Consider the following 144,179-nt stretch of genomic DNA (forward strand, 5'->3'; position numbering starts at 1 on the left):
TATAAAAAGACCCCTGTTTGATATAACATTGTATACTGTATAAATATAATTACTATGAATATAAAAGTTTGAATGTTCTTTTACTTTCATGTTGAAGAATAAAGCATGGTCAGCCATTTTTGGCATGGAGGCCTTAATTTGATTTACGACTTGGTTACCAAAGGAAGAGTTTACACAAACACAAGAACATACATGCACACACTATACATACACTATGAACTCTTAAACTAATTTTTGTCAGTAAAAAGAGAAACAAACTGATTACAGGCCCAGCTGAACAGAAATTCCAGGGTTATTGTTCGCAGGAGGAATAGTTTGTTAACAGTAACTAACAAGGTACGTACATTGTGGCTGTTCTTAATGACGTTCGAAAAGAATAATCATTTTGCATGTTGCAGCTTCAGATTATCAATCATCCATCTGTTTTTGTAGATCTCATGGTGAAGCTTTGTTTATTACTCTTTTTTCAGTAAGGATCACTCACTTTGCTGGGAGTAACGGCATCAATGAAACCTATCATTTTACTATTAAAATGATCCACAAGCTGATCGAGAGAGAGGATGGAGTGCTTGTGTATTTTCTCATATTTTTACTGTTGTGCCATTTGACAACCTTGGACTGTGCTTTGTTTGCTTTTTTTGTTGGTGACCATTTGGCAGGAATATTCAGGCTGAACAACATCATTCACCACAACTCTGGAAATACTCCGACCCGCAGAGATGACTGGATCCAGACAGTGTCCTCTGTTGTGATTTTTTTCCCCCCATTTTTTCAAGTTTTTTAAGAACAAACCATTAAACACCATTCTTTAGTTCTGAGGGTTATCAGCGTGAAAGTTAAAATTACCAGCAATAACCACACTCGCGATAACATGTCCTGTTTAATGTGTAGATTTATACTCAGGGTTTGTTGATCGAAAGATGTGAAAAGAAAAAGGGGCCATGCAGAAAAAGTTTTGGGAACCACTGTGCTCAGGAAACTCAGAGAAGACATTACACAGTAAGCATATCATAAAATTTAGTTACCCAGATAAACTAGGTGTAACAAGAGAAGCCAGAGATAGTCAGCAAATCTCTTCAAGAGTAATAGAATGTGAGTTAGACATATAACTATTCGGCCATTTAGAAAAATTGGTTGCACCCAATCTGCAGCTGTGAAATAGCACTGTCTCTTTATGCAAAGCAATGTGCACACAGCCACATAAAACACAAACTATAATAATGTCCATGATATTAAACATAACAGATACAAGCTCCAATTCTCTACAATGTCCAACAAAACAAGAGAAATGAGTGAAAGTCAGTAGTAATAGTGTGTTAGCAGATACTTGTCAAATAGTGTCAGACGGTGATGAAAGTAAAACCCAAACTACTACAGCCAAACACCAACCAAACAAAACATGGGTCCAGAAATGAAGGGGGAGGAAGGAACAGGGACAAACAGACTTCATCAACAAAACCAGACACACCCAATATGGCAGGGCCATTGACAACACCTCACATTCACAAGTGAAGAGTCTAATGTTAGAGGATGAATCAGGAAGACTGGAGAAGGTAAGTTGAGCAAATATGTACGGTGCAGTTATTTGAACATGTGATCTGTAATATGACAAACCAGGAACAGATTGAATCATTCCCCAACAGGGTCTCTGGGAGAATAACTGGAAATTAAAATGCTTGCAGAAAATCCAGAGGAAATCGTTGAAGTGAAAGTTTCTGACCAGGGTTGCAGTGCAGGGACAGAATTTTGATCAAATAGCTCCAGTTTATTCTCTTTCACTGAAGCGGACTAAGGGGATGTTTTACATTGATGTTTCACATGTCTGAGTGTGATAGTGCAAGGACAAACAAACAAACTGGTGATGAGAAGAAATCAGACTGGAGTGTCAAAGCAACCCACAGGAACCCACCCACTAGTGGAAACCATGTGGAAGCAGGATCACTGCCAGCCACCATGCCGACATAAAAACACAACCAAAAAGGAAAAGAGATGAAAAACATTAACCCTGACAAGTCCCTGTTTTTTTTTCTTCTTTTTAAAATATTGAATATTTAAACTTCTTCCTAGCAGCAGCTACAAAACATTAATAAAAAGAATGCATTCAATGCATGAAAGTTCTAGAGGACCAAGTGAAAAAAACAAACAGTACAAGGCTTGGTTTGGCTCTGCAGCTCTGTCTCCTCCCCTTCCGGTTGCACAGAGACACTGAGACTAACTGAACTTTGGTCTCCAAGCCCAGAAAAACAGAAAATAATTGCATGAACATCACATTAGTCTTTTGGAGAAATTCAATTTCATATTTCTTGAAAATGTTGTATTGTTTTTATTGGGACAGTCAGTTTCATAAGTGTATACGACTAAATGGTGATGCATAGAAATTATTTATGTATGACCCGGTGTGGTGGTAGTGGGGGGATGTTCTGTTATCTGCTATTTAAGAGACACTGACTCTGAGGGTCATTGCAGTCAGTTATGAGTCGTCCTGGGATTCAGATGGGGAAATGGACACTGTGGATCTTCTGCTGGATTTATGTGGGTCAAGTCTTGGCTCAACCGTAAGTTTTCTTGTACTTTGCAAACAAGCAAAATTGTTCACATGACTGGTTTAGATTAATTCTGCGATGAGTTTTTTCTGAGTCAGAACAAACAAGGTAACTCCTATAACCTGCCTGCATGTAGACGTTATATGGTGGCCATGCCAGCAGTTCTTGAAGCTGGAGCCGAGACCAGATTCTGTGTGAGTCTCCTGAAGCCCAGCGAGACTCTGGTCATGACTGTCAATTTGACCTCCCAAGACAAGAACCAAATTCTGCTTGAGAAGACATCCAGTGAACCATTTCACGAGTGCATTAAGTTTCAGGTCAGCTCCTTGAGCATCTTTCAGTAAAATGTTCTTTTATTTAGAAAACTAATGATGAGATTGTTTACATCAACCACTCCCAAAGTTCAAGGCTTTTCTGCAAATTTATATGTGTTTCCTCCTAAAGGTTCCTTTAGTGACAAAGGCAGAAGTGCAGAATCTTCAGGTGGAGGTACGAGGAGAAACGTTTTACTCCAAAAAAGTGAGGAAAGTTGAGATCAAAGTCTATGAAGCAGGAACATTTGTCCAAACAGATAAACCGATCTACATCCCTGGACAGACAGGTAACTATTAACTGATGATCTGCGATATTCATAGGTATTTGTCTACATGATGCACCATGTGCAGATTTCTTTTACAAACACTTGGGCCATGATTGTTCAGGTTTTAAGACTCAGGTTATGTTCTGTTTTTATGTTTTGCTTTCTGTATAAAAGTTCCCAGAGGAAGTGTTCTATGGTATTTAATTACTAAGTCACCTCCTATTCCCAGGACACCTGTATAATATATTACTCGGTTTAAGATGGGCTAAATATAAACAAACAAACAAAAAAAAAAAATTTGGTGCTGTCATTTCAGATTTAAAGTAATGAAAAGTGAAATCAATTGCGCCATTTGTATAATAAAGTTTTTAGTAGCTTATTCTCTGGCAACAGTGCTAATTTGTTTGGTACTTCCTTCTACCAGGAAACCAAAAGACATTGTTTCTGTTTACAGAATAAACTTGGATGTTAGTTCCTGTTACCTGCTAGGATCTTCAGGATTGTTGTACTTCGAATGTCAACAATAAAATACTTGATTTTTTCTCAGTACATTTCAGAGTTATCTCACTGGACAGCAAGTTCAGACTTGCAAGTCAGCTGGTGAGTAAATTAAGTAAAAAAAATGCTTTGTTTGATAACTGGACTGTTTACAGTTGCATCACACAGTTCACTTAGGAAATGTCCACAGCAGCTGATGCAATTTAACAGAAGTTACACATTAATGTGATCTTTAACTTCAATTCTACGTTCATCATATTGGGGACACAAACATTTCTCATCTTTCCCAGACCAGATGAGAAATACAGGTTCTCCAGCATGTTCTAGGTCATCCCCAGGGTCTCCTTCCAGATACAGGAGGCAGGAAGACAGGAGGACTCTAAGAGAGAGCCTGGCCACCATTGGGAGGGAACTTATTTCAGCCATTTGAATTCGTGATCTTGTTGTTTTGGTCACTACTCATACCATACGCGAGGGTAGGAACATACCCTCGTGTATGGTGGTTTCACTGGATGTCTTCTCAAGCAGAATTTGGTTCTTGTCTTGGGAGGTCAAATTGACAGTAAATCAAGAGCTTTGCCTTTTGGCTCAGCTCCATCTTCAACAAGACAGACCAGCGCAGAGTCTGCATTACTACAGTCGCGCGCCGATCCATCTGTCAATCTTACGCTCCACCCTTTCCTCTTGTAAACAAGACACTTAGGGGAGGATCCTATTCCTTACCTGGAGAGGACTCTCCACCCATTTCCAGCTGAGGACCATGGGTTCAAATTTGGAGGTGCTGATCCTCATCCCAGCCGCTTCAAACTTGGCTGCGAATTGCTCAAGTGAGAGCTGGAGGTCACCGCCAGATGAGGCCAACATAACCACATCATCTACAAAGAGTTGAGACCCAATCCTGACGTCACCAAACCAGATCCTCTCAACATCTTGGCTGTGCCTAGACATTGTGTCCATAAATGTCATGAACAGAATTGGTGATAAAAGGCAGCCTTGGTGGAGTCCAACATTCATTGGAAATTGATCTGACTTACTGTCAGGCAGGAGTACCCGGGTGACACAGTTGAATGCCTTCTTCAAGTTCAGAAAACACATGTAGACTGGTTGGGCAGTCTCTACCACATCTCCAGAGGTGGTTTCTGCTGCTAAGGGTCCCCCGGGGTCAGGGTCCCTGCCCTCAGCTGCCACCCAACTGCCAATGCCTCTGACCCCCATGGCCCCTCCTGCAGGTGGTGGGTCCAGAAGAGGGGAGGCCCTTGTTACCCATTCAGTCTGAACCCAATAAGGCCCCATGAACCATGGTCTGAACCAGGTATTCACCTCCTTGATCCACCCACAGGCCTGGCTAAGGAGGGACAGATACTCTGTTTACAAAGAAAATCCCATTAAAAACTTCTTTGTGTGTCATGTTGGGGAAAATACCATGGAAAGTTAAGTCTTTTGTGGTAAAAACCTCTGATTTTATTACATAAAAATATCTTTGAATCATGAAAGATTATGTTGAATGCAACTTATGACTTCATGTCCTAAATATGTTTCTCTTTTTTCATTTTTAGTACACCATCATTGAACTTGCGGTAAGATAATAAACCTTTGTATTTTCTTGTAGATTTAGCAGATTAATCTCTGAATCAGTTAAAGTGAAATAAAAAGAAACACTGGGTTTGTGGAGCAGCAAAAGTCTTTAATGCTAACATTAACAGTTTGTCATGGACTTTTTCGATGTACAATATTCAGGTTATCCCAATTTTAAAATTAACAGACTGAGTAAGGATATGGTTAAACATCAGGAGTCTAAATTTTAGTCAATATTGAAAGTAATACATTTGTTTTTCAGTTTAACTCAGAAATACAATTTTATTTAGATTGACAACATTAAGTTGTCAATCTAAACAAATGAGGAATCGTAATGAGGAATTTCAGTCTCTGAGACTATTCATTCATACCAAATTATGGACTTTACTTATATTAATGCATTTGTGCAACAAAAGAACCTGAATGTTAAATGTTTGTTTATTTTGATTTGAGCAAATTTCTAATCCATGGTGGAAATGTCTGTAGATCACTCTTCTGCATGTCCACAAACAAACACTGACATGTATTCGTTTTAATTCAAATATAAGACAGTATACAGTATCCAAATGACAGTGAGGAGGGCATGATTGGGAGAAAGCATTAAGGGGCATTGATTCATAGAGTACAACAACAATATACAAAAAATTAAATCCTATCAAGCCCTGCGATGGACTGGCGAGCTGTCCAGGGTGTACCCTGCCTGTCGCCCAAAGCCGGCTGGGATAGGCTCCAGCTTCCCCGCGACCCTGAATTGGAATAAGCGGTTCGGAAAATGAATGAATGAATGAATAAATCCTATCAATGTCTGGAGAGGGCTGACTGAAGGACAGCACAAAAGCACTAATCATGGCAGCACTTGAGCAGGCCCTGAGCACCAGAGCGAAAGATGCCCAGAACTACCATACCAGGCAGGATCCCAGGTGCAGACTATGCAAATGAGCCCCTGAAACAATTCAGCACCTCACAGCAGAGTGCAAGATACTGACGCCATAACCAAGTAGCTGACATAGTGTACACAAACATCTGTGCAGAATATGGACAGGAGACTCCTAAGTCTCAGTGGTAAACTCCCCCCAGGTAGTGGAGAATGAGAGGACTAAGATCCTCTGGGACTTCCTGATCCAGACAGATAAATGGTGGTGGCCAACCAACCGGACATAGTGATGATGGATAAGCAGCAGAGGAAAGCCGTAGGGATCGATGTATCCATCCCCAATGATAGAAATATCAGGAAAAATGAGCATGAGAAACTGGAGAAGTACCAAGGCCTCAAGGAAGAACTGGAGAAGGCCTGGAGGGTGAAAGCAACTGTAGTTCCCGTAGTGATCGGAGCACTGGGGGCTGTGTCCCCCACACTGGAGAAGTAGCTCCAGCAGATACCTGGTGAAACATCAGACATCTCTGTCCAGAAAAGCACAGTCCTAGGAACAGCTAAGATACTGCATATGACCCTCAAGCTTCCAGGACTCTGGTAGAGCCCGAGCTTGAGAAATGAACAGCCACCCACTCTACCCTGGGGAGATGGGAGGGATATATATATATATATATATATATATATTTGAGGCAGGCTAACATTACAGCCACAATGTAAACACAGAAGCAAGTGAACAACGTGACATGCGGCGTGACGTTGTGGGTTACAGCAAGAGTTGTGCGTCTAAACCGGTCTTAACTACATTTCTTTTGAGGCGACTTTTTAAAAAAAATTAAAATCATCAAATATTAGCTGTAATATGTGGTGAAGTTGTAGGAGGGTATACAGGTTGCTGAGGAAAGTTGGTAAAAGTCCCAGTATGCATCATACACTGTAAAATATAGCCCCGGTACGCAAAGGGATAGAATTTAAAAGTGCCGGTACTGCGTACCAGTGCATACCAGCCCACTTAAAGCACTGATTACACTACTATCGCAGTTCAACAACTCAGGCAGCACATTTATCAGCAGAGTGCGAAGATTTCTCCCTGTCTGAGTTGGGAAAGGTAGGACAATAGCTCAATAGATCATACCATCATGGTGGGTAGAGGAGGGGGGTTATAATATTACTTTTTAATGTATACTTTCTACACTTTTATAGTTTGGTTTTTTTTTTTTTATTAAAAAATAAAACAACTACACTAAAAGAAAAAAACAATTCAGATTTTGGGGACGCTTTGCTTCAGTGTAGGGGTGCTTCAGCACCCCCAAAAAAGGGCAAAAAATGCCTATATATTAGGGCGCTGTTAAAAGGGAGTTGTTGCCTTTCCACTGTTGCCTTGTGCAGCTCAGGATGGTGAACTACATTTAAATAAAGACTCAATGCAATCTGCTGTTTTTTCTTAACAGGCCTGTTTATTATGAGTTGGTAAGAATAAATCTGTTTGTAAAGTGACCTGAAATAAGTTTGTTGTGAAAAAGGCACTAAACAGGTTAAGCTGAATTGAATTAATACATTTAATGGGTTCTGAGGCAAATTTCAAAATATTCTGCAGAAAAAAAAAAAATGCAGATTTAAATACAGCTTGGCATAAAAGTGCTCCTATGATTTTTGTCACCAGATGTACTGGGATATACTTACTGTTTACGCAAAGTGCATGTTACTATTCTGCACTGTTATCTATATATATTTGCTGCAGCATATTGCAGCCAAACTGCTTGATACTGGACGTCACTTTCCAGGGCAGTACACAGCAACTGGACTCTGAAATAGGGACAAAGTGAGTCTGCTGGTCACATTGTATTTAGTGGGCATTTCCGGAAATGCCCACTAAATACAGTTTATCAATCTGTTGCCAACTGTTAAGGCACGACTGTTTGTCACTGTTCAACAGGGAGGAAAAGTCAACAAGACACAGATAGTTGCAGACAAAGTTAAAGAGGTCCTCTTCAAAACTATTTGCCACTGGTTCACCAATGACATTGTAATTGTGCTCTTTGTTGCACAAGTGCCTCAATCTTCAATACTGCAACTTGCACAAGCAACATGTTACCTCTCATCAGTGTGAGTGGCTTAAATGCCAAATGAAAGCTAGGAATGCATGGCAAATATGACCTGTTAATGTAACTCAGACGTGTTTCCCTCCGATTTGTCATTGGACAGGATCCTCAATATAACAGGATTGGACAGTGGCTGAACAAAACATCCAACAGTAAAATTTTACAGCTTTCTTATCCCTTGAACTCAGAGGCCCGTGAGGGATCCTACCAAATCATTGTAAAAACTGGTAAAGGTAACTTATACCACTACTTTAAAGTGGAGAAATACGGTAAGTTAGTTTTTGTTAGCTTGTTCTTGGACAGTTTAATCTACTTATTTAGGTGTAAATGTTAAATGGATTTTTTCTTTTTTCCCTTTTTTTTTGTAGTTTTGCCCAAATTTGATGTAGAAATAAAACTAAATGAAGAAGTGAGTATTGGCCAAGAACAATTTCAAACTGAAGTATGTGCGAAGTAAGTAAAAATGTCTTTTTGGATAAATATGATGGCTGTGAACTAATTCGTCACTATATAATTCAGTCTATAAACTGCCTCACATGCTACATATCAAACATAACCATGCAGGCCGGATGGTCAGTTTAAGCTGCACGTTTCTTTCCTTCCTTTCTGCTTCATGCTTGCTGTCACTATCTCTGCATCTGCTACTTACTGAAATATTTACACCAACAAACAGGCTGGCTTTTGTTTTAAGCCCCTCCACCACCCCTAAATCCACATGGCTCCTGTTAAAAGAAAAACATGAATCACTCAAATACTTGATTAAAAAAAAGTGCAAGGAATGATGGAATTGGACCCTAAACAACTAATTAAAATGCTTGTTAAAGTTTTTATCAACAGTTGTCTAACTGATATTGTAAAAAAAAATCTCTATTCAGGAAATGAAAGTTTTTCTTTGTTGTCAGGTACACAAATGGACAGCCTGTCCCAGGAACTGTTACAGCAGAGGTTTGCCGACCCTTTAAAAGCTCATCCTGTAGATATTATGCCAACATGGAAGATTCCTGCAAAACTGGCCTATGTGACACAAAGATAGTACAGGTGTAGTGACTATAATTACAGCCTCAAATCTCTTCTGACATGTAAGTAGATACAGACTATACATATACATGTTTTGCATGAGCACTTCAGCATGAGATTTCCTCAGTGTGGGACTGGAATATACCGTATTTTCACGACCATAAGACGCACTGTACGAAAAGGCGCAGTCTCAGTTATGTGCACTCTTTCTGTATTTAACACATACATAAGGCGCACCTGATCATAGGGTTTTATATACCGGTACAATCCACGCCCACACTTCCCCCTTTAACATTCTCAATGCACACAAGCATACAAGTATGCCTTTTTAAAAATAGAGCGGGAGCAAAACTGAGTTTGGTTGTGCTTTATTTAAGTATTGATTACAAAGTACTAACATTTTTTAATCATCAATCAATCATCAATAGTCGCGGGCATGGTAAAACACACGGATAAAACAAGCACACAAGTGTGCGTATTTAAAAATAGACCGGGACCAAAACTGAGTTTGGTACTCACATTTTTTTACCGGTAATCGTCATCAGTCAAACCCATCAAAGTCCTCATCCTCTGTTTCTGAATTGAACAGCTGTCAGAGGCACTTTCTGTGCCGTGCAGCTCCTCCGAAATGATGCCGGCTTTTGTGAAAACGCGGACAACAGTGCCAGCAGACACGTTAGCCCAAGCCTCTACAATCCATTCGCAAATTGTGGCGTAACTCGCCCGGCGCTGCCTTCCACTCTTAGTGAAACTGTGGTCTCCATCGGTCATCCATCGCTCCCACGCCGCTCGCAGCCTTACTTTGAACGGCCGGTTCACACTGATGTCCAGCGGTTGGAGTTCCTTCGTCAGGCCTCCCGGAATGACAGCAAGCTCGGAGTTGATTTGTTTCACTTGTTTTTTCACATCGGCTGTGAGATGGGCACGCATGGAGTCACAGATCAACAGCGATGGTGATGCGTGAAAAAAACCACCTGGTCTCTTTACATACACCTCCCTCAGCCATTCTTTCATCATTTCCTCATCCATCCAGCCCTTTACATTTGCCTTAATGATGACTCCTGCTGGAAACTTCTCTTTAGGCAAAGTCTTTCTCTTGAAAATCACCATTGGCGGCAGTTTCTGTCCATTAGCATGGCAGCCAAGCACAACAGTAAAAGAAGACTTTTCGTGCCCCGTTGTGCGTATCGCTACTGTGCTGGTCCCCTTCTGGTCCCCACAGTGTGACCAACCTGAATGTCGAAGGTGAGCGGCACCTCGTCCATGTTAGTGATGTGGTTGGGCTGGATGTGTTTGTCGGCGATGTGTTTGTTGCAATAAGAGCGGAAAATGTCCAGCTTTTCATTATAATCCGCTGGAAGTTGCTGCGCTACTGTAGTCCTTGTCCGGATGGAAAAATGGCACTGTTTCATGAAACGAAAGGACCAAGACGGACCTCCTTGGAAATGTTAAATTTTCATTTCCTCTGCCAGCGTTACTGCTTTTAGTCGAATAGTTACCGTCAAAACGCTTCTCCCACTTGTTCTTTGCTCGATTATCCACTGCTCCAATCTTTCCTCCAACTCGGGCCACCTTGCCTTATGTCCATGGAAACTCAGCTGTGTCTTTTTAGCTTTCCATCTTCCTCCACTTGCGAACCATCGATTCATTAATCTTAAATTCTCTCTCGGCTGCTTGATTTCCATGTTGCTTGGCGTAGTTGATGGCCTTCAGTTTAAACTGTGCTTCATAAGCGTGTCTATTTGCCATTTTCAGGGTTGTTAAAACAAAGATATTCTGCATAACGCACATACCTGTTCTTTTATATACGATCAACGCCCACACTTCACCCTTTAACGTTTTCATGGTGTTCTCTACTACGTCCGATTATAACAACAACAACAACACGCACACAAAGGGCGCACTGCACTATAGGGCGCGCTGCACATTTTGAAGAAAATCAAAGACTTTTATGTGCGCCTTATGGTCGTGAAAATACGGTATTCTAAAACCAGTTTTACCAGTGTGCCAGGAGCTCCTTACCCATCTTGGCAATCTTAGCTCCAAAGATGAGAGATCCCAACTTGGAGTTTTCAAACTCATTGACCAACCCGGATACCATAAACACCTCGGCAATCATGGATGACCCCACAACAGACATAAACCCCCGACAACATGGCTGCTATGATCACTGGGACACACACACCTCCCCACCACAATAAGGTCTTGGCCCAGAGGTGGGTTATTATATGTGTCCAAATAAATCTATAACCTTCTCTTAGCATTAAGCACTTCTGTTCTTTCACATTTATGTATTTGGGTTGGGTCAACAAAGTCATGTAATTCACCCACATTACTGACATGTTCAGTTGCCATTCATGACAACAGATGTGTCCAAAGAGCCAAAGGTACACCAACAGTCTCCAAAATTGATGCAGTTTATTTTGACATTTTTTAATATGTCTTTGTTTTCAGTTTATTCATTTTATTGAGTTTTTAGGCAGACAGGAATGGCTGTGGCAGTTTTTCTTTTAAAATGTCGATCTTCACCAGCTCTGATCAAGAACAAGTGACTAATGTACTTGATGTCAGAGCCACAGTGGAAGAGGAGGGAACAAGTAAGCTTATTTTGTTTCATCTGCTTTAGCTTTTGTCTGCACTTTAAATGGAGATTTAGTGAGTTGAAAAGATGCAGAGGGAATAAATAAAGCATGGCAGACACAACTGCTGTAACCTTTAGGATTTTTATATTCAGGTGTTTCCCGTCCACAAGGCAAAAGAATTGGTATTTCACATGTTATTGGGAAGTTTTCCTTTATTGAAACGCCAAATACTTATAACAGAAGATCACATGTGGAGGGAAAAGTAAGTCCAACTTTTTCTCTTTTAATTTATCTAGCAAGTTACAGCAAACTAGAAAATGTGTCTCATCCTCAGTTTTTGTTACTTTGCTTTCTCCAGATCAAAGCTGTTTATTACAATAATACACCCATTCCTGACATGCAGCTGTACCTGTTTGTGAATTATGAGTTGACATATCGCAGGCTTCTGCAGAATCTTACAACAGACAGTGATGGTGTGGCAGCTTTCACATTAAACACAACTTCATTAAGAGGAGACATCCTCCTTTATGTAAGTAGAATGTAGCGGTACAAGATTGGCAGTATATGAAACTGATAAAAGATACCAATATGTAAACCTTTTCGTTTTGTGCTGCTACCCAAAGTTCAACCAAACTGTAATAAAAGCTGAGCTTATTTTGCAACATTTTCTCACATATATACCACCATTTATGTGTTTTTGCTTTAAACCAGATAAGCGACAGACCCAGACAAGAGAACTATGGCTCTGGAATGGGTTTCTATGACTCTGGACATCATACACTATCTGAGCTGCTGCCTCCTTCTCCAAACACTAAAACATTCAGCTCTGTGGAGGTACAGAAAAAGAAAGAACCACTTCTCTGTGACACAGAGGAGAACATCTCCATCAAGTATACTTTGATTAAAGAGGCTCGGGGCACAGTGGACATGATGTATCTGGTAAGTGTTTTCTAAATACACAGTATGAGGACACTAAATACATAGACCTATTCTGCCTATTCAGCTAGCATGCTGAATATGCATGCAAATGAGCAGTGGGACTCACAGAGGCAGCTTCAGCTTCACACACACGTAAATATTTTAACACAATTGTTGGTGCAAAAACTTGGCTTGGAGAACTTGGCAACAAATCTAGAAACTTCCTGGCTAATCAACTAGAAACAAACAAGGTAGGGAATATCAGCCATGACCCTGACAAGATGAGTAATACTTTCAAAGAACTTGATAAAACATAAAAAAAAAAAAAATCACAACTAAACACAATAGATGAGAAGATCAAACAATTTCTTAGTAGCATCAGTTCGAAAATTAACACGTTAAAACAAAATTGTTTTGGATAGTGAGCTCTATGAAGCTCTCCAGCATATGCCCAATAATAAACCTTCAATCCCCAAATGGTGACCCAGCTGAATTCTACTAAGAATTCTGGACAACGTTGGCACCCACTTTTTACACTAGGATCTTAAAAATTAAGGAAAAACAAAAAAAACCTCAAAAATTAAATGACCTAACATTACACTACTATTAAAACCAGGAAACGATCTCACACGCTCATCTAGTTACCGTCCAATTTCATTAATAAATGTAAATCTAAAAATAATCAGACCAAACCAAACAGGTTTTATCTAAGGTTGATATTCTTATACTAACATGCACAGACTAATTAAAATAATAAATTATTTTACCCTACATAATCTGCAGTCCACAATAATTTCTTAAGATACAGAAAAAACATTTGACCGGGTAAATTGAGAATTTTTTTAAACGTTAAACAAATTGGCTGTGATGGACTGGCGCAATGTCCAGGATGTACCTTGCCTCATGATTGCTGGGACAGCTTTCTGAGACCTTTAATTGGCCTAAACAAATTTGGGTTAGGGTAATTTTTTATAGACTTTATAAAATATATTATAAAATCAATACATTCTGCATAAAGCTCATTATACAAGACAAAAGGAAGTTCAGAATATTGGTTCACATTGCACTGAGAACACAATTGACAGCTACTACCACACCTTGTGGCCTTGCCCACCTGTTGAGAAATTCTAATAACCCTGCAAACCACATGCAGTACCTACAGGGTGACTTGGGTGACAGCGACACAAGGTTTAGTTCAGCAAACTTAATCCTTTCTATCCTGTGTATTGCAAAGAAAACTCTGTTTGTGAATTAGTAAACTAAACAAAATCAGTGCATTTAGCAGTTTGGAAAACTTTTACTAGATCATATCAGTATTGACCCGATGTCTGCCTCCTCAAAATATCAGTTAGCATAATTTCACTCCCTCTAGCTGCTGTGATCATCTCCATAACCTAGCGTGGGGGGAGGAGTGTGACTGCGTTGCTCTGGGTTTGGGGATTTGCTGGGGATCTCCGGTGACTGTGGTGTTCTCCTGGGTGGGGATCTCGGGTGCTTTGCTGGTGGGGTGGCTTGGTCTCTGGTCCTGGGGGGGCTGTGGGTGGGATGGTGGTTGGGGTTGCCTGGTTTGATGGGTGTTTGCTCTGTAGCGGCTGCTACTCTATTCAGAGTGTAATCTTTATTTTCACTGCTGTTAAATAGTAAAGTATTCACTAAGCATCCTTGTGTCGACACCTCATATTTTATGTTTTGTTAGCCGAAGTAACAGACATTACATGGTGTCAGAAGTGACCTACGAACTACAGAGACACCACTGGGATGGCAAAGTTTAATCTCCTGAGTGAGTTTAAGTTTGGTCGGCCCACTGAGTGGGAAACAGACTTTCCTGCTATGAGCTCGCATCAAAACTGAGCAAAGATGGTGGCGACGTCCACGTGAATTTGCTCATCTATTCAAAGGGGAGAAAGGCAGAAAAGATCTATAGCTCTTTCACATTTGTGAGAGAAGATGACAAGAAAAACTACAATATGGAACTTCAGAAGTTTGACGAGTACTTTATTCCCAACGTCATGGGCATGTTTCTATCTGTGCGGGCAGCAGCCCAGGGAAACTGCGAAGCAGTACATCCACATGTAGTTTGATAGCAAGCGGGACAAGCACATCATGCATTGCCTAGTTGTGGGCATTCTGGATAAAGAGCTGTCCCGTAAGTTCCAACTTAAGGCAGATTTGTCACTCCAGGAAGTGATGGAGCAAGTTCGCCAGGTGGAGGAGGTCAAGAAGCATATCAATCTCCAGTCCAATGTATCGGAGGTCATGGCGGTGAACATGGCACAGCAGCAGAGTGGTCCTCGAGTAGACAGACCGGGTTGTCAGAGAGGGCGCCAGGACACAAATGGCAGGATACACAAGATGGAGGACTGCTGGAGATGCGTTAAGCCCAAGCATCAGGACATAAAGAAATGCCCCGCACTGAAGAACAAATGTAAGAAGTGTTACAAACAAGGCCACAGGAAGAAAATGTGCCACTCCAAGGCAATGAGAGAAATCACAGAGGAAGAGGAGCAGACATCTTTTCTTAGGGAAATTGATAATAAGACTGAAAGAAAAAGACAAATGGACAGTGGACTTGGAAATAAATAACGTGTCAACAATATTTAAAATAGACGAGTGCCCCTAGAGATTTTTTAGAGGAAAATGGCAGACTCTTGCAGTTCTTGAGGGTACTGAAGTGGACATGGATGACATCCTCATTCATGGTGAAAACAAGGGGATCCGCGACCAGCCCTTTGCAAAAGCAATTGTGCACAAGTGCTAATTCCGACAAGACAAGATTCGCTTCCTCGGACACATCATCAACAAGGACAACGTCTGTCCCGACCCAGAGAAAGTTACAGGAATAGAGAACTGCCCTCAGCCATGCAACGTCACCGAGCCCAAAAAATTCCTCGGGACGGTAAATTATCTGGCAAAATATGAAATATGTTCCCAACCTGTCTACTGTGGGCCATCTTCTCTACCCTCTCCTAAAGAAAGATGTAGAGTGGTTTTGGGAGTCGGCCTAGCACACAGCTTTTAAGAAATTCAATGCCTTTTGGCCACAGTTCCTGTTCTTGCTTTTATGATGCTAACAGACCTACTGTAGTTTCAGCAGAAGCAAGCAGTTATGGAGTTGTACTTCTCCAGCTGCATGGGATTAGCCAGGTAGGACTCTAGCTGTTCCAGGCGACTCAGATACCAGGTAGGCTCAAATCGAAAAGAAGTGCCTGGCCAGTGTCTGTTCATGCAAAAGGTTTGAAAATTACTAATTTGTACTTGGCAAATTCAGACTGGTAACTGACCCCAAGCCTGTTGAACTTCTACGGCAAGGACCTGTATAATGTTCCCATTAGGTTCCAGACTGTTAATGAAGCTCATGCTCTTTAGCGGCATTGCAGAGTATGCACCAGGTAGGACTCTAGCTGTAGCCGACGCTTTGTCTAATGGCCCAAAACAGCAGGACAAGACCTCTCATACAGATGCAGCAGCACACATAAATGCAGTCATAAGTCAGGTACGAGCCACACCTTAGAGACTTAAAGAGATCAGAGAAAGCACAACTAATGATACATAGCTGCAATCTGTTCACAGTTTCATCTGTTCAGGGTGGCCAGAATACATATGTGACGTTCCAGAGTCAGCCCAAAAGTTCTATGATATGAGGGGAGAATTGTCCATACTAGATGGTCTAATTGTGAGAGGGAGTCATTTTGTGATCCCTGTAAATATCGGAGAATTGGTCCTAGACAGAATCCATGATGGGTACCAAGGCCTGAAGTGTGGAGAAAGGCTTTACTTTTTGTATAGTGGTCCAAAATGAGACAAGGCATTTCAGTGAAAGTAAAACAATGCCAATACTGAAAAGACCCTTTATTTCCAAGTGTTCTCCCTTCCAGACAATGGCAGAAAGTACCAATAAACCTGTTCAAGTTCAAAAACCAGAACGTATTATCTGACAACTTTTCTACATTTTTCAAAATACTGCACTTGCCTAAAACTACAAGCAGCCAGGTCATATTTAGACTTAAAGCGACTTTTACACATTACAGTATCTCAGAGGTCTTGATTAGTGACAACAGATCGCAATTAGCCTCTGCTGAGATGAAAGACTTTTGCAGGTAACTCTGAGTTGTCAGAGTTGTTACAAGAGCATGCTCCAGCAAGGACTCTGAGGTCCTCTTCACAGCTCTTACTCGAGGTCCCATTTGCCAGACTTAAATCCAGGGGTGACAGAGCTTTTTCTGTTGCTGCTCCTAAGATGTGGAATAGCCTTCCCCGTCACATCAGAGCTGTCCAATATAGCTCTGATTTTAAGTCTGTACTTAAAACCTACTTCTTTGCACTGGTATTTGATCAAACCTGAGCTTGTCCTTTGTGTATTTTAATTTTACTTTTATTCAAGTTTTTCTTTGTTTTAATTGTAGATGTTTTATTTTTACTGATGAGTGTTTTTGTTTGTTGCTTTATTGTTCAGCACTTTGTGGACAGCCGCTGCTGTAAAAATGTACTATATAAATAAATTTGAACTTTAACTTAAACTCTGCCCATGTCACGTCATCTCCACTCTTCCCTCAGAGCAATGGACATGATGTCCAGATTGCAAAGACTATCATAAGACAGTATGTCACCCCCAACTCTTCCACTGGAGCCAGTCCTGCTGAACTGTTGATGGGCAGGAAACTCAGAACCTCCTTGCCTGTTTTACAGGGCAATCTGAAACCAAGCTGCTATAAAGAAATAAAGAGCAGGCATGTGAGAAACAGTCAAACTGTGCCTGCTTTTTTATTTGCAGGTTTATTGTTTACTTTAGAGCAGTTTTAAAAAGGATTTTAAGTAGGCCTACACCAACTATGACCCAATCCTCATGTAAACCACGAAACAAACATTCCGCTCTGAACTCTGCTGGCAAGTTGGGTGTCAGGTGGAAAGCTTTGCACACCCGTTCCACAGCACTTCCACAACACTTCCGTTCAGTGGATCCCTGTACTGTAATATTCACATCCACACAGATTTTTGCATGTTACATTGTCTACTCTGGCAGGTTTTGTCACGTGTTGTTCTTCTTCACAGTTATAGAAAAGGGGTGGCATTTTTTCCATTTGGGGGGGATAAGAGATTGGTAAAACAATGGAATACAAAAATTTATTGTTGCCAATTCAGTAATGATACCTTAGGTCAGGGGTGTCTAACTCCAGTCCTGGAGGGCCGCTATCCTGCAAGTTTTGCTTGTCTCCATGCTCTAACCCACCTGACTGAAACTCAAAATTGGTTGACAAGAAGCTGCTGGATCAATTTGATTTGAATCAGCTATGTTGGTAGAGGGAAACAACAAAAACATGCTGGATACCAGCCCTCCAGGGCCACAGTGTGACACCCCTGCCTTAGGTAATCGAAATTGAATGTTTTGTCTGCTACCCTGAAGTTTAAGTTTGGAGGTAATAACATAAATTTAAATTGTGGTAATAATATGGAATTTATCTTTAAGGTAGGGAGTGGTTGCCGGCGCTGGTATGCAGTCTATGGTAGATTCTCCCGAGTCAATTCAGGGTGGGTGGGTTTGTTTGGGATCCGGCTCCGAGGCCCCATTGTACACATGTATTCCTCAGCCGGGTGCCTCCATGGCCCGGGCTGAGGTGGATCTTGGCGAATGGCACCACTCTGAGACCATGACACATCTCCACCATGCCTGAAACAGTATAACCGCTTTGCAGCTTTGTCTGCCGATGCTGCTACACAACTCTTACATCTAACTCTACTGATGAACTTCACAACCCGGATTTGTCCGCCAAGTCCTCTCAGTCTACAACTACGAGGCCTGCTGAGACTGGTCAGTCTAACACCAAGACTGAGGGATTATGCCTCCAGCAGGGTTTGCTGTTTTCTACGGGGTGCCGGGTCTGCGGGATCAGGGTGGGTGTGGCAGTGTGGGACCAACTAGGAGTCTTCTTGTCTCCTTGCCTGCTAGTATCGTCTCCCATGTTGGGATCGAGTGATGTATGTGTGTGAGTCTTTCAGGCACTGGGCCTGCACCAATGCTCGGTAGGGTCAAACTTAAAGATTAGAATAACTTATTAGAAATGAATACATTCTTTGTTGTGCAACATTGTTGGATATAAACTGTTGCTATAATTAGGAAACATAAAGCTGTAATTACATAGATCTCTACTAACATATGAGGAAAATACTGTATATAATAAAGTGCCATATGCTCAATACTGAGCTATTATGTAATTTAACCTGGTTATCCTAATTAACCTAGTTAAAACTGTGTGATGAATCACATGGCAACAGCACTAGTGGTACTGAAAGAAGACTTATGTGTGTAGAGTGTGCAACATTGAACTTTACAAAAAATAACACCCGTGTCACTTCATTTACATGCAGTAACAAAGAAGGGAGGAGTGGGATGACAAATTCATATAATTTAGACTGCGGTCAGTAATAGTCACGCAAGTGAAATTACTGTCCTATCATTCCATGACAGGCGTCACCGTAGCAACACATTAATCAACTGGTTCAGATCAGCTGGCATTTGATAGGTGAATGAGGGAAACACGCTATAGTTTGACAACGGTTTAGCGTAAAAACTACATCGAGGCAACATGACATAATGTATTGAATGATCACTGAACATAGATTCCCTAAAAAATTACATAAAACACATAAAGCTCTAAATATCTTAATGTAGGAAATGCATATATTTTCAAAATAAACATTTCCCTATATACTTATGTTTGAATGTTTTTATTAACTTTTCATCCATTAAAAATTTTTTTTTAAGGTCATAGCCTATATGTTATTTATATTTGCTAATTCAGCATGTAAATAAATGATCATGCTCTCCTGATGCATGCTGTTAGATATCAGACAGTCCACCATGCCAAACTGAATAGTTGCAGAAACATTTTACAATTTGCCTTGTAAACATCTTCACTGCCACTGTCCATTAGCCAAGGATGTGCCTCTTCCCACTCATGTCTGTTTAGCTGCAATTTTGATTTTGAGGATGCAGAGTACCAGGTACAATAGACATTTTAAAAGTACGGGTCTTCAGAGGAGCACAGATGGGTAATGTTGGTCTCTAGGCAACCGCGACTGTCCACCACACAGGCACAGATGGAAGTGGGTTAGGATCTGTGCAGAATCCGCCCGGAAAGACATATTTGCTGGCTGTTGCATTTTCTTTGTTTTATTTTGTCAATTATTATTTGATTTAGGTGTTATGCGTATGACTAACGTGTGTAGGCGATTGAAAAGTTATGAAAATACGAAAAATGTCTTTTAAGGTTATTCAGGTCCGCTGAACAAAACGGACGAGCTCGTGATCCTAACAAGGTCTCAGAAAGAATACAGAGAGTGCAGTATTATGTGCTTCACCCGAAACATGGCTGCATGAACACATCCCCAACTGCAATGTATCTGTAACGGGCTTTAAAACGGCTGAAGCTGAAGATGCTCTTAGAGGAGGCTTTGAGGCTACAGACTGGAACGTCCTCTGTGAACCTCATTGAGACGACATCAACCCCATGACTGAGTGTGTGACAGATTACATAAACTTCAGTGTGGATAGCATCGTCCCAACAAGAGCAGTGAGGGGCTTCCCCAATAACAAACCTTGGATCACCAGTGACCTGAAAAAGCAACTTGAGAAACTGAACCAGAACAAGGCTGCAGGTCCAGATGGTGTCAGTCCCAGAGTTCTCGAGACCTGCTCAAAACAACTATGTCCGATTCTCCAGCACCTTTTCAACACCAGTCTGAGACAAAATAGAGTCCCAGTGCCGTGGAAAACCTCCTGCCTTGTTCCAGTGCCTAAAAAAACACAACCAGCTGAACCAAGTGACTACAGACCAGTTGCCCTGACATCTCACATCATGAAAGTCCTGGAGAGACTCTTACTGGCTCACCTCAACAAGCAAGTAAACACCTTTCAGGACCCATTCCAGTTTGCATATCGTAATGGACTTGGGGTTGAAGATGCCATCATATACCTGCTCCAGAGAGCACACGCTCATCTGGACCATTCAGGCAGCACTCTGAGGGTCATGTTCTTTCATTTCTCAAGTGCTTTTAATACCATTCAGCCTGCTTTGTTATGTGAGAAGCTCCATAAATTCCAGGTGGATACCTCCACAACCACCTGGATCTATGACTACCTCACAAACAGACCCCAGTTTGTGAGACTGAAAGGTTGTGTGTCTGAGATGGAGGTCAGCAGCACTGGTGCACCACAAGGAACTGTACTCTGGCCATTCCTCTTCACTCTGTACACCTCAGACTTCCAGTACAACTGTGACTGGACGAAACAGAATTCAGCTCAGCGACTGGTTCATTTTGTGCATCGGGACATAGGTACACATACAAGGCACTGGTTCAAATGCAGCATTTAACATATAGCTCCATTGTTGTTTGTCGGCTGTTGCTTGTGTGACGGCATGCAGCTCTGCAGGCTGCTCAACGTGAACTGTTGGTCTCAGCTGCGCACTTTCAGGAGCAAAGGAATTTATTTGCAAATGTCACAGTTAAATATGAAAGATTTGTTCCAACAATGCTCCCTGCAACTTTTCAACACTTTGATGAATCTTAAACAACTTTTTAAAAAAATAAAAAAGTTTTTCACATTGATCAATAAAGTCTTTACTGGACTTTAGTTCAACCACGCACATATTTTTGCAATCCTACTAATTGCGCCCTGCTGGACGTGGAAACAAAAGCAACTGACAAAAATTTGAATGCTTTATTTTTTTCAGAGCTGGTAGCGTAGTGAGTGTTGTCAATGTGCTTCATTGCAGGATTTCATGGGTTCAATCCTGATGCAGGGCAATTAGAAAAAATGTCACTTGAGCTTCTTTTTTTTTTTTTTTCCAATTTCTAATACTTATGCAATTTCATTTCAATCATCTAGCATAGTTCAATAAATGGGCATTCACATTTGCTATTATTTCAATAATACCTGGTTCTAGTTATGCATTAATTTTCTGTTTCAAGGTTCCACATATATAATGACATATGGCATAGAAGCTAAAATTGACTGTAAAATAAAATAGATTTTTTTCCTCAGTCAGTTGGTTTGATTAAATCTGAATGTAACAGTTAGTAACCAGATTTGTAGATTGAGTACAACATATAAAATACTTTCAAATGGCAGAAACATGTTAAGTGTACTGAACCTCATCTCTATAGAATTCTTAAAAGCATTGATAACCATTTGTAGAAAAAATATTAGAATCACTCCTCAAAAATAGGTTGCATTCCACTTTCTTTAAACCATTTTTTTCTTCACCTTCCCAGATTTTATCCAGAGGAGCCATCATCATGCAAGGCTTAAAACAAATTAAAGTTCAACACCAAACAGGTGTGTGGATGATCATCAGTTTGGAGACACTTTATAATTTTACCCTTTAAACAGCTTTTGCACACAATTAGTTTGTTTTTAGTAATTTGGGGAAACGTGATAACTGGTCTGTGGTTATAATACCTGGTTTTGTCTTCCAGTAAATGAGGGTGAGGTGTCATTCAAGCTGAAAGTGTCTCCAGGTGTTGCACCAGCTGTTCAGATTGTGGCTTATGCTGTCCTTCCTAGTGAGCTGGTGATTGCACACAGTGCCTACTTCTCCACTGAGAAATGTTTCAACAAGGTCAGTAAAAGGAAAGGACAGGGGGAACTAAATTTGCTGATTAAATCTCAGGGTAAATATTACACAGTAAATGTTAGAGGAAAAAAACTCCCCTCACTCAAACTCCCATCTCCTCTGGGTAGGGAGGGTGGTTGATTTTCTCAAGCTCAGGTCTTCTACCAGAGTCCTTGGAGCTTGAGAGTCATATTGAATTAACTTAGTTGTTCCTAGTATTGTGGAAAAAAAGTCTGTCAATGACGAGGAGTCTGGTTCTGAAGTGAAAAAGATTACAAAGTTTATTGAACAGAAAATATGAACAGAACAGAAGAATACAAACTGTAATTTGGAGAGACAGTCCAGAGGTCCGACGGGGCGGAAGTCTGGAATGCTCTGAAGAGTCCTGGATTAAACTGCCTTTTAAGCCCTCACCTACAGCACGTCAATTCCATGTTACAATCTATACTATTCTAAACAAAGGATGATCTGTTATCCTACAGATGAGGTCAAACTGCCCACTAACTTATAATCTCCCTAATGGCTCCCTGGTATCTGACCTCCTAGCTGTAAAATACTTCAAAGGAAGAAAGTGTCCTAGCTAATCAGATCCCAGATGTCTGAATACAGACATCTCGGAGTCTCTTCACATTATCTATGCCTGTAAGGAGGATAAGCAGATTAAGCTTGAGTTCATCGTGACAAAACCCACATATGAAATACATGAAAATCTAAGTCAAAACAGAAAATTTTCACAACACTAGGACTGCGCTTTTCTGGATGGAGATGTCTGATGTTTCTTGAGGTATTTTTTGGAACCACTTTTCCAGCTTGGGGGACAACGGAAAATCAAATGGAGTGAAAATGATAACTGTTATTAATGAATGTGAAGTACTGTAATGTGATTGCCTCCTGTAAGGTTTGTCATACTAACTTACTGGGAAAGTGTCAGGATGTCCTGTTAGTCAGGGACTGTACTAGAAATTAGATTGTTAGTTTCTTTTATTGCAGATGACGTGGTCCTGTTGGCTTCATCTGGTCGTGACCTCCAACTCTCACTTGAGCGATTCACGGCCGAGTGTGAAGCGGCTGGGATGAGAATCAGCACCTCCAAATCTGAGACCATGGTCCTCAGCCGGAATAGGGTGGATTGTCCTCTCCGGGTCGGGAGTCAGGTCCTGCCTCAAGTGGAGGAGTTTAAATATCTCGGGGTCTTGTTCACGAGTGAGGGAAGGATGGAGCGCGAGATCGACAGACGGATCGGTGCTGCGTCTGCAGTAATGCGGACTCTGCGCCGGTCTGTCGTGGTGAAGAAGGAGCTGAGCCAGAAGGCGAAGCTCTCGATTTACCAGTCCATCTACTTTCCTACCCTCACCTATGGTCATGAGCTGTGGGTCGTGACCGAAAGAAGGAGATCTCGTATACAGGCGGCTGAAATGAGTTTCCTCCGCAGGGTGCCGGGCTCTCCCTTAGAGATAGGGTGAGGAGCTTGGTCATCCGGGAGGAGATCAGAGTAGAGCCGCTGCTCCTCCGCATCGAGAGGAACCAGTTGAGGTGGCTCGGGCATCTGGTCAGGATGCCTCCTGGTTGCTCCCTAAGGAGGTATTTCGGGCACGACCCTCTGGGAGGAGACCCCGGGGAAGACCCAGGACACGCTGGAGGGATTATATCCCACAAATGGCCTGGGAACGCCTCGGGATCCCCCCCGCAGAGTTGGCAAATGTGGCTGGGGAGAGGGAAGGCTGGGCTTCCCTGCTTAGGCTGCTGCCCCCACAACCCGACCCCGGATAAGCAGCAGAAGAGGGATGGATAGTTTCTTTTATTTTGTTCTGTTGGTTGTTCCTTTGGTCGTATATAATACTAAAGTCTTGACAGTGTGATGATGATTCCTGTCTGTGTATCAGGTATCGCTGGAGTTTTCACCGTCCTCAGCTGTTCCTGGAGAGGAAACCAACCTTCGGCTGACGGCCCAGCCAGACTCTCTGTGTGCAGTCAGCGTTATCGATCAGAGCGTCCTCATCAAGGAACCAGGAAAGACTCTGAATGCAGACGAAGTAATAATACAGGAAACTAAAACATACATGTGCAAATTCTTTTCTTTTGCTTTAATCTCCACATCTTTGTGAATTCAACTTTGTAATTTGTATGGATACCATTTTTAAACAAACTACAAAAGATTAAATCCAATTCAGCTTATGAGTGTTTTAGATTTGCTATTTATAATAGTTCTACACCACCAGCCAGAAGTTTGGACACATTTTGCCATCAGATTGAACTGGAAAGTGTGTCCAAAATTTTGACTTGTGCTCTACATTTACTTCCACTTCTTCTCTGAATAAAACTCATCTTTTACTTTGAAGTTCTGCACCTTTTTTTTCTTTTCAGATATTTACCTTGCTACCTGTGAGGACAGCATCCTATGTGCCATATAACCTTGAAGATCCTGAAGAATGTTTGGATGTGAGACCGAAGAGACATGTTTGGCCATATCCACATCCTCATGCAGAGAAAACATATGCCAATGATGTTTTTAAGGTACTTATCAAACTACTACTGATATCACACGTAAAAAGTGCAGGATATTGTATTTCATTATAAATGTTGATTGTTTGTTGCTGAATTATTGCAGACTGTTGGACTGAAAATGGCAACAAACTTAGTGATTAAATTTCCAATGTGTCTGAAATTCAGAGATGAGATCTACAAATATGGTGAACTTTTTTTATACAGATATTTGCTACTTTTTTATTTATAAAATGTACAATCACCACTGTTTGATTCTTTTTTGTCAGTACCTCAGTCTTCGTCCTTAGTAACACTCAATGGTGTAAAAGGTATGGCAGGGAATGCACTTCCTGCTCCACCAATACAAACAGCTCGCAGCTTCTTCCCTGAGACGTGGATATGGGACCTGGTGGAAGTTGGGTGAGATTTTGCCGCAAAAGGGGTCAGTGGTCTTGCAACAGGGTAATTAATTGAAATAATCTGCAGTCTTTGCTTAGAGACAAACAACATCTTGACCAGAGTGAGCCAGATCTCCCCAGGTTGTTGTGTTGTGAGTGGATAGCAACATAAAACAGGATAAGACACAAACAATAACATACCTACTGAAATAGAGACACAAAGTTGATGATACTGACATTAGGACAGATAAACAAATTTAGAACTCTATGGGAGTGACGCCAAAGCAAACTATGTATAAAGCAGGAGAACTGATGATGGTTCAGTATCACCTGAGCTAGCTTTAAGATTCATCTAAAGTTTCTGGATTAGTTGCAGAAATCTCTAAATTCTGCATTCTATAGTTGCATCTATATTTGTTAAGCTTGTCTGAGGTGAACAGGTTGTAAGTTAACAAGATTTTACAAAAAACAACTAGAGATAAATAATCTCTCAGGATGTTAAAGACATGTTTCAAATAAATGTTTTGCAAAAACAGATACTTTCAACATATACCAAAATCTGGTTCTTGAAGTTTTGTTTTACCATCTGACAGAATGTCTTTCTCCTGATCCAGAGAGTCTGGTAGAAAGGACGTGTCCGTCACTGTCCCAGACACCATCACCACATGGGAGACGGAGACTTTCTGCCTGTCCTCTGAAGGTTTTGGTCTGGCTCCTCGTGTGAAACTTACCGTCTTCCAGCCCTTCTTCCTGGAGCTCACACTGCCCTACTCCATCGTCCGGGGGGAGAACTTTGAACTGAAGGCGACTGTCTTCAACTACCTGACCAGCTGCATCATGGTAACGATGAGACGCCTGTCAATCCAAGCATGATGCGATCACAGAGATTCTGTCAACATCATGACGTTAACCAGGAGTTCATTTAGCTTTTCTACTATTCAGTTTAATTTCATTCCAGCTTCACAACACATAATATTCATTCATTCATTTCCCTAACCACTTTCTTCAATTAAGGGTCACTGGAAAGCTGGAGTCTATCCCAGCAATCACTGGGCGAGAGGCAGGTACACCTGGACAGATGGACACTGTATTGGTGGGCAAAAGCCAGGAAGATTCCAAGGGCCCACAAGTTGATAGGGGCCCAAAAAGACATGGAAAATATGAGAACATTATGCAACTTTCATTAAAATAATGTATTTTTAAATGATTACAAGAAAATATAGGATTAAAATAAATGACCAATGTTTTCACTTGTTTTTCAGCAGTAAACTGATAAACAAAAAAATGAATATTTATGTTAACCAAACACTCCCATGAAAGTGCATGAAATGGTTTGGTTCTGTCCAGTCGGGACGCGTCGGCTCCATCAACAGCAGTTTTCAATCGCCGTTCATTTACCTATAATGCAACATGGCAAGAAAGGATGAGACAAAAATATGGGTTCCAAGATGTGACCCAGTATTTCAACCAGAAAGGTTTCTTACGTCTTTAAATAGTGGTCAGTTGAAATGAACGCGTTGCACAGTGAAATGAGCTAGCTATCTACAAGCTCCTGCTAACTTCACTTTCCCCTCTTCATTATCAGAGCTCACAAGCATCACATCATTGATGGTGTCAGCTAGTGGAGCGCAGGCCGGCCCATGACCCTCAATTTCCACAAGTTTCTTTCAGATTAGTCGGGCCGGGTCAAGAAATGTTCACTGTAATTGCGGGCGGCTCATTAAATGTGGGTGCAGTGCATGTAAAATGTGACCATGGTTTGTTGTTCCCACATTCAGTCTGTTCTCAAGCACATTATCAGGCCAGATGAAATCAGCCTTCACGTGCAGATTTAGCGTACATAGTGACGTGTTTGGACAAGAAAGATCAGAGAATTAACCAACATTTAATCAGGGCTAATCAGTGTTTAAGGCCGCACGGTGGCGTAGTGGTTAGTACTGTGGCCTCACAGCAAGAAGGTCACTGGTTCATTCCGTGTGGTTCTCTCCGGGTACTCCGGCTTCCTCCCACCGTCCAAAGACGTGCATGTTAGCTTACTCTAAATTGCCCATTGGAGTGAGTGTGAGCCTGTGTGGTTGTTTGTCTCTGTGTGGCTCTGTCATGGACTGGCAAACTGTCCATGGTGTACCAGGGCCTAAGCTTCAGGTCGGATCTGTGAATCTGTCATAAATGTTAGATGTCTGTATGTCAAACTTGGGACGAGCTGGCTTGAACTTTGAACTTCCCCTCGGGGATGAATAAAGTATCCTTGATATGATTTGATCATTGTGCTCAGGGACATGCCAGTTAGCATCATCACCGAGGGTCTGTGGGACTATCTTTCTTTTTATCATTCAAAAATATAATATTAAACATATTTAATTAAACTGAAACATGTTATTTTTAGGGGCTGCACGGTGGCGCAGTGGTTAGCACTGTGGCCTCACAGCAAGAAGGTCACTGGTTCAATCCTTGGCTGGTTTGGTCAGTGGCCTTTCTGTGTGGAGTTTGCATGTTCTCCCCATGTATGCGTGGGTTCTCTCCAGGTACTCCGGCTTCCTCCCACCATCCAAAGACATGTATGTTAGGTTTGCCCCTGGGAGTGAGTGTGAGCGTGGGTGTGGTTGTTCGTCTCTCTGTGTGTGGCCCTGCGATGGACTGGCAAGCTGTCCAGGGTGTACCCTGCCTGTCGCCCAAAGCCAGCTGGGATAGGCTCCAGCTTTCCTGCGACCCTGAATTGGAATAAGCAGTTTGGAAAATGAATGTATGAATGAATGTTATTTTTATTACATAATAATCGGTATATAAAAAAACAAAGCAATATCTTGTCATTATTTTACTGGATACTGGTCATTTGATTGGAAACACTGATAATCGTACAGACGCCTGTATTAAGGTGACTGTCAATATTAAAATAGCCTCGCTAGATATGTATATGGTGATTTAAATACAGCCGTGAAATGCAGTCACAGATCTTTATTATTCCTATGAAAAGCAATTTATTTGATCAACATGAAGCAGTTGTAGCAAAAACAAATAAGTGGTGTAATCAAGTGCTGGGGTCTATGTCACTGTCTTTCATAGGACCCAAAATTCCTGGCGACACCCCTGCCTGGACAGGTCCATTCCAGGGCTAACACGGAGAGACAACCATTCATGCTCCACTCACTCCCAGGGACAATTTAAAGTAACCTATTAACCTTATTATTCATCTCTTTAACAGTGGGAGGAGGTGTGGGAGTACCCAGAGAGAATCCATGCATACATGGGGAGAACATGCAAACTCCAAATAGAAAGGCCACAGAAATTCCCCCCAGTTGAGACTCAAACCAGCAACCTTCTTGTTATGAGGCCCCAACACAAACCACTATGCCACCGTGTAGCACACAATGATATTCTCTATCTTTATAACAGATCAAAGTGATTCCAGCCCCCTCCTCAGATTACACCCTCACCCCCCTCTCTGGGGACCAGTACACATCTTGTCTGTGTGGCAGTGAGCGTAAGACTCTCAGCTGGACCATGATCCCTACAACCTTAGGTAAGGCTCAGATTTCCATCCAGCCTGATGTAAAAGTTAAAGAATGGCAGGATGAAGGAACTGCTGTCCCTTCACCCTCTGTACATCACTTTCCATCTCTACAAACTTAGTGAGATCCACCTCAGTGGTTAAATGGTTTGATAATGAAGATCTGGAGCTGAAAAGCTGCTCTTTACTGATCTTTTTAGGGGTTGTGAATGTGACTGTGAGTGCTGAGGCTGAACCGTCCCACACTTCTTGTAACAATGAGATTGTCAGCGTTCCAGAAAGAGGACGCATCGACGTGGTCACACGGCCTCTCAGAGTAAAGGTTGGTGACACAAAACAAGACAAGACAAAAAACAAGACACATCTTTTGTATTTCAAAGAACTTTAAAGTCTTTCAGATGAAATTTACCCTGTTTCCCATTGTAAACATCTCACATCTCTTCTTCAGGCTGAAGGAACTGAGATCACTAAGACACACAACTGGCTGCTCTGTCCTAAAGGTCAGTCTGGGTTTAGCCCTTTACCAGAGCCTAAACTCTACAATTTCCTCACTGATTTCCTGTTTGGATTTAATGATAAATGTCCATGTCTGTACACAGGAAACACTTTGTCAGAGGAGACAAACATTGAAATCCCAAAAAACGTGATTGATGGATCTGCCCGAGCTACAGTATCAGTGCTGGGTAAACTGATAAATACATTTCCACTCAGAGTTCATTTTTCAGGTTAAAGTAGCTCCTTGTAGATGTGGTGTAGACGTGTTTTCATCAGGCTTTGTCATAGTTTTCAATATTTTATATATTGAATACTGCACCAGCTTGCAATTTTATGCCCGTTAAATGCCAAGACTGTCGATATTGCATATCGATATCTGATCATGGGACTGTGCATTAAAAAACTGTCCAGACCCAGGCTAGCCATCAACAAGTATGGAGCTGAGCTAGCAAAAGCCTCTAAACAGATGGACAATATGCGTTAGTTTGCCTCCTTCACACAATTGAGGCACATTTGTTCAATTTACAGAGTGAGTACAGCCAAACCAAGCTATGCTAAGATCAGTGTTTCATAACCCTGGTCCCACTGCCCTGCATGTTTTAGTTCCAACCAACTCCTGATGCAAATTAACTTAACTGCTTGCCAAGTTCTATGGAAGCCTGATAATGAGCCTTGATTTGAGTCAATTGTGTTAAAGTAGGGTTACCTATAGTAACCCCATAAGGCCTAGTGGGCCCCGAGGACCAAGATTAAGAAACACTGATTTAGATGACATGGATGATGCGCTCACTGAGGCAGGCATCTGCATCACTGCTCTGTTGTTCCATATTTTTCCTGTCTTTTTTTCTTCTTCTTCTACCTCATTGTTTGTGCCACAGCCCTTTATGGGCTTGTTGTTGTGTTTTTCTGGTATGAATGCAAATTGATTCACTTAGATTGGGTTTTAGTGATCTCACATTGACATCATGGAACTGTAGAGCTCTTGGGAAGGCTATTAAAAGAGACAATGTCTTCATTCATTCATTCATTCATTATCCCAACTGCTAAGTCCAATAAAGGGTTGAAGCTGGAGCCTATCCCAGTATTCTTTGGGCGAAAGGCAGGGTACATCCTGGACAGCTCACCAGTCCATCGCAGGGTGAGACAATGTCTTGTCACACTTAAACACACTAGCTTCCAATGTAATTTTCCTACCGGAAACTCATATTCACTCCACAGAACAGAGGCCACTAAGGGGTTCATGGATATATCGGTTTATCAATCAGTGTTTTGCTTGCAGGTGAGAGGTGGTGCCATCCTAATCCACAGAATCACACCCACACCCATGTGGGACAATTGTACTCATGGCAGGAATTGTAAATTCAGTACCATTGGCCCTTTTAAACATACATGCCCCAAATGTTGATACTCTGTTTTATTTACAAAGGTTTTTCATTTCTTGTTGTTGACCAAATGAATCACAATATTGTCATTGGGGGAGATTTTAATTCCTCTACAAGTACCCTTATATTAAAATCTGTGCCAGCTTTAAACAATCTTATAAAATCCCTAAATTTAGTAAATATCAAGAAACCATCACCATCCATCTGATAAAAAATGGTAATTCCCAAGTACATGGGAGTATTGCAAGAATTGATTATTTTTTTGGTATGATTTCAAAAGTTGTTAGCTCTAAATACAAAGCTATTTTATTTTCTAATCATTCTCCTATTTGTATTAACATAGATTTTAATATGTGTGCATTTGTACAATTAGAGGTATAATCCGGCATTAAGATCTGATTAACATTTTTGTCAGTACATCTCAATCAAGAAATCAGATTTTCAGGCTTCTAATGGCAATGGCACTGTAGCCACAGTGGGAGGTAACAAAAGCTTTAATTAAAGGTAATGTAATCTCATATTAGTCTTTAATTAAAAAGACTAGGCAAAGACGTTTGTCTAACATTGAGACTAAATTACCCACGATGGAAGAAGTATACCTTGCATCTAAATCTGACCACACCATAAAAATGATCCTAGGTTTGTGTAATTCCATATACTAGGTTAGCAGGTTTGCAGTTAAATCTGTAAACTTAAACAGAAGCTATTTAAGTTTGGAGACCATTTTAACCAATAAGAGCCCAGTGTGACATGAATGATACATACTGTTTCTGAGATATTTGGCAACACTTTATGGTAAAAACTGTAGCGGAATAGCCTCTACAAATTATGAATTTATTAATTACCTCGGAGCACCACTCATCACCTTTAATTAACTTAAAATTCAGGCGGATGAGACACCTGAAATAAACTCAATTCAATAAACAGTCTCACTTCCAAGGAGTAAATCCTAAGAACGAATGAACCAGAAATCGTGCATTCAGAAATTATGACAATAACGGATGAATTGATTATACATATTTATTTACAATGATGGTAAACATACAGCAGTGAAAATGAGCAATGATGGAGAGATGTTATTGGTGAGATGGTATGATGAATTTGTCAACATGGAATTTCATTTATAACATTAATAAAGAACGCTGAGATTAATTAAATGAGATGGAGCAGGAAGAAACTGGTTGGAATTAAGCAAATAAATCGGGATGATTATCTTACTTAAATCTTTGACAAGAACGTGTTCAATAATTCTAAATTTGGATAAGAATTCGAATTTAATTATTTAATTAGAATTTGATGTACTGGTTTGGGACATCACAAATGTCAGAGCGCTATCAGATCCTACTTTGAACGCTGAATCCGGAGTGTGGGTCGAAGCGGGTGGTTGGTCCCCTATTCGGCGCGTTTCCGGGGGAATTGGATCCCTGGAGCGTCAGAAGATGTAGGTCTACGCAGCTACTCTGGCCTTCTGGATCCGTTCAGCGGAGTTCCAGAGCGGTGTGATGATGATCCAGATTGTCCCAAAAATAGATAGTTCCAGATTTTACGTGTAAAGACGTAATGGAAAAAGTTGGAGCTACGGTTCTAGTTAATTACTGATCTCGGGAAAAATACTGGTTACAAATAAACACTTGTTGTACTTTCTCCCGTTCGGAAGAACGGAGAGGTGAAAACTTATAATGAAATAACAAAAAGAAAAAAAAGGACGAAAGGCTAAAGAACTAAACAGAGGACAAAAGAAAAGCAGAAACTTTAAGAGGAGACGAAAAAGTAAAGAAAAACTCAGGAGGAGAAAAAGCTCAGGAAGTTGGTCTGCCAGTCTAATTTAAACAGACCCGCCTTTCGAACTTCCAGCCAATCATGAGTTGCTTCTGTCAGAGGCTGACCAACCTTATCCAATCAGGTCAGCTCTAGTTCCTTCCCTCTGCATCTCATTAATGTGAACAGGATACTTTCAACTCCTTGATTTGTCTGCCGCAATACACATCAAATCACATTCTTTCAGAGTTATGCAGATTCCTCGTTTGCTGGCGAAGGAAAGCATTTTATAGTATTACTTTCACACATGAAAAGATTGGCTACGTGTACTTTTTATTAAAGGTGGATTAATTAATTGTCGTGACTCGTCCTCATTGGGTGATCCTAAAAAAAAAAAAACCTCACATTTTATTCATTCATATTAGTAGCTTAAGAGAAGTCTGAAGCTTGGAAAACGTAATCAACAATTATTTACTGCAGTGTTCATGATTAATGTGTGTGTGTGATCAGTTCAAAGAATTAAATTACATATCAAGATAAAATAATGGAAAAGAAGAAATTCAACCAAACAATTAACCACAGTCTTTTAGACTAAGTTAGATCAGTTCCTTCAATTGGGGAAAGAAGTTTGGATTCCTTCTGTCTCCTTCTCCGTCAGGGGAGGGGTTGTTCTGGTGCCCTGGAGTCTCGTCTTTTTGGCTTAGAAGTGTCATTTCTGACAAGAACCAGGGTTTGGTCAGATGCGACTCTCGGCATTTCCCCGACCTGCGACCATAAATTGTTAGATGTGCTTTAATCCTTCGTGTTGACACAGCTGCATTCTGTAGGGAGTAAAGGTGTAAATCTCGGGGTGTCACCCCTCCTCTTGGGTCAAATGGTCACTCTCTACTCGTCCTGTGTGGATCAGTCTTACTGCAGAGAAAGAAATAACAACTATTGTTTAATCCAGTTGAATGTTTTTAATCCTGGGAGGCCAAGATCGCTACATATCCCCCCTTTGCGGACGAATTTCTTTTAGACCAAGAAGAATTTCGGCTGCAGAAGAAAAAAAAACTTCCAGGAGTCATCCATCTCGGGGTAGATGGCAGGATCTGATTTCAGACCATTCAGATGTCTTCCAGTACATCAAAGTTTTAATGTTTAACAACTAACTTTACTCTGGTTATATGGATAAAGCTTCATTACTTTCTAAATCATGCATCACTAAATGTTCATTATTAGAGTATTCACTTTATTCACTAAGAATACTAAGGATATGGGAAAGAACATGCAATAAGGAAACAATTAAAATTGTATCACTATAGGATTTTCATGTGTGATACATAGGGAAGTCTAACTGATTACACCTCTTCTAGGTTCCAACCATTCTGTGGGGTTCACCATCAGTTGGAAAACGCACAAACAAAAAAAAAAAAAAAAAAAAAAATTTAAATTTAAAAATTCCGACATGAAAGTACGCTCTGCATTTCACGTTTACGGTTTGCTGTTATGGGTTAGTTATAGAAACGAGGTTTCCCCCCCATGCGAAGTTACGGTGATGTAATATTCATAAGAGGATCTCTCGTAGGGAATTCAACACACAATCACTTCCAGCGAACGTTGGTTAGGGAACATTTTAGTAGGAGACAGACAAGGGTGTTAGTGTTTTATGACTGGTCAGTGGACCCTGTGTGCCTTCACAGAGATTACAATAACATAACCCCCCTCCTCTTGTATCCTAAACAAACACAAAATTTCCAAAGCAGAGGAGAATTCTTCCACTAGTTCAACACACTTCCAAGACCAATTTCCACAATTTAGCCGTATCTCAGTCTCCACGAGTTCTGGAGAGCTGATTTAATCTCTCCTTCTTCTATCTTCCTGATTAAAATTTTTCAGAGATCTGATTGGCTCCGACTAGTCCCATGGAGAAAGTTTTATGTGATTTATTCTGGTTTCTGTGAAACCACTTAGTTGTAGATTGCGTCTGGCTTTGGTTCGGTTTGCTCTGACAGGTCACAGATGACTGCTTGTCTGCATGTGATCCGGTCCAGTGTTTCTGAGTCTGCTTGACTGATCTGTGATCAGTAGTGAATGGCCGTGAGGATCGGTCAGACACCAAGTTCAGTTCGTCACCACCACGTGGGGAGTCACTGAGCTCAAGTTTTCCAAACCTTTCTGGAGAATGCTCAGCTGGGATCTGTGGCTTCTGCTCAGCCAGCTGACCGGTATCTGGTGATGTCATGCCCTGCTGGGTTGTCATGGTGACAGCAAAACAACTGAACTCTTTTAGATGAGGGTCCAAGAAGGGCAGAGGTTGTGTGACCTGAGCAAATAAGTTCATGCCTTTAAGGTCAATCAATGGTTCAAACCTCTTCAACAGGTCATTACCAATCAACAATGGAAATGTATTCACGGCGGATACATACACAGGATGGGTTACAGTCATGGGCCCAATTGTCATTTGGATTAGCACTCGTGAGGACAGAGTGGTTGTTCCTTTAGCATATGGTCTGATTTCCAACTCGCAGGGTTGAAGTTTTAGCCGTCTGCTGGTTTGCTTGGCTGCTAACTTCAGTTCCTTGAAAAGTGAGCTTGACATGAGGCTAACATCAGCCGCTGTGTCCATCAAAGCATCGCTTTCCAAAACGGACTCCAGTATTACTGGGAGATATGGTTTCTTACTCAGTCCCCTTTCAGTAAGACTACAGAGAAACTGTGGACCTGGCCCCTTTGCAGCTTCATTCTGCATCTGGTCACTCTGCATTACCATGACATCTGTGGGGGAATCATCGACCCCCCCCTTTGCAGCATTCACACCTGGAGCTTGGACAGAAACTGTGTGACTGTCATTTCCAGGGTTTACTCTGTTGTGGGTTATTTTCACTTTTGGCTTTTCAGGAGAAAGAATCAACTCAGGTGGATTCTTGATCTCATTTTTCACACCGCCGACTGCAGACACATTTTGAACTTTTTCCTCAGATGTCATTGTAAGTTTTCGTATAAGTGTCTTTAAGTTCTCAATGTCTTCTGCATTAACTACTTGCTTCCTTTTAGAGACTCTGTGTGCAGGTCTCTGGAAATCCTGACCATATTTCTTCTGGTCTTTACCTGGGAAGTCATCTGGAAGTGGTGGAAAGCTGTCTGAGTTAAGAAATCCTTGCATGCGTGGGTTTCTGTGGCCACCTCTGTGACTTCTGGATCGATTCTGCCCAGATTGCTGTGGGAAGAATTTATTCCTGCCTGAGGGTTTCTGAGCTTCCCTTTGGGGTGGATTTCGGTTAGTGCATCTAGGCTGAGACCCTGTTTGTCTCTGACTGTACCGAGGAGATCTCTTCCCTTTTCCTCTTCTCCTGTTATCATGCCAAGGAGTGTAGCTCTGTGTTCCCTCAAGTTCACGTGTGGTGTGTCGAGTGTCTAGGCTGAGTACTGCTGTTTGTTCAGGTCCTCTCATTTGACTCTGCTTCTGGAAGGCCATGGCCGCCCATTCCCGTAATTGACGGGTTGTGGACGTGGCTGGATTTCCCAGTACACCTAGGTGTCTACTGGTTCCTGGGTGTAGGTTCTGTACAAAGATTGTACGGAAAGACAAATCAGATTCCATATCTGGGTAATTTTGACACCCAAAATACGCTTTTCTTAGCCGGTGGTAATACTCCTGCGGAGCTTCTGTCCTACCCTGCTTTATTAACATGGCTGCAGCAAGTCCAGCTATTGGCAAATCACTAGAGTACTCCTGTTCCATGGCTTTACACAGCATCTCATAATTAGTCATAACAGAATCTGGCTGCCTGTCCAGGAACTGACTGACTTCTCTGTTGGCTGACAGTCTGATCAGATATATTCTGTCATTAATGGAAGCATGAGGAAATTTTCTCAGATGGAATTCAATTTCTCGTAAGAAGGAGTGTGTCTCATTAGCAGTTTGAGGATTTGGATCAAACTTATTAATGTTTTTGGCTATCTTAGCTAGTTCAGCGTCTGAGGGACCCAAAGGATCATCCATGGGTAAATGTCTTGGTAAGGCATTTCCTCTGATTGCACCAGAGATTCTGCCTTCACTTCTGAGTGGATTACTTGGGCTTAATCTGTCAGGGCCTGGACCAGAGGGTTGGTCTTTCCACCCTTCAAACTCCTCCAGTCTCGCTATTCGTTGGGAGTCTATTTCTGCTTTGACGCGGTTTAGTTCGCGGTTTAGCGCCTGGGATTGATTCTGAGCACTTCTGCACATCACCCTGGCTTCACTTAGCTGTTCTTCAAGAACACGAATCCTAGTTTCTTTTGACCCTAGATGTTCTTCATAAGCAGTTAAGTCTGCACTTAGCTCTTTAATTTTCTGGGTGGACTCCAGAATGGTGTATTTTCCTTCCTCATGAGCTCTGAGTTGGGTTTCTAAGTCCTGGTTGTCACCTTCCAAAGTAGCAAGTTCAGTAGTTATCTGCTGGATCTGGACTTTGTTCTGCTGTCCTGACATATCAGTAAAGTCTAGCTTCTGCTGAAGAGTGGATTTTTCCTCCTTCAATTGTGAAATTTCTTGCTTCTGAGCAGTGAGTTTCACTGAAGCCTGATTGATCAGGTTTTGAGCATGTTTTAATTGGCTGAAGAGCACAACTGAAAAATTTGCAAGAGTTTCAGTAAGTGCCTTGCCATTAGGTACTTTTCCCTCCACCTTACCAATTAATCCATTCAGGATTGTTTGGAGGTTGGTGGGTTCTGTGTCCAGGATTGTTGTCATGTATCCTGGCACAACTTCCTCGGTTAGCATCAACAAGGCCCTTTTCTCTACCTCTAGAGATTCGCTTTGACCTGCTAAGCTACCTGTCAAACTCATGTTGGTAGATCTACTGATATCTAAGTTTAACCTATTAGCGTTACAATCTTCGCAGTGGTTTACCAACTGAGAGGTATGCCACAGTAATAAGGTACAACTATGCTGATCTCAGTTATCTAAGCAAAGGAAATAAAATCACAAAATTTAGTTGATACACAAGCCACAAGGTTAAATAGTTATCACACAAACTTATTGCTGCAATTATTTGAGAAGCAAATTTACATATTCTTAATGTGGGCTTACTAATAGTAAACAACTAATAATAAACTTCCAACAAGGGGTTAAATGCACTTGTGTTTTCTTAAACACTATGTATGATTGAAAATTCAATAACAAAATTAAGCTAGAAAAATGCAAAACAGTTTGAAAAAGGCAATTCCTCTTTTTACTTTTGACTCCACTCAATTCCACTTATGACTATTTTACCACCCATGTGATAAGAAAACATAAGCAAAGCACATGAGTTAAATGGATTAATCTGTTTAAATGCTTATCTGTACAATCATTCAACCTTTGCTATTATAGTTGAGGATAAACATTGAACACAGAGCTTAGCAGCTCTTGCTAGAAACGCAAGCTACAGCAGCGTAGCCGCTATTGCTAAAACACAAGTTACAACAGCTTAGCAGCTATTGCTAAAAACACAAGCTACAGCAGCGTAGCCGCTATTGCTAAAAACACAAGTTACAACAGCTTAGCAGCTATTGCTAAAAACACAAGCCACAACAGCTTTCCCACGGTACATACAATTCACTTCCGGGTTCACGGTATTTACAAGGTTCCCACGGCGGGGTTCAGTCAAGTTTTAAGTCTCACTGCCAACAGGTCGCCAGTCGCGTCACTGTTTCTCCAGATTGACCACAAGTTGCAACACACAAGCACACCACGCGATGGCGCGGTCTTTACGCAATGTACGAAGGGTTCGGCAGTTACCACGAGTCGCCACACTATGGCGGCAATGTACCACGAAACCAATTGGGGTTTTCCCAAAAGAAGAGGTGACGGTGCGTCACCGATGACACGCTTAGGACCGCCCCACAGGTGTCCTCAAGCTACAGAAGTCGTCAGTCTGTCACTGGCAGCCGAAGTAGCTTCACTTCGCTCCCACAAACAACAGATTTCACGGACTTCTTGTCCCACAATTCACAAACCAACAGCACAGCTCAAATGGCGTTTCAACTCGGCTCGGACCGTACGGTCTGCCGCTTTTCACAGATATCTCCCGCTATACGGGACAACACAGTGCGCCTGCGGGTTTTACCGGCAGGTAACAGGAATTTCCTGTCCTGTTTGCGCTTTAATCAAACAGCGAAATAAACTCCGTCTGGAGTTTTCTCCCCCCCTTCTGTGGGGAAATATCAGCACTTTATGCTACAATCACATCCGTTTGCAGGATTACGCTGCAACGGGAATTAACAAATCTCCTACCGGCTCCTTGCTTACGGAGACCGGTTCTATCGCAGTGGGGATTAGCTACTTCCCCCGATAGGATAGGAGTGGAGTTACAGAAAGCAACCGCCTGGAACACGCAGGACAGCCGGTTCTGAACCCAGCAGAATGACCCTGGATGGATTCCGCACCCAATTCACTCTGCTCAGGCCTGGATACGCGTCTTGGCGCGTTTGCATGCAAATGTCTGCAGTTTGGCAGACTAACAGTTACAAATCACATCCGGTGCTTATTCGTAAAGACACCAGTTCACCAACAATTAAGCACAACATTTACCAAGTGTATAAAAATTCCCAGAGAGAGATCATTCACAGAACACGCGTTCTCCGTTTCCCCAGCGGCTTACACGGCAGATGGAACAGTATCATGCAGTTAAGCACAGCGCGCTTCACAAAGAAGAATAATAAAATAAAATTCCGTAATTTTTGAATGCACTTTCTGATCATTAACGAATTCTTGCCTCACACGGGGCACCATTATATGTAGCGGAATAGCCTCTACAAATTATGAATTTATTAATTACCTCGGAGCACCACTCATCACCTTTAATTAACTTAAAATTCAGGCGGATGAGACACCTGAAATAAACTCAATTCAATAAACAGTCTCACTTCCAAGGAGTAAATCCTAAGAACGAATGAACCAGAAATCGTGCATTCAGAAATTATGACAATAACGGATGAATTGATTATACATATTTATTTACAATGATGGTAAACATACAGCAGTGAAAATGAGCAATGATGGAGAGATGTTATTGGTGAGATGGTATGATGAATTTGTCAACATGGAATTTCATTTATAACATTAATAAAGAACGCTGAGATTAATTAAATGAGATGGAGCAGGAAGAAACTGGTTGGAATTAAGCAAATAAATCGGGATGATTATCTTACTTAAATCTTTGACAAGAACGTGTTCAATAATTCTAAATTTGGATAAGAATTCAAATTCTAATTAAATAATTAAATTCGAATTCTTATCCAAATTTAGAATTATTGAACACGTTCTTGTCAAAGATTTAAGTAAGATAATCATCCCGATTTATTTGCTTAATTCCAACCAGTTTCTTCCTGCTCCATCTCATTTAATTAATCTCAGCGTTCTTTATTAATGTTATAAATGAAATTCCATGTTGACAAATTCATCATACCATCTCACCAATAACATCTCTCCATCATTGCTCATTTTCACTGCTGTATGTTTACCATCATTGTAAATAAATATGTATAATCAATTCATCCGTTATTGTCATAATTTCTGAATGCACGATTTCTGGTTCATTCGTTCTTAGGATTTACTCCTTGGAAGTGAGACTGTTTATTGAATTGAGTTTATTTCAGGTGTCTCATCCGCCTGAATTTTAAGTTAATTAAAGGTGATGAGTGGTGCTCCGAGGTAATTAATAAATTCATAATTTGTAGAGGCTATTCCGCTACAAAACTGTGTTCAAACTCCCGTTGAACACAATCTGAGTTTTATCTTCTGACCCCTAATGGACACCAGAATGTAGTAGTCAAAAAAAGGTTGTCATATCACATTGTAATAAATGATCAATTTCCTTGATACCACCTAGTGGTATAAAACGGTATAACGTGTTTATACCACTAGGTAAACGTTTACATAACATCTCCTTCCCGCTAAGATATGTTGTCCTTACTACACATTTTCTTTAGCATAACTGAAAATTACTATTATGTTTATATACTTTTTTTAACAGAACATAAGAGATAATTTTTTTTTCGTTTTCTTTTTTTTACATATTCTCTTTTTAACTTTAGAACTGTCTTTTGGTATTTTACTCATCACGGTAACGTACTGGTGGCTTTGTAATCCTAACAAGATCACGTCTAACAGTCTCTGCTACTTCTGTGGGTTCTTTGCGTGGTATATCCGAAGGTGGTGCTTTTGGTTGAGCGGAGGTCTCGGGAACTTGATTAGTGTCCTCTTTGTTATGAGATGTATTAGTTGTAACAGATGTGGAACTATCACTCTGAGGAAACCCTGAGGGGTTCACAGGGATGTTCACAACAGTCTATTGGGGCACTGACTCGGGGCAGGTCAGCATCTGGTCCACATGGTGTTTCCACAGTCCTTGAGTTCCAACAATCGCTTTGTATGACACTGGTCCAGTCTTCTCCATCACAACACCTTGTGTCCACTTATCCTCCCCCTTCCTATAATCACACACAAGGACTGGTCCACATATATCCTTTGCCACAGACTGGATGGCCACATCCACGGGTGTAATGGTGCTACAGCAGGGTCTTTTTGTACACGCTGACATGAGTGGCAGGATTTTGCTTTGAGTTCAACTTGAGAGTCTATGCCGGGCCACCAAACATAACTGCGAGCTAAGCTCTTCATCCTCACTACACCTGGATGTGCAGAGTGTAGCTTTTCCAGAACATGGGGGCGCAGCTTGAGTGGCACAATAATTCTCACACCCCACATGACGCATCCTTGTCGAACTGTGAGCTCATGGCGACGCAGAATATAGGGTGACAACTCTTCATCTGTGTCCTTAGCAGCTGGAAAATAACCAGTAGTGACCCTTTCCATGACACGTGACAAAGTGGGGTCAGACATGGTGTCACGTCTAATCTTGGTGTGGCTGAATGGCAAAGTGTCCAACTGTGATGTGTAGAATACCTCTACTGCTCCTGGTTTCTCAACAGAAGCATGCGGGAGCGGTAACCTCAAAAGTCCATCAGCATTGGCATGTAATGCACCCTTCCTGTATTGAATGGTGTAGTTGTGTGCTGACAGGAGGAATGTCCAACGCTGCGTTTGAGCTGCAGCCATGGATGGGGTGCCTTTCAATGGACTCAGAATGGTGGTTAGCAGGCGATGGTCAGCGAGTAGAGTGAAGTCATTTCCACAAAGGTACTGATGAAACTTGCGAACTCCAAATACTATCGCTAATGCCTCCCTCTCAATCTGAGCGTAGTTTCTTTCTGCCTTACTGAGAGTTCGGGATGCATAGGCAATCGGCTTTTCTTCACCATCAGGCATCACATGGGAGAGCACAGCGCCTACCCCATATGGTGAAGCGTCACAAGCCAGGCAAAGAGGCAGGTCAGGATTGTAGTGGGTGAGTACCTCCTGAGAGTGCTTTAGTCTTCTGGAACGCTGACTCACAGGCTGATGTCCACTGCCATTTCTTCTCTTTATTAAGCAGTTCATTCAGTGATTTTAAGACAGTGGCTAGATCCGGCATGAAGTGTCTATAATAGTTCAGCATCCCTAGGAAGGAACGTAGTTGACTGGCATCACCTGGCTCTGGTGCTTCCACAATAGCATGCATCTTCTCCGGTGACTTGTGGAGCCCAGCTGCGTCAACAATATGGCCCAAGCATTCCACAGACTCCTGGAAAAATAACCATTTCTCCTTCTTGAGGTGCAGGCCATATTCCTCTAGCCTGCCTAGGACAGCATCCAGAGTTTTGAGGGGCGCCTGCATGTCAGGACCGCTGACTAGGATGTCGTCCAGAGCAATGAGTTTGTGGCAGTCCGACAAGCACTTGGTCCATAGCCTTTTAGAATAAAGCAGGATATGACACTATGCCGAAAGGTAAGCGGTTGAACTGGAATAGTCCTTTTTTTGTAGATATTGTTAGCAGCTTTTTAGAACTCTCTTCAACTTCTATTTGTAGATAAGTATTTGATAAATCTAGGTTGCTAAAGTGTTGCCCTCCTGCGAGAGAAGCAAATAAATCTTCATTGCGTGGGATTGGGTACTTATCCACGCATAGTGCAGGGCTGAGGGTGACTTTGAAATCACAGCAAAGTCTCACTGTGTCATCCTTTTTGCTGACAGGCACCACAGGTGTAGCCCATTCACTATGCGCCACAGGTGAGATTACCCCAAGCTCTGTCAGGCGTTTCAGCTCAGCCTCCACTCGTAGTTGAAGAGCATTGGGCACGTTACGCGGTGGGCAAAACTTGGCTACACTGTAAGGTTTTAGGGTCAATCTGGCTTTAACACCTTTCATGGTGCCTAACTTTTTGGAGAAAACAGCTGAGTGTCGCTTTAACACAGTCTCTAGATTGTCAGCTTATCCTTGCTCAATGCCATATACAGTCTTTAAATCGCTCCAGTTCAGTTTAATAACTCTCAGCCACTCCCTACCAAACAGTGGGGAGCATCAACTTTCACCACGTACAAGGGCAAAACAGCACACTGCTTATTTAAATCTACTTGTACTTTAATGACTCCTTCTGGTGCCAGTGGCTCACCAGTGTATGTCTTTAACATGCTATCAGTGGGTTGCAAAGGAATCTGGCTCCAGTCTCTTTTATACTGTTCATAAGGAACCAAAGACACAGCAGCACCTGTGTCTAATTCCATTTCTGTTTTCTTTCCATTGACTACAGGCATTACAGATATACGTGACTTTTTTCTCTTTTTGAGACAATATATACAGTCCCAAATCACTATCTGTGTCTGATTTAGTCTCTTCACTTTCACTTTCATTTGCCTCAACTTGATGAATCTTTTTCATTTTGTCTTTGACATTGCGATTTGTTTTGACATTACCTCTCAGTTCAGTTTTTCTATCTTTTAGGTTTATGATTTCTGTCTTGGCTGCTCTTGCCTTTATTTCTGCACATTTGTTTTGTGTGGCCTTTCCTCCCACACTGGTAAAAATCTCAGTCTTTGTACCAGCAATTATCATCAGTATGATTAGTTTTACAACAACGGCGGCATCTCTCTCCTCTTTCCAGCAGCACCGTGTTTACTTGACTGCTGTACATTGCTTGCTGCCGTCTCAGCCGATACAGTAATATCAGTTGCTTAAAGATAAGGTCTTTCTCTGTCAAAAGGCGCTTCTGCACAGTTTTGCATTTTAATCCACACACAAAACGGTCTCGTAGTGCGTCTTCCAAGTAAGCACCAAAGTCACAATGTTCAGAAAGTCTTTTATGCACCGCAACCGTTTCTCCCTCTCCTTGAAACCAGAATCTTTTAGCTATAACAAGCGGCTTCAGAGTGAAATGGGCTTGCAGCGCAGCAACAATAGCATCATAGTTCATCGTACCAGGCTTGGTGGAAGCTACCAAACTGCGGAGTAGCCCGTATGTTTTAGGCCCCATAACACTGAACAGCACGGGCACCTTCTTAGGGTCCTGTATGTCATTAACGGACACGTAGTGCTCAAAACGTTCAATATACAGTGCCCACTGTTCACCGGCCTCTTCAAATGGATCCATATGACCGATCACTCCAGCCATAATGTGTCTGCCTTCGTTTAGATTCACAGAAGCGTCAGCGTTATCAGCGGCAGGGCTGCTCATTGTTGTTAGCTCATTAGCTTAGCTGTCCTCTGTGTTCGTCTTCATCCAAACGTGACTCATACCGGCATTTCTTGCACAACCGATGACTTTGGACGACACACCTCGTCGCCAATTTATATTATGTAGGCACCTAATAGTGCCAATATGTATTCAATATTACATTGCACATAGAGCAACACATACACCACTTTGGCTGTTGCACACTTCTTCTGTCCTGTCTTTTATTTTTATATGACAGAACTCTCCACTGATACCACCTAGTGGTATAAAACGGTATAACATGTTTACGGAAATGCATAACAAGCTCCATTAGTAAGTATTTTTGTAAAAGAAGCACCTCTTTTTGGAGGTTTCAACTCCAAAAGGAGGGATCAGCTAATGTAAGTCTTAACAGTTTGAAGTAACTGGCTGAGTGTAGGAAATGCAGCAGAAGAACAACTCTGTTTTATACTTTTATTTTATTTTAATTTGCTTTCAGGTGAAAGGCAGAATAAGTTCTAGACCAGGGGTATTCAGCTCGGTCCTACGAGGTCTGCAATACAACTGGTTTTCTATGTATCCCTGCTCTAACACAGCTGAGTCAAATTAATAGTGTTTGTGCAGTACCTGATAGGCATGGATCATCAGGCCTTCACCCTGATGATCCATGCCTTCATCAGGGTGAAGGCATGGATCAATTTAATTTAATTTAGGTGTGTTGAAGCAGGACTAGATGGGAAATCTGCTGGAATTGCGGATATTTTTAAGAACCAAGTTGAACACACACATCAGCAGTCTATCACAGAAATACAAACAACCACTCAAACATTCTTCAAGGGGAATTTAGACACAAGTTAACTTAACATGCAAGTTTTTGGACTACAGGAGTAATGTAATACCAGAGAGAACCCACTCATGCACAGGAAAAACATGAACCTCTTTTCTGTGAGGTGGTGGTACTAACCACCACACCACCCTGCAGACCCTTATTACGTTTTATCTGAAATAGAAAGTCTTGTAAATTACTTGTCCAGTTTTGTTAAGTCTGTGTTTTTGTCCAGGCGACATCCTCGGTCGGGCCCTGAAGAACCTGGATGCACTGCTGAGTATGCCGCATGGTTGTGGAGAGCAGAATGTGGCTCTTCTGGCCACCAACATCTACATCCTCCATTACCTAAAGAACACAAAGCAGCTGACCGTAGCCATCAGGGTGAAGGCATCTGACTTCCTGACAGGTTAAGTCTCTTTCATCTTCTTAGAAGGAATTCTGACTATAAGGGATGATAGAACTCATGGCATAAACATTTGTTTTAGCTGTAAATACATTATAATAAATATATTCCACTCCATTCCATTTTTATTCATTTTCAACACATAAGTTTGCTCGTTTGCCACCATTGTTGCAAACACTGAGTACATTCTGAGTAACGATGTATAACAGTTGGTGTGATTTCGGCACTATATCGCAATTTATTGGGTCAATGTCTTCAATGTGAATCAAAACAAACTGATCGAGAAAATAAAATAAAAATGACTGAATATATAGTTAGTATTTATAAAATAATGTCATATATATATATATATATATATATATATATATATATATATATATATATATATATATATATTTATATATATATATATATATATATATATATATATATATATATAATAATCCATAAAATTTACTACTATAATTTTTTATTATTTGTTCATCACTGAGGTAAAATTGGTCATTATATGTAGGTGTACATATTAAATTTCATACTATACTAGTTTATTCTTCAGTGTGTGGCAGTGTGTTGGGTGACTCTCCTTATGTCTACTGAAGTGATAAATACTATCCTCGTTTATAAATATACTAGAAAACAGCCTTTCAATAGGTTCTACTGTAATGGACACGATGCATCAAAGGGTTAAAGCCAACGAGTGCTGTCGATGTGGTACTGATTCTGTTTTGTTGTCTAGGTTACCAAAGACAGCTGAACTACAAGGATAAAGAAGGGGCATACAGCACGTTTGGATCAGGACCGGGGAACACCTGGTGAAAATATTTATATTCATTACACAACAAATCCTTTTCATGACATACCTGACATACTAGTTAAACTAGCTGTGCTACAGCTGCTTCCAGCATGACATTAGTAAAGAGATTTAAATAGATTTACAGACAAAGTGATTCTATGACTACTATAAAACATGACTATTATGTAGAGAAACTACACTCTGAAGTCTCAGAAAAAACATGAAAAAGTAGAAGAAAAATTAAAAACTTAATATTTATGCTGATTAATATAGATTTTTTGTTTTGGCTTTTTCTTGTTTTCTCCAGCATGACATTTACAATTATGTAGTTTGGCAGAACATCTGGTTTGTATCCAACGTGTAGAAATCACGAAAGTCACCATTTTTCCTGGAAAAGGATATCCTAAGGTTAAACTGGTGTGAAGAAGTGCCTTCCTGATTTCTTATTTTGACGTGTTTATCACACTTAAATGCTCCATATCATAAAACAAACTTACTGGACATAGATAGCACAAAATGCAGTTTTTAAATCAAGGCTTTAGTTATCAATATCCGAGCCAAGAGACAATAGACTCATCAACCCTTCTGAGCAGTTAAAGCAAAGCCTATGTGGAAGTGCCAAAAACTGCAGTTCCCATTTCATCCACTAGGGGCTCCAAAACAGAGCAAATCCCCATAGACTCCCATGTTAAAAAGACCAACTTCACAGCAGAAATAAACATGTTTACAGCCTGGTACAAATAACATTTAATATGTCAGGTTTACCTTCATGACAATTGTGGAGGGGAGTGAATTTTTTTCTAACTCCTCCGTTTAGAAGTAATTTTATCTCAAAATTTAGCATAATTTTTTTCATTCTGCATAATTAAGGGTGTATCCTGTTGATTGACAGGTACTCAATATCTTGCTGCAAGAAGGCAGAATATAGCACAACCATAGTTTTTAGCGGGTTAACTGCATGCTTTAGCTTGAACCCGCAAACCTCCATTAGCTGGTTAGCTCCTGTTAGCTCCAGGTTAGCTCAGATAGCTCTTATCTACAGGCAGGTCGAAGTTTGATAGATGTCAATCATCCATCCCAACGTTCACAACCCCCCTTACTGCTCTACCTCTTTGCCTGATTTTCGGGAGAGATGACATGTGTGATGCTGCCAAGATGGTGATGATGGGAACTGCTCATCAAGCTTCAGTTCAGCTCTTCAGAAATCTACGGGCTCTGTAAAAAAGTTATAAAAAAGTTATAAGCTATTGCCCCCTAAACTTAATAAGTGGTTGGCCCACCTTCAACAGCAGCAAGTGCAATCAAGTGTTGGCGCTAATTGGCTGGACAGAGTCCATTACAGCATTGTGGAGGAATTTTAGCCTGTTTTCTTTGCAGAATTGTTGTAATTCAAATACATTCATCCATGAACCACGTTATCTCAGTCAGATTCAGGTCAGCACTTTGACTAGATCACAACAAAATCTTAATTTTGTTTTTCTTAAGCTTCAGTGGTGAACGTGCTGGTGTGTTTTGGTTCAATGTCATGCAGAAACGTACTTCAGCTTATGGTCATGAACAGATGACTGGCCATTCACCGTGTGGAATTCATAGTTCTATTTACCACAACAAGTGTGTTTGCCCTGTGATGGACTGGCAACCTGGCAACCTGTCCAGGGTGTGCCCTGCCTCTCGCCTCATGATTGCTGAGATATGCTCCAGTTTTACTACAAACCAGAAATGAACTAAGCAGTTTTGAAAATAAATAAATTAATGTTGTTTCTTCTCCGAAATGCTGTCTTACTTTTATGCCAGATGTACTGGGACACATACCTTCTAAAAGTCCAGCTGTTTTGTCATCGGTCCACAGTATTTACACAAAAGTCAAGATGTTTTCTGGCTCAGAAAGAGCTTGTATGATGTAGTTTATATGTTATATGTGCTCGTTCCAGGGACGCTCTTATTCAGCTGGACTTAAATACTTAAATAGGCAATGACAGTGAGATCTGAAGGGGTGTGACTTGGAGAAATCTGAGTGATGTATCATTATTGGACTTCTATGCTCACTTTAAATTGTTTATAATGAACACAATATTAAATAAACTATAAAGGCCCATTTTCACTGAGTTCGTGTGCAGCATGATGGACTACTAGGCCCCTTTTTTTTTCCATATACTGTCTATTTAACTGTTTTTATTCAAGCTTTTATTGTTAATTTATTTTATTAACCTGTACATTACTTTTGTATGGTCTATGAAAGTGTTCTATAAATAAAGTTTTGATTGATTGATTGATTGTTGTGCTTCGGCAAGATGGAAGTATTGAATGATGGATTGATTGATTGATTCTTGTGTTTGGGCAAGATGGAAGGATGAATGGGAGACTGACAGGCAGATCAGTGTGGCATCTGCAGCAATGTCGTCTCTGTTTTGGTTTGTTGTGGTGAAAAAGAAGATGAATCAAAAGGTGAAGCTCTTGTTTTACTGGTCAGTCAATGCTCCAACCCTCACATATGGTCACGAGCTGTGGGTGGATCATGAATAGAAGAGCTGAAAGGAGTTTCCACGGAGTGTGATCGGGCTGTCCCTTAGAGACAGTATGAGAAGCTTGGTCATCTGGGAAGGACTCAGAGTAGAGCTGCTGTTCCTGAGCATCCAGTAGAGCTAGATATGGTAACATGGGCGTCTGGTTTGGATGCCCCCTGGATGGATTGCAGATGAGGTATTCCAGATACATTCCACTGTTAGGAGACCCTCTGGAGAGACCTTAGGGAAGTCCCAGGACATGCTGGAGGAACTACATCTACAGATCCGGGGAGCCTTAAAAAAGAAAGAAAATTAGTCTTTTCCAACATCATAGCAAGCATGATGGTCTGACTGATGTTATGTGCAGAAAAAAAGCGTTGAGAGAGGATAAAATACTACAGATGAAAAGCAGAAGTTCAATCGAGTCAGACACACAACAGAGAACATCCAGTGGCTTTACCAGTAAAATGAAGCTTGCAATAATTAGGAGCACCTGTAATAGACAAACAAGTAAATAAAAAAATCATGAATTAAAGCAAAAACCCAAGTTCCCCTGCTCCCCCCTCCTTCCCATCCAATGCTTAACTCAAGCAAATGCATCCACTTGCTTAACTCACATTAATTATCAATCATGTTTTGTTCTTTGGTTTGTTGCTTGACAGCATAACTCAGTAAAGGTAAACTTTTCTTGGTTTTTCACAGGCTCACTGCTTTTGTACTGAAGACTTTTTTCCTAGCTCAGTCGTTCATTTATATTGACCCCACAACAATTAATCAATCCAGAACGTGGCTGCAACTTCAACAACAACGAAATGGCTGTTTCAGAAAATCAGGAAAACTCTTCAACAATAAAATGAAGGTGAAGTGACAGATCTTCTTATCCTGTGATTTTGTTTGCTTGTGTGTTTTATTGTCCTTTTGCTTACTTTTCTTTTTTACATTGATAAACTTGCTGTGGCACTTAAATCATCATCTTTTTAAAGAATGGTTGAGAAGATGATTTATAGGGCCTGAGACTGTCATTCATAGATCAGCTGTAAATGATAGCGGCATTGTTCACAATTTGCATTATGATGATTCCTCTCAAAATTATTGTAACAGATTAGCACCATTATTGGGACTCCTGGTTGAGCCGTTACCAGTCAAACCTATCTGCCATTTGCAGATCACACTTACCTATCAAGAAACTCAACCATTAGTGATTTTTGTGTGTAAAGTGATCATACATTGGAGAGATGTGTTACATTTTGTCTCTCCAGGGTGGTGTGTCTGATGAAGTAACACTCAGTGCTTACATCACTGCCGCCTTCCTGGAAATGAACATGTCCACAGATGTAAGTAAAACCTTTTCTTACCTTGTGTAAACTTTTTTATGTTTTACAAAATTGAATGTTTTTCCAAAATAATTCATTCAGCAACTTTGAAAAATATGTAAATTTATTGGAACAAAAAGCAAACTATGTTGTAATGTAAAACTAAATAAAAAATAACGTACTTTATTTATCCCAGGCTAAAATTCAATGTTCAATTTTTCTACAAAAAGAAAAGGTGATAATTAATAAAGAAAGAAGAAGATAGAAGACATCGTTTTGACCTGCAGAGAACAAGCTTTTTTTTTTTTTTTTTTTATCATTCTCTCTTAGTCTTTGTTTCTGATGCTTCTGCCACAGCAGATACTGCAAAGCTGATTGCACTTTCCAAAACAGACTTACAGAAGATATACAACATGGTGCTGACACTGAAAGATCTTAACTAACTTAAATAGCAGTATCTGCTCTGTCCTTGATTGTAAATGCCTCCATGTTGCATTTCCGGACCAGTATGTTGTCGAGCTGAACTCTGAAGTACTTCCTCCACCGCCTCCACCTGTTCTCCCTTGATACGAACTGTCAGGTTGGGCGGTGGGGAAGTGGATCCAAATGCAGAGACAAGGGAACTGGGACACAAACACTGTTTTGTTTACTCTTGTTCCTCCAGATGTTAAAGATCAAGATGAAGTGTGTGTTTCTGTACCATCTCACATATTGTTGTATTGTTTGTGCTTTTTGTCAATAGCTCTCTCTGTCTCCATCCCTGTAGATTTCTTTCTTGATGTTTGTAGCTTTTCAGGTCATTGGTGGTCAGAGGTTTGTAACTGAAAAAAGCTCACTGTTATTGTTGGCACGATGCTGTCCACACACAAGTTGGTATAAACTCTCATGGCACCAATGTCCACTCCATGCGGTTCATGTGGTCCTTCATATCTTGTGCCATGGTCTTCATCTCCTGAGCTTTGGCTTTTATCTCTTACACCATTCTTACACCATGCCTATTAACCCACTCATGCATATAAGCCACAAACGTATTCAGTCCATGATGCAGCTTCTTAGCCTTCAACACTCTCATTGCTTCATAAACCTCAGCCTACAACAATGCCCTGACTTCAAGTGCTTCAACTCCACACACTACCTCCCAGGTTCATGCCTTCATGCAAGATCCCAAATTGACATTGTTGTGGTGTGCAAGCAACACTTGTTTCTGTTCTTGGATGGGAATACCTTGCAGAGTCTCTTAGGGAGTCCAAGAAAACAGCCTAACCTCCAAATTTTTGTGCAGCCCAGATGGTTTTGCCTTGCTTCGACAGGTACAAGGCTGCTGTTCTTCTTGTATCTCCTTGATCTGTTCCTACTTCTGTGTTCAAAAGGCCCTTTTTGGCTTTTCCACTTTGATTTCAGCTAGTCTGACATCTGGCCACCTCTGTGAAAAATCCTTCTCCCTCCATCACTGGACCTCTGGTTGCTTAGCTGTCAGAGCCCAGACTGGACTTTGTAAAGGATTCCTGCTTTGTCAACCCTGCTAGCTGTGGATACGTAGAATAAGGAACCCTTGTCTAACGTGACTCCTCAGTCCTTCATCAGCTCTTCCGAGCATCCACTCTTATGGAGTAGTCTACCCTTTTGACCAGTCTCCCTTGTGCCTCTGGCCTGGTCACTTCTGCCAACTGAGCCTCAGTTGATAACCTATTAAATATTCAATCTTTTCTGTTATTCTTTTAACATGTTAAAGGATTCTGTGGTGAAGAAGAGCCTCTCATGCCTCAGAGAGTCCATGAATGATCTTAGTAACACCTACACTACCGCTCTGCTAGCATACGTCTTCACGCTGGGAAGGGACATGCAGACTCGTTCTTATCTTCTGCAACACCTCGATACAGTGGCAATAAGAGAGGGTGAGTGATCATTGTGATGTAAATCATAACAAATTGTGATTTCTGAATCTAACTAATTGCATGGTTGTTTTCAGGGGGTCTCATCCACTGGTCCCAGACAGCAGCAGAAACATCAGACTCCCTGGCAGTGGAAATCACCTCCTATGTGCTGATTGCCAAACTCAGTGCTCCCTTCTCTGCTGAGGACCTGGGCTACTCCTCAAGCATTGTTAGGTGGCTGACTGGGCAGCAGAATCGATATGGAAGCTTCTCCTCCCTCCAGGTACTACAACAAACTTTTATTCTATGATTTCTTGGTGCTCTGGTGCCCCTTGATTGTATTGCTGAATTATTTTTCAGCAGCCTTACTGATACAAAACTGTCCAGTTGACGATGGGTAATATGAATTACCATTAATGATATGTAATGCCTGAGAAGGGCTTAGTGTATATTTATACTCTCTTTATGTGTGCAAATAGTACACCCATTTTCAAACATGAAGCATTACTGCCCACATACTCCCTACACATTGGCATTAGCATGGTTGCACTAGAGGGCAGTTCAGAGTTTACTTCTAAGTCTGTTTTTGACAATAAACAACATAGCGATGGCAAGTGAAAAGGAAATTCTCATAAAGAAACATAGACTTTATTACCCAGTAGAGGCTATACTACCCTTCAAGGATCTGTATAGCCAATAACACCTAAACCACAATGGCTGACTTCCAGTAGTGCCATGCTGTAGCTGTAGACAGAATGTGTGGCTTCTGCAAAAACCAATAAAAACTAGTTTTTAACTAAGGTTAAACAAAAAAAAAAAAAAGAGTACATTTTAAAAATAAGGAGACAACTGGAGATTTTGGATTAAAAAATGATGAAGCTACAGATGTTTGATGGAAAGTGCAAAAGACAAATGCATTAAAGCAACAAAGGCAAGAAGCCTGCAGACTGAGTGCCCACGGTCGGCTAGCAGTGAAATCAAATCGGTTAAACTAGGGGTAAATTAACAAAAGCCCTTTTGATTAGAATCCTAGACAACCTGCTCGGAGAGTCCCTTTTGTTTTGGGTATCATGAATGTGCAAACTAAGTCTGATACAGATCAAAGAAGCAAAGCTTAGACCTTGGTCAAAATGGAAAAAAGAGCTTCCTTGAAGATGTCCTTACAATCACTGCCCTTTACAACAAAAGCAGAACAAAGAGATCTCAAGACCAAGAATTATTCGATAAAGGAAACAATGAAAATATGGTCAACCACAGAAAAGAAATTTAATCTATTGAGCTCAGTGAGTAAAATCACTGAAATTGCAAAAAAAAAAATTTTTTTTTTTTTACCATGTAGTATGGACAAAAGTTTGAGGAAATGGACAATGAAATAATATTTATTGCCCCTTGGAATCCTGTCACTCAAACATTTTCCTCCAAACCAAGACCAAGATGGTGGTATGTAGAGGTGAAAAAAACCTCTTCCCAGATAAATAAACATGTAAATTATCTAACAAGTTTCGTCACTGGCTCTTTTAAGAGTGTTGTATTAATTATTTTAAACCATTTGTATAATCTACAGACACAAGACTGCATGATGTCGCTTGCCTTTTTATGCCATTTGTATAGAGCAGTTAGCTGCAATGATCAGATCTTGTGACAGTATTGAAAGTATTAAGATTGAGAAAGAGGAATATCTTGTATCATTCTGTGCTGATGATATGTTGTTATCCATTTATGATCCCTCATATCAGTGGTTCCCAAACTTTTTGTACAGGGCCGTCTTCTCATCGACGACCATAATGCCAAGCATGTGTCTTCTTCTTCTTCTTCATTTCTTTTGTCACCTGCATGTTAGCTGTGCTGCTCAACACTGGCAATTTATCTGCAAGCTGTCTGAAAACACAATAAACATAGAAAACTCTGTCCACATTCATCTTTAATGTTGAGTATACATATTTTAACACACTTACTAAAATTTACATTAAAATCTTTATTAAAATGTCAGTCAATGTGTTCTTCTACAACTCATCATGGCATCCTCATATTTTCCTAGTCTGTGTGCTTGTGATTATTTTTGAAGATAATTTCACAACTGATGAATTTTTTATCCTCAAAAATGTGCGTTTTGGTTAAATTAGATTTTAAGAATCCCTTTTTAGCTTCACTTTCCTGTGCCATTAGGATACGTTGTGCCTATAAAAAGAAGATAATTCAGTTCACAAACCAATCACATATATACATTTATCCATTTATCCTCACAGTGATGCATTATGTCCTGATAGACTTTTGTAGTAGTTACGTGTCTGATGTAAATAGTACTCGGAAGTTAAAGTTTTAGGCTTTAAAACAGCAGGTTTTCTACTTAGAACTTTGTAGCTTATTTATTTATCCTCTTACAGAATTGTGTTTATTTCCGTTTTTGTGTTTGTGATGTAGGACACGGTGGTGGCTCTTCAGGCTCTGGCTCTTTACTCCACCCTGGTGTTCAGTCCTGAGGGTTCGAGCACAGTGACGGTGCGGTCTCCCAGTGGCCAGATGATGTTTGATGTTACTCCGCTCAACAAACTGCTCTACCAGGAGAAGACGCTGCACTATCTGAAGGGAAAGATTGTCCTGGAAGTAAAAGGAACTGCATGTGCCACAGCGCAGGTCAGTGACTGTCCAGGTCCTGTTTCAGATGAAGACTGACATCTATTTCTGTTATTTAAAAAAGGAGAAAACATTTTCCGATAACTTAAACTATTATTTTATTGCAGTAGTGCAGCCATTTAAATACCTGTTCTTTTACATTTGAAATGATGGAAGATATTTGGGAATTAAATTTTTTTTTTTTAAATTAGGCTTTAATAGATAAATAATCAAGAAACCACTTTCCTGCCAGCATAAACTGGAATCCTCGGTTACCTGTTTTGCAGGTTTCTCTTCGCTACAACATCCCGACGCCCTCCGATGTCACCAGTCTGAGGCTGGAGGTCAGACCAGAGGTTGTCTCTACCAGCAAGGGACTCAAAGTCCTTCTGCAGATCACATCACTGTAAGTAATCATCTCTGTGGTAACACACGTGACGGAGGAAGGTTTCTCAGCATATTATTACCTAACAGTGGATGAATGTGAGACATGCAGGAGTTGCTTCTCATCCAATCCACATTTAACTTTATGGTGATCTTTTAAAGTAAATTTGATCAGTAGTTCAAAGTTTTTCTTTGGCTATTTCTATCTGCATCCTATAGATGTCTATGAATAGACGAAACAAAGAAAGTTTGACTTAGAGAAAATGTAAAATGTAAGAAACTGGACATATTGGGAGAAAATAAGAAGATCTAGGCCTTAGTAGCTGTGTTTCCATTCCATTTTTTTTCACAAAATAAAAGCGATATTTATAAGTTTTGACTAATTACTAAGAATAATTTATTTATTATAACAATTGCAATTTGCAGGTGTTTCCATTGACCAGTGTTGAGTGCATAAGCCTCAGTTCTCATAAAATCTGTGAGACCGATGAGATTTTACAAGAATTTTGGCTAATGCAAAGTAGCCATGCAGCGTTGTTTTGAGGTTTTTGTAGTTGATGCAGAATGCAGAATTTGCAACGGCTTTTCGAAGCTTCTCTCCCTCATATTATTTTCTACAACTCTGAAATTTGCTGATGTTTGTTTCACACTGCAGTATCTTTACTGGAAATGAACTGGTCATGCCAACCCAAGTCAAATTTGGAGACACATAAATGTTTCCATTACATTTTGTGATATATTCCTCTTATCAAAGCATCTGATAGCATAAATTTTTTTTTGCAATATTTGAGACTTATTTCGATATGCAGGTGTTTCCATTAGCATTTTTTTATTGCACTATTTAGTTTTTGCACAATTCCAGGTGTAATGGAAATGCTCATTGAAAGTGATATTCTGAAGAGATAGGAACAAATCCAGCAAAGATCCGAACCGGGAGAGATGCATCAAGACCTTTAGTTGATTGATCTTCTCTTGTCCGAAGCCTCATCAGAAATGGTTTCCATGGCAACTTGGCTGTCAAGAAGCCATTGCTACAGAAGGAAAACTAAAATAAAAGGTTTAATTCAAGAGCTTAACTGAAAATCAGCAGCAGAAGGTTGGATGGAGGGATGGATCCTTTCCAGGATGTGGACCTTGACATTATAATGAAACAAAAGGCAGCCAACATCACAGTTTGTCATTTTCCTGATGGATCAACTCATTTTTAATGTTCCATTACAGATACAGCGGAGAAGAGAAAAATACAAACATGATGATCCTAAAACTCGACCTGCTGTCTGGATTTAAGGCAGACCCAAAGTCTTTGGTAAAAGTAAGTGAACAGAGGTGTTCTAGGAAAGAGTCTCCGTTGTCATAGCGACAATGGTAATAAGGCAGCTGGATGTTGTCCTCTCACAGCTCAAGGAAGCTCCGCTGGTGAACTATGTCGAAGACAAGAAGGATTACATCTTGGTGTACTTCGATGAGGTGAGAGGAGTTTAGAGCACTGAATCATGCATGATGCTTGAATGAATTGCCAGCGATGTGATCTGAGTTCCTGTTTGTTCAGTTTTTTAAGGGTGTAACCATCAATCACAGCTTGGTGCTCGTACAGCACAACTCAGTGCAGAACCTCAAACCAGCAACTGCGATACTCTACGACTCCTACCAGCCAAGTAAATCCCTAAATCTGCTGAAGTTTTAATTTTACAAGCTGAATTTCACATTGTTTCAACTAGTTGTTTCTTCACTCAGGTAACCAAGCTCAGACAGAATACACGGTGCTGACTACAGGTAACAAACTATAATCACACAGAAACCCAAAATACTCCCTGCAAAATGTGATATATTACCTAAAAATGCTCCTTCTAACCTCCTTCTCTCAGTATTGCTTTTTTTTTTTTTTTTTTGTTATTAAACACCATCCAACATTTTTTTTTTTCAAAATGTCTCTCATGCATGACCTGTGCATGAAAATAATCTTCCTATTAACATGGATGTAATATGAGTGTCATTTGCTTTAAATTGTTTTTGTTTTTATTAAAATTCCAGTTTATAACTTTTGATAAAAGTAAAACGGTTTTTATTTTGTAGATCTGATGGTGAGAATCAACATATTTTATACTTTATAAAATACATGTGTAAAACAAAAAAGGGTTTGATTATTTCTCCCCCTGCTATTGGCACAATTTTGGGCGCTACCAACATGTGTAGCTGTGTTTTGTACTACCTCCATGTGACGGATGTCTAATCAGGCTTTTCAGCCATAATGAATGCAACATGTGATGTTATTAAAGGAGAGAAATCATTGACCAAACACACATTTTTGTGCCAGTTTATATCAGCCAAGACGGTTGAATTTAGTTTTTTTTTTTTTTTTAATAAGTCTGAGGAGCTGATGCAGATCTTAAATCACAAGAAGTGATTTGTCCTATTAGTTCAACATATATGTTCTGACTAAATTTTTCTTTTGCAGTTTGAAGAGTGAGCAGTGATCAGCCCCCAAGTAGAAACTGCTGATTTCTTCCAATTAACTTTACATACATTGGATAAATTTATCTGTCTTTATGTCATCTTACACATATTTGCTTCTTAGTGATGCAATACGACTCCTTTGCAGCCGTGTAAGTTTTGCATTTGTCTATAAGAAACTTATATATGATGAACAACAAAATACATAAACTGACCTGAAGTGTTTGCTTGTTTGTACCGGGATTTTCTCAAATTGGTTTTGCAATTGTGTTGTGATTTTAATTATATATAACTACTAGTCAAATGTTTGCAGACACGTTCCCATTGGATTTAATGGGAATGTGTATCCAAAGTTTATATTATATATAATATATATTTCAGTTCAGATGATGAAGAATGCTTACAAATGGTGAAAAGGAGACTTAAGAAAGTTCCCTGTTTAAGTCTTTTCCTTGCATTAAAGTTAAAACAAAACTCTTTCACTAATAAAATGCCAGCCTCATTTCATAGTTTTTTTTATTTTTTTATTGCAGTTTCTCTTTTTCTTTTTTTTTTATCATTGATGCAATCAGTTGGTTTCTATTAAAGGATATGTATAAATTGGCTCGAAATGATGTGTATGTTGATTCGTGTATGTAAAGTGTCCTGTGACAACATTGTTGCGCTATACAAATAAAGTTGAATTGAATTGAATTTTTAATTTTTAACCAGAAACCAGATATGTAAGGATTAAACGAGGATCCGTGCATTACATGGTTTTCATACATGACGTGGCGTAGAGTTCCTCTAGGAAGTGCATTAAAAACGGGTCTCAATTTATACCATAGTCCCACACAGTAAACGTTTTACAGCAAATGTTCATTTCTGTTTTACAAAACTAGTTAAATATGCCAAAGTATAGGAACTATTTTATGTTGCTTCAATGCACTTTTTATGCTAAATCATTGTTGTCAAGCTACGGCACATTTCTCACCTGTCAAAAGCCAGCTGATCTGAATCAGGTGATTAATGTGCTGCCATGGTGAAGCTGGTAACAGAGTGATATTACAGAGATTTAACTTGCTGACCTACGTGTGAGTATATACAAAAATAATCCAGCGAGTTGGCTTTAAAAATTGACTGACCATGTTATAAAGTATTAATAAAATTAAATGTTTTAAGTCCCATCTAAACATAAGGTGACAATAAAAGATGAGAACTGAGAGTAAACTTTAGAAAATACAATTAATTTGGGGTTCAGTCCATATCAATAAATTATATGTTCTTCGATAAATAAAATGTTTTTCAAACTTGCATGTAATCCCCATAAACATGCCCATAAAAGGTCAAGATTTCAGGCGTATGTGCAGACAGAGACATACAGATGAGAAATTTTCTAAAAAAATTACAAAATTATGAATGAAAACAAAAATGTAATTGTAAAAATGATTTTTGAAGTGTTTACATGATTATAAATGATTACATGATGCTTTAAATTATATAAAAGTACCAACAGGTCATTGTCACGTCGACTTGAACAGCAGCCTGCAGTCTGGTCGCATGAGCACGTCAAGACGCTCGTCTTTCTATTGCCGTGGCTAAAGGGGAAAGTGTAATACAAGTTTGCAATACGTGGATCATTTGAAGATGCGATTCGCCTATGGAGGGAGGGGTGCATATGATGACTACTCCAGGTGAGTGTGATTGGTCTTTTTAAACAGGTGACTGTCAGGTTTTCAAGGTACTGTATGTTCTAACCATCTTAAGTTCCTGTTTCCTGTTTTAATTTGTAGTTTTGCATTATAATGTGTTGGTTTGGCTTCGTATTTCCTGCTCATTAGTTCACCTGGTTTCATTAAACTCATCATGAAATAATACTTGCTAATACCTGCTAATTGTACGGTATCGTTAGACCCTTCAGTTTACTGACCAATCCAAACATTCGGACCCAAAAGGAATTGTTCATGTCTTATATTTTGTAACCTTCTTCTCCCAGCTCCCCTCCTCCCCCTCCAGCAGTGCATATAGCTACATCCTGCATATAAACAGCGTGTTAGGATGAAAATACAAAGTAGTGCAGAAGAAACTCTGAAGGCAAACATGGCTGAGAAAATGCAGGAAGGATTTCCCGACCCAGCTCGGTTTATTTGCCTCCTCCTGCTAAACAGCAGAGAAAGAGAAAATCGTTGGTGGAAAAAGCTGCGAATCAAAAAGATCTCCATCAGTTGTTTCCATTCTCCATAGCTGGATGATCCCTCTCTTCTGCTCTTGGAGGGGGAATTCCAGGAAGGCACGGCGTCCGGACGCCTGTAAGTTGGGAGGGTTTTGGCTGCCTCCCAACGAAGAAACTCAAAGAGGATTATCAACTCGTCTACTGGGTCCATGTCTGGCTGGTTCATTCTGTTATAATTCATGGAGATGCAGACTCAAGTGCAGCATGGAGAGGCAGGGGCAGGGAAAATACTTGCTCATATTTTAGTAACTGAAGCAACAGGAAGAACTACAAGATGCCAAATAGTAAGCAGCAATGAAAACTAAAAACCAGGCAGTGTATATACACAGTAAACATAACTAGACACAGGTGGATTAAATGGACTGAACTAAATGAACCCAGGTGAACTAATGAACGGGAAACAAAGCTTGACAGAAAACACAACTACAAAATACAACAGGAAAGAAGAACTAAAGACTACACACAAAACCTGCATCATGACACTGGTTTTCATCCAAGTTCCTTTGACATGTGGTCATGTCCCTGATAAGTCCAGTAGACCCCCACTTTGGTGAGTAATTATAACCCATCTTTTCATCATTGCTCTCGTCACAGACAAAGTTTGGATTCACTCCTTTTAAATTCTATTCTATTCTATTCTATTACACAAGATCTTCTTTGTCAAGGACTTCCTCACCAGTTTCCACTTAATTTTTGAATAGCTGTAAAATAAGTTAATTTCAGCTGTATGCAATCAAAATCTATTGTAAAATTTTTTTTTGTAATGATACATATCATCCCAGTACAAACGAGAAAGGTCACTGACTTTTTTCTTTTTAAAAGTTAAAGAGCAGACATTATGGGGATGCAGGAGTATGTTTTTGGCAACTATAGGAATAAGGACATGGTCTGCTCAAAACTGCAAGACATGGACTCAACAGAGAGGAACAGATCAACACAGCGAGGCATATAAGTTCATTAAGAGTTTTCTAAAGGATCTCCATAAGGAACCATCCCAAGTCATAAACATTAGAACAGTATCTGGAGCCTGTCTTTCAATCCACGGCTGACCTGCTTAAGTAGCATAACCTGGGTCTTTACCATCCAAAAAAGGACCAGTGTGACACCTGCTGTTCCTTCAAGGCTGGCAATTTGGTAGAGGCCCAAAATCAAGGTTGATTGATTGGGTCTGCAAGCTCTCTATGGGCTCAATTTACGGCCATAAAGATTTTGCAAATGAAAATGAATGTTTGCATTTAATCTCGAAGTTTGCATTTGCAAATCAAGTTTTGCCATCCCAAAAAAAGAACTATCTGCCTAAAAATATATAAGTTTGCAAATGTGCGAGGAGGGATTTGCATGACTGTAAGAAGAATTCGCAATAGGGGAAAGAAATGACTGTTCTCATGAAGTTTAGGGATGCAAAACACAAAGCTGTGGGCAAGACTCTGAGGTTGTGGTTGCGAATTTTGTCCTCGCCTTTACAACTATATCTGATTGGCTGCTGACAAATACAACTGTCCAATCAGAGAGCAGACGACTTCCTATCCTCTGGCACAGCTACAGACTCTTAAAGGGGAGTAAACTTTCAACATGGACGAAGGTGCGAGCACGTCTGTGACTCCAGTAAGTTTTATCATTATTACTTTGGTGGTACCAAGCGTTCACTTGTTTTACGTTAACTTCAACAAAAGTTGTCACTTTTTTATATGTAAGATGGGTTAAGAATTGCGGGCTAAATCCGCTTATAGATAGGGCCCAGTCACCCTTTCACCCAGTCAATTTTTGCCGATTTAATCACAGCAGGTTTTCTTGCCGGTGAGAAGAGGGTTGCTAAAGCACAATTCCCTTGGATTTTCAGCTTTGTGATACTCATGTTTTCTTTTTGGTTTTCTTTAGTTTACCTGAGGTTGCTCTGTGCATGGCTGCCATGAAAACAGCTAATTAGGCTACTTCCTGCACAAGATCATTCTTAAAACTGCTCAAACAACCCAAAATCATTGAAAGACGTAACAAGCGCCCATTTACCGTGTCAGTGCTTGCTAGTTGATAGGAGTATTATGTGCCGATGTGAATAAAGCAGTGTTATGATATAACTGTCTAGATCTTATATTTGTTCAGATGCTAAATAGCATGAGATTAGTGGAAAAATTGAACTAACATGGCGATCCCCATTTTGTTTTTATCCTACCATTTTGGGGAGTGATGTAGGTTTGCGCCCGCTCTCTTTAATGTCCATACAGTGGTAGCAGCGATTACCAACCAGCGATCTTTTACCATGGTAACTGACCTGCGACGTGAACCCTGTCACTGGCAGGTTACTAGGCTAACCTACTAAAATAAATATCAAGTTTCTCCTTCCAGTGTCCACCTGAAGGATTCGTAATAGCTACGTGATTCCAAAGATTTAGGAGTTGCATTAACACACATGTATTTAATGGGAGATGTTACAGAAGTCTAACGAATCAGTTCAAACTTAAGTATTTCAGATTTTTAGTGTTACACAGCCGTACACGTTCAGAATGACAAATCACGAACAATGTTGGGGCAAAATTTATACGTTGTGCTACAGTATTAGAAAAAGATTTTTTTAAGGGCCCTTCTCCTTAGGCAACACAACATTTTAAAAGAACACGGTTTGTTTGATTTGAATAATTTCATAAATGTGGGTTGGAGAGATCTACTATAGCCATTTCTGGATGTGACTTGCATTAACATTTACTTATTTTGTTTAGTTACTCAAGACAGTTGGTCTTATTCATGTTACATAGAGAAGCATAACACATACAGGATACATGGTACCGGACAGATGTACACATGTTAACATGTTTTTTTATTTCTTTATTTTTGGGCAAACCCAGAGCAACCCGTTTTGGGGTTTTTTTCCCCCAACACAGGTGCAACCTCTAACTTCTTGGTTAGTCTTTTATATATATATATATATATATATATATATATATAATATATATATATATATATATATATATATATATATATATATATATATATATATATATATAATGTATAAAAATAGAAAATTGGTCTAGGTTAATTATTTAATTATTGTGTAAACAGTAATGTGGCAAATGTAATATAAAAAAATCTGTATCATATTCTTGTACTTGATGTACATTGGCAGAGTTGTTGCAGGTTTTATATTTCCATTATTTTAGTAGTTTAATAAACCTATTTTCTCTTTAACAGTTGGATTTAGGAAGCCAGGTCCTACAACAATTACAAAACAGGCTTGAACAGGCCTGCCAGCAGCAGCCCTTGGACCTTGACTATGTGGAATTTGTTACGACAAGCACAATGACTCTGATGCTGTCTCTTTCAGCACATGTAGACGTTCCACTATCAGTAGGTTAATTTGACTTGATTCTGCTAAAACTTGAACATTGCAATACCTATCTCACATATTTTACATATCTTAAGTAACATCTTGTGTATAAACATAATATAAACTTCAATTTCAAAATATCAGTTATGTAAAAAAGATGTTATTGTTAAAGAATGTTTTACATTATCTTTTGTAAACAAATGCTTTTTTAGGTACTTGAAGGTCTGCAAGAGCTGATTGCCCTCATCCCATCTGAAATTGACAGGAGAAGGCCAGCCATCATAGTGGACAGGATCGCTGGTGCTCGGGGGCGTCCCAGACTGATGATTTCTCAAAACCATCTTCAGGACCTTATTGAGATGGACCTTTCTGTCCCCTGCACCTCCAAGATTCTTGGTGTATCAGGAAAAACAATCAACCGTAGAATGAGAGAATGGGGCCATTCAAGAAGAGATACCTACAGCTTGTTGTCAGACAATGAGCTGGACTGCTTGATGTCAACAATTAAGCAACAGTCAAGGAATTTGGGTCAGTTTAACCAATTGAGAACATTTTTTGTAGCCTTTTCTGTTTTGTTTTTTTATTTTTTAATTTATTTATTTTTTTATTATTGGTTTGCTGCGATGGACTGGCGAGCTGTCCAGTGTGTACCCTGCCTGTCGCCCAAAGCCAGCTGGGATAGGCTCCAGTTTCCCCGCGACCCTGAATTGGATTAAGCTTAAGCTGTTCAGAAAATGGATGGATTATTGGTTTGAGATCCCCCCCTTTGTGCTTCATATAGAGTAAATTGTAACTTGAATTTAGCTATTAATGAACATGACCAAATATAAATATATTATTATAAATTTACTTTTAGGTGGTCGTTAGCTTAAGTATGGATGCAGTATCAGTGTGTCAGAAAAATCAATTTATTTAGAAAACTGCCTGGGTAATCATTATGAAACTGTAGTTTGCGTTAAAGAACCTGAACTAGAAAGTTGTTATGATTACTGTAAAGTAGATTGTTCAGAGGCCTATCATAGATTATCAGGCAAAGGTATAGTTAGAGATGCTTTACCCGAAAAGCATCTCTTTTATTAAATTTTTATTAAATTTACCCACTTCCAAAAAGAAAGTAGAGCGCAACAGAAGTTTGTATATGTCTAAATATAAGAAAGTTATGAGAAGAACTCAAATTAGTGATATAAATAAAATGAAATATTCACTTGATGCGCGTCACCGACAAAACGTGATAAACCAAAGCAAACTGAAATATGCAAAGGGTGCGCGTTACTGACAAAACGTCAAGGACCAAAGCAAAATAAAGTATGCAAAGGATGCGCGTCACCAACAAAACGTCAAGGACCAAAGCAAAATAAAATACGCAAAAAATGTGCATCACAGAGAAATGGTTAAAAGAGTGGTAAAATTAAAGAGGCAAGAAATAAGAAATGAAGATAAAACACAAAATATTGAGTTCTTCACAGACAGGTTTTTAAACAAAGTTGAAGATGGTCCTGAGTATGTCTGTTGTTTCTGTTTTAGGCTATTGTTTCCTCATCAGGTGTTAAGTTGTAGGAAGGCTGCTTATAACAAGACTGAGATCATAGCTTCTTTAGCAGATAGGTGTATTAGAACAGACTATGTACATGAATGTAGTGAGGATTGTGTTCAACCCTGTCAGATAATGAGTTCTAGTAGAGGGCATCTTTGGATTTTTTACACTTGTCATCACAAAATTTCACATGGCAAAATGCCTGCTGAAAGTGTAACAAATAAATTGGCAGTAGATCCAGTTCCCCCAGAATTAGCTTGTTTGAATAGGTTAGAACAACATTTGATTGCTTTAAATATTCCGTTCATGAAAATGCTTGCGTTGCCCAAAGGTGGCCAAAATGGAGTTCATGGACCAGTAACCTGCGTTCCATCGAATGTAGTTCAAACATCTAACATGTTGCCCCACTCAAATATGGAGGGCTCTTTATTGGCAGTAAAATTAAAATGTAAGTTAACTTATAAAGGCCATTATGAATATGAATTTGTAAATACGATGCATATCAGACAAGCTTTACGGATTTTAAAGCAATCAAATAAGTTTTATAAAGACAGATTTTAATGAGGAATGGGTTAATGAACTGTGTAGCTTAGACCATCTTGAGGAGGAAGAGAAAGAAACTTCAGAAGTAGTTGAAACTACTGCAGATGGTGTTGAAGATGAAGAGTTGCTGCATGATCGGCAGCAACATTGCATGTATTCAGACACATGTCTGATGCCTGTAGATATTGGTCAGGAAGTTATAGATCAGTATTTTGACAGTATAGTTAATGTTGCACCAGCTGAGGGTAATAATCCAGTTAAGTTGTTGACGGATAACGAAAATGAAGCAAAGTGTTTCCCAGTGTTGTTTCCGACAGGTCGTAACATGTATTATGAAAGCCATGCGTATGATTTAACATTGTGTCGTTACTTCAACAACAGAATTTTACATGCGGATAGAAGGTTTGCGCAGAACATAGAGTATATTTTCTTTGCTCAGTACATGTCTGAGGTAGAGCAGGTTGTTTCTAAGGTTAGCATAGCATTAAGAAAAGGAAAAAGAGGTGAATTAAATTTTGAAAATGAGGAGTCCTTGAAGCAGTTGTTAGAGGTAGATGATGGTTTCCGGTTTCTTAAGCCTATTAGAGGAACTCCAGCCTTTTGGCAGGGAGTACAGAAAGACCTGATGGCTTGTGTTTGACAACTTGGGATTCCCACGTGGTTTTGTTCATTCTCTTCCGCGGATCTGAGATGGAAAAATCTTCTTAAAACTATTTTAAAACAGAAAGGTCGGACACAAACATTAGAAGACTTAGAATGGACTGATAGATGCGATCTATTGCGTCGTAATCCTGTCACTGCCGCCAGAATGTTTGATTTCCACTGGCATTGCTTTCTGGAGGAGGTCCTTACGTCTCCTTCAAATCCAATAGGAAAAATTATTGATTACTTTTACCGGGTAGAGTTTCAATGCCGCGGGAGTCCTCATGTGTACCGTCTTTTCTGGATTGAAAATGCGCCTAAAATTGATACAAATACAGATGAAGAAGTGGTAGCTTGTATTGATAAGTATGTGACATGCGAGCTACCAGCACAGGATCAGACATTATTGGAGAAGGTCACATCTGTGCAGCAACATTCAAAGAGACACTCTAAAAGCTGTAAGAAAGCTGGCACTGAATGTTGCTTTAATTTCCCCAGACCAGTGTCAGGTAGGACATTTGTTGTTAATGTTAATTTGAATCCAAATGCATGTGATGAATGTAAGAAACGGCTTGATTAGGACTCCGATTCTGATTCCGATTCCGATAAAAAACATGAAGTAAAACAGTGCACATGTGGAAATGAGTACTACTATAACCTGCTGAAGGTTGACAAGGATTTGGCTGTGAAAACTCTGGAGGCAGTGAAAAATGCCGTAAAAGAGGAGATGTTTGATTGTTTAGATGATTTGTTCCGGCATCTAAATATTAATCAACAAATATTTGAAATTTGTTACAGGCAGCTAAATATGTGTAAAACCAAAATTGTATATAAACAAGACATTAAAGAGGCATGGATTAATCCATGGGCATGAATGTTCCCTTGCCCGGACGCGGGTTACCGGGACCCCCCTCTGGAGCCAGGCCTGGAGGCGGGGTACGAGAGCGAGCGTCTGGTGGCCGGGCCTTTGCCCATGGGGCCCGGTCGGGCTCAGCCCGAAAGGGTTACATGGGCCCCGCCTCCCGTGGGCTCACCATCTGCGGGAGGAGCCGTAGGGGTCGGGTGCAATGTGAGCTGGGCGGCAGCAAGGGGCGGGGACCCTGGCGGTCCGATCCCCGGCTGCAGAAGCTGGCTCTAGGGACGTGGAACGTCACCTCTCTGGTGGGGAAGGAGCCTGAGCTTGTGCGCGAGGTTGAGCGGTTCCGACTAGATATAGTTGGACTCACCTCGACGCATAGCTTGGGCTCTGGAACCAGTACCCTCGGGAGGGGCTGGACCTTCTTCCACTCTGGAGTTGCTCATGGTGAGAGGCGCCGAGCAGGTGTGGGCATTCTCATCAGCCCCCAGCTTGGTGCCTGTACATTGGGGTTTACCCCGGTGGATGAAAGGGTAATTTCCCTCCGCCTCCGGGTGGGGGGACGGGTCCTGACTGTTGTCTGTGCTTATGCACCGAACAGCAGTTCAGAGTACCCACCCTTTCTGGGGTCCTTGGAGGGAGTGCTGGAGGGTGCTCCTTCTGGGGACTCCATTGTTCTGCTGGGGGACTTCAATGCTCACGTGGGCAATGACAGTGAGACCTGGAGGGGAGTGATTGGGAGGCATGGTCCCCCTCCTCTGAACCCAAATGGTGTTTTGTTATTGGACTTCTGTGCTCGTCATGGATTGTCTATAACAAACACCATGTTCCAGCATAAGAGTGTCCATATGTACACCTGGCATCAGGATTCCCTGGGCCGCAGTTCAATGCACTTTGTAGTCGTATCATCGGACCTGCTGTTCTGATCAGTGACGGATCAGAACACATGCCTTGGACACTCAGGTGAAGAGGGGGGCGGAGCTGTCAACTGATCACCACCTGGTGGTGAGTTGGCTCAGATGGTGGGGGAGGAAGCCGGTCAGAGCTGGCAGGCCCAAACGTGTTGTGAGGGTCTGCTGGGAACGTCTGGCTGAGTCCCCTGTCAGAGCGAGCTTCAACTCCCACCTTCAGCAGAGCTTCGAACATGTCCCGGGTGAGGCGGGGGACATTGAGTCCGAATGGGCTGTGTTCCGTGCCTCTATTGCTGAGGCGGCCAGCCGGAGCTGTGGCTGCAAGGTCGTTGGTGCCTGTCGTGGCGGTAATCCCAGGACTCGTTGGTGGACACCAGCAGTGAGGGATGCCGTCAAGCTGAAGAAGGAGTCCTATCGGGCCTTCTTGGCCTGTGGGACTCTGGAGGCAGCTGATGGGTACCGGCGGGCTAAGCGGCATGCGGCTTCGGCCGTTGCCGAGGCAAAAACTCGGGCATGGGAGGAGTTCGGCGAGGCCATGGAGAAAGACTTCCGGACGGCTTCGAGGAGATTCTGGTCCACCATCCGGCGGCTCAGGGGGGGGAAGCAGTGCTCCATCAATACTGTGTACAGTGGAGATGGGGTGCTGCTGACCTCAACTCGGGACGTTGTGGGTCGGTGAAGGGAATACTTCGAAGACCTCCTCAATCCTACCAACACGTCTTCCCATGAGGGAGCAGAGCTGGTGGACTCAGGGGTGGACTCTCCTATCTCTGGGGCTGAAGTCGCTGAGGTGGTCAAAAAGCTCCTTGGCGGCAAGGCCCCGGGGGTGGATGAGATCCGCCCGGAGTTCCTTAAGGCTCTGGATGCTATGGGGCTGTCCTGGCTGACACGCCTCTGCAGCATCGCGTGGAGATCGGGGGCAGTACCGCTGGATTGGCAGACTGGGGTGGTGGTCCCCCTTTTTAAGAAGGGGGACCGGAGGGTGTGTTCCAATTACAGGGGAATCACACTCCTCAGCCTCCCTGGTAAGGTCTATTCAGGGGTCCTGGAGAGGAGGGTCCGCCGGATAGTCGAATCCCGGATTGAGGAGGAGCAGTGTGGTTTTCGTCCTGGACGCGGAACAGTGAACCAGCTCTATACCCTCTCTGGGGTCCTGGGGGGGGCATGGGAGTTTGCCCAACCAGTCTACATGTGCTTTGTGGACCTGGAGAAGGCATTCGACCGTGTCCCCGGGGGCTCCTGTGGGGGGTACTCCGGGAGTATGGGGTACCGGACCCCCTTGTACGAGCTGTCCGGTCCCTGTACGACAGGTGTCAGAGCTTGGTCCGTATTGCGGGTAGTAAGTCGGATTCGTTTCCGGTGAGGGTTGGACTCCGCCAAGGCTGCCCTTTATCACCGATTCTGTTCATAACTTATATGGACAGAATTTCTAGGCGCAGCCGAGGGGTTGAGGGGATCCGACTTGGTGGCCTCAGGATTGGGTCCCTGCTTTTTGCGGATGACGTGGTCCTGTTGGCTTCATCTGGTCGTGATCTCCAGCTCTCGCTTGAGCGATTCGCGGCCGAGTGTGAAGCGGCTGGGATGAGAATCAGCACCTCAAAATCTGAGACCATGGTCCTCAGCCGGAATAGGGTGGATTGCCCTCTCCGGGTCGGGAGTCAGGTCCTGCCTCAAGTGGAGGAGTTTAAATATCTCGGGGTCTTGTTCACGAGTGAGGGAAGGATGGAGCGTGAGATCGACAGACGGATCGGTGCGGCGTCTGCAGTAATGCGGGCTCTGCGCCGGTCTGTCGTGGTGAAGAAGGAGCTGAGCCAGAAGGCGAAGCTCTCGATTTATCAGTCGATCTACGTTCCTACCCTCACCTATGGTCATGAGCTGTGGGTCGTGACCGAAAGAAGGAGATCTCGTATACAGGCGGCTGAAATGAGTTTCCTCCGCAGGGTGGCTGGGCTCTCCCTTAGAGATAGGGTGAGGAGCTCAGTCATCCGGGAGGGGCTCAGAGTAGAGCCGCTGCTCCTTCGCATCGAGAGGAACCAGTTGAGGTGGCTCGGCCATCTGGTCAGGATGCCTCCTGGACGCCTCCCTGGTGAGGTGTTCCAGGCACGTCCCTCGGGGAGGAGACCCCGGGGAAGACCCAGGACACGCTGGAGGGATTACATCTCTCGGCTGGCCTGGGAACGCCTCGGGATCCCCCCCGCAGAGTTGGCAAATGTGGCTGGGGAGAGGGAAGTCTGGGCTTCCCTGCTTAGGCTGCTGCCCCCGCGACCCGACCCCGGATAAGCGGCAGAAGATGGATGGATGGATGGATGGATGGATGGATTAATCCATATAACAAGTCTCTTTTAAAATGCTGGGATGCAAATTTAGATATTCGATATGTAACCGATGCCTACGCGGTTATAGTCTATATTATTTCTTACATTAGTAAGTCAGAAAAAGAAGTAGGACTTTTGCTTAGTAAAGCTGATAAAGAAGCAACGAAAGATGGAAATGTGAGTGCTCAAGATGCACTGAAAACAATTGGCAGCGTCTATCTAAACAGTCATGACGCATCTGCTCAGGAGGCAGTTTATAGATTAACGGGAATGCATTTAAAGGAGAATTCGCATAAAAGTAGTTTATACCAACAGGGGAGAAAATAGTGAAAATGAGTAAACCGATTAGCTTAATCCAAGAAAGTGGACTGACGGGAGACGACGTGTGGATGGTTAGTGTCATAGATCGCTATAAAAGTAGGCCTAATAATGGCACTTTTAATGATATGTGCATTATGACGTTCATGTCTGAATATCGTGTTTTAAGAGGAAATGAAAAGTTAAAGGATGCGATACAGTTGCAAAGGGGGTTAGGGTTTATTCTTAAAAGAACACGAACAAAACCCGCTGTAGTTCATTATGCGCGCTTTTCAAAAACAAAAACACCTGAATTATATTACAAAAGTCAGTTACAGTTGTTTCTTCCATACCGCGTGGAAGATGATCTAAAAACTGCAGACTGTGCGATGTTTGAACAGTTTTATGAAAATGGTTCCGTGATCTTCAGTGACGGATCAGAACACACAGTTAAATCTGTCATCGATGAGAATAGGAACAAATTCGAGGTTGGAGATTCAGACGAATTAGAAGAGTTACAGAATAAACTTGAAAATGAGGAAAGCCCGGTAGATGCTTGGGCAAATCTCTGCCCTGAACAGGAATTAGAACGTTTAGAATGTAAAGAAGAAATTAGAGAAAAAGAACAGGCACCAGAGGAAGATGTAGAGGAAGTAGGTCAGGAACCCGTCGACAACATTCCAGATTTAACTCTTAGGAACGATCCGGCGTGTCAGTTAGAAAAGAATAATAATGTAATGAGTCGGAGTGAGGGCCTAGAATTAATTAGATCTTTGAATGAGAAGCAGCTCTCGGTCTTATATAAAATCCGCAACTGGCGTTTAGAAGCGCGAGTGGTGCCTACATATTTTAGTGATCATGAGGGCATTATATGTTCCTTTAAGTAAGACAGCCTGAATGCTAATAACTTAAGTGTTTTTTTCAATGGTAGATATAGTCAACATGTAGTAGCTGTTCTGCTCTTCACCTGAGTTCCCTGTTTTAAGTAATTTGCATGTAGTAACTTAAGTTTTGTCCCCTCTTGGTATCCTTTACATTGTGTAAGACCGTTAGTCCATGTTAAGTTATTCTGTGCTTTCTGTCTAGAAGAAGTAGCAAAAATGTTAAAATAGTGAGTAGATTTCTTGGTGGTTGTTATAAGGAAAATAGTTAAAGTTGGTAATTGTAGTGGCCCAAATGCCAAGGTCAGAGTGGTTAAGTAGTTGGATGTTGTCAGGATTGTGCCTCTTTTTCTTTATGTTGCATTAAATCAGATAATTGTAGTTATAACAGGTGTGTTTAAGTTAGAAGTAGTTGATTACAGGTATAATCAAGTGAGCAGGTAAACTCAGGCAAGGTAGGTAGAGAAGTAAATGTAAGTATTCATTATCCTACAGTTATTTTTTTCACGCAATTATACTTGTGACACACTTAGGTTAAAATAAATTCTTAGGTGTTTCTATATGTGGTTTATGTTTATCATAGTCTGTTTTTTTTCTTCTTTTTTAAATTATCTGGCTTATTAGCAGTTTATCTTTAGTTAACAGAAGCCAATGATGAACAGTTACACTGAGCTCTGTTGGACTAAAGTCCTGATTGTGATGGGGCCAATGAAGAGCATAAAAAAGCTGTAACCTGAGGCTTCATAAATTAATATTCAATAGCTGGAGTGTGTAGTTATTGTTGTTGAAGAAGCACAGTAGCTGTGTCCTTTTTAGGCTTTACCAGTCTGCAGCATTAGAATTGCTTGTGTTATAATTATCCAAGACTGTATTTTATAAAGTATTAATATATTTAGCAGTGAAGTGGTGTCTAGAATTAAACATTGTCTGATTTTACTCAGTATCTTTTTATGTAATTGATGCTTGTAAAATGCATGTGTGCATGTGTGTAGGGCATATATCTACATAAGCACACACTCATACCTTTTTTGTCATTTCCCTAGGAGACGGACTTTGGCTAGTAGATGGATGTAGCAGTTGGGAACAAGGTGTTCATCAAAACAAATTGGGAGGCAGTCTTTGTATTTTCCCTCTTTTTTCCTTTTTTTTTGTCCAAATATATATTCTGTACATAGTGATTTAAAAAAAAAAAAACTATATAATTGTAGCAACAGGAGGAGCACCTAAGAGTTTAGATAATAGTCTATAGGTTATATAGCATTATTAGTGGCAACTTGAGTTCTAATTTGTTGCAATATAAATAAATTCATTTGAAGTTATACAGCATGTCTTTGTAGTGTTTGTGTGTCATGTTACAAAAGAAATTATGCAATGGAGAAAAAAAGAAATGTACCGACATGATTTATCTTTTCTGCCGGTCCACCACAGAGTCCACCACTCTTAGCACATGAATGTTATGGTGAAAATGGATTTTAATAAACCAATTTTTTGCAATGTGCTTTTTAACAAAAGTTTGAAGCAAATACTTAGTGTTGTACTTGGAAAATATTTATAATTGGATGGGGCACACATTATTTGCGAGCTGTTGCACTCAACTGTAAAAATTTTGAAAACACTGCATTCTCTGTATGAGACTCATAGTGAGTGTGAAGTGTGCAGGAATAAAGGTAGGTGCAAGTGCTGTGAATCACAAGAAAGACTGGACAGCTGACAAAGAAGATCATAATATGTATTGCTGCAATGCATTTTCCATGGATTTATGTAAAATGATTTTGTACTTAGAAAATGCATGTTTTATGCTGAGTGACCTCCTCAAACAAAATAGTAAAAATTCAAAGCAATGAATGCCACCAATTTTTGTACAGATCGAATGTATTTCTGTGCAGATGTGAGAAAACCGTTTCACGTTGAGAGGACTTTTTTTGTGAATTTGCCAAGGTTTCTGCTTTCAAAAAGATTTCAACATCTTTTTTCCCCAACTCCTCACAAAGCTTGCCAGAATTGGACTCAAATGCATGTATCCCCTCAGACTAGTTTAACGTGGAACTATTATGTGCATTTCAGGCTAATTTATTTTTATTTCTGAGACCAGAAGGGCTGGGATTGATCGAGTTATTGTCACAAATGGCTCTATTTACTTCAGACTGACCCTCTCCGTAGGCTGTCAGATCAGCCTGTGGGCAAAACGAGTGGATTGAGACTCTTCCGCATTAAGCCCCGCCTCCCACCACTGCACTACATCAGGAGCGCGCACCGCAACTGCTTTCGCCGTCATTGTAACATCTCATAAACAGAAGGATTAGGCTCATATGAACTCAATAAAAAAACAAAATACAATGTCAACACATAGCATACAGCCCTACATGTTGGAACCTGAATCAGACCCTGAAAACGAAGTGGAAAACAGCAACCCACAGCAACGAATGCAGCAGAATGTCTCTCTTTGGTAAACTCACCAGCCATCGTTGGAAATAACTTTATCTGACGTTTTCCACCCACCTGATGTATTTGTACATGCCCTTGTTAACCAGTAGAAGGTAACCAATCACCGAACCTTATCCCCCGGGACATCACAAGGATTTCCAAGTAGAAAAGCTCTCTAAAATGACGCGTTTTTGTCGCCATGGAAACCGAACGGAGAGCGTGCTGGAACTCAAACTCAAACATGCGTTTAGGTGATAAAAAAAACAGTGCCGTTCGCATGTCTGATGAGGATTCAACACTGTAACACTGTAGAAAGCTCAGAAAACTTGAAATACCATCATAGGACCCCTTTAAGTACAATGCACATTAAAGTTTGGGGAGGTAATCTTCCTGAGAGACATTTTCTTTCTTTTACTCTTGGTGAAGTGGTTCCTTTTTGTGATGGTAGTCTATGCGTTTTGTAATCATGAACAATAAGAAAGATGGTTAGAACCCTCGGTTTACTGTAAATCTGTAAAACCTAAACAGTGTAACGTTCGGACCGAAATGGAGCAACAATAGGGGAGGAGGAGCCAAGACTACTGCCACTTTCAATTCTTTTCATCTCCCCAATATTACCTACGTCAGCTTTAAGTGGGCATAAACGCCCAAATGGCGGACACCCCGTTTTTTGCTTGTCTTTGGATGCTACATGAGTGCCAAATTTCATTGTCCAAGGTCAAAGTAAACATTTAGGAACATTTTTGGCGTTTCTAGGGGGCGCCGTCAAGGCATTTTCGCATTGGCGTGCGTGCAGACCCAAGAATATTGCTATTTTTGCCGGGCGTGAGGTGTGTGCCCAGTTTCACAACTTTTCATGGGGGCTAAGGGGGTCAAAATTGAGCGAGTTGTGCTTATAAGAATAATAATAAACATTTCAATAACAATAGGGCCCTGCCATACTTCGTATGGCTCGGACCCCAATAATTAAAGCCGCAAGCGGCATCCATCGGGTCCTCGCCTCATGCCGACATGTACCCAAACTTGTCACAAAGCTTCTGGATGGATGTGAAGTCAATGGTATGAATCCCACACTCGTTAGTTGAAAAACAATGCACATACAGTGCTAAATGGGCATAAACGCCAAAATGGCGGACACCCCGTTGCCATGGTAACAAGGTGCTTAATTGAGTTTTTTGCTCGTCTTGGGTTGATATACATGTGTGCCGCATTTCGTAGTCATATGTCAAAGTAGACAATCGGGCCCCTAGGGGCCCCCCCAATACAGTTACCCTCCCACAATACATATTACAATGCGCTAAGGACCTACCAAATATTAATGATTTTAATTTTGGTGCAGATCGCATGAATTTCTGCGAAGATATGAGTGAACCGTGTTTCATGGCAAGACGGCTTTTTTCCATCGGTCTCCACGGGAACATGTTTTATCCTATTGGAAAGATTTTTCCTTTTGGTCCCCATCTTGTAACGAAGCTTCTTGCTGAGTATGGAGTCAATAGCATGAAAACCCTCGGACTAGTTCGTTCAAATACAATGCGCCTTGTACACCACTATACACTATACACTTGTGTGGTGGTGCACCGGATGAAGCAGTCTGCAGCTCATTATGCACAAAATGGATCAAATGCTGAGTTGGATTTATGTTTTCTCCATTCACAAGACAAATTTCAAAAGTTGACAAAAACCTGAATAACTGAAAAAGTTTAAACGTGCAAAAGCCACACATATGTCCTGAATGAGGTTAATAATTTAATATTTGAATGGATAAAGTGGCAAAATGACAAAATAGAAGTACTGAACTGACTTGATGTTACAAGGTTATGCCCCCTTTTTTTTTAAAAAAAAACAAAAAACAAAAAACATTGCAGAAACTTTGAACCTAGACTAACTATGCTAATTTATATAGTAAGAAACAGACACTGCTGGTTGAAGAACACAGCTGGGAGCAATAATCTAACTTGACACATTGTGAATGAAAGCAGGCTAAATAAAAGTTAAGTTCAGCCATGTGTTTTTGTAAAACTTATTAGTTTTTAAATAGTACAGGGCAGATTTACATTGAGAAACATCTCTATGTGTACATGACTGTTGTGAAACTCTGCCAAATCATGAATAAAATGGAAGTTGTCAGTATTCATATGGCTGCCATGTACCGGCCACTGGAAGCTGGTGCAGAGCTCTAAACCCTATTAAAGCAATTTCCAGCTCATTTTGCAAAAATTGACCAATAGCTGAGCTGAATTTTGTCCAATGTCCAATTCACGTTTGGTTTGAAAGGCCTTTAGTCAATCACAAGCCTGAATTCATTTTTACAAAAAAAAAATAAAAAAATCTCAAAATCTACAAAAGTTTGCCATGACATGGAGGCTGCTTTGGCATGTTTGCCGTGCCCTATTAGCCCATAATGAACAGAGGCTAAAAGAAAATGCTGAAAAGGAGAAAAACAGTATAAATTTTGGATCTCTTCATGCATCGTGTGCAGTAAGAATGTCTGCTGGATATGACTCCCTTTAGTACCAGCTTATATTATATCTGGGTGATGCCTGTCAATTTCAGTTTGGTTAGCCCTGTGAATGTGCCACAGAAAAATATGCTGGGGGGTAATTTATTCATTATACGTGGTCCCTTTGTAAAACTAATCCCATCAGAATAGGGCTAAAGAGATCAAACTCTGTGTGTTAAAGATCTAAAGGGCTAAGAGGGGGGCTGTGAGCATCATGGTAGATGATTAACATGGAGTGAACACCGAGCTTTCTGTAGCTAAGAGCTAACCGAGCTAACCCGGAGCTAACCAGCTAACGGAAGTAAGCGAGCTAAAGCTAAGTCACGTTGTTAGTGGAACCGCGGTTGTTCTACGTTCTTCTGAATTGAAGCTCGAGATCGGGTACCTGTCATTCAAAAGGACACACCACTAAATATGCCAAACTTTGAGATTGAATTACTTTTAAACGGACGAGTTAGAAAAAAATTCACTCCCACAGTTGTGAAGGGAAACCTGACCTATTAACCTAAAATGGATTTTTGAACCAGGCTGTAAACATGTTTATTTCTGCTGTGAAGTTGGTCTTTTTAACATGGGAGTCTATGGGGATTTGCTCTGTTTTGCAGCCAGCCTTTAGCGGATGAAGGGGGAACTGCAGTTTTTTGCACTTCATAAATTATATGATGAATATTGTACATACTTTATACTTTTTTTTTTTTTTTAAATTGTGCCATTTTTTTGACCTGTCTAGCAGAAACTTTGTCCTGGAGGCCCATTTTATCCAGGATGGTTCTGATTAACAACAGGGAACAGTAATGACTCATCCATATCAGGTCATATTGAATTAACAGGAGTAAAAACTCAAAGGAAAGTGTGAGGTACTGCAAAATTAACTGCTCAGGTTGTTATTGGGGGCTAATGTAATAAAAAAAATAAAAAAAGACGTGACTTTCTTGAGTGTTTTCTTTAACAGACCTCCAACCAACACTAGCCGAATATTTAGCTCCAGTAAAGAGCTCTTCATTTTCTGCCCTCAGCCTAATGAAGGTTGCAGTTTGGTCTTTTGTCCCTGTAAAAATTAATGAATTCATGATATAGCCAGTGCATTTTATGACTATTTAAAATGTATTTCATTGACTAATTTAATAGACACTGACATATTATACACCATAAATATGTAATACCATTATTGGTGCATAGTAGACATACATACATACATACATTTTCCTAACCACTTAATCCAATTCAGGGTTGCGGGGAAGCTGGAGCCTATCCCAGTTATCTTAGGGCGAAGGCAGGGTACACCCTGGACAGCTCGCCAGTCCATTGCAGGACCAGCACAGTAGACATGTCATTATATTAATTTATAATGATTATTATTTTTGTAATTGTATGATGGCACCATGGTCTTCTGTTAATTTAGTCCTAGACTGAACTTGTGAAATACATTAACATAATTACTACTTGCTAATGACCTTGTGAATGAGAAACCTATGAAATTGGATTTATCTTAATTTTTTCAATGAAAAAAGCCGAACACTTTAAGCTGCTGAATGTCTCATATTGATCTTGACTCTAAACACTTTTTATGTCAATGAGGGCTTTCAAACTTGGTAGCTGCCAGTTTTGGGTGGAGACTTCTAACCACAAACCATGCAACACTTCTGATTCCATTGATATTCCACAATTTGTTTTATTCAACATAATAATTTTGGTTGCTGTCACATTTACAGAGACAAAGGAAATACTTACATTTGAAAATGTACTTTTTGGATCTCCCGCATGGCTGTTCACTATCTGTCATCTTTTGAGCAATGAATTCTGGGATAGGAGAGGGCGCTTAGGATACATCTCTTGTACCCTTCGTTTTGAGCTAATCTCGAGCCAGTGCTGATTTGAGGGGTGGACTCGAAAGGGCCTTTGAATTGGGACAGCACACCACTATGACGCATGCAGCCAACGAATCTGCATTTGGAATAGTGCAGACCCTGAATTGAGAAACAGCCTGTGGAACAAACTGAAGAGGCAGGATTCAGGGAGGCATCCAGGCTGCTGTTCTCATATTGGACCACTAGAGGGTACTCTACTCACTTCCTTAGAAACTACCTTCATTCATTCTGCAGATCCAATCCAGTTCAGGGTCCTGTTCAGAGTTGTGGGGATTGGAATCTATACCAGCTGCTGTCAGGATCCACACTGGATGCGTCTCCACTCCCACTCAGTCCAAGGGTCAATTTAAAATCACTTAGCGTCCTGTAGAATGACACTGAAGAACCTGGAGAGAACATGCAAATTCCACGAATAAATGCCCCTTTCCGGATTCAAACTAGCAACCCTCAAGCTATAAAGTGATGTGGTAGCTGCCACACCACTGCGGTCAGAGGGAGTATAAAAATCATTTTGATACATTTACTGGAACTCGGGTTGTTCTTGCTGCGACAAGAAATTAAAAGCACTTCTCATTGCAAAGAATATTTTTAATATATGAAAGGTGAGAAAATATTTTTTTTAACAATTTAAATTGTATTCTGACTTAATGTACGACTTTCCCACTGAGAAAGAAAGGTCTTGAGGCTTCGTTTAGTATATTTTAACAACTATATGTGGACATCTCTCACTACTGTTGCATGTTTAATTCAGTCGAGTCTTGGGGTTAACGATTGCTGGCACAAATGTCCTCCTGTCTTTTCTTGTTCTTACACTGTACATGAAGAAGCCTCTGACTGAACTCGGCTGTTTCCTCGTTGAGTTGTGTAGAGGATGTAAAAAATTGTTCGTTAAGTCCAGCAGCTCGTGCAGCATCTGGACTTGGCTTCAGATCAGTCCTCAGAACAGAACCAGAACTTTTGCATCATAAGTCTCCGGTTCTGATGCACCTTTCCCAGCAGACGCTGCAAAGCTGACTGAACTTTCCACAGCAGATTTATCAAATATATTCAACATTTTGGTACGAACATTAAAGAATTTCAGCTTCCTCATGATGTAGAGTCTGCTCTGTTCTCTCTTATAGATGGTTCTGTGTTGCGGTCCAGTCTGTTGTCCAGCTGAACTTTAAGGTACTTGTATTCCTCCACCACCTCCACCTTCTCCCAGGATATATACTCTGTTTACTCTCCTTTCGCCTGAAGTCAACAATCATCACTCTTGTTTGTGTTCCAGATGCGGTGAGCTCTTTCTAGTGTTTCCAGTTCTTTGTACTCAGCTGCTCGTCAATCACTGATACTCCATACAGCTGCAGAGTAATCAGAGTATTTCTACCGATGACAGGACTGAGAGTTGTATTGGACGTCTGAGGTGTACATTGTGAAAAAAAAATGGTGATAGCACAGATTCTTGTGGTGCTCTGACCTCCATCTCAGAGGTCAGGCCTCCATCTCGTCCACACACATTGAGTCTCAAACTGTGGTCTATTTGTTAGGTTATCATGAATCCAGGCGGTTGTGGAGGTATCCTCTTTAAATTCATGGAGCTTCTCATTTGAAAAATTAAAGAACGTCTCCCTTAAAGTGCTGCTTAAGTAGTCGAGATGACAGTGTGCTCTCTGAAGCAGGAAGTTAATGACATTTTCCACCCTAAAGCCTTTAATTCATGAGTCCTGAAAACCAATAACAGACTGTGTAGTAGGGTTTTCATGATGTGGCATGTTAGACAAAAAAAACAGGAAGTCTTCCACAACACAGGAAATTTTCTTAAATAAAAATAAAAGACTAGGTAAATGTATAATAAAATGAATTTATTGAAAGATCTGTGTCTTTGTTCTCAAAGCAAAACTAGAACACTTTTTATTGCTCAGATGATTTTTCATGATCTAATTTAATTCATATGTTGAACAATCTACAAATATTTTTTTTTTAATTATTTTTGCACTGCCAATAATTAACCAGTTTATGTGGTGTTTAGGAAAAGAAAACTATACAGATATAACTATAGAATAGACATATGTAAATTTGATTGTTTTTATATGTTGTTTTGTAAAATATATAGAAGGACAAATAAAATAAAAAAAAGAAAGAAAGCATTTGTAAAAACATATTCAGAAATATGCGTCAGAGGGGTAATATGGATATCGTCCGATTTTATGTAGACAGTATTAAAAAAAATACCTTTACTACTATTATAAAAGCTACATTTCAATTATTTTTTGCACAATTTGAAGCTTTGTTTGCGCACCCCCACCAACACTTTGTTCGCTTGTCTTTAATTTTGAAATCCGCCACAGGAAGTGCGGCATGTCGTCACGTGACCTGACGTCGCGGCCAGTCACCGGAGAACCGGAGCGCTGGGTTTAACTGGGAATTCCTGCTGTCTGTGGGTCAGAGTCCGGTTCCTGCAGGTAGGAAACACAAAGCAGACATCGATCGGGGAGGATGATGGATGTTTGTTTTGTTTTGTCTCCGTTTTGTTTGTTTGATCCGTGAAGTCTCTGATGGGACATTTTCATTCTCCGCGTGCAGAACAAAGCTACGTGTCTGTGCGGTAACTCGTCTCAGCTGCTTATGCAAGCAACAAGTAGGGAGACACTACATGTGCTAAAGTCTCAACATCACGATGAAAACACTGCTGCTGGTCATCAGGGTGCAGTTATTCTTCACACACGCTAGCTAACTAGTTAACTAGCAGCCTGTGGCGGATGAAACGATGTCAGGACATCATCATCATCATCATCATCATCACAGCTCAGTCCAGACGAATTGTTCTTGTAGGAATGATTTGCGTGTTTCTGCCACTCCATTCTCCATGGAGGCTAACTGGGGGGTGGAAATGATGCCAACCAGCCAAGCATGTCTTTCAATTCAGTTCAACTTTATTTATATAGCATCAAATCATGGCAATGCCATCTCAAGACGCTTTACAGACTGAGAAGAAAACATAATGAAAGCCAATTCATAATAACCTGTATAAGGAAACCAACAGATTGAGTTGGAGGGTCCAACTCAATCTCCCATCCTGAGCAAGCACACTGGCGACAGTGGGAAGGAAAAAACTCCCTTTTAACAGGAAGGAAACCTCCGGCAGAACCCGGCTCAGGACAGGCAGCCATCTGCCTCTGCTGTGTGGGGGGAAGAGGACAGAAAGACAACAGACAACAGGAACTGCTACTCCCGGCCAGGGAGACCTGCTGAGACAGGAGACATACATGTTAATGATGCAACATTATTGTTATTGGGGGGGAAATAAGAGAGAGAGAAAGAAGCTCCGTGTATCAGGAAATGTCCCTCAGCAGTCTAAACCTATAGCAGCATAACTAAGGGATGCTAACCATCCCTAGCTATAGGACTTATCAAAAAGATAAGTCTTCAGCCTAGTCTTAAAGGTGGGGAGGGTGTCTGCTTCCCTAACACTAACTGGGAGCTTATTCCATAAGAGAGGGGCCTGATAACCAAAGGCTCTGCCTCCTGCTCGGCTCTTTGAGACTCTAGGAACCACAAGTAAGCCTGCAGTCTGCGAACGAAGTACTCTGCTTGGTATATAAGGAACTATGAGGTCTTTGATATATAGTGGTGCCTGGTTGTGGAGGGCTTTATATGTAAGGAGAAGGATTTTAAATTCTATTCTAGATTCAACAGGCAGCCAATGAAGAGAGGCTAAAACTGGAGAAATATGATCTCTCCTGCTGGTTCTGGTCGTCTGTCCTCATAACCAGTAATTAAACATGTTTAGTTGACCAAACGAGGCTTTTAAACTTGGTTTTATTCACCTCGCCATGAAACGTTTGACTGGAGTTTGGTGACATATGAGGCGATTATTTCCAGTTAAAAAGTCCCAGGAAGCGCGAACATTTCCACGTATGCAGAGTTTTCCTCCTCCAGTGCTGGCTGGACATAATTTTAGACCAGCTAATGGTAGGTTTAACTGGGAGGGCTGCATTTACTCCCAGCTTCATGGTTTTCTGAACCCCCCCCCCCCCCCCCCCCCACACGCACACACACACTCACACACACATGCACACACACGCACACACAGACATCTGAACAGGTTTAGTGATGTCATAGGTTAGATTTTCAATCCAGTTTTATTCCAAATAGAAATTAACTCACTTTTAAATCTCTGAAACTCCTTAAAAACATGAAGAAATGAGGCTTCTCAATTTTTATGAAATTATTTTTAATTGTGTCGATCCCTCCTCTTCATAACTTCTAATTTATATTTTATTGTCGCATAAAATTGTATCCTCTCATGTTTTTGTTTTTACTTCAAGCTGAATTCTAATTAATTTTGTTTGTTGCATTGATATCTGCATTGACTTATTGTACCTATTTTGCTCAATATTGCATTAATAATTTGTTTGTTTTTTTTTGTCATTTCAATTAAGTTTTGTTTAAAAAAAAAAAAAGTGCTTAAAAAAACCTGTTTTCTACTGGTCATGTGATCCACCTGCTTCAGGTGAGACAGACATGTATAAGAGTCAATACACTAATGGTTATAATCATTTTAATAATGAAAACATTCAACTTTAATCTGTTTTTCTTTGTAAGATTAATGTTTAAGGAAAAAAATCTTTGACGCTTTTCTTTATATTTACATGTTTCTTTAATAGTAGAACTGCAGGCGAAAACAAAACGCGTTTACTTTGGAGAAACTGAACAAAAAGTTCCCAGAGGAACAAAATGAATACACAGACATGAAAAGTAGACTAGAATCGGTAATTGTCTTTATTTTGGTCTCATTATTCAGCAAGTTTGCAGCGTTTATTTCATTTCGCATGTAAAAGAAGTTTCTAACAGGAGACGAGTTGATCGGTCTGCAGGTTAAAAACTACCAAAAAAAAAAACAGATTGTCAACAACAAAAATGCAACCAGTATGATCACTGGTTCCAGGGCTGTACCACCAGTACCCGCCTCAGCCCGACTTGCTCCGGCCGGGTTTTAGTGTTTCCCATTAGGTAGTAGCTACTTTAACTACTACTACTTTAGCTACTTTGATTATTATCAGAAAAATAATTAAGACATTGTAATAATCACAGTTATTATTCCTTAATTCATTTCACAAAACCAAAAGTCTTAAATCTCATTAAAAGGCCTTGGTAGCTTTTTAGGTTAAATTTACTTCAGTCTCATGATGCCAACATAACAAAATAACGTAACAACGATGTAAAAAGTGACCACCGCTGCAGAATAAATCCAACATGCCAGGAAACGGCTGGAAAGGCGACAGGACCTCCACCTGGACTTGAACGCTTGTCTTGAAACTAAATCATAAAACCTTTTTAACCTGCAGAGAAGTTAGAAACACAGGAACAATGTGTAGCTAGCTTTGACCTCCAGATGTTTGGGACATAATACTGGAACAGTGATAATAAAGGAAGAAGGCAACATATACGCACTTTTTCTCCTGACGCTTCCATTAGTTTTTTTTTTTTTTACAAAATAAAAGCCAACAATTTAAGCAAACCACAAACATGATTGCAAGTGTTTCCACTGAACGTTGTTTAGCGTCTACGCTGTGATTAAAATCTCGTCCTGCGGAGAGAAACAGATAAGTTAGTCCAGGTCATATGTCGTCGATGCAGGTTGATAAGTGATACAAGCAGCTGGAGTTTCATCCACGTGGAGGATCACCGCTGATCACAGTGGTGCTCCTGGGTTGTGTCCCATCGTTCATATTTATCCTCACAAATAGGAAGTATAAACCCAGACAGCAGAATTTCAGAATAAAAGTACTTAATATAAAAGTGAAACCAGCTGCACATACCTGGTAGCATTTCTATTGGTCGAGATCTGGGCTGCTCTGTAGCGGGCTTCATCGTTTTATTCCCATGGACTTAAAAACCTTTTCCTGTTCGCAGGTCGCCAGAATGGGCCTCCACCTCCATGGATGATGGACGCGGCGCCGTCACAAGATGCTGGCTCGTAACCGCTTCATCCTTCTGGTGGTGGTGGGCGGGGCCGTGCTGGCCATCGTCAGTCTCAGTCTCCAGTTCTGTAAGTTTAACTACTGGACATGTCCACACTGTCTGCAAGCCATAACATCAGGCCTGTTTACACTCCATGCAGAAGACGGACACACAGACGGAGAGTTTTATCATTTATTATTTGGTCTGTCACTTAACGCAGAAAACAGGAATACCTCTGGAGTTGTAAAGCTGACATACAACCAGCAAACGGAACAAACCAGAGAAGTAGAAGGCAAAAAAAACACCAGAAGAAGAGAAGAGAGGAGCTAAACACTCCGGCTGTGTCTGAATGTCCACCCTGTTCCCGACATAGTGATCTATATGGTGCTCACACCATTTCCTAGGTGTCAGAATGTCCAGAAAGAAAAAAGTAGTGCACTCAAAATTACCCACAATGCATCTTAAAGTAGTGAGCATCGATGGCCATTAGATGGGTCAATATAGACCACAATGCATTGCAGGCAGGAGCTCAAAGTGACACAAACATCAAAGCAGGTTAAAAAACAACTATAGATCATTTTATATCCTTATTTGTTGAATAAATGTGCAACAAAGAATAAAATACATTATTAGAAAATAAAATATTTTCACACCAGTTTGGGTTAGATTTTGAACAAGGCGTCAAGGTTGCCGTGGTGACAGTTGGTAGTCACGTGATCTGTGACGAAGAGAGAAAATAGCCAGCTTGGTGCTTGAATCAACAGCAGAATGGCTGCAGTGCGTCGTGTTGCCATATAGTGCAGGCCTGTGTGGTAAATGCAGAGTTAGGTAAGAGTGTGGACATTCAGGTTTTATTCTTCTTTTGTTGTGTTTAAGATGGTTGTAAAGACTTTATAGCGGCGCTAACCGGTGTCAGACCTCTGACCTCAGCACTGCCCACTGGTGGATGATCTGACTAAACAGCTGTGGCAACGTAAAGGATGCATGGAGGTATGCAACGTGTGACACTCTTTGTAATGGACACCAACACATACGTAAGGGAACAGAAATGGGCCTTTAGAATAAAAGTTTTGGGGAAAATCTTTTTCTTTCATTCCTTCATCACGTCATAAGTCAGCGTTCAGTCCGAGTATTCCTGCCAGGAGCTGTGGATCCAGGGAAAACCAAGGAAAAGGCCCGGAGCTGCAGTGGGTGGGATTTACAAGCTTTGTGAAGGGGATTGAAGACAAAAGGTGGAATCTGTAAAATAAATCACCTGTAATTTAAAAGTAAAATAATGAAAAAATAAAACATGAGTGTCAGGATTAGACTGGGATCGATCCGGCCTGCATGCGGGAATATAACGCTGGTATGTCGTGCTGTTAGGTTATCTGATCTGTTGCTCATCGACTGAGTGAAGAAACATCCAGGAGATGAAAGCAAAATTTCTCTTCTTAAATATTGAACTCCTCTTTCTGGTTTCTCAGACTTTTCATCTTTTAGAGGTGTTTCAGTGTGAATCTGCAGATATGTAGAGTAGGAATGGATTTACTTTGGTTTCAGGCAAGAGACGCTGTTCTCATTTCTCTTGTTCAAAAACACCCTTCTTTTATTATTATTTCTTTTCTGATCACTACTAGAGGAGAAAAGCTGCCGTCAATATTTTTTCATCGTACTCTGAGACGGAATCGAGCCGTTATCCAGGAAAAGCTCCTCATGTTTAATGGATGGTCCGTTCTGTTTCTCTTCCATTTGGCTTCTGATGCTAATCTGCTTCAGCATGAAATCTCCTTTTACTCCCAATCTGTTTCCAAGAAAACACAAATCCACTTTTTAGTTTTGCTCTTTGCTATCATAGAAAGCAAAGTGTAAGTTCAGTTAAAGTCTCAATGCAACCAGAGCGGCTTCCTGTTCAGCTGACAGAGGTCGCCATCATCCAGAGGAAGGTGGGAGGACTGGGGACTTCAGGGAGGACCAGTCCAGGTCCAGGTTGGTTAAAAACATCCGGTTGGGCTGCAGGTCTGGTGATTAAAAGCATCTAAGCAGGCTTCAGGTCAGAGAGGGCCAAAAACACACAAGAAGGCTATCGGGTCTGAAAACCTACAGGTGGGCCATCGATCGACGAAGTGACCGGTGGGAAAGAGAAGCAGGAGCTGAGATTACCATGGTAACTGAGCTGTTACCACATGCTTTTGTCCCGATTTGATTAGGATTTTTTTTTTGAGTCCGATTCAATTTAATTTGCAGTTCTCACGACTCTTCGATATTGCTCAAGAAGTTCTGCTCAAAACGTAACCCTTTCCAGGAACCCTAAGCAGGGTCCATACCAGCGACCCGGAGCGGTTGACGGTACCGTTCATTTCCTCGTAGACATCGCGGTCATGGTTGCGGTGGAATTTATTCGTCTTCACAACTAAAAGTAACTTAAATCTCTGATCAGAAACATCTTTCGTCTGCAACTCTAGTTAGAATAAACTCCATTTCTTCTTCTCCTGCTTTCCAAGCAGGATCGCCATAATCGCGTCAAACCTGCTGAATCGCCTCTGCTCTTGAATCTTCTGCCCATCTCAGGTCCATTATCATCACACGAAGCTACTCTTGACCGGATTGAATCAAACCATAGAAAGAAGCTTAATAAGTTTATCGTTTCACACACACACACACACACACACACACACACACACGGTTCTTGTTTCCACCATATTTTAGCTGTTAAGTCCAAACATTTAATCCTTTCTTTTTTATTAAAACAAGGATTAAAGTTGTGAAAAGGATTATCTGTTGTCCATTCCAACCTTTCATCTGAACCATCCCACATTGTCCTTTGTGGACAGACAGCTTCTGGACATTGGATCTGCACATTTCTATTGTTTTTATCTGTTTTATGCTTTTACAAGATGCACAGCAGCCGTGATAAACATGTGTATATTTATTATAAGTAAGCATTTTACGTCCTTCCTGAGAGGAGCTCATTCTTTTGATATTTCTACTGCTTTTAATACACAAAGTCTGAAAATATATCAGTCAGTCATTATTTATAAAGCATTTTTATGTACAATAAAAATCTAGCACAAAATGTTTTACATTAAAAGCAGGAAAAGAAGAGAAAGGAAATAATATCACTCATCAAATCCCCTAAAATAAAGGATCTATGAAACCCATGTTTACACAACACACCAAACACAGAAGAGGAAGAGGAGCCGTCCCGTTAACCGCGTCGGGAAACTCAAATCCTGGAAACGTTTAAGAGAATAAGAACATCAAACATTTCCTGCTATGATCTGAAAATAATCCTAAAGCCCATCTCTTCTGTTGTCGCCATGTTTTCATGGTTTTTACATCCTATAATTTCAGCAGCTCCTTCCAGTCTAACGCTGCAGTAATGCGCCCCCTGGTGGAAACCTCCGGTAACAGCCACAGTGCAGAAGGATAAACAATCAGTCGGACGACAGTGCTGGCTGAATATGCAAACGAAGGGTTAAAAAACAAGCATTTCCCAGCCTACAGGGTGTGTGTGTGTGATTATTTTGGTGTGTGTGTGGGTGAATGTGGCTTGTAGTGTAGAAGTGCATTACCAGTCATGTCCAGCATGTGGGTTGTGCAGCGTGGAGCCACAAAGGCCTGATTGTGCAGACTGATGGGTGGATGAGGAGCTGGAGAGGCGGCACAGAAAGAGAGGGGGGGGCAGGTTACGGTGATGAATGAGCTCCAGTGTTCCCAGTCAGACCTCCAGCAGCACTTAAAATGCTCTCCGCTGTTGCTGTGCAGCTTTTCTTCTTCATCTTTGGTGAGTCTGTGTGATCGGGTTTTCTGTTCTTTTGTCATTTGTTTCTTTTATTGGAGACACTGCCATGTGGTTCTTTTTATTAAACATTGATACCGTCTGGTTTACGTGGAGTTCAGAGTCCTGACTGGGAAACAAATCCGTCTGCTTTGGGTTTGTTGGGTTTTTTCTCATCACCAAACTTTCTTCATGCCACTCGTTGAGGTGGAAAATGTGTTTCCCATTCCTATATGGTTACTAGTGTCTCATCCGACAGGTTGTTGGACCACACAGAGCAAATTATGCCCCAGTAATGGCAGAAATGAGATTTTCTGTGTTTTGTACAGGTCAGTGAACAGACAGCTGATAGCAGATGTGTTGTTTTCTACGTCTGATTGATTATGAGAACATGAGCGGTCTGTACACGCGGAACTGCTCCTGTTTCTCTTTATGTTGGTGTTTTTATAACAAACTTTCCCTCCTTTATCTAATTTAAGGCTGCATCCATAGAAAGCTCTGAGCATCGTGTGTGAACATACTGGGATGTCCTGCAGCCCCACTCCTCTGCCGCTCCACCAGTCGTCCTTTTCCTGCAGTAAATCTGCTGTAACGTCTCTGCTGGATGGATTTTCTTCTGTTTTTATATCTTCTCTGCATTTTCATTTCTCCTTACAGTGAACCTGATTCCCACCACTCCCATGGCGGAGGAGCAGTCGTTCCAGGTTGTTGAGGACAAAGCCGACGTGGTTGTGGGAAAGGGTAGGAAAAGGGTGTTCCCAGTGCCCCCCACCCAAGAGCCCGACCCCATATTGGAATCTTACGGCTACTGCAACATGCCGAACCGAACCGAACAGGCCTGGGAAGGTGAGACCTTCATGAAACATTAAAACTCGAACACTTCACCTTCTTTTTTTATATCTGATGATCCATTCTTCTACTGTCAGAATCAGAACTAGTTTTTCTGGACGGAGTCTGAATAACAGACGCTTTTTGTAATTTATGCGTACATCACTTGAACATGCTCACAACTCGAAAAGCAAGTGGGACACCTCGGACTTCCATGTGGATCTCCAGACAGTTGTCTTCCAAAAGAAAATGAGAACAAAGCCAGAGTTGGTGTTTGTTTGACTGTTCCAGTCGAAGAAGAGAGAAGTCACATAAACGCAGTTTAGAAATGAAGCAGGTGGTCCGGTGTTATGATCTGCTGTATTTTATGAACCAATAAGGCTCATAAATACACAGTCGGCCTCAGAAACGCATGGAGCCACCAGGAAAAATGGCCGCCATGAGAGATGTCCTGTCTGTCCCTGTTACGGGGTTAAACTGGACGGTTTTCTTCCTGTCCATCTTCGGCCGTTTCATACCTGTTCTTTCCTCATGAACATTTCTGTGGTTACAAAGCTCCTGATGATTCACTTTGTTTTATCATCAGGTTGAAGAAATCTGTTACCATGACAACATCAAGGTTTTCTTGTCACCTGAACCCAGCTCTTGAGTTCTCATTGGCTGACCCACAACTCCTGCCAGGCCGAACTGAATGCCAGGCAGTTTGATATTTCAGATTAAATCAAATCAAACTTTATTCATGCAGCACTTCTCATACAAAGGTAGCTTAAAGTGCTTTACATGATAAACACAAGGGCCGTGACGATATGCTTTTGTCCCGATTTGATCCCAATTTTTTGGGTTCTGACTTGATTTAAATTGTGATTCTCACAATTCTTTGATATTGCTGATTTTTGTAGATAAAAAAAAACACAAAAAAATTAAAACTTTTTTCTTTTTTGCTCGTCATTTTTCTTGATTTCAATGAGAATAAAATACAGAAGCCAGACCATCATTCTGCTGCTATAACGCCCAAGAAGACAAGTTAAAAGATCAATAAAAATGACAACAAAAATTTTATCATGGATTATTTTATTTTTCATATATTTTTTTTATTTTTATAACAAAAATATTGATTTTAAAATTGTGAAGCCAAACATACCTAATTTTGAGTTTTTTCGTTTTGATTCCCCACCCCTACTAGATTTGTCCCTTTTGTTGAAAAGATGGAGTTGCTAAAGAGGTCTTCACTCTTGCTAGGTTTACCGCCAGTCGCTACGTTAGCAACACGGCGTTAGCTGAGCTCTGCCATGTGCATCAGGGTAATCTGTCCCAGCTGCAATGAAATGTGTTCAATGTTTTTGTAGTTATTCATCATAATTACTACATTAAAGTCCCATCCCTAATATAAGACAGACAAATATCACTTCTTTTGATTGCTGGGTTAGACTCCGGCGCCCCCGCAACCCTGAACTGGATTAAGCGGTATAGAAAATGAAAGGAGGACTCCTTTCAGCCACTTTGTTTTTGCTGATGAGACTTTTTCTGACAGGTCACAGTCCTGCAGACTACCGGCTTCTGTCTGTCCAGGTGATGATTCGCCACGGTGATCGATATCCACTATACTCCATCCCTAAGACCAGGAGACCGACCATCGACTGCAGCCTGTCCACCAGCAGGTAAACATGATAATAAATAGATTCATTAACATGATTAACTTCGTTCTTATGTTATCAGAAACACGTTAGGGAGACTTTCATTAATCAATGATGAAGTATTTCCAGAGACATAACGGTTCATCTGTACAGAAGTATTACAGTTATGATGATGTGTCGTCATATTATTTGATCTGTTCTGTCAGAACTGCAGGTGAAAGGTGACAGTGAGTCACGTCCAGAATTAAATCTGCAACAGTCGGACAGAAACGGTCCAAAGTGCAGAAGTTACCCCTGCAGATCCGATCGCACTGCGGGGGTCAGCTGCATCACACAGGCTGTAGTTCAAACTGCCATGCTAACATGCTAGCATCAGAGAACCAGAACGCCAGAACACGTTCACCTGGCGTCCAGTTTGGCCTCAGAGACTTGGTTCTGCTTCATCCCCTGTGATACCAACTGGTACTGCAGGGGCAGTGTTGAGTTGTATAGCTGACACGCAAAAGGAACAAACCAGAGAAGAAGAACAGGAAGAAAACAACACGGAAAACGCAGAATAGTGAAGAAATAGTTTTTATTCTTCTTATTTTGGTGTTTTGAGCTCTGAACTCAGCACTTCTCACTAGTGGATGAGCTGACTGAACAACCATGGCAACGAAAAAGACAGATGTAAGTATTAGAGCAGCGAGTGTGATTTATGTACACGAGGGAGCAGACGGGGGCCTTGAGTCGGGACATGTGAGGAGAAAAGACTTAAACACAACACTCTGTCTTTGCTCCGCCTCCGGCTGCACTTTTCAGCAGCACTGATCTGCTGCATCTGTTTGCTTTGTGCAGATGGATGCACACACGCTCTCTTATCCGTTGAAGCCGTTTTATCTTGCTTGATGTGAGCAGATCTGTGGAGCAGCCGCTGCAGAGGATGCTGGTGGATAAAACAAGCACGCTGCAATGAAATACTCTCATCTGCTTTCATTTCTTATGTTCTGAGAGTTTCAGTTCACTTCGCTCTGCTTGTGAATACACTCTTCAAAAGAAAAGGGATTAAATCCTGAAGATGAAAAGTCCATATGGTCATCAAATTCCCAGGGATGAATCCCTTTTAGAGGCCACACACACACACACACACACACACACACACACACACACACACACACACACACACACACACACACACACACACACACACACACACACACACACACGAGTTCAGGTCTAACCGGTGAGTTTAATTCTCTTCAAAGCTTTCACTGCAGCCACGCCAGCTTTGCACATCTGGACAGAACACACTGTTATCTTCACAGCTGGAACAGTGTGGACACAGCACCGATCTGTGTGTCATATCTGCTACTTATTTTACTGTCCTTGATCTGTTCGCTGAATGGAGGTCAGACACGGTGGAGGCTGGATGTTTGCATCGCTCCGTTTCCACATGTAAAACTTAAATAACGTGGTTCTGCTCCTGTTTGTTACTTTTACTTCTACCGTTCTTCTTCTACCCCTGCTACTCCTGCATGTTTCTTCCACTTCTGCTGTGTCTTCTTCCTCTTTGCTTCTTTCTGCTTTTACTGTCATTCTGTTTTGTTAAACTTCATGGTCATTTCTCAGCTCAGAGAGCCTGAAAGCCACACTATGTTTTTAATCCCTTCATAAGGTCTGAATGTACAGAAACATGAATATTAACGAAGCTGCGGGTCTTCAGCTGGGAACGAAGTCACATTCCCAGTCTGTGTCGTAATCGGAGCTTTTCTCTGCTGTATCGTGCCGTCCAGCTAAAAAAGACTGAGAAATCCTTCGCCGTTAATCCGTAATTCATAATCCTGTCGTTTTTTCATCTCTCCATCCCCTCCTTCCACACTGACCTCTCTCTGTCCCGTCTCCTGTGAATAATCCCCCCTTAATGTAATTGGGATGTAAGCTTTGCTTGGCAACAAGGAACCTAATGAGGGCTTTTTGTTCACACCACTGTCTCCATCCAACCGTCCATCCATCCATCCGTCCGTCCGTCCGTCCATCCATCCAACCATCCATCCATCCATCCACCCATCCAACCATCCGTCCGTCCATCCAACCATCCATCCGTCTGTCCATCCAACCATCCATCCAACCATCCACCCATCCAACCATCCATCCATCCATCCATCCATCCAACCATCCGTCCATCCAACCATCCATCCGTCCGTCCGTCCGTCCATCCAACCATCCACCCATCCAACCATCCATCCATCCATCCATCCATCCATCCATCCATCCAACCATCCGTCCATCCAACCATCCATCCGTCCGTCCGTCCGTCCATCCAACCATCCATCCATCCACCCATCCAACCATCCGTCCGTCCATCCAACCATCCATCTGTCCGTCCATCCAACCATCCATCCAACCATCCATCCGTCCGTCCATCCATCCATCCATCCACCCATCCAACCATCCGTCCGTCCATCCAACCATCCATCCATCCGTCCGTCCATCCAACCATCCATCCGTCCGTCCGTCCATCCAACCATCCATCCGTCCGTCCATCCATCCAACCATCCGTCCATCCATTCATCCATCCATCCGTCCGTCCAACCATCCATCCATCTGTCCGTCTGTCCGTCCGTCCAACCATCCATCCATCCACCCATCCATCCATCCATCCATCCATCCATACATCCATCACACCCTTCTAATCCAGTCTTGGTCGTTGAGGCCAGGACATCTAGCTGCTATGAGGCAGGTTACACCTGGGCAGGTGTCGCTGAGGGTCATGTTTGTTCCTGGAACACTCACTGATCACTATTGAAACTGTGTTTGTGTGTCTGCATTTCTCCTATTCTGCCCCCCTACACACACACACCCACACACACACACATTTTCCATTCTGAGTTTTAATCTTCAGACATCTGTAATCTATCGGATCATCGACTCTTGCATTCCTCCTTCAGTCTGCTGTTGTTCCTCCATCCCCACCTTTCCCTCCACACATACTGAGCAGGTAGAGACACCTCATGGTGAAGGTTGGCATGACAACCACGTGTAATCACAGTACAATCTCCGGTCCAGCAGATCTTGATTCTCCAACAACTTCTTGGTTTTTCCTGAAAGCTGTACATTTAGAGGTTTTTGCCATGAATAAACCTCTCGTGGTTTTAATGTTTCATCAGCGGTTGTTATTTCTGGACCAGTTAAAATGGTTTTTGTCTCTAAGTACTGCTCAGTGTTATAAATAACAGCTTTTTTCAAGTACCAACTGCTGTTTTGCAGAAAAATCATAAATGTTTGGAGAGTTGTTCAAAGCAGTCATGGTTTTGTTTATCAGGACTTTGTGTCATGTCTGATTCCCCCTCCCCTCAGGGAGCCGTCCCACCCACTGCTGAAGTCCTTCATTGGTCACATGGGCCGGGCGAGTCGTGGTCACTGGGAGTCCCCGCTGGGTTCTGTCCCCCGTCTGCCCAACCACAGCTCCTGTGAGATGGGAGAGCTTACACAGACAGGTACTGAGCCACACCGGCTGGAGAGCTCAGCTGACACCAAAGGTTTTAAAACGTTTTGTACAGTTAGAAGTAAACCTGCTGTTTTCCTCCTGCAGGTGTGGTGCAGCACCTCCGTAACGGGCAGACCCTCCATCATGCTTACAAACAGCACCGTCTTCTCCCCTCTGATTGGTCCCCTCGTCAGGTTTGGGTGGAGACGACGAGTAAGAGTCGAACCCTCCAGAGCGGGCTAGCGTTCCTGTACGGCTTCCTCCCGGACTTCGATTGGACCAAGCTGACGGTGCGTCATCAGTGGAGCACGCTGTTCTGCGGCTCGGCGTGCGACTGCCCGGCCAGGAACAGATACTTAGAGGAGGAGCAGAAGAGGCAGTATCAGCTCAGAGTGGCCGACACCAACCTGGACCGGACCTACGCCGACATGGCGCGCACTTTGGGCCTTCTGACCCGCCAGCTCCGAGCTGCCAACCCTGTAGACTCGCTGTTGTGCCACCTGTGCCACGGCCTTCCTTTCCCCTGTGCTCCCACTGGAGATGGTGGAGCTGGTGGGTGTCTGACGGTGGCGCAGCTGCGTGTTATTCGCCAGCAGCAGCTGGATGACGAGGCGGATCGAAGGAGAGTGGGGCTGTACCGTAAATACGCCGTCCTGGCCATGTATCCCTACTTGAATCGAACTGCTGCCAAGATGGAGCGCGTCGCCATGAGCAGCGAGGCCGGGCGTCAGCCTCGCGCAGGTGGCGAGGAGACCTTCACCCTGTCTTCAGCCCATGACGTCACGATGGCCCCGCTACTCAGCGCCCTCGGACTGGAGGACGCCAGGTTTCCACGTTTCGCGGCGAGACTGGTCTTTGAGCTGTGGAAGAGTCCTCCTGCGATGGAGGCGAAGAAGAGGGCTGGAAAAGGCCAGAAGTCCAAGCTGAAAGATGGAGAAGTCTTCATCAGGGTGCTGTACAACGGTGAAGATGTGACGTTTCACACCTCCTTCTGCCGCTCCTACAACCGGCTCGTCGGCCGGCCGCTCTGCCCTCTGAGAAACTTCCTGAGCTTCGTCAGGAGAGACATGTTCAGCGTTGCCGATGCCACTTCCTACAAGGAGGCCTGTTACAGGCGTCCTGCTTGAACTCAGCCGTCGGGTGATTGGACTTTATTTTCCTCTGAAAGAGCTCCTCATCGTGTCCCATGTTGTAAAAAATCCTCAACATTCCTAAAAACCAAGCAGAAGGACAGGGACCGCGTCCAGTCTGATATAAACTGTCTTAAAGTGTGCATTCAGTGCATCTCTGATCAATGATTATTCCAGAGAAGCTCTTCAGCACTTTGTCACTTTATTCCTACATTTCATTGCACCGTGGAACTTTAAGATGGCAGCCTTCCCAAGTCCCTGCAGGAAAGAGGGAACGCTATGTGGAAATCCAGCGTTGGATGATTCATTCCTCTGAAACATTCTGTGTATGAAAAGTCGTGTTAGTTTGGGCCACGCTCCTCCGTCTGGCTCATCGTTGCAACGTTTGGGTGGTCAGTCTTTTTATCGGAGGGTTTGGTGCTACGGTTGATGAATTCTACTTTTGTATTTATCAATCGATCTAAAAACGGTTCATAAAAACGTCTTTATACTGTACATCACATGCGCAGTGAAATAAATGCTGTTTGTTTTAAATCCCGACTGGTTTTCTGAGACTCTGCAGCCGAAACACCTTGAATGATTTACAGCGGCTCTGTGATGCCATTTCTAGTTTTCTGAGTGTTCTACAGTGTTATAGAGTTTAAGACTCATCAGACATGTGAGCAACGCCATTTTATATCACCTAAATGCATTTTTGAGTTTTCCAGCACACTCTACATTTGGTTTCCATGGCGACAGAAACAATTGGTTTTAGAGTTTTTTCTACTTTGAAATTTTAGTGATGTCCCGGGGGAGGGACTCAGTGATTGGTCATCTTCTCCAGGTTGTGTACGTTGATGAGAAGAAAGCCACGCCCACCTTTACTGCTCAGTGTAACTACTCCTGGCAGTTGACCAATCAGACGCAGCCTGCAGGACATGGGGCGGAGCTTTCTCTGTTGGCTTGTTTCTGACACAGGCTGATCGGAGAGGATCAATTCAAGATAAAATGAAGGGGTTTGTGGAGAAATGCTTGATTATTTCTTGCCCTTCTAAACTTAGATATTAAATTAAATTAGACTGAAATGTGCATCATAGAGACACTTTAAATTTTAAATTACCATTAAAAAGTACTTTTGTCAGTAAGATGTGCTTATCACTTTAATATCTGGGCCTGTTTTTAGGCCTCTGTGTGGAAAGCGCTTTCCAGAGTTTATCTCTGCAAACACGGGTCTTTGTGTGAGGAGTTTGCAAGCCAGGCCCTCTGGTTTTCTCCCACCATCCAAAGACATGCATGTTAGGTTAATTGGTTACTCTAGGAGTGATCGTGAATGGTTGTTTGTCTCTGTGTGGCCCTGTGATGGACTGGCAAGCTGTTGTAATCTGGTTCAGTCAAATCCATTATAATCTGCATCAATCCATCATATGTAGAATAAGCATGAAAACTCAGTGGCTGCTTCGTTTGCCATGTTAGGAGACCAACATATTACCGTTTCCATTGACACTTTAGGGTTTCTCATTTGTTAAATGTGTTAAAATACATCTAAAACACACTTAAAAGAAACATCAATAAGTTTCTATAGTACTTATAACTTATATAAAAGTTTCCATATAACTATATATATATCTATCTTTCTATGTAACTTCTTTCTATAAAATCTATAAGTCTCCATGTAACTCGGGGCCATAAGTTCCTGAGAGAAGTGTTGTTATGATGCAAAAACACAAATTTTTAGGTAATAAATTAACTTGTTACAATCAGCTGAATAACAAGTGAAGTTCAGGTTTAGATGCTTTCCAGTGTTTGATGGAAGCTCCTTTACTGGTCATTAAATCCTCATGCAGCCATTTTATCAACAACTAAAACCTGCAAACTGTCGACTGCGGCTATGCCTGCATACTGATCACTTATACATTATTTAAAGATTTATTGTGCTGATATTTTCTAAAATCAAATGATGCGTTCATATGTAATGATTTTTTTTTAACAAAGGATTTTATACTTTATAGAAGATAAAGTCCGATGTCTACATATACAGGATAAAGTCATTTAATACATGTTTTTTTTTTTTTTTTTAAGAAAAGAAGCAGTAATAATTATATAAAGTAGTCAAAAATATAAGGAAGTATATTCATTTATTACAAGAACAATAAAATATAATAAAAGCTTAACTGGATCTGATGGCAGTTCCATTCTGAATGGAGTGCACAGAACAACGCAGGGATTCATAATCAGAAAACATGTGAATATTCCAGTGAAGGAAGTGATGTGCTCATCTACATAAGGGAGATTCATTCAGATCTATTGCATTTAAAATCCCCAGAAACACTTTGTAGATGAATTCCCAGGTGTACCACCTCACCTGTTCTCCCATCATCCCATCTGTTTGTAAAAGCAGCCATCTTTACTTCTGATCTGCTGCTGCTGAGTAGCAACATCAGCATGTATTCTCCATGATCAGATCATTCAGAAATATTTTCCTTTCTAACAAAACCAGAAGATATAATCGTCTACTTACAGCTGCACGAAGTGACACTGGAGAGGAAACACTTCCTTTAACAGGAAGGAAAACCTCCATCAGGAACAGAACCAGGAAGGACACCCTTCTGCCTTGACCAGTTGAGGTGGAAATGACATAAAAGAGGATCAAATAGAGTATAACTGTAACCCAGGGATACTACTGAGAGTAAAGAGAGAAGAAAGGAGCCCAGTGCATCATGGGAGATCCCTTGGTAGGCTTGGCCTGTAGCAGCAGGACTAAAGGGATGGATCATGGTCACCAAGCCAGGCCTGACTAGGTTTATCTTCACGCATGTTCCAACGGGTGATTGTGGTTCAGAACCACTAGATGGCGCATTAACCCCACAAACCTCACCCCATCTGCATTGTCCTATTTGTCAGTGTTGCTGCATGAAAACTCATCTAATAAATGCATTTACATGTTAAAACCTTGAGTGCTTATTCACCTCCATGAGATAAACCATGCACCATCATCATCAGAAACATAATCCCAGTCCCAGCAGATGTATTATTCAGCTTGTTTTCAGAAGTACTTCTCCTCCTTCCCTCTGAATCCTCAGCATCAGCAGGGTAACTACAGAAAGCAGTGAGTTATATTTACAGTGTTTGGATGTTAGGTTTGACCCATCCATACAAAGGTATTTACTAATCAAAAGGAAGAGCACAACTGAATCATCATCTGCTGAGCCGAGGTTTCTCATGTGATGCTGCCACACAGTCTTGTGTTTAAAAGCTGTTTCTTGATGCTTTCTTGATTTAAAAAGAAAAAAAAATCACTTTCCCTGCAGCTGCTGCATCATAACCAAAGACTTCCGTTCACATCCCAAACTAAAGGTATGTCACATCAATCTATTCAGATTTCTCCTCACAGGCTGTTTCCCATCCTGTGATGCAACCCTCTGGTCAACATGGCTCCGCCCCTTTTGTCCTGAGCACCAGCGCCTTGTCCTCCAGGTCCGATACCTCTATGTGACCCATACAATAGGGTGGTGGAGCAGCTACTTCCACCTGATACAACTGGCCTTAAGATTTGGCTAATCACAGGTGTGTGTGTGGATGTAAGAAGCATAAGGACAGGTCATGGGGAAAGCTTCAAGCTTGTGTTTCTGCTTTTTGTCTGGTTTTGTATGTGATGTCCACTCCAATGGAATGAAACGTTTTCCAATCACAGCCAGGATGCCAGCATCAGTCTTTGTCCTGTTTGAGTAGATATCAGCACAACAGATGACTGGCAGCTCGGACAGAAGCGAGGAAGTCAACCCCTAGATGGCAGGACATTGGAGACGACAGGTTCTTCTTATGGCTACACATCACCCTGACAGAGTCAACACTAAAAAGAGATTATATATCATGTTGTGATGAGGTTTCTTTGGGTGGAACTGCAGTTAAGGCATATTACTACACGATACAATAGACGGATATGCAGACGAACAGACAGTTTCATCTGTCTCCAATGTCTGCTCTGTAAATTGGTGAGTTTTTAAGTTAGTTATCCATCATTTGACGCAGAAAACAGAGCAATACTATCAGAAATTGCAGCAGCAGTGCTGAGTTGCGTAGCTGACAGACGATCAGGGAAAACAACAAACCAGAAGAGGAACGGAAAGAAGATGACACAGAAACTTGCCAAGTAAAAAGCAGCCGGAGAAGTTGAAGAGAACAGCAAAGAAACTTTGTCGATTTTTTGCCTAGACTGTACACAAAAGATGGGCAGAGCCTCCAAGACGTCAGCTGTAGGTTTCTGTAGAGTTAAATTGAAGCTGATTGGGCGCTTGCAACATTTTGGTAGTGTCATGTGTACTGTCTCTCCCGGAAAATAGAAAAATAAGCATAGAGGTAGATCTGAAACTCAACCTCCTGACCTTCCTGTAGCTAGGAGCTAACTAATCTAACCAAGAGCTAACAGGAGCTAACCAGTTAACGGAGGTAGGTAGGTTAAAGCTAAATCACGCTCTTAGCTAGCTAAAATCTCTGCCTTCTTGCAGCAGGATACGATTGACGGGATCCAGACCGGTGAAGGAGACGAATCGGAAAAGGATGAGAAACAATTTTGTTTGAAGAACCAGATAAGAAGAAAAGGATTAGAGTTCCTCAAAGAAGGCTGAATAGAAATTAGCATAGTCCTGCTGGAATGGGTCATTGTGAATAGTGGTGCTGAAGGACCACAGTGAATAGACCTTGATAAACCGAAAGACAGGAGTCTCTTGGAAGTGTGTGCGCATGTGTGAATGGATTGTAGGTGAAAGTTTTTTTTTCCAATTCCACCCAAAACCTACCGGTGCAAAAATACAGAGGAAGGGGAGGGAATTTCACTGGCACATCATTAAGGACACTTTATGTTTTAGGAAGAAACTAAAACATCTGGCATTCTCCCAGGATAGAACCCCCAGTGAGAAACCAGAGAAACCCTGCCAGCTGCAGCACCTGGACGAGAGAGCCAGGGATCCGCTGCCGGCATCCAGGAGCCAATGGGCTGGGTCAGTAGAGTGACTTTATCTGTGGTTGCTTAGCGCAACGGCATAGGATAAACCAATCACAGCGAAAATGGAATATTAGCTTGTTAACTAGTTGCTAATGACTGCCACCACCTTGCCCTTACGTACTGGATGTACTTACGTGGTAAAACCAACGAGAGCAGAGCAAGAGGGATTTATGAGAAACGTCACTATGGCAGACTGTGGGGAACAAAAGAAAAACAGTCCCATGCACAAGGTGTAATGGGTGACTGTGAGGACCCGGAAATTCAACCACACACAGGAATGTTAGTAGGAAAGAAAACAGCTTTATTAAAGTGAGGGGATGTGTCTGATAAGACTGGGCTGGTCCTGTGGATCCGAGGGAAGCTGAAAAATCCCCAAGGTCAGGGATCAGGCAATGGTCAGTATCCGGAAGCAAATGATACTTATCAAGGCGACAGGGATGGTTTGAGGTCCAGAGGTAAGGCATAGGTTGGCAACCAGAAGTTCAGAACAGGCAGGAAGGATCCGGTAAGGGCAAGGCAAGATGGGAGATCGGAGCATCAAAACTGGTTGGGACTCTAGAAGGCAGTCAGAGAATGCAGGATTTTAACTGGGCAGGAAGCTGTGCTGATAATCTGGTGGATAGGGAGAGAATGAAGTGGGGTTATTTAGTTGAAGACCAGGTGGAATGAGTTGTACTGATTGTCAGAGTGGAAACCATAGTAGAGTGGCAATCAGATGAGGTGAACTGAACAGGGTGTTCCACGGGACAGCTTGGCAGTGACTCCCTGTAGCAGAGGGGCCCTTGGTTCCTGACCACGTCAGTAAAGGAGTGGCCCATGAAATCTGCTGCAGAGGTGGCTTCGAGTACCAGGGAGGCTGTAAGTAAACTCAAGATCTTCCAAGCAGAAGACAGATCCCGAGGTCATGGTGTTTCAGAAGTTTCATATTTCTGACCTGCATCCACCAATCAGATCAATGTAGGAAAAAACTGAAGTGTCCAACATTTATTTCAGACCTGGAAAGAAGAAGCTGATCTACCATCTTCCAGGAGGAAACGTTGAAATCTGATTAAAAGATCCACCAGGACTCAGAACAATGTTTACAGTTTTCTTTAATTGAAAAATCCAAGTTAATGATCAATATGAAGATTTGTGACGTTAAAAAGGTTGATGTACAGTAAGTATTTTAATTTGCATAATTTGTTTCAACGTATTGACATAAATACAGATAAAACGGACACAAACTGAACCATATGAAAGAAAATGTTTGGATAATTCAAATATACATATAGACTGATTATGGTTTGATCCTCATGCCTTCATTATTCAAGATTAATTTTATCGTGAAACACAACACAGTAATGCAATACTTAATAGGAGAAAACATTTTTTACTTATAAAATAAAATGCAATGTATCAGAACTCAGAACAGATGAGTTTTCATAAAAGGAGAGCTCCATGTAATCTAAAAATATTCAATCTTACAGAATTCAATTAATCTTTTCTCAGGAAAACATTCAAATGTTACATAATGATAAAATAAATGGCTGATTAAACATAGTTGGAGTTTTTAGACTCATCACGAGAGAAACTAATCATTCAGGATAATCAATAAAGACAAAAAGAAAAACTTCAGTTTACAGGAAGCTGAAAGATCAAAGGTCATGTGGTCTGGTGAGTCCAGACTGATTCTGTTCCACAGAGACTCGCTGGGAAATCTTCTTCCTGCTATAAAATCCTTAGACGGCAGCTTGTTGATCCCAAGTTGCTTCATCATTTCCGATTCAGCCTCATGTTCTAAGATCAAAAGATGACAACAAAGATGCTGCCATGTTCCAAGAAGACAGGGTCCAGACTCAGAGCGACAGAACGGTTCAGGCTTCATCCTTACACATGGATCTATACCTGGATCCCTTTAAAACTCTGTGAGATGTTCTGGAGAAGACTTCCACCATCAGTGCATGATGTTGGGGAAAACAGACGCAGCTCTGGATGAAATTTTTTTATAAGCTTGTCCAAGAATGTCATGGAAATATTTACCAAAATAAAAGCCAAAATGATCCAACATGCGGTCTAATGAGTGATGGAGCATCAAGAGAGGAAGATTAATGAAAGAAAAGCTGCTGCTTTATCCAGTTCAGCGTGAGTTTTTCCAGCTGAACAGTTCTGAAGTTGTCTTCAAGGAGTTTAAATTTGACCAGATAGATTATTAACATATTTTAAAGTTGATATTGTAGCCAGATATAAAAGGATAGCAGTGAAGAAAAGACTTTGTGTAAGACTGAATGTGTAAGCAACAGGATGATGTCTTCAGGAAAAATTGATCAGAAACATTTTGATATTGTCGCTTCCAGTTTTCTGTTCAGAACAATAAGCCAAGAAGAGAGAGGAGAACTCAGCCTTTTCTTTCTTAGAGATGAGTTGAAACATCTGATCCCATGTTTGTGTTTACGGAATTAAAAAATTCACCCTGCAAATAAAAATTTGATCTCAACATTCCTGTTTTAGCTTTTGTATTGTGAAGTGGTCTTTAAGTAAGGATTAAACAAGGAGGAGCCGTGCCCACTGAAAACATTGTATAACTAATTAGTATTTCTATTTTGAACCACTTGCTAAATGTACTAAAGTATAGACACTATTTTACGTTGGCCTCGATGTACTTTTGATGCTGAACAACCGCTGTCAGGCTTCTCATTCACCTGTTAAAAGACAGCTGATCTGAACCAGCTGATTAACACGTTGCTACGGTGACACCCCCTAACGGAGGGTTGCTCACCCCTACTCCTCTTCCCATTCATCAAATGTTTTATTTCAGCCAAAGATAATGAAATTCACCTAAAAATCCATGCCACAGTGTGTTTCTCTTGATTCTGTTAAAAATCAGGTGATCTGAATCAGCTGATTAACACGTTGCTATGGTGACGCACCGTAACAGAGGGATATTACAGTGATTTAACTTGCTGAACTGTGCGTTTATGCAAAAATAATGCAGCCAGTGGTCTTTAGAATTCTCACTGACTATGGTATAAATTACTATAATAGATTAAAAAAAAAAAAAAAAACCCAGGATGTTTTAATTGTAATTTTATTTTTCAATCCCACCCGATGATTTTAGCACTCCAGCCATAAAATTCATCCCTGCTCTGGTTCCTTCATCCTCCCTCTCCTTCATCTCCTCCAGTTTCCTGACCTTCTCTGTGTCTCCTTCCTCCTTCATCTTCTCCATCAGGAAGTCCAGGTGGACATAAGTGGAGACGGAATCAACATTGAGGGCGATCTCCTCCAGTCTGACAACATGTTTATAAGCTTCATCCAGCAGCTGAGACTTCTCTGCTTTCAGCTTCTTCATTTCTTCTTCAAGATTCTCCAAGAGAGTCGACTGGTTCTGACTTTCTGTTTCACTCTTTTCATACTTCTCTTTCATTTCTTTTACTGTCTTCTGAACTCTCCTGGTCTTGTTCATATATCTCCACTTTTCTTTGACATGATCTGATGCAGGACACTTGTTGGTACAAACAGTGCAGCGGCCATGTTTCATGACCTCACAGTGTCCTGGATACCAGGCCATCGTACATCCAGGATAGTGACACGTCTCCTCACAGACTTTACAGCAGACTGCTCCCTGATAAAACTTGCAACACCCACTCCCATCATCAATATCTTCTTTGTAGACCTCATCAACATCTACAGTGAAATTCTGGTTCTTCTTCATCTCTTCTTCATGCATCTTCAGAGTCTCTCGAATCTGTCTAACTTCAGTCTGTTTCAGTTCAGTCAGTTGGATTCTGTCCTGCAGGTTCTGGATGCAGGCTGTCAGTCTGATACGTTCATTCAGAACTTGCACAGTTTGTTCCAGTTTCTGACATTCAGATGTTGCTAGAAAGGATGTGAATTCTTCTATTCCTCTGAGTGATAGCTGATTTGCACCTTCCAGGAATTTTCCATCATTTGTTCGGTCTTCATGCTGACAGTTGTTAAACAGGAAGTAAACAGGCTGATTCTTCTGGTCTCTGGAACATTTAACGTTTGCGGCTTCAAGAGCTTGAAGAGCATTTTCAGGTTTCCTTCCATCAGAGTGTGTGATGAGAGCTACGATGTTTTTCTCCAGGTTTTTTCCAAACAGAGATGTCACTGAATTAAAGACGCACATCAGTCGATCACACAGTCTGTTATCAGTGGACTTCATCACCAGACCTGCAGCATTGATCTCATGAACTCCATCCTCTGATCTAAACAAGTCTAATAATCTCTGAATGATGATGTCATCATGTTCGATTCCTCTGGTGTCTCCAAATCCAGGAGTATCGATGATGGTCAGAGAGTAGGGCAGAGTTTTACCTTCAAACCCAAAGATCTGGTACACCATCACATCTGATGTCTGACTTCTCTTCTTCTCCTCTATGATCTGAAAACAGACTTCATCCTCCCACTCCCATACTGTAGTTGACCAGAATGTTGACCAGAACAGATTTTTCTGTTCCTGTTTCTCCAACTAGTAAGATGGTTTTATTGGTTTTCTTTTCAGCTTTTTCACCAACAGTTATTCTGTTTCAGAGATCCAAACTTGTCTTTTTTTTTAGTTTCAGCTGGTAGACAGCAGGAGGTCCTGATTGGATCAGAACACTGTTGGAGATGAATTCCTTATATTTGGACGAACATTTTGTTATCCTAAAGTAAAAATAGAGAATATTTTTTTGTTACAGATACATTTTTCATACGTGCGACATTAAATCAAGTTTTCATTTACATTTAATCTAATTTTACATAAGATGTCTTTTGTTCTTTTTAAACAACATTTAAACATAGTATGTATGTGTCAAAGAGTACTGTTGCCCAACTTAGAAAATCAGTTTTATCATTTTCTACACTTCTGTGTGTCAACGTGCAGACACAATTTGATCATCCTGTTAGCAGAAAGATTATTTTGAATTAATCTTATTTAACATTGGTATTGTAACAGTTGCCTATGCAAGTGTACATTTGACAGTGAACAATGTGAGTCTGATCAATAAAAAATATGCTGACTCAAATCCAGCATTCCATACCTTCCTTTAAGTTGAAATGTGAAAGAGTGGGCATGCTTGACCATGGTCTGGGTGAATATTTGATTTTGAGTGGTCACAGGGTGTCCATTAAAAAGTGTTGTAGGACACCTATAAAAAAGTTCCGGTCAAATAGACCGACTGTTCTAAATTACTGCACTGGTTCAAATGCTTGTTGGTAACCATGGCAACAGAAACTCAGAACATACGTGTAGCTGTGGGTCAACTGTCAGACACTAGATCATGTTTGCGAAGGGGATCACTGTGAAAACAGCTGGCATGCCCTTTGGGCTCCGTCACTCCAGAAGAGATGAGAATGGAGCAACATTTTCTCATTCTACTATATCCCAACCAATAGTGGTCAGGGTCCACAAATGTTAAATCTCCATCCTTCAAACACCACTATGATGGACATGTTGGTATATCTATCAAATTTCATGATCAACAGCAATGTTGTACAAGGCCAGCTCTTGGAATGCATACATGGGGGTGGAGACAAATATGTGAACGGGACATCTGACTGTACATCATGCTTCAGTTCTTTTTGTTGTCATTGTTGTCGCGGGTGTGGTGGAGGTTTGGAGCCAGAATGTGGAGATGGGAGTCAGAAATGCAGAAACTATTTGTTTTACTTAAAGATCACAGCACTGAAGGCAAGCAGACATAGGAAGCTAACAGAACTAATGAACCAGCCGACAGAAACACAAACAGAACAAGACATAGGTGTTATCTGTCAACTAACTGAGCCCAGGTGAAAATTAACAAAAGGAAACGCAAAACAGGAAACAAGACACAACACTGCAAAATAAAACAGAAACTAGACCACAAGATGAAACATACCATTACATTACCCCTCCTCAAGGGACGACCACTGGACCCCCCCCAAGAAAAGAGCCCAGAGACTGCCCGGTGGAGCGGGCCTGGAAGAGGGACCAGGGAGATTGAGCCCAGGAGAAAGTCCAGAGGGCCCAGCTGAGGAGGACGGAGGCCAGGAGGCCAGGACAACAGGGCTAGAATCAGAATTTCATCAGCCCTGGAACACTTCCAGAAACTTATATCCCACATCTTGGAGGGCCTGGAGGGTGTCTTATGTCAGATGGACAATGTGCTCATCTGGGGTGCAGCACAGTCAGAACACAACGAAAGGCTAAGGAGGGCCCTGTCACGGCTGCAGGACGCTGGAGTTATACTCAACTACAAGTATAAGTTCCCAAAGAGCAAGATAAAGTTATTAGGGCAAGTGATTGATGCATTTCGGGTCAACGCACACCCAGAAAATGTGAGGGCTGTAAAAGCCATGGCTAAGCCCAGGAATGTCAATGAAGTGAGATGCTTCCTGTGAATGACCAATCACTTCGGAAAAGTCTATCCCCAACCTTATACCTCTGCATTTTGAATAAGAAAAAACAAACAAGCAAAAGGAGGATGCAAATATGTTATTTGAAAACCTTACGGCTCTAGTTTGATAGAGTCAAATTTTTAGAAATTATGTTCATGACTTCTACCTTTATAAATATCTAAAGCTACTGCTTATATTGTTTAAATTCCGTTTCTAGGCAATTGGAGGTGTCATACAGGAATGGAATGGTATTTCCTTAAGTTTGTAGGTTAGGTTCATTTCCTTTATAGGTGAAATCCTACTCAGAAAGAGGGATATAATGTTAGAAGAAATACAGGAGTAGGAACCTTGGGTGATGACGAATGTTGCTAAGGGGAAATAATAAAGCTGAGAGCACCAAGTTGACTACATGGGCGTCTTGTCGTCTTATATAAGCAGATCAGTTTAAGTCATCAATATGCCATATCGGCTACTGAACAATTTAGGCCAATCACAAACAACAAAAACAAGATAGAACATCAAACTCCAGACCACAACAAGGTGGCCATTCTGTTGGGCTCCAAGCAGACGCGCACATCTGTGCTTGTGTGTGACTGAGCAATGCTTTCACTGATGTGTTCACACACTTAAAAAAGCAACAATCCCCTGTCGACTTAACATATTGATTTTATATACTACTTTATAAATCCAAGAGAAGAGTGGAGCAGCAGCTGCAGGAGCAGAACATATAGGAGGTGTGGAGAAGCCAAGACCATCTCAGGCTTCAAAGCTCCTCCTGCACAGATGCAGGGAGACATACAGTGGATAAATGACCTCAACTCTCATTTCCTGAGATTTGATCATTCACGCACCCCTTTCCTGCCTAGCTGCCTGCTCTCCCCTCCTCAGCTGGACAATGGCTTACTCTTGCACCTATTCACACCACTGCCTCTGCTCATAAGCCCATCATTGCACATAGGGTGCTTCTCAATTCAGGGTCTGCACACTTCCAAGTGTGGATTCGTCGGCTGCATGCGTCATCGTGACGCGTCGTGCTGTCCCAATTCAAAGGGTCCTTCGAGTCCACCCTTCAAATGTGCACTTCGTTTGGCTCCAGATAAGCTACAAATGAAGGATACAAGAGATGTATCCTTTGCACCCTCTCCTATCCCAGAATTCATTGCGTTACTGATAGAAAAGAATAAGCAGCAGAGTGCTGGTGTAGGTACCACACCAACCAGACCATTTATTTATTTATTTTTATGTATATACACATACATATTTGTGTCTAATAACCACAAATTAATTTTATTACAGTGGTCCTCAGATGTCTTCGCCCCCTTTCATTAAAGAAAAGGTTGAATTTATTACAGTCACTCAGATGAAGGAGACAGAAATAAGGAACAATAATTAAAAATGTGCTAAATCATAATTCAGTAATATAAGACACTGTTTTGCCATTTAACTGACTAAAAGAAAAACACACAAATGAGTCCTGGACAAATTAGAGCATTTTTCTGTTGAACAGTGGGACAAAATACCTGTCAACAGGTGCAGAAGTCTGACTGAGAGGAACAGAAAACACCTGACTGGAGTGAAAACAAAGGATTAAAAAAATAAATAAATAAAAAAAATATATATACATATACATATTAGTTTGAGTGATGTAACATTTGATATTTTATCATATTGGTTTGCTTTTTAAAAAATATTTCTATAATATTCATCATATAAATATTTCTATGATGAAGATGATGGAGGATTCTTCACACCCTCTCCACAACACAGTGAAGAGACAACAAAGTGTGTTCAGTGAGAGGCTTCTTCAGGTCCGATGCAAGACTGAAAGATACAGAAGATCATTCCTGCCAGCAGCATTCAGCCTCTGGAACAAGACCTCCTCAAATGAATTATTATATACTACAATATTGAATTTCCCTTTGGGGATTAATAAAGCATTTATCATTTCATTTCAGTATCAAACACAACACTGAGATCCAGCAAAAACAGAACTGATACTTGACCACATCCAGAGCTGACTTTAGACTTCAGAAGGCCCCAAGCAGATTAAGCTATGGGGCTCTGTCATATATCGTGTCTTAAATTAGTAAAAACACTCTAACATAGTAAGTAAAAATATGGCTACACTTATCAGACTGAAATAAACTAAATTTGTGCAATTTATTTTGTTTGTTCCACTGTGACATTTCATATTAAAATAACTGAGGCAAAGTCCAGCCTTATGGACAGAAAAAACTAAGGCTGAAGAAGCAACTGCCCAAAGACAAGGCAGTTTCTTTAGCAAAAATGACAAAACTAGCTCTGCCAGATTCAGTATTCAACCTAATGTTATTTAAGACTTTGACCAGATTTGTTTCAGTGTTGTGATGAGATTGAAAGCATGACTGATATTTATCAAGATTTCTACTTTCATTTAAAAAGTCATGAGGCTGGTTGGGCAAAACTTTCTCAATTATCTTAGATATAGAAGAGGTTTGAGGCAGGTATGTGATTTGTTAGAGACAGGTCTATAGTTGGTTAAAGACAGGTTTAAAAGTCTGTTAGACCGAACTGGTTAGAGATTCTGTTAGATAGACCCACCCATCCCCGTCCGATTTGGGTACAGACCAAGACATGTGTCCCACAGACAACGCAATCCTCACAACCTCTCACAACCAATGTCTCGTACCCTATCCGCATGCTCTGTCACCTTTGGTCTTTGGAACTGTCAGTCCGCAGTTAACAAAACAGAATTCATCAGTTCACTGATGTCAGTCTCAGACGTTCAGGTCCTAGCCCTGACTGAGACCTGGATCCGTCCAGAAAACACAGCTATTCCAGCTTCCCTCTCCCTTAACGCAGATTTCACTCATTCACCTCGCTCTACCAGACGAGGAGATGGAACGGGCATCCTACTTCCTAAAAAATAGAACTTTACCTCTCTCTGTCCCATGGCTTCCTACTCGGCACTTGAATATCTTGCAATAAAGGCTTCAGCAGCTACCAATACATACATTATGGTCACATATCGCCCTTCAGGAGGCAATATGAATGACTTTCTCTCTGAGATGGACTTGTTACTCTCTGACATACCTGATGATGGCACACAGCTAATTGTCATGGGAGACTTAAATATTCACACTGGCAAAACTCAGGCCCATGACTTTATGAACCTCGTCAACTCATTCAATCTCAGGCCAGTCCAGACTCCTCCAACACACAAGGCTGGCAATGCTCTTGACTTGGTACTGACCAGAAACTGCTCTGGAGTTGATCTGTCTGTCACTCCGCTGCACCTTTCAGACCACTTCCTGGTCAAATTGTCAGCCCTTCTCTCTCATGGTGCTCAAGAGGCTCCGAGGACGGTTTCCTACCGCAGAAACCTGAGATCTCGAGATCTGATGAGGTTATCTCTACCCTCCCCTCTGAGTCAGACTTCTCTTTACTGTCTGTTAATGAAGCTACAGAAACACTCAGCTCCGTTCTTGCCTCCTCTCTGGACAAACTCTGTCCTCTGCTGTCTAAACCAGCCAGAAAGAATCCACCCAGTCCATGGCTCACTGAGGTTCTAAGACGTCACAGAAAGTGGCGCGAATCTAATGAACTCGCTGACTTGTCAGAGTATCAACTTCAGCTCTCACTCCTCACATCCAGCCTAAAGGCTGCCAAGATAGACTTCTATCAGAACAAGATCCGCAATGCTCCTAAAGCACGACAGCTATTCATGGCATTTAACTCTCTCCTCTCCCCACCTCCTGCTCAGCCACCAGCCATGCTGACCACAGAGATGTTTGCATCCTTTCTTTTACCAAAAAGGTTGCTACCATCAGTAATCAGTTCTCTGAGCCTGACCAGCTCAATCCACCACATCCAGCTAGTGGTGCTTCCTTTTGCTCCTTCCGAACTTTGAATGAGAATGAAGTTCTAAAACTTCTACAAAACTCTAAACCCACTACCTGTGCACTTGATCCAGTCCCTACAGATATCCTGCAGAGCATTTCGCCGACAATCAAAGCTGCAGTGACCCATTTTATCAACTCCTCCCTTGAATCTGGTGTCTTCCCTTCTGTCTTCAAGCAAGCTCGGGTCACCCCGCTGCTGAAGAAACCCACACTCGACCCAGCCCGGGTTGAAAACTACCAGCCGGTCTCACTGGTGCCGTTCTTATCTAAATTACTCGAGCGTTCAGTCTTCAGCCAAGTCTTGCAGTTCCTCCATGATGAAAACCTTTTTGATCCATATCAGTCTGGCTTTAGTCAAGGCCATTCCGCTGAAACTGCTCTCCTGTCTGTTACTGAATCCCTCCGGCTTGCCAGATCCACTGGTCAGTCCTCAGTCCTGGTCCTGCTGGACCTGTCTGCTGCTTTTGACACAGTGAACCATCAGATTCTCCTCTCCACACTCTCTGAGCTCGGCATCTTTGGATCTGTCCTCTCCTGGTTTGCATCCTACCTCTCAGGAAGACCCTTCAGGGTATCCTGGCGAGGAGAAGTGTCCAGCTCACATGAGTTGAAAACAGGGGTGCCTCAAGGGTCGGTGCTCGGCCCTCTTCTCTTCTCAATATACACCTCTTCACTTGGTGCAGTCATAAACTCCCACAGCTTCTCCTATCACTGTTATGCTGATGACACTCCCTTTCCTCCGGATGACACAACCGTCTCAATGAGAATATCAACTTGCCTTGCTGATATCTCAGCATGGATGAAGGCTCGCTGCCTTCAGCTCAATCTGTACAAGACAGAGCTCATTGTCTGCCCAGCCAATCCTTCCTCACATCCGCAATTAAGTGTGAAGCTTGACTCTGTCACACTTGTTCCTATGCCTGCTGCCCAGAATCTTGGGGTCATGGTGGATGACCAGCTGACCTTTAAGGTCCATGTTGCCTCGGTTGCCCGTACCTGCCGATATGCAACATCAAGAGAATCAGACCGTACCTGATGGAACACACGACTCAGCTGTTGGTTCAGGCTCTGGTCATCTCACGCGTCGATTAGTGCAATTCCCTACTGGCAGGTCTGCCTGCATGCTCTGTTAAACCTCTGCAGATGATCCGGAACGCCGCAGCACGTCTTGTTTTCAACCAATCCAAACAAGCTCATGTCACTCCGCTGCTAATCGCTCTTCACTGGCTTCCGGTTGCAGAACGCATCAAATTTAAAGCTTTGCTTCTGGATTGCAAAAGAATAACTGAAACGGCTCCCGTCTCCCTTCACTCCCTAATTCAGGCCTACACTCCCTCTCGACAGCTACGTTCCACCAGTGAAAGACGCCTCGTGTTACCACCACTTCGTGGGACTAAATCACCAGCCAGACTCTTTTCCTCTGTTGTGCCACGATGGTGGAATGATCTCCCAAACTCTGTCCACTCTGCAGAGTCCCTGTCTACTTTTAAGAGCAAGCTGAAGACTCAGCTCTTCAAGGAGAACTTCAACACTTAGTATGGCTGTATTTATTGGAAAGTTGGAGAACTTACCCCAGTTCGTTCCAAAAAACCTTATGGCATTAACTCTTGGTATTATAACATAAATGGTATTTTGGGGTGGGTGGGGAGTACACAAAAAAAAAAAAAAGAAAAAGCCTGTAGCACTTCATGGAAGGACCTGCGTCCAACTGGACAGTCCACTAGCATCTTCCTACGATGTCCTCTACTGTTTGATTTCATGCTTGTGTTGTTCTCACTCATATGTAAGTCGCTTTGGATAAAAGCGTCTGCTAAATGACTGTAGAATAGAATAGATAGGTCTATAACTGGTCAGACAGGTCTATCGTTAGTATATTGTGAAAATAAAGACACTAAAAGACCAACTTTCTGTTCATGCACCAGATTACAAAACATCGACTATCCATGCTTTCACACCTCCTTTTTTTTTTTTTTTAAGTACTTGCAGCAGGTGTAAAAGCTCAAACAAGCAGAGTGAGACTGGTATTACTCACATCCCAAGACAGCAGAATAAAGACAAAAATTTATCCATAAATAGAAGGAACTCATAAAAACCACTTCTTCTTTCATGACCACTTCCTTCTGCTGTCTTCTTCCATGTGCACATCCTGTTTCATCAGATATTTGTTGTTAAATTTTTCATACCTTTGCTAGTTTTTCTTTGTCTGAGTATATTTTAGAGTTGACCCACTGAAATGTTTTTCACCAAGTACAGAAACGTAAGGAATATATGTATTCAGTGTCACACATATATGCTATAGTGAGACTATTTCAGCTCTTTAATCTCAAATAAATCTTGTAGATGCTTCTGGATAAACTAAACATCGCAGAAGTCAGTGACGGCACTGAGTGTAATGAGACCAGTCAGGTTAGCTTGTCTTGGAAAACACCTCAACATTGATTTATATACAACAACAGTTGTTTAGTTATCAGTCAAAATAAATGTGATTTATTGATGTTATTCTCCATTTTATCTTTTAAATAAACAAATTTTTTCTTTAAGAGTTCACAAAAGCTGTTTTATTTCCAGTATTGATTAGTTTTGGTTAGTTTAAAGACACCTGGTCTTAGTAATTATCCACTCTGCAGGTAATTTAAACTGACTGGATGCATTACTCCTAGAACATATCTAGTTATTTATAATATTTTCTTGTTTCATAATTGGATTATTTATTACCGCACGTTTGAACAAAACAGGAAGCCTCAGTTTGGAGATGCAAAAACTTCTGTTATTTTACCATCAGAACAAAAACTTAAACAAGCAAACTGTCAGAAATCACTTCTCCAAAATCCATCATAACCTCAATCCCTCTGCTTCTTTGTTATAATTCATTGTCTGACATTTAAGGAGTATTGTGGTCTTCATACACACATCAACTTGTGCATTTTGCTGTTTGAGCAGATGTAATATGAATTTTGGACTGATGCTGCAACAAGACGGTACAAATCACACATTGTTGTGGCAGGGAGAAAAAGAAACAGTTCCTACCTAGCTTGAAAATTCAGTTATATGATTGTAACGGGGCAAAATGCTGGCCCCAAATAAACACATTTAACATAAACACATTTAACATACACACATGCCCGGTGTCAGATTCACAGATTCACATATATATATATATATATATATATATATACATATATATATATACATATACATATACATATACATATATATATATATATATATATATATATATATACATATATATATACATATACATATATATATATATATATATATATATATATATATATATATATATATATATATATGTATATATATATATATATATATGTATATATATATATATATATATATATATATATATATATATATATATATATATATACATACATATATATATATATACATATATATATACATATATATATATATATATACATATATATATATATATATATATATATATATATATATATATATATATATATATATATATATACATATATGTATATATATACATATATAAATATATATACATATACATATATATATATATATATATATATATATATATATATATATATATATATATATATATATATATATATATATATATATATATATATATATATATGGATGGCACTGAACTTTCTTCATCTAAATTACTCCAAAACCGAGCTGGTGGCGTACCCAAATAGATCTGGATCATTTTAATTTATTTTACAATAAATTGTTAAATAAATTGTTAACTTGGGTTTTAAAATTGATTCGGAATCAAAGCCAGATTTGGTCAGTGGTTAAATCAAGTTTCTTCTGTCTGCTGCAGCGGCTGGTCAAAAGAAGTACTTTTCTAGCATGACAGCACTTTGATACAGTAATCCATTCCTTTGTAACCACCTGACTGGATTACTGCAATGCATTTTACTTTGGAGCGAGTCCGTTGTCTATCTCAGCTGCAGCTGATACAAAGTGCGGCTGCACGTCTTTTAACTGGCACATGTAAATACGAGCACATCACCCCAGTTTTATCTCTTCACAGGCTGCCTGTTCAATATGGGATCTGTTTTAAGTTGCTTGTCTTTGCTTTTAAATGTTTAAATGATGCTTTTCTTCACACAAAGCCTTGTGTGATGTTCATGTAATGTCAGTGTTTCTCCGTGAAAATGACTAAATGTGATTGGAACTGAGAAGATAGCCATCCCAGGGTGCAGGATAGGCAGCCCCGAAGTCTAAGGCCCCTCCGTGACATCCCGATGTGCACACCCCTAAAGCCCAATGTTAAAATCTGACTCAAACATTTAAAGTGCTGTTTAGTTTTTTGCACAGATACACTAATGTAAACAAAGGCCAGAATTTTACATGAATGCAACATGATGCTGAGGTGAATCTGAACCGGACAACAGGGTGTTAAAGTTCTGACAGTTGCACCAGTTCCACTGCAAGCACAGACAAAATGTCGGGTTTTTCCATGTCTCACAGGATCAAACTGAAATCAGGATTGTGTTTTGCTAGCCCTCCCCTCTCTGGTCCACAGACTTGCCAGCATGAATCATCTGCAAGTTTGTTTTCTGTTTGTTTAACAAGCAAGAGACAAGAGACTATAAAAGTTCAGATCTCTACACTCAGAACATTCACTCGTACCGGTCTGTCTACACGGTATCTCACCAGAATACAACACTAAGAACAATTCAAGAGTAAAATTGAAGTAAAAGAATATTAAGTGCAGGTTATAATATTTATACTATGATTTAGAATCTGATTTGCTGAGTTATACAAGAAAAGAAACAATCGTATGTGTTATTCAACCTTTGCTGTAGAAAGTAATGAAAAAGTCTCATTTTAAAGAAAAATAGAAACTAAAATGTCAGAAGTGGTTTTCTACAAAAACTTATTTTAAACATAAAACATAACAGTAATGTCTTAAATAAATACGGAAATTTAAATCTAGACTCATCTATAGTTAAGAATAAAAAGGAAAATAGTTACTAATCTTTTCATCCTCGTAAAACATAATACAAACGCTTTTCGTGAATATTTTAGAGGCCATGTATTCTGTCTCTGTCTGTCTGCATCATAACTCTAAAAGTTATTGGCAGAGTATGACATTTACAGGAAATGGAATAAGGAACAAGTGATCAGATATTGGGCGTGATTCTGACCACCGCCTGGATCCAGGAACATTCTTCACTTTGGCAAGTTGAAGATATTTTGCCATTAGAGCTTATACCTTAAAAATGATACCTACAAACACTGGCATGAATAAATAAATAAACAAAAAATAAATGAATAAATAAAAGAACATGTCTTGGTGGAGGACTGTGCTCTCTGAGCATTTATAGTTCTTGATCTTTTTTATTTCTAAATTGTCTCAAAATTGTATTTGTTTTGGTTTTGATTTCTTTAAAAAGAAATATTGAAAATGCGATTTTTCATGAGACTCGTGTCATTTGTGTATAAACAATGTAAAATCATTTAAACAAGATATTTAATGCATGTGTCACACACACATACACACTTCTCGTGACCATCTTTTCTGTGATCTACAGATGAAATAATTTTTGTATTTAATCTTTTCTTTTTAAAGTATTTGTACGAGACGGTGTTAAACATATTTATGTATTCGTCTGTTTATCTTCTGCAGAATCACTTCCTGTTGAAGACGTTCCACATCACAGCTCATCATGGCCGCGTGAGTAAAACTACAGCTTTTCAACGTTTAGATGAAACTAGAAACATACTAAACATCTCACATCTGTGTGTTGTGACGAAGCCTGGAGGAGGTTTTTCTTTTACGTAAACCAAAATTATTATTTAAACTTTATGGCAGAAATTAGAAGCTGATCTGAAGTTTACCTGTTGATTAAATAAATGGACAATAGTTTATCTGGTTATGTCCATGTAGGCACATGATGGACAAAATTTATTGAAATTTCACCTGTGAGGATGTTTCTTGGTCTTCCTCATCCTCTTCCTCCTGCACCTTTCTTAAGAACTCTTCCGTGTCCGTCTTTGTCAACGTTTCTGTCCATTGAGACGACAAAGTTGTTGCACCAGGTCAAACTGACGTCACATCATCAGAAATGTTGGTGTGTGTAGAAGATGGCCTCTGTGTTGCAGTTGTTCCTCATTTTGCTGCCAGTTTTACAACACAAGTGTTTCACGGAGAAACGTGTTTAATGACTGAGAACGTGTTGAAGTTTCTGTACAAAGAGCCGATGAGTTTTGCAAAGTGTGTGTGAATACATGAATACAGGCTAAAGTCAGAGAGACAAATCATTTTATCCTGAGAGGTAAATCAGCTGCATCTCTTTTCATCAGCTTCCGAAAGAAAAGAGCATTTTATGCAGACAGGACGGTGAAAAGATGTTACACACCTTTATCATTCATCATTATTGTGACTCGCTGTAATTAAAGGTCAGATAAGCTTCCATATCTCACCCTCAGCTTGTCCACAATGCGTCTGCTGGGCTCTTTACCCAGTCAGACAGGTGAGGACATATCACACCTGTTCTGGCTGCCTGCTGCAGAACTGATTTTAAAATTCTTTTTATTTATTTTTACACACTAAACAGCCTTGCCCCACCCTGCTTCTCAGACTCGCTTCATCCGTACTCTTCCTCATGATCTCTGAGGTCAGCTGATCGGCTGCTTTTGGTTGTTCCAGGATGAGATTGAAGCTCAGAGGAGATCTCATTTTTTCAGTATTAGTTTTTACCACTAGATGTTAGGAAGGGTCCTGTGATGGACTGGTGACTGGTGACCTTTCATAAAGAATATTTTTATTGTTCCAGATGTGGAGGTTAGTGCATGACAGGCTGCTAATAAATCAGCTTCCAGCCAAGTAAAGCTTGTTTGGCAAAATTTGACAATTTCACTGGTACTTTTTCTGCTTTTTATTTTTCATTTAAATTCAAAATGGATTCCAGTGACAGCATTAAATAAAAAAAAAAACAAAAAAACAAAACATTTCAGATTTTGTCTCTACTTGCTGACTACTGCAGTTTGAAAGTATTGTTCTGCATTTAAAAGCTGAACCCCTCCATGTCTTCTTTACTTTAAGGTAGAGGTGTCAAACTCCAGTCCTGGAGGGCCGTATCCTGCAGGGTTTTGTTGTTTCCCTGCACCAACACAGCTGATTCAAATCAAATGGATCCGGCAGCTTCTTGTCAACCTGTTTACAAATTTCAGTCAGGTGTGTTGGAGCATGGAGACAACAAAAACCTGCAGGATACCGGCCCTGGAGGACTGGAGTTTGACACGTGTGCTTAAGGGTTACGTAAGATTTCTTTCTTTATATAGTGGCATCTCTTCCTCCAGATAAAGTTTAATTTAGTTTTTTTGCAGATTGCTGCAGGCATTTCAATGACAGTGACAGGTATACAGATACCTGTATACATTTACCTCCAGTTTTTTAAAGAAGACCTCTACCTCTTAGGTCTCTCATCACTTGCTTTTTTGTTGTTTTACTTGGTTAAAATTGTAATTGCAACTATCTTTTTGATTTTTATTATATTTTGATAGTTATTTACTGGCAGCCGTGCCGAAATCCGCACTTTATTCAGAATCTGGAGGTTGACCACACGCTAGTTTCACTGAGCTGTTACATCTTTTATATAAAGTTTTTACCACTTTCTTTCAAAAAAGCTCAATAGTTTTCATCATAACTCGTAACTGATCATATAAAATGCTTTATAGAAATGAACAGAATTTAGCTTTCATTGGGAATATAGTTATTATGATCAATCATTTCCAATACTAACCTTATGTCAAGGTGACAGAACTATGGTGATCAGTTGGCCTTGCCCTCTGGTTTTGGTTTTATAGTTTTTTTTGTATTTTTGTGCATGATGGTTTTGTTTGCTGTAAGTTTTGTGTTTTGTGTCCTCAGCCTCCCTGGTAAGGTCTATTCAGGGGTCCTGGAGAGGAGGGTCCGCCGGATAGTCGAATCCCGGATTGAGGAGGAGCAGTGTGGTTTTCGTCCTGGTCGCGGAACAGTGGACCAGCTCTATACCCTCTCTGGGGTCCTGGAGGGGGCATGGGAGTTTGCCCAACCAGTCTACATGTGCTTTGTGGACCTGGAGAAGGCATTCGACTGTGTCCCCCGAGGGCTCCTGTGGGGGGTACTCCGGGAGTATGGGGTACCGGACCCCCTTGTACGAGCTGTCCGGTCCCTGTACGACAGGTGTCAGAGCTTGGTTCGCATTGCCGGTAGTAGGATTCGTTTCCGGTGAGGGTTGGACTCCGCCAAGGCTGCCCTTTATCACCGATTCTGTTCATAACTTATATGGACAGAATTTCTAGGCGCAGCCGAGGTGTTGAGGGGATCCGACTTGGTGGCCTCAGGATTGGGTCCCTGCTTTTTGCGGATGACGTGGTCCTGTTGGCTTCATCTGGTCGTGATCTCCAGCTCTCGCTTGAGCGATTCGCGGCCGAGTGTGAAGCGGCTGGGATGAGAATCAGCACCTCAAAATCTGAGACCATGGTCCTCAGCCGGAATAGGGTGGATTGCCCTCTCCGGGTCGGGAGTCAGGTCCTGCCTCAAGTGGAGGAGTTTAAATATCTCGGGGTCTTGTTCACGAGTGAGGGAAGGATGGAGCGCGAGATCGACAGACGGATCGGTGCGGCGTCTGCAGTAATGCGGACTCTGCGCCGGTCTGTCGTGGTGAAGAAGGAGCTGAGCCAGAAGGTGAAGCTCTCGATTGACCAGTCGATCTACGTTCCTACCCTCACCTATGGTTGGGAGCTGTGGGTCGTGACCGAAAGAAGGAGATCTCGTATACAGGCGGCTGAAATGAGTTTCCTCCGCAGGGTGGCCGGGCTCTCCCTTAGAGATAGGGTGAGGAGCTCAGTCATCCGGGAGGGGCTCAGAGTAGAGCCGCTGCTCCTTCGCTTTGAGAGGAACCAGTTGAGGTGGCTCGGGCATCTGGTCAGGATGCCTCCTGGACCTCCCTGGTGAGGTGTTCCAGGCACGTCCCTCTGGGAGGAGACCCCGGGGAAGACCCAGGACACGCTGGAGGGATTATATCTCTAGGCTGGCCTGGGAATGCCTCGGGATCCCCCCTCAGAGTTGGCAAATGTGGCTGGGGAGAGGGAAGTCTGGGCTTCCCTGCTTAGGCTGCTGCCCCCGCGACCCGACCCCGGAAAAGCGGCAGAAGATGGATGGATGGATGGAGGTTTTGTGTTGTGGGCGAGGTCACTGATTGCCAACTAGCCACAGCTGGCATTCCTCCTCCTTGCTACTAAGTTGGCAGGGAGTTAATTGGCCAGTGGGGAACAGGTGTGAAGGAGGTTTTTAAAGCACAAGTGGAAGAAGGCAAAGAAGGCGGAAGGAGAATGTGACCAAGAGGGAAGGCAAGCAGCTTGGGCTGCGCTGTCTTGATGGGCCTCATAAGGACAGGCGCCAGCAGCAGGAAGGAAGGACAATGCCAGCGGGGACCTGAGGAAGATGGTGGCTCGTGATGTGGAGCGCGTGTGACAGATCTGGAGATGCTGCGGACGCGTGAGGACGGGACGAGGATCCCGTGGTGGAGCTGGAGGCGACAAAGAAGGAGCCAGTGACAAGACGTGTTGTTGGATCAGCGGAGGGGGAGCATTCGGCAATCCCCCTCCTCTCAGCTAAGTTCTCCCTCTTTTCCTGCGGGTGGTGATTAATGTCCCACCCCTTCAGGCACACTAGCAGGCCCATTCAGTTGCTGATCACCTGTCCCTCACACAGATCCCTCCCTAGAACGGAATCGGAGACACATCGAGAGACTGGGGAGAAAAAGGAGCGACATCGCAAAGTGACTCCATTGAAGGGCCGTGGCTTTTTAGCTCACCTTGGGGACGTTCTTACTCTTTTTTTTCTTTTATACAAAGTTTAATAAATACTTGTGGACAAACTAACTTAAATCTCTTTTTGCATGTTTATTCATATAAAGTCCCCCCCCTTAGAAACCAAAGTTGGAGGTTATTACCTTCGTGACACTTATGTTATTAACAATGTTTTTCCAGGCATCAATCTTGATTGCTCCTCGTCAATGATGTCACTTAACACTAAAAGGCCCAAAGCTGCGAGAATTTTCGTCAGCCTGCAGTCCCCCCCCACTAATCATTAATCTCCTTTTTCATGTAAATGCACCATCTAGCGTTTACATGAGGAACCATTCCACCCCCTCCAGTGCAAAGTTTTAGCTCATGCCTCTGTCTTGAGAGTTTTACCTGAGCACTGAAAAAAAAACTCATGTTTATAATGAAACATGATGAATGAAACATTTCTAATGAAACATTTGTGTCGACAGATCTGCGGGATCGGAGTGATTTCACATGGCAGCTGAGTCGTCGGCACATCAGCTGATATAACGGACAGTTCTTGATCTGTACAAAAAAAAAAAATCTATTTATACAGGCTATGTATAAATATATAAGCAGCCCGATTGCGGAGGATAAAACTATTTAGAAGCGCAGTGCAGTTTCTGCTCCACGCAGAGCCAGCTGCACGGCTTTGATAGTAAAAATAAAAAAGTGGGGAAAAAATCTACAGAAGCGTGAAACATTTCTGGAGAATATATATAGATATATATATATAAATGTAATGCAAAAGACGAAAAACGTGCTGCAAATAAAGAAAGGAACTGTGAATACGAAAAGCCCTGCATTAAGAAAAACAGCTACCAAAAGAAAACGCTGCATATTCAGTCTCACAACAGAAGTGCTCCGGCGAGTTTCTACCCAAGAGACAAACAAAAGGGACACAAATGGCAATTCTGTTGGAAGTTTGTGCGCAGGAGGAAACTACTTCAAGTAGCGTTGCCACCATATAGTTTATGTTTGCCACCCATTCTGTAAAATATGGAACCGTCCTTTAATTGACAGACAAATGTTGCGTCCTGGATTGGACGCACTTTGTTCCATATTTTCAGAACTTTCCACCAGCCTACACATCTGTCATGCACATCAACACTCAATTTAAAAATAATTTACTGAATGAAACACAGAAAATACGACAGCCAGTAAAAACGTCTTTTCAGGCAGAATCCGCGCAGGTCCCAGCCTCCTCCCCTCTGCGCGCGTGTGCTGTGCAGTCAATTATTTTATTAATGTGGTGTTAAACTGTTGTGATAACATGACTTCTCTTCAAGTTATGAGACAGGCAGCAAACAAATACAGTCCAAAATGTAAGGACTAAACAGCGAGGAGCCGGAATCCGTAGCGCACCACCATGGTCCCACACAGTAAACATTTTATAACAAATGTTTTTTTTTTGTTTTGTTTTTTTTAATAAAATATACTTAAGTATAGAAACTATTGTATCTTGGCCTCGATAGTTGGCCTCAAGCTACTGCGAGTTTCTCTCATCCACCTGTCAAAAGACAGTTGATTGATGGTAACACCCGTAACGGTTTGACAGGACGGTAATTTAACTTGACCAACCATTAGTGAGTCTCCCCCTCCTCCCCTCTTATCGTGTGCAGGTGAAGTGACACCTGCGCACAAACCTCCAACAGAATCGCCATTTGTGTCCCATCTGTTTGTCTCTCAGGTAGAAACTTGCCGGAGCACTTCTGTTGTGAGACTGAATATGCAGCGTTTTCTTTTTGTAGCTGTTTTCGTATATGCAGCGCTTTTCTGTATTCGCAGTATGTTTCTTAATTTGCAGTGCATTTTTTTTCTTTTGCATGACGTTTTTGGATTTGCAGCGCTCTTCTATACATGCAGTGTTTACCACTTGCATTTCTATTTCTAAATGCATCTGTTTTTCCAATATGAAGTGCGTTTGCACCTATATGCATCTGTTTTTCTTCATGAAGCGTGTTTGCACCCGTCGGCCACCGTAGGTTTGTAATATTGAGTTTGTTTTATTAATTTCACTAGCTGCAAAGGGTTTATTTGTTTAATTCAGCGCGTCATGTTGGTCCTGTCAAGTCTTGCTGAGTCTCGCGTTACAGCATTCCACCGCTCTACCACGTACTGCTGTACCGCCCGCCCAGATTTTAAACTAAGTAACATTTTCTATATTTTCTCTGTACTTAGAGTAGTTAGGGTTTGTTAGGGATTAACACAGTAGTTGTTTTTTCTACATTTAGATTTAGACATGATTTATTGAGCCATTCAACAACTTTCTCAGTAGTTTGGCAGCTTTTCTATTTGCATCCATTCGTAAACACAGTTGTATCATCGGCGTACATCTTCATTTTTCACAGACCAAAGGAACATTGTTTAACATCATTGTCTGACAGCAAGAAGATTCCTGGTTTGAACCTCAGCTGGAACCTTTTTGTGTGGAGGTTTCATGTTCTTCCTTTGCATGTGAGGGTTCTCTACTGGTCTTCCCACAGTCCCAAAGATTCACTGGTGTCTGTAAAGTCCCTCTAGGAGAGAATGTGACTGGTTATTCATCTCTTTGATGTGGCCCTTGTGTTGGACTGTTACCATGTCTAAATGTTTTTGGGCAAAACATCAAACCCTGAGTTGCTCCCCCATGTGCCTACTGATGGTATGTGTGTGTGTGTGTGTGAATGGCTTAATGAGTCATGTAGTGTAAAGTGGTTTAAGTGGTTGATATAACTAGTAATGCGCTATATAATCATAAGTTCCTTTACCATTCATTTACCATTTTTTGAGCTAAACTTACACTGTTGGGCCTGTTTGGTGGACAGTAATTGCATTTAAAGAATATAAATAATTATATAAAAATTTCTGTATCATTTAAAACTATTTAATATGTTATAAATGGGCCCTGCAATGCACTGCCGAGCTGTCCAGGGTGTACCCTGCTTATCGCCCAAAGGCTGCTGGGATAGGTTCTAACTTCCCCGCAACCATCAATCGGATGAAGCGGTTTCAGAGAATGAATGAATGAATGTTTTAAATGAAAACATATATACATATACAACACACCTATAACACCAATAACGTAGTGCACTCCTGTTCTAAAACTTTTAGTCATCTTTCTTGTCTTTTAAAAAAAAAAAATCCTGTACAGCTTGCTTACAATATGAAGGGTCTTCCGGCTAGACATTAGAGAACTGTAGTTAGACGTTTGTAAAACCAAATATTTCCTTACAGAATGATGTACCTTTTTCATCCCCACATGTACATTCACTTGTCCAACAGCTCACATTGAGGCAAACAACAATAGTTACAATGATATTTTAATGTAAAATAAGAACTTAATACATACAATACAATCAGAATAATGAAAATATGTCTTGACCTATTTGATGAATATGATTAATATCTGACCATGAATGGGGTGTTTGCAGTGGGCTTTTACTTTTATTCATTTGGAAAGAAAAATAATTGCAAAAAATAGTTTTGGTGCTTAAATTAACAGAAGTTGTGATTTGTAAAATAAGAGATCCTGGATATAAAATATAAATACAGTCTTGTACATTTTATGTTTTTATTTTATTTTTTGTAGGACTGACGCTGCCACCAAATACCAGGACTGCATGTCCACAGGCAAGCTGACCCAAAAAGGACCTCCTGCTGACTACCAGCTGAAAACACAGAAAGAGAAGTTTGGATCCGTGACCAGAATAACTGTTGGTGAAAAAAATGTGAACAAAATCAATAAAACCATCTTACTAGTTGGAGAAACAGGAACAGGAAAATCTGTTCTGGTCAACATTCTGGTCAACTACAGTATGGGAGTGGGAGGATGAAGTCTGGTTTCAGATCATAGAGGAGAAGAAGAGAAGTCAGACATCAGATGTGATGGTGTACCAGATCTTTGGGTTTGAAGGTAAAACTCTGCCCTACTCTCTGACCATCATCGATACTCCTGGATTTGGAGACACCAGAGGAATCGAACATGATGACATCATCATTCAGAGATTATTAGACTTGTTTAGATCAGAGGATGGAGTTCATGAGATCAATGCTGCAGGTCTGGCGATGAAGTCCACTGATAACAGACTGTGTGATCGACTGATGTGCGTCTTTAATTCAGTGACATCTCTGTTTGGAAAAAACCTGGAGAAAAACATCGTAGCTCTCATCACACACTCTGATGGAAGGAAACCTGAAAATGCTCTTCAAGCTCTTGAAGCCGCAAACGTTAAATGTTGCAGAGACCAGAAGAATCAACCTGTTTACTTCCTGTTTAACAACTGTCAGCATGAAGACCGAACAGAGGAGGAAGAGAATTGTCTCAAAGGCCATTATAAAATATCAAAGGAAGGAATGAAGTAATTTATATCCTTTCTGAGAGAAACTGGACCTCAAAAAGTGGTGAAATCCTCAGAAGTTCTGAATGAACGTATCAGACTGACAGCCTGCATCCAGAACCTGCAGGACAGAAACCAACTGACTGAACTGAAACAGACAGAAATTAGACACAAGGAAGAAGCTCTGAAGATGCATGAAAAGAGATGAACTTCACTGCAGAGGTTGAAGAAGGTCTACAAAGGGAAAGAACCTGTTGATGGTGGGATGTGGGGGTTGGTGTTTTATCAGGGAGCAGTCTGCTGTAAAGTCTGTGAGGAGACGTGTCACTATCCTGGATGTACGATGGCCTGGTATCCAGGACACTGTGAGGTCATGAAACATGGCCGCTGCACTGTTTGTACCAACAAGTGTCCTGCATCAGATCATGTCAAAGAAAAGTGGAGATATATGAACAAGACCAGGAGAGTTCAGAAGACAGTAAAAGAAATGAAAGAGAAGTATGAAAAGAGTGAAACAGAAAGTCAGAACCAGTCGACTCTCTTGGAGAATCTTGAAGAAGAAATGAAGAAGCTGAAAGCAGAGAAGTCTCAGCTGCTGGATGAAGCTTATAAACATGTTGTCAGACTGGAGGAGATCGCCCTCAATGTTGATTCCGTCTCCACTTATGTCCACCTGGACTTCCTGATGGAGAAGATGAAGAAGGAAGGAGACAGAGAAGGTCAGGAAACTGGAGGAGATGAAGAGGAGAATGGATGAAGCTACCAGAGCAGCTCTGAAGTACAAACAGAATCAGTGAAGATGGAGAACATCTGTCTAACCTGTCAGCTGTCCTTGCTAATAGGGGTGGGAAAATCGAATAAAAAAATAAATCGGATATCTGGATTTTTTTCCCCCCACAATTTTAAAATGGATTTTTTTGTTTAAAAAAATCTTTTTTTTTTTTTTTTTAAATTAATCAATAAAATTAATCCACTATAAAATTTAGTCATTTTCATTGGTTTTATTGATTTTTTTACTTGTCTTCTTGGGCATTGTCAGGGACCAAACGGTAAAGCCATGAGGACGCAGATGTATTTAAAAAAAAACCTGTACTTTTATTGTTACAAAACAAATGCAAAAGTCCAAAGAAATGAATAAACTAACCAATCTTTAAAAAGGGGTTAACTAAACATAACGGCAGTCAGTGTCATTTAAACAGTTCAACTCAACTAAAGAAAACCAATAAGCATTATAGCAAGATGCAGGGAGTATTAAAAACCAACTTTAAAAATAAATTTTAAAAAAGTCATTAAATAATAGGTCCAATGTAGGGTTCATCTTTTTTTTCTTCTTTTTTTTTAATCTTCTGCTTTCTGTCCTGTTCACTGCATTGTAAATACTACTGAAGGCTGATGTTCTGCAGGTTTCCATGTATTCCTGCTCCAACCAATAAATGGATCCAATAGCCAACGAGGTTTTGCACCATTTCTGATTAATTTGAGTCATTGTAACCTGAGAATCAGAACTGTGTCTGGGTGACTGTTTACATGTATGTTACAGTCTCATGTACTAATATGACATAAAACTGCTGAGAAAGTTGTCGCTGTAAACAGTTTGTACAGAGGATCCTCAACTCTGAGACATGAAATGTTTCCTGTTTCATGTAATTTTCTGTCAATCCTTAATAAAGTTTCTGCTTCATGAGATCAGTTTTCTGTCTTATCTGGATCATCAGATGCTTTCAGTCTGTTCTGCTGAAACTTTTTGAGTAGTCTTAAACACTAACTAATTATGGATTAGATCTCTGTTGGGCTTTTTTACTGATGTCAATGAAAGCCCTTACATTTGATCAGTTATTCATCTACTCCTCATTCATTCTTGGTGATGGTAAGCTTCATTACCACTGCTCTGGGCAGACTGATGGAGACATAGCAGCCAATGAGAGCCTGTCCAACCATCACCGGAACATTCATACACCAGCAATGGCAAAAACAAGGGTAAAGTGTCAGACAGAAACAGGTCTACTAAACTCTTATATGTGCTTATTTTTGAATAATTGCATGAAAATCTGTTTGTATTCTTTGAAAGAGAATAAAAAATACTTTCAAATCACAGGATAAAAGTTTTATTTGAAGTGTGGTGGTGTTAATAAACACTGCGGTGTGCTGTTGTCTGTACTGCACAACTAAAATATCTGCTGTGATCAGCAGTGATCTGCAGATTCTCCTTTCAGATGCATTGTAGGGAGTGGCTGAAAAAAACTCATCAGATGTCCCAGATATCCAATTTGCCCCTAAAGATCTAGTCTCTTTATCTCAAACAATCCTTGTAAACTGGGTAAACATCCGTTAGTCTTTTATTTCCAGAAAATCCCATAACTGAAACAGTCAGAGGACAAGGAGGATCCATCACCTTCAGAGGGCAAAGTTGAAAATCAAGCCCACGTGTCCACCATAAAGTCCATATCCACACTGTTCACAAACAACCAGCAGGGCTCTGCCAGACCCTCTGGTTCTGGGATCCCCAGGCCCCATCAGTAGTGGCCGGGTCCCTGCAGTCACATTTGCATATCAGGTGCTGCTCCAGGACAGGAGAGAGGTGGAGTGTTGCAGCATGTTGTCAGAACCGTTTCTGCTCCAGTGTCCTGACTGACAGCATGTGTGACACACAGAAATCTGCAATGGCCCAGACCAAGAACTCCCTCTTCCCCAGTCCTCCCCCTGAATCCCCGTCTGGCAAGATAGACATTTTGGGGTCCCTGTGGAGACCATGGTGCATGCAGACATTAGGCCTTATTCAACAATGCTTCTCAACAGATTTTTACAAACACTGTGGCATTCACCAAAATCTTCATGTCTTGGATTTGTTCTTACACAAGAACACAACACTCAGGAGGAGTCAGACACGTGAACAAAATCAAATCAATGTTCTGTTCAAGTCATTAAAATTCAATGATAAAGTTTCTCTGTTTCTGTCTGATTTTAAAATAATTTTTGATAAATTATATTTTGTTATTTTAAGATAAATAAGATTATGAAGATCGCATCCTAAAGTTCAGGGTAAAACTGAGCTTATTTTCCCCCCATTTCATTCATACAAGAACAACATACAAGGCTTTGACATTGGCTTCTCTGTGTGGAGTTTGCACGTTCTTCCCGTGTATGCATGGGTTGTCTCCGGGTACTCCGACTTCCTCCCACCGTCCAAACATGTGCATGTTAGGTTTATTGGTTGCTCTAAATTGCCCCTAGGAGTGAGTGTGAGTGGTTGTTTCTGTGTGGCCCTGCGATTGACTGGCGAGCTGTCCAGGGTGTACCCTGCCTTTCACCCGAAGGCTGCTGGGATAGGCTCCAGCTTCCCCGCGACCGTTCATCGGACTAAGTGGTTAGGACAATAAAGTAATGCAAGAACAACATGCAGTGGAGACAGATCGCACTGCGATCCAACCTTGCTTATGTCTGCCGTATCTTTCTGATGAAGGAAGGCCAGGAGCCTCTCCACCGTGTCATGTCATCCAGCTGCAAAGTGCACTGACCAGCTTGTTTAGTTTGTTTACCACTTGTCCAGTAAGTTACCTGACATGTTGATCCGACAGGACACAGTTGTTCGACAGGAACTTTGTTAGCGTGTCGGCTGCTTTCTTTTCTATGTTCACACTCACTGCTGGGAGAATGAGCTCTTCAACAATCAAGTGAAGCTTTTATCATTTATCCACAAGCAGAGTACGGCATATCATGCCTCCAGGGCTTTGTTTGGTACAGACGTAGCTTTCAACATTACGGTCTTACCTGACCAAATTTCCAACCATTCATTTGTAAAAAGTCTCTGTTATACACTAAAACACTTCCTGAGTGTTTAGTGTTCTGGTCTCACTGTTAGTGTGCTGGCTAACAGTGTGTGCCCACAAAACAGCCCAGAGGCTGATGATGCCTCCCCTGAATCCTCAGCAACTGGACATTTCATCCATGTGGCTGTTTCAGTGTGTTCTTGCCTTGTGACTGTTGTCTGTGCCGTTGTCTGCTTTCTTCTGCCCTCTGTTGGCAGAGGAGCACTATGCAGGTGCTCAGTCTTTCACATGTTCTTGTTGTTTATGGCTTGTTTTGCTCTTTTGATTGATAAAAGCTGGGTTCATTGTTTGGGTATTTATTAAGGATAACACATCTTAGCTCTATTCTGCTTTACCAGGACAAAGCAAATGCTGTGGACATTATTTACTCAAAATCTGGGAAATAAAATTTAAATGTTTCCATGAATCCCCTGCAACATGCAAACATACCTCTATGGGGATGAGTAAACACTCAAAAACACTTGTGTACACAGTTTTTTTTTATTCGTTTATTTATCGTCTGCATGTTCATAAGTTTTGATAGTTTTACACTTGCATTCAGTTTAGAGACAGTAACGAGGGAGGGTGTTAATGTTTGTACAGAATGGGGTAAAGATAGGTGGAGGAAATTAACATGCGTTTGTGTGTGAAAGAAACTTTAATGAGTTGTGTGTGTTATATTGCTCTTATATACTTTTTGAAGACTTGTAAAATTTTCTGTATAATATGTATAAATTGTTTTTATAATATAAAGCATGCTGTGGTGGTTTGTGCATGAAAAGTGCTGGTTTCTGTGTCTGAAAAACTAGCAATAAATTATGTTATTGTAGCACCCGTTCAGTGTCTCTTGCATATGTGAGTAGTGGGTGCTTGGGTTCGTTTTAACTAAAAGTGGATACCTGATGGTGGATTATTCCAAACTTAAGAGTAAACTCAGGTTATACAAAAGTGTGTCTCACACAGATATGAGCCGGAGGTGATTTAAAGTTTCACAAACTGCCTAGTAGGGGTGGGAAAATCGAATCGAAAATCTGGATTTGTTTGTTTCACAATTTTAAAATAGATTTTTTTGTTAAAAAAAAATCAATTTATGTTTTTCAATTAAATAAAATTAATCCACTATAAAATTAGTCATTTTTTATAGATTTTATTGAACTCTTTACTTGTCTTCTAGGGTATTATAGCAGCAGAATGTTTGTCTGGCTACTGTGTTGTTTTTTTCTAAATGAAATCAAGAAAAATTACAAGCAAAAATAAAAAAAAGGTTTTTTTTTTTGTTTTTTTTTTTGTTTGTTTTGCTTTTAATCTACAAAAATACAGCATATCGTCACAGGCCTACAGTCTAGCCTTTATTTAACAACCACCCAATTTTGTTGACAGGAACAGTATGCCAAGCTAGTTAACATAACACTTTTAACCAGAAAATAAAACAAATAAACCAAAGATTTCAGATGGTTCAAAACCTCTAATCTGCATAATAAAGTGTCTTTGACTCACTGGTTTCTTATTTCTGTGTACCCATATCAATACCATCAGTATTCACAGTCTTACACATGCAAATGTAAACTAAAGTTAAACCACATCAAAGCAATTTAACCGTCTCTTATTTAACGGTCGTGTGCCCGCCCACACACACACACACACACACACACACACACACACACACACAAACACACACACACACACACACACACACGGATCCGAGGAATCGGGAAAAACACGTTGCAGGCCTTGCATAACATTGAGAGCGTTGAAACGTCCAACCACGGAATGGAGAATCCGAGCGACGTCAGGCGGGATGCGTTGTCCGCCATTAACTGCCTTGCCGCGGACGTTTTACATCCTTGAGACTCCTTTCCCGAATGTCCTCGCGCTGCTTCGAGTCTGAATCCACGTCTTCCCACTCGTAAAACGTACGAGCCTTCAGTCCTCTTTTCTCCCTCTCGCACACGTTAAGCGAGAACTCTCTTTGTACTCGGTAAAATCCACACGGTAACTTTTCGCTTCCCTCGTGTCTCTTTTCACCTGTCCGGTTTTTCCTCCACCCTCACAGTTCGCTCTCCTTGTTAGTCCCGCCCCTTCACTTTGTTCACCAATCAAAAGGCACTAAGGTGAGTGACTACACCTCAAAACCAATAGAATTACGGATGAGGGATACAACCCGGAAGTGACACCAGACTAAATACAAATTAAAAACTATTATTTTAACAAAATAAAATTTTTAACTCTTTATATTTACACTCTTCGTGTCTGAATAAAACAACAGTGAAACACATTTATAACAAACACATTTGTATCTTTTTTACAAATAAAGCAGTACAAAGTAAATTAACGTTTACTTTATGGTGCTTTCGTGACAAAATAAACTCAGAGGTTTTACTTTAGCCCCTAATTACTACAGGGCTACATTATTGAAAAATGTTGTATTTATTTAATTATTAATAAAATGTCTCCATAATTTTACAACTCCTGTCTTCAATAAATTAAGTTTTGTTGTTTGGTTGGATGTTATGATTTTATATCTATAGATATAATATTTTTCCATCATTTTAAATCATTTTACATAATTTTAGGTTCATAATCACACAACTGATGTTCAGAAAAAAAAAAAAAAAATTGTCTGAGATTAAAAGGTTTGAGCCTCTACATACATTTTTACATGAAAAACAAACAAACAAAACCAAAAACTGTCTTGGACTTTAAGAGAATCAAATCTGCATTTTTTTCACAAAGTAAAACTGAAACAGAAATTCAGCAGAATCAGATCTCCATGTGGAGGAGCAAGGCTCTTTTTTAGGAGACAAAACTGGGTTTTTTATTGTGTCTTATGCAAGTATCCTGCAGAAATACGCTGCAACAATGGACACAGCATGAATACCAGACGAGGTGGAGGACCCTTAACGCCATCGCTATGTGTTTACCCACAATGCAATCCTGCGTCAAATGCAGGAAGTGGCTTTTCTGCGCCCCTTCCTGTATTTGGTCTGCTTGAAACGGGCCAAGACCTGTGTTTTTTGGCAGAATTCGTTTGGTGCGTTCACATTTCCCCACACAAAGTGAACTTTCCGAGCAAACAGATTAGGATTCGGATCAGAAAGGCTGATATTCCTGAAGCTTTTGATGGAAACCAAATCAGGACTCGCAGAGATCAAGTACACATCAGGCCGCGAGGCTTTAAGGAGACGAGGAGGGTGGGACTCCACACAGAGCTACAAGTACAGGAGCTGCGTGTGTGTGTGTGTGTGTGTGTGTTTTTGTCAGACGTGAGGCTCCTGTATGTCCATTAAGTCAGCTGAATAAGTGTGTGTTTGCCTCGTACAGTTTAAATGATGATCCTCATGTGTGCACTTACCTGTTGGTGATTTATTGTGACGGGAGCCAGTTCTTGTTAGCTAAAATAATCAGGATTTATGAGGCTGTTAGCGACGGCAGCGAGGTCTGGCTTTGCATGGGCATGCACGGCTGGGTTAATTGAATTAGGCCGTTACCGTCTCATTCCTCTATCAAGGCCTCGTTAAGCTGATCATCCATCACAAACACACACAGTTTGTACGTTCTACTTTTAGTATTGCGTTTTCTTCACCAGCACCTTCATCACTCTGAGGATCCAATCAGTCCTGTCTCGACTTCATCATCTTCACTCCCTTCAGTCTTTTAGATTTTTCACACACTCAGAATCAGTGCAGTGTGTGTCTGTGAGTGATCTATTTCTATCCTTATAAGGACCAAATTGAAGCTTAAACCTTGCATAATGACATTTTGGTAGCAGATCGTTTTGGTTTGAGGGTTTTCAGATCAGAAACAACTTAGAATGAAATGAACATGGACTGTAAAGCATGTGGCTCTGTCCTCACAAGGATAGAAAACATGAGTAAAATCACTTAAAACTCCTTCCAAAAGCTAATGACTTCATCACTGTGGAGGGAAAAACAGAGGCTGCTCAGATGGACGGAGGGATGCCACGCAGTGGAGGGATGGAGATGCATACAAATGTACGGCAAGTCACCAGCAGAAGAGATGGAGAGGAGGAGGATGAAAGTGTTGGTAAATAGGTCAGGCCTGTCTGCCAGCCCATGAACACAGTGTGCAGCCGCCAAAACAGAGAGCGACCCAGCAACACACAGCAGAAGAAAGAAGAATCACTGAAATAAAAACCAGCAGAAAAACAGACACGGTCAATTTAACTCAGTTACACATCATTATGTGCTTTTATGTAACAGGTCTTAAAGGGACAGTGTGCAACTTTTGGCCACAAGGCGCTTTAAACCTGTAACTTCCCACACACCACATGACACTGCTACAACATTAACCTGCAAAACTATGGAAGTCGTACAGATTGCTGTAGAACAGTGTATGATAACCACAAAACTAAAGCAGGTCAGTTCCTAATTGTTCTGTTACTTTTCTGATATTTACATGCATTAATGATAGGAAATGAATTAGTTGTATGCAAACCAGCCCAACTTGTGCAAAATGTCTGTTAGCTTTGGTCTGTAGCCGGTTAGCTTCAACTAGCCGCATTTAGCTTCTACTAAACAGAAGGATAAAGACCCTGCAACGTTCTGCAGGTCATCAGAAACTTACTGGTTTGTTCTGCATAAACTCTGGCTGAAAGATGGGAAAAGTTCATCACATTTTGCTACTTTTGCAAAACTTAGCAGTCTAATAACACGGCGGCAAACAGAGAGTGTGTTTTACAAAGTGTTTTTACAAAGCAAAGTTCTGTATTTAGAGAGGGGGGTGTAAAGCAAAGCGCTTTAGGTCACATGATCCCATGAGAGACAAACCTCTCCTGCAAAGTCACAATATCTGGTTTCTGAGGACGACACATGTCAAGCTCTGTATACTGACCCTTGAAATGATCCATTTTTATTCACATTTGTTGAGCATTGCAGCATCACCAGCAATGAACTCGAAGGAAAAAAACTATGGAGACAGAAATGTTCTTTAGCCTCTGTGGCTTATTTATTTAGGGATAACAAAAATGTGCATCCTCTCTCTCGGAGGGAAAATCATGCAACACAAAAAGGAGGGAAAAAGTTACTTTTTTTTTGGCGTGCTTGCAGACGTGAACGTAATGACGCAGAGTGCGTCCTTGACCAGTAAAACAGCGCATCACCGTGGCGACAGTCACATAAAATCCCTTTTGGTGATAACACTGAAAATGTATTTACAACATGAGTACACAAATAAAGTCTCTTAACAACATTAGACTGATGTTTGGGTCAAAACTCACACGGTGTCCCTTTTAATGAAGCAGTGACACGTATGAATTTACATCTATTTTCCTTTTTTTTCCAATATATTTAACGGTGTCAGAACTGACCTGATCCAGTTAATAAGGTTCATGTGTACAAAGTGTCACTTGATCTGAGTAAATGTACACCTGTTGTACAAGGTGAGAGCTTTTTTAATACGTTATAGAAAGAGGTGATAAATTGAGATAATTCCATGATAATAACAAAGCTTCTCAAGCAGGTCCAGAAGCCGACAAGAAGAAACGAGTTTTAAGTGAATGAGGATCTGAGTTATTCTGATGTTAATAGTCTGTTCCAGAAAGTCTCAGTCTCCTCCACCTTAGTGACCGGTTCATATCGCCTCAGCGCTCTGGCGGTGCGGAGCCTTAGAGACACTTAAATACAAGTAGAGATATTTAGAACTGGACCCTAAAAAGAACAGGAAGCTGCCAGTGGTGTGTTGAGATCACACCGCTGCTTCGATGTCAGAAGCCGAGCTGCTGCATGTGGTTTTGTCACGGCAGGTGGAGGTGAGGTGTGGACCCAAATGCAGAGACGCAGACGGAGACGGAGACAGAGATACAGGGTCAAGGCTGGTTTTATTCTGGAACTGCAGGAACACAGGACACTAGGCATACAGGGGAGTGACTAACACAATGAATCCACCACACAGAACTGACAGCGAGGGTATAAATACACTGAACACAACAAGACTCGGGTGAAACAAATGAACTAAATGAAGCCAGGTGAACTAAACCAACAGGAACAAAAGCTAAACAAGACATAAGGGAGCTAAACAGGAAAAGTACAAAATAAAACAGGAAAACTAAGACAAAAAAAGTCCAAACCATGACAGGTTTGGCCTGCAGGCGGCAAAGTAACGATTACTGAAAAGTCAACATATAAAGAATCACAATCATCTAAACAAGATGTCATAAAAGCATGAACTACTCTCTCAGTCCTGCAAACAGATAGATCTCAGCTTACTGACGAGTCTGAACCAAAACCGAGTCTCATCCCCTGAGCGGATGTAGTTGTTACATTTAAGGACAAAGTCTTAAAGGATGGAGCAAAGTCCCTCTCAACAAGTGACGTAGCAGCAGTGGTGAGCTGTCGCACCATCTTATCCATTCACAAGGTTAAAGTGTCCAAATAAAGTTTTGTTCTTATTCAAGTGAAGGAAATGAAGCTTCATGCATGACTGTGTAATTCTCAGACACTTCCTGGCTGGAAGAATGACTCTTAGTTTTAACCAGAAGGTGAACAGGACTCGTAAAGCATCTACAAAGCTAGGAAAAGAGATTTTAACCAGCAGGGTGTCTTTATGATGAAAGAAGAAAAACGCCCCAAATGGATCGTAACTAAGCGGAAACACTGTTGAGGAAGAGAAACGCTCCCGTCTGTTTGGCTCAGGTCAGATTGTTACAGTAATCAGATTACTGCCAGAGTTCTGATGATTGACGGTCATGTGAACCGGTTGACGACGAGGCAGGTCTGCTGTCGACCAATAATCCTGCAGGAATTTACTGTGTTAAAAATATTTCTTCTTTTTCTTTGTTCCCATATCATCCCACATTTTTATGTGACTTTGCTAATCAGAACACGTTGCCACGGAGATACTTAAAAAGCACCTAAACTTGTTGCTTGTGCATTTCTGATGTATATATTTTTAGTCCTTCCATAATTCATTAAGGTGACAGATGACCAGGTCTGACAGAGGAGGGAAAGATACTCTGACCACGACGGCGTCCTCCAGCTGGCTGCCGTTCAGACCACACTGGTCATTTTTTATGGTTCTCTGCTGCTTGATGAAAGGACAGGGGGGGGGGTTAGTTTGCAGAACTGGAACCACTTCAAAGAAAAGAGAAGAAAGGGAGACAAACCCGACTGTCACAGCGGTGAGAACTGCAGATGAAAGGGTTACCATGACCTGACAACACTGAAGCCTCTCAGTCCCAGACGTTCACACCGCTTCATGGCTTTTAGTTTCTGCACTGCCGGTACTTTCTCCTCCATTGGCTGCTCCTGGTCTGCATGGACCCGAGTGCTTCAGGAATAGCAGTTAATCCATCACCGGTGTCATGCTGACATGTTTGTCCCTCCGGGCCGGGCAGCGCTGCTGTATCAGGTGCAAGATTTCCACATCCTGTCTTTGTGGACAGGTTCCTGGCCGCGAGGGAAAGTCTCCATATTGGTCCCTGGTGGACTGAACATAAAACCCTCAGGCGACCGCAGCCCTCAGCGACGCCGCTTTGGCTCGGTTAAAGGGTGTGCGTTACCTCGCATCATGTCAGCAGCGAGGAAGCAGCTTGGAAGCTTTGTTTCAGGTACGATTAAATCCACAAGGAGTGATGAGTTTAACGTTGCGTCTGTGTGTTCATGGAAATCTGACCCTTCAGTTGAAGCAAAGGAGGACTTTAAAACAGGCTTTATTGCAACATAAAAAGTTTGTCCACTGGATTCTGGGATTGTTTTGGCAGCGGTGATCCTCCAGAAAATGGGTCTATGGGAGAGGAGGAACAGTAAAGTGAGCCAGTACAGAGGAAAAGGTTTGACCAGTATGATGGAAAGTTCCTGAGAAGGAAAAAAAGTTAAAAACAGTTCATATTATCCCCCTGAAGATGTAAAAGATTAGCCGGAGAGTGAACCCTGATGGTGAAGAAGCTGCAGGTGAATCCTGACGTACCTGCAGACAGTTCATGGAAGACCAGGAAACCCTCCAGGCGAAGAGGAAAAGAGCCAGGAGGAAGGAAGGTCATCTCAAACGCTCACAGATATAACGAGACTTCTTTGGAGAGAACAGAAAACCTTTCCTGGTCATTAAACCGATAACTCAGTCTTATTTTCTGTCTTTCTGTGTGACACATGAGAGAAGAGCTGTTAAACATGAACAAGTTATTTACAGGAAGTGTTTATTATCTGGAAAATCCTGCAAAAATGCTCATTTTCACATTTATTCTCTCTGTGTTTCTGGTCCTCCGTGTCGTCAAACATCAACCCTGCAAAGGCTCCAAAAAACTGTGAGAAAAGTCCAATTGTTTTCTTTTAGATGACATCTTTATTTTGCCTTTACACAAAATTTGCATAAAAAGTTACAAACTTTGGGGGGGAATATATTTATTACTATGGTGTTATTTCCCTTTTGGCGTGTTCCCGCTGAAGGGGTCGCCACAGCGAATCCTCACACAGGCGAAGTGGTACTTGTTCTACACAACCCTCCGCATTTATCTGGGACCGGAGCGGCCGTCGACCTTCAGGTCACAAGACAAATCACCTGAGTCACAACCACTCTCTATTTATTACGATGTGATATGTCAATATTATTACAGTTAATACAATCACTCTGCTTCTATTCAGGGCAGAGAACAAGTATCAGACTGTGATCAACAGGATTTATAGAATAAAGTGTTTAATATTGAGTGATGCCAACAGACTCAGAAACTTTATGAAATGTGTGTTGTTGGACTTTACTGGATGAAAATGAACAAACAGAAAGTTTCATTTTGAATCAGAGGAGCTGTAGGTGGTCACTTACTAAAAATCCCAAAACTCGCTGAGGGATGCAGAGGCAGACATGTCACATGCAATCCAACACGTGTGGAGAACTGTTCATTAATTATGATTTTCCATCAGATTTGTTGTTTCCAGCTCTTTTCTTGGTCTTTCTCGTATGTCTTTCATCAATAAGTTTTAATTCAATGATCCTGCTGGTAAAGATCTTTCCTGTTGCCATGGAAACTCATCATAACAGATTTTGAAAACAATCCAAGCACAACTTGAGCAAAATATTTCTAAAAACTAGCTCGGCGGTGGATTTTCTTTAACCCTGGTCTGCTAAATGAAAACAGTGTGGTCTGACCTTCTCTGATTGGCTCTGGTGAGAGGCGTTGTCGTGGTTACACAGAATAACAACAGCTTTCTCAGGAATGATGAGCTGAAACTAAAGTTCCCAACTCCTTTGTGGGTGTGGGTGAGAAAGATGAATCAGCATCACAGAGGAGGCTCAGCAGGCAAAGATTACAAATTAAAATATTTATTATAAAGATTCTAAACTACACTAAGGAGAAGCGACAAATTCATCAAAAATGGATTTAATCATTTCTGAATGATATCATCCAGTTTAGTTTATAAGGAATAATAAATGTAGTTTCACACAACGCTGACATGAAAGAAGAAGAAGCCTCTTTAAAAGAGAGTGTGATATAATTGGGAGTAAATTCAATGTAAAATGCAACTATGATTTGAAAAAAGCTCAAATGTTATTTAAAATGAAGACGGAAACAGAATGCAATGATCTGCTTATTGTTGTTTTTCAGCAGTTTATATCCTGACAGAATAAAGTTTATAACAGGTTTTCTTCCAGGCAGATGCTTAAAATTCGTCCTGGAGACAAAAAAGTTGAATTTTCAGTTTAATTTTCTAGACGAACCAAGTTCATTCAAATCAATCACACTTCATTAGTTCTAATAGAAACATATTTCTGCCTTATGGATAATAGATAAAGTCATAAATGGAAGAAGTATTTGTTTTATTTTATGTCATTTTTACCTGAACAGAGTTGCTTCGCTGAAGGTTTAGCGTTGCGGATGCTCATGCTGAGAAGGAGAAGCAGGGAAGGGAGAGAGTGAGGAGAAGAGAGGAAAGAAAAGAGAATAAAGAACAGAGACAAAGATACAACAGAAACCAAAAACAGCAACAACTTTACAACTATAACACAGAAACCAGACAGTCCGCTGGTACACATGTAAATAGTCTAAACAGAAAACCTCCCACAGCCTCTGAAAGGAAACAAAGCAGAGGATCATCAGGAGCACCTAAAAGAAGACAAACATGAGCAACAAGTGTAGCTGTTGGTGACGAAACCTTTGGGACAACGTAGTAACTGTATAAGTAACAAGTAGGTGTGATTATGTAAACCCTGCAAGGATCAGAGGTAGACAAAGACAGGTGGAGGAACCGAGCAACCTGCAGCCATCATGGAGCAAAAAACCAAGTAGTGCTACAGGAACGGCCCCACACCCACCCAGAAGACGGCATGAAAACGTAACACGGTAAAGACCCCGCAACAGCGAGAGGTTGGTCTTTTAATAAAGCTTTAATGAACTTAATGAGGCGGATTATCTGGGCGGATTAACCAGCATGGATACACGTTGGGTGGAAGAGACTCAGGATGGGAATACCGTCTCAGGATGACTAAGCAACCCCCCCCCCCAACCCACCCCACCCTCAGAAAGTACCAAAAGAAGGATAGAAAGGAAGAGGAAACAGGAACGAGACATAGAGAGTGGAAGGGATGAGTGAGGAAGGAAGTCTGAATGATGGATGAGAACAGGGATTGTAAGGCTGGATGGAAGAAGACTGAGCTGAGTAAAAGACGGCTCACCAGGTGGGGGCGTGACCCTCCACCCGAACCTCCACCTGTTCACCTAAACCACGTTTGAATCTGTAAAGAAAGAGAAGAGCGAGACGATATGAACAGATGGAGAAACAGTGAACATAAAATCACATCAGCTCTGTTTGACTTCTTCATCCTCAGGATAAATTCTGTTGTTGATCCCGATGAGAAGCACAGAGGCCATCGATCGATAGTCTCCGTTCTACCTGAGAGCCAAATCTATCGGACTGTCGGGATTATTATTCCTGTTGGTTCTCCTGCTGCTGAAGAGCTTTCTGAAACAATCAGAGCTGATTGATACTTTCTGCAAACAAAGCACGTCCAGCCGAGAGCCCAGCAGACCTGGAACAACAAGCAGATGAATAAAAACCGCTGATTTTCATCGCTATGATTCATTTTGCCTCTGAGTGGTGGGAGAAATGCAGGGATGTTTCCATGCTGCAGCTAATGAAGTCATCACCTCCTGGTAGATGTGTCCTGACCCGTCTTCTGTTGACGCTGTGTCATCCACACACACCTCCTCTTCCTCCTCCTTTACAGCCTTGTCATAACACATCACTGAGATGTGAATGCAGATCGCAGGAAGTAAACATGAACAACAACACATGATGGAGGTAATGCCGCAAACGTTTCCTTCGCAATGACAACATGAACTGGTTTGGACTGCCTTACGTTGTCTCAGAGATGATCTGGATTAGACCTGATCACTTCAGAGAACACAAGTAATTATTTAATCAGTTATTCCCAGAACAGCAAATACAAACCCAGTTCTAAATAAGTTGGAATAACCATCTGGTGTTCCCAGTAGAACAGAAACTACTGTAGTTGAGGCCAGTTCAGCAGCCGGACTCTTCTCCTGTGAAGACATGTCGTTGTGATAGATGCCGGATGTGGTTTAGCGCCGTCCATGCTGTCCACAAACTATTCCACATCTTCATCCAGGTTTCCACTCAGAACATTTTAAATGAGCTTTGGTCCAGAGAAGACGGCGTGTTTCTGGATCCTCTTCACATATGATGGAGCTTTAACCTGCATGTGTGGATTTCAGCCTGAACTGGGTTCACACTGGTTTCTGGAAGCTTCCTGAGTCCATGCACTGGTTTCCAGTAGAGAGTCATGTCTGGTTTTAATGCAGAAGATCACCAGCATCCAGCCTTGTCCCCGACATACAGAGATTCCTCCTCATTTTCTGAATCTGTAGATGATATTCTACACTCTAGATAGAGGATCTTCACAGGAACATTTTCTGAATGTTTAGATCCAGTTTGGTGAACGTTTTTCCATCTTCCCATCTGAGAGACTCTGCCTCTCTGAAATGCTCCTTTTACACCCGTCATGTTACCGACCTGCTGCCAGTTAACCTGACGAGTTGTCAAATGCTCCTCCAGTTGTTTCTGATTTGTTCCAGTTACTTTTCCAGCCTGTTGCTCCTGTTCCAGCTGTTTCTAGACGTGTTGCTGCATCAGATTCACAATCAGCTCATATTCTCCATCAGATATTAAAACGTCTCAGTTTCATCATCTGATATGATGTTTATCTTCCACTGGGAAGAAAATGTGACCAGATGAAAGTTTTAAATAACTGTTTTTATTTTATTTTTACACAGTTTTAACTCACGAATCAGTCATTTAGGCAAGGCAAGTTTATATGTAGAGATGATTCAAAGAGCTTTGCAGAAACATTTGAAAATAAAAAGCATTATTTAACATTCAAACAAGAAAGAAAATGAAATAATGTTCAATAAAAACTATTAAAGTCATTACCCACAGCTCTAAAGAAACTTAAAATAACTTCAAATAAAAACTACTAAAACTTATCAGAGAACAGGAGGGTCTTTAACTGGATTTTCCAGCTGATCTGAGGCTTTCTGGGAGTTTGTTCCAGACATATGGAGCATAGAAGCTGAATGCAGCTTCCCCATGTCTCGTTCTGATTTTGGAAACCGATAAAAGACCAGATCCAGAAGACCTGAGGGGTCTGGTAGGTTCATACTGGGTCAAAAGGTTTCTGGTGTATTTTGGTCCTGAGAGCTTTATAGACCAGCAGCAGAACTTTTTCTGCTGACATAGCAGACATTTTTCCATCTTCTGTATACAAACATATGTCAATAATGACTTTAGTCGGAGCAGTCTCAGTGCTGTGGTGCTTCGAAAACCAGAAAAACAACATTGCTGCTGTTTCGTGTTTAAAAAATTCATTTTTTAAATAACCTGTTGGCAGGATGACTAAACAGCAGGAGGAGTTCAGCTACATTAGATATTTTATCCAGATCTGTGCTGTTGGTGGGATAAAAATGTGTTTGATGATGTTTAAACTGGTTTTCAGAGGACAAAGTAAATTTCCTGAACCTGCTGGTGATGATTTATCTGCCTTTCTAATATTCTGGAGGTTTTCTGTGAAGAACTTGGCAAACTTTTAGCATGTTTTAGGTGGCCGACACAGGAGGGTTTGTCAGCCTGTCGACTGTAGCGAATAAGACCTGAGAGCAATGGGACAGTTTTTTAGTAATAATGTCAGAGAAATAAGACTTTCTTTCATTCCTCAGTTGTAAATGTAACCATGACTGGTTATACTGAACCTAAAATTAACCTAAAAATGTCTTTTTCTCCATCTGCACTCGGCTTTCTGACAATTCTTTCTCCATTTTTCACCAGTGTGGAATTTCTCCATGGAGACTATTTTGCTTTGGTGATAAAGGACAGATTTTCCTGTGATCAGCACTAATATTACACACAGCTTGGCCAAAACAAGGTCTCTACTTGGATTTCACCAGGAAAATAGGCTAATTACTGCAGGGATGGAAAGTCTTTCAGATTACTGAACTAGCTCAGTAATGGCTTAAATGTTTGGTGAATAATACTGAAGAACAACAACTTAGAGTGGAACTCAGGACAATGTTTAATAGTGAAAATCAGAACATTTCCACATAAACAATGTGAAGGAACTCATAGGACTGAAGAGCTGTGAAGCCAGAAGAAAACCACTGATCAGTGATAAGGGATGGTCTATACTTGCTGTGTATGCAAACATGAATACCAATGTTTCTTATTTCATTGTTTATTGAATGTTAATGTTTGGCGTTCTGTAAATTTACTTTTCAGACATGAAAACAGATGCAGAGCTTCAGTTTGCTAAGGTGCAGAAAGACTGGAGTCTGGAACTAGAAGGTGATGCGGTCTGAAGAGTCCTGACGGACGCTGTTACAGAGTGATGGAGCACCAGGGTGAGAGTGATGTTCAGCTCTAGGTTTAGGGTCAGCTGACTACCTGAATACCCAGAATGAGCAGGTTGTTCCACCTTCCTCCAGGATTCATGGGGCTCAGATTGTGAAACGGTGGTTCAGGCAACAGGAGACGTTAGTTTCACATATAGTTAATGCAGCTGTAATCAAAGCTAAAGGCGTCCGGTGACACACTCGTGTGTTAACTTGTTTTTTTTTTATTTGTCCAGGCTGTGTAGTTATTAGTTTTAGATAAGTGAGTCAGTGCTGGGAATAAAACCATCACTCAGCGAGGCGGTGCGGAGCGACAGATGGAGAGTTGGAGAAGCAGCAGACATCCTCGCTGGAGCAGAATTAAATATCCAACATAGTTTGGTTGGACGGCCTTCACACTCTCTCTGTTTTACACTCGTTCTCACAGTGAGCTGTCTGACAGAACATAAACACGTATTAACCGCTCCATCTGTCATTGACTCTTAAAGCTGCAGCGCCAGGGGTTAACACGCCACCAGTCCTGCTGATGCACCGTGACCTGCACAGCTTTAAAGGACATCATCTAAAACGCGTCACATTTAGGAGACAAGTTCATCGGATTTTTATACAGAATGAATAAAAATAAAAGAATTAAATGTTTTAAGTGTGTTTTTTCACCTTTTTGGACACGTTTCAGCTGCTACGCAGCACTTGTCCACCTCATACTTCACCTATTCCTGTCTTTTCTTTGTTTTCCTGAACGTCTCTCGTCCTTTTGCTTCTTCGTTTTCAGCCTTACTTTTATTTTATTTTCTCCCCGATAAGTTTCCTGGTCAGCAGCTTTTTTTTTTCTGTTATATTCCTTGGAATTAATTTCATTCATACACTAATCTATCAATCTATTTTCTTCCTTTTTCTTTTCTTTTTCTGTCCTTTTTAGCTTCTTCCTACTTTTCTTTTCCCTCTGATTCCAAATCCCTTCATTTTTTTACTATTTCTCTCATCTGTTTTTTTTTTATCTCCTCTTTCTTTCGCTTTCTTTCATGTCTTCATTTCCAGATCCTTTCCCATCCTTGTACATCTTCCCCTCCCTCCCGTCTCCCCACATCCTCCCTCTCTCCGTCTTCAGCTGGTATTGATTGAGTCGTCAGGGCTTCATCAGGATTCTCCCTCTCACCTTGTGGGACGCAGCCTGGAGGTGGTTATCCAGCCGACTCCTCAGCGAGGGGATCTTGGGTTACATGTCACCTCTTCCCATATTTCACTTTTAGCAGACTTCCTCTCTTATCTGCTGAAACGGCGCTCCGAGGGTGTTCTGGCCTCGACCTCCATCCTGGGACTTACTGTCATCGGGACATTTCACAGACAGACTGGAGCTTGATGACTCAATTTAGAGCATTCATCTTGCTTTAACCAAGCTGTAGAGCAGGGCCTTTTCCTTCTCTTCCTCACATCTTCACCTTCCTCATTGATGTGAATCTCTGCAGACAGAAGAAAACCACGCCTAAGAATTTTAGGGAGTAATTAAAATGTATCCTCAAAGCCGGTAGACGGCTGAAAACAGACCCGACTGCCTCCCCCTGCTGAGAAACAAACGGAAACAGGTGTTGGGAGTCCCTCTCCTCACACATGTCACCATTTGTTAGTTCACCACTAAAATATCAGACTAATGTCACGTGACAATTCATGGCAACTGAACAACTTCATCCAGCCACACAAGTGTTGCGCAACAAGACCGGGAGATATTTCCAAGGCTCAAATCCAACAACTGAGTTTGACTGGAAGTGTACAAAGCTCCGATCAAATACACAAAGTCTTTACTCTCAGCTGTGTATTTAGAGACATTCATGGCTTGAGATTCAACATCTTTTTATGTTGTGAATCTGCCTCAACTGGTCAGCTGATCCATTAAACTAGACGATTGATCTGCTGAGAAAGTTTTCAGACCAGACGATACAACATGTTTGATTCTAGTCACTTAGAGATGTGACCTTGAGTCCAGGACTTGGACTTGAGTTGCATCTAAAGTCACATGTACACTTTGAGAGCTGTGAACAATCTTTTATACCTGATGTTTTCTTTATGATCAGTCTGATCTCCCATCTACTAGATGGGATTACACAGATGGAACATCACAGACATCGATGTTTACATGTGTAAACAACAGAAACAGTCCTGGGGAGCTGTTGTACCTTTAGTCATGACATTAAAATACTAAATCTTAATTCAAGCGACAAATTAAGGAGTAGAACAGCAACATTTATTGATATTATCTTCCTCAAAAAAAAAACTAAAATATTATAATCGGATGTTATTTAATATACTCTGGTTTACTGTTTAGCTAATTTTTTTTTTTAAGTCTCTATTGTAACTATTAAAATAAATGTAAACAAAAAACTTTAAAGCATCTTTGTGTTATCTGCACTGTTGCTGCGGGGGATGGTAAAACGACCCTTCTCTGTGGTTCCAGTGTTAAACTGGGGTTATGGTGTATGGTGTACTGTCATGTGCCGTGAGCTCTAGGGTTCGGTAGGCAGACAGTCGCACACAAATGATCATTTAAATGTTTATGCAGTTAAGTTTCTGCTTGGTGTAACGCTATCAAGATCATAAGACGCCATTAAAACTAAGCTAACAAAGCTAAAACTAAGCTAGCAAAGCTAGCTATTCTACAGTCACTTAGCAGATGGCTTGATCCAAAGCGACTTACATACACACTCATATCCTGATGGGCACATCGGGGGCCAACATGGGGTTTAGTGTCTTACTCATGGACACTTCGACACCAGTTGGAAGACGACTGCTCTTCCTACTGAGCTACAGCCGCCAAACATTGAAATACAATCGCATCGACATAAGAAGCAGCACAACTATCTGACTTGCTTTATCAAGGTACAGCATCGGGATTCAAACCCACAAACAGCTGAATAAGAGCTCGCTCATTTAACCACTGCATCAGCACAGCTCTATATATCTATATACCCATCTATTTGTCTAGCTAAAAGATTCAATCGCAGCCCCCAGACTGTTTAACTTTGTATGTCATGACACCTGGTTGCGTTTGTTGGTGTTTTTCCTT

The 144,179-nt window shown here is 41.2% G+C and overlaps 2 protein-coding genes and 1 pseudogene across 3 annotated transcripts; all 3 read left to right on the top strand.

The window, feature by feature from the left end:
• Positions 1-2,695: 2,695 nt before the first annotated feature.
• Positions 2,696-59,314, top strand: LOC306760686 (alpha-2-macroglobulin-like protein 1; the record flags this gene model as incomplete). The annotated part of the gene is made up of 35 exons (XM_079246651.1): positions 2,696-2,860; positions 2,988-3,144; positions 3,671-3,723; positions 5,178-5,198; positions 8,004-8,117; positions 8,273-8,438; positions 9,776-10,065; positions 12,480-12,707; positions 14,585-14,746; positions 14,868-15,111; positions 15,455-15,582; positions 17,241-17,417; positions 21,957-22,020; positions 22,161-22,303; positions 24,181-24,330; positions 24,662-24,728; positions 25,069-25,201; positions 25,794-26,019; positions 28,573-28,699; positions 28,888-29,009; positions 29,136-29,187; positions 29,287-29,370; positions 44,920-45,093; positions 45,827-45,902; positions 49,090-49,246; positions 49,647-49,721; positions 51,433-51,595; positions 51,670-51,857; positions 53,996-54,208; positions 54,475-54,593; positions 55,793-55,883; positions 55,970-56,038; positions 56,121-56,226; positions 58,723-58,742; positions 59,246-59,314. 35 exons carry the CDS (start codon positions 2,696-2,698, stop codon positions 59,312-59,314), a joined length of 4,593 nt encoding a protein of 1,530 aa, XP_079102777.1.
• Positions 59,315-79,703: 20,389 nt separating this feature from the next.
• Positions 79,704-94,463, top strand: pxylp1 (2-phosphoxylose phosphatase 1). The gene is made up of 6 exons (XM_079246268.1): positions 79,704-79,771; positions 83,226-83,361; positions 87,691-87,879; positions 89,393-89,519; positions 92,832-92,971; positions 93,067-94,463. The coding sequence occupies exons 2-6, from the start codon at positions 83,280-83,282 to the stop codon at positions 94,086-94,088; spliced, it is 1,560 nt and encodes a 519-aa protein (XP_079102394.1). The 5' UTR covers positions 79,704-79,771; positions 83,226-83,279; the 3' UTR covers positions 94,089-94,463.
• Positions 94,464-105,189: 10,726 nt separating this feature from the next.
• Positions 105,190-123,677, top strand: LOC306760687 (annotated as a pseudogene). Its single transcript has 4 exons — positions 105,190-105,417; positions 109,489-109,566; positions 109,728-109,735; positions 122,722-123,677. The product of its transcript is annotated as an uncharacterized misc_RNA (transcript).
• Positions 123,678-144,179: the final 20,502 nt, after the last annotated feature.

This window comes from Telmatherina bonti (assembly GCF_933228915.1).
Source record: "Telmatherina bonti genome assembly, chromosome: 9".
Lineage (NCBI taxonomy): Eukaryota > Metazoa > Chordata > Actinopteri > Atheriniformes > Telmatherinidae > Telmatherina > Telmatherina bonti.

Coding starts and splice junctions, on each gene's coding strand:
- pxylp1 (XM_079246268.1), top strand. CDS start 83,280: ATGCTGGCTCGTAACCGCTTCATCCTTCTGGTGGTGGTGGGCGGGGCC. Junction 87,880..89,392: donor AACCGAACAGGCCTGGGAAG/GTGAGACCTTCA, acceptor TTTTTCTGACAG/GTCACAGTCCTGCAGACTAC. Junction 89,520..92,831: donor TGCAGCCTGTCCACCAGCAG/GTAAACATGATA, acceptor CCCTCCCCTCAG/GGAGCCGTCCCACCCACTGC.